The sequence below is a fragment of the Euprymna scolopes genome, chromosome 4 (assembly GCF_053919585.1).
Source record: "Euprymna scolopes isolate OS-2025 chromosome 4, ASM5391958v1, whole genome shotgun sequence".
In the NCBI taxonomy this organism is placed as follows: domain Eukaryota; kingdom Metazoa; phylum Mollusca; class Cephalopoda; order Sepiida; family Sepiolidae; genus Euprymna; species Euprymna scolopes.
In genome coordinates, this window is record NC_136485.1 from 138,654,852 (window position 1) to 138,787,299 (window position 132,448).

Below are 132,448 nucleotides of genomic sequence, written 5' to 3' on the forward strand. Positions count from 1 at the left end.
TATTCCCTCTGCTTCACTTTTTTTTGTTTTCAAGTGAGATCTTTGACTTACTTGTTGTTTCATCAAATACTTTTGAATGCAAAATCCGATCCCGCCTTTTGCTAATTCCTACCCTCTGATGAGAAGGAAAGTATTTTTTCGAAACTCCATGGATTAAGGACTATCCACTTATCTAGTGTTTCCTTTTCAGATTAAATATGTTTTTAACTCATTTTAAAGTGTTTTTAACATGTTTTATTAAATGTTTTATCGTATTATAAGCTCTATTTCCTATTTGGTTTTATCGAGCTTTTACATCTGGCTGAGATAACTTTATAAATATTAATTCTTTAATTAATAATATACTTTAATTTTACCATCTTGGATCATTTTGGTAAATTTAATTGTAATTTTCATTTTATATACATATATACATATATACACATACATATATACACATATATATACATACATATACATATATACACATATATATATACATATATATATACATATATACACATACATATGTACACATATATATATATACATATACATATATACACATATATATATACATATACATCTACACACATACATATACATATATTAAACCATATAACCTTTATTTGCCCTTTGTTAAAAACAAATTCCTGGCTATTACTATTTTTTATTCACTAAACCTTCTTTTCTTTTGTCACCTTTTCTTTTCGCCTTTTTTCTTACTTCTGACCACTTAACGGCCATAATATCGCATGTGTATACACTGTTAAAGATGCCTAATTTTTATAGTTTTATCTAATCAATGTATTAAAAAGGAAACTCTTTTGTGATGTACTTTCATTGTAATGAATACCTGTTATCTTGCCTCAGCTTTTTTTTTTAACAATTAATGCTCATACCTATGATCTGCCGAGCATATGATAGGCATGAACCTTAATCATTAATGGCATAAAGTGGGAATTGATTCAAGCACACCTTGTACGTATTAGTTCAGTATCTGGGTAGATGCCTGATACCTCCAGATTGCAACTCTCTATTGTTTACATTCAGTATGGTGCCATCTTTTTTCTTTTTTTTTTTTTTTCGGGACTAACAAACTGAAAAGGCAGTTCTTCAAGGCAGTTGTAGAGTCTGTTCTTTTTTACGGTGCTACAACCTGGATACTCACCACAAGATTGGAAAGAAAACTAGACGGCACATACACCCGTATGCTACAAACAGTGTTAAATATATCGTGGCAAAATCATCCCACGAAGCAGCAACTTTATGGCAACCTATCTGCCATATCTAATACCATCAGAGAAAGACGATTTGCTGGTCATTGTCTGAGGAGCAAGCATGAATTCGTGAAGGATGTATTGCTATGGACTCCGCGACACGGACGCGCAAGCAGAGGACGACCTCGATCCACGTACATCCAGCAAATAGCACACGACGCCAACTGTGAACCTGAAGATCTGAGGCAGCTGATGGAAGACAGGAAAGTCTGGAGAGGAAGAGTCACATTGGTCCGGGCAGGGAGCCCGTCATAATGATGATGATGATGATGATGATGATGATGATGATGATGTTGCCATCTGTCTCAAACGGTGGAGGATTTCGTTTGTTGTCATAAACTCACTTTTTTTAAGCACTATGGATAATAATCAAGGTAAGTTTATGAAATGAAAAAATTTTCAGTGGTGGTTTAACTAACTTCATAATTTTTCCAGTTTTAAGGTAATCATAGTATCATTAACCTTTAAAATTAATGATAAATATATTTTTAATCATCTACTTCATAATTTGGGTCATAAAGGGTTTAGAATGTTTAAACAATGTGTACATATATATATATTTGTTAATGTTCATATGTTAATTCATATGTGTAATTCTTAGGCAACATAGCATTGTGTGTTTTTGTTTACCTTGTTTTCATTAGTTCATGTGTACGATGTGATGAAGTGTATATGCAAGTCTTGTAGTGTCCCTTTCTTACATCTCCCCTGCCCAAAGTCACATGAGCATACGTTCTTCAGTTCTTTAGGTGCGTGATGTGTAGGAGAACTCTGATTTCGTTAACCAGGTCACTTTTTTAAAATGTTATGTTATTTAAACAGACTTGTTACTTTTGATATTGGAAACGATTTTCATTCGTTATTAAATATTGAATTAACAAGTTCCAGAGAAAACTCCAACTTGCTTTTGGAAGCAAAGAGGAGAGCGTATATCAATGAAGCAGAAAAAGAAAGAGTAGCTATTCAAGCCAGTCGCTTTTTGGCTCTCATTCAGAATAGCATAATTGGCTCAAAGTTAACTATTGGACAGAATGATAATTAATCTATTAAAGAACTGCATCTTAAAACACTGTAGTAATATCACAACCTTTCTGTTAGACCACTTGGCAATTCTCAACTAATTAAGTAATTCTGACTGAATTTTAAATAACATATCCTTCAGCTACTATGTTCAGAAATAGATTTCTCAACGATAGCATGTAAAATTAAGCTTGTACTCGAGTGATAACAAGGACTGTGCGACTTGCAACAATCACTCATTTATGACCCTTAATATTAAAAACTGCCTGAGTAGTTCTTCCATTGTGATAATCTTACCTTCCATATCCTCAGTAACATTTATCAGTGCATAATGCGATTCTTGAACCAGTCTACGAGGGGTGTATAATAAGTAATGCCCCTGACCCACTTCCCATAGCAGTAGAGCAACGAAACTCGGCACAATTATTAGTCTTTCTCTACATAGGAACCACCCAGAGTTATGCATTTCTCCCATCGTTTGATGTAGCTCTGGAGACCGTTTTTGTAGAACACCCCAGGTTGGTCCTCCTACCACAATGTGACTTCAGAAATCAAGGCTGTATCATCTGGGAAACGCTTTCCTTTCAAAAACAACTTCATGGCTGGGATGAGGTGAAAGTCAGAGGGTGCAAGGTCAGGAGAGTAGGGAGGATGCTTCTATCTGGTGACATGCAAGTTGTTGACCGAAGTGTTGTCTTGCAGGAGGAGGGTATTTTTGCTTATCTGCCCCACCTCTTGATTTTGATAGCTTCCCTTAATTTCCTCAAAAGTGAAGCATAATAGGCTCCTGTAAATGTGGCACCCTTCGCCAGGAAATCTGTCATCGCTACTCTGTCCTGGTCCCAGAAGACTGTGAGCATGATCTTGCCAGCAGAGGGCTGCACCTTTGCCTTCTTTGGAGGTGGTGAGTTCAATGCTTCCACTGCATTGACTGGGCTTTGGTCTCTGGATAATAGTGATGAACCCAGATTTCATCCTGTGTAATCAGTCTTTTGAAAAACTTTGACTCATCTTCTTGGCACATCTCCAAATTCATCCTCAAGCACTCAATGCGTTCTTGCTTCTGGAATGGTGTGAGCAACCTGGGAATCCATCTGGCAGACACATTATGCATATGCAAATGGTCATGAATGATAGTTTCCACAGACCCAGTACTAATCTTGACATCTTGGGCTATTTGGCGAATAGTAATGCGCCGATCTTGCAAAATGGTAGCCTCAATTTGACGGACAGATGCCTCATCAATGGCAGAAGGGAGGGGGCAAGTCTGGGAGCTGTTTCCACAGACTTCTGGCCATGTTTAAATTCACGATGCCAACGTTTTACAAGGTCATATGATGGGGCATTATCACCATAAGTTTCTTTTATTTCATCAAAAGTCTCCTGTGGTGTGCGTCCTTTCAAATACAAAAACCGGATCACTGCTCGACATTCAACAGGCTCCATTTCACACCTGACTCAGTTCAAACACCTGTAAAACTAAAACCACAATTAGTTCAGAACTGTAATTTGCCACATATCCCGTAGAGATATAAATCATTGCACATGCAAAATTTCAGCTAGATCAGACAACTGGAAGTGAGTCAGGGGCATTACTTATTGCACGCCCCTCGTATTCTTACCTAGACTAAATAACTCAAACTGACATGGTGCCAAATCAACATGGGGTTTGGTAATTCGTTAGTCTTTTTACCAATTCCCCAACCTAAACCTCATTGAGTAATGTTTCTTGTAACATAGCTAACTGTCTTTTTTGTTGAATCATTGGTCAACTCTTTTGTCCTATAAACCTCTTCCAAGTTTACCTCATCGATATTATGTTTACACACTCGTTCCCACTGGATCACTGAAGTTAAGCAACGTTGAACCTGGTCAGCACTAAATGGGTGACCATTTGGGACTTCCAGATGCTGTATGTGCTCTCTGCTTGTCTCGGCATTGTTTCCAGTCGAGGATGCACACATGTAAATACATGCAAAATATAGTAAAGAAAAAAAATTTATAAAAAAGAGAAAGAGAATGACCATGTTAGAGACATGGAGCATGTTCGAGATCATGTGAGAGGCGTGGATACCACTCAGGAAGACGATCACATGAGTGACGTCACGGCTATAGCAATCTATATATATAAAAGCGAAAATGTATGTTTGTATGTTTGGATGTCTGCTAAAAACTTTTGACGGTATCACATCGAAGTTCCATCCTTTGCTCGAAAAATATCAAACTTTTTAACCCCAAAATCGACAATTTTCGACGAGGGGGGGGTCAACAAAAACGGTCCTCTCGTGATAATGACCGATTCTACGCATGCGTCAGATGACGTCGTGACCTGATTTACTTTTAATAGTTGAAAAACCGAACAAATTTCATGTATGTCGCTTTAGCTCAGTTGGTTCATTATCTAAAAGTTTTGGGTTCGAATCGTGGTGTGAGATGTTTTTTTTTGGGTTTTTTTTTAATTTTTTAAATTTAAATATTGAACCAGTGTTTCGTTTTTCTGCTTTTTTTTTTTTTCACTTCACTTACCCGGGTACTCACCGATTTTTTTTATTTTAATAGCAAAACAGGCTTATTGAAGCCATTTTTCACGTGTTCGTTTTTCTGTTTTCATTGTTCGTTTGCCTTACGTTAGTTTTTTTTCCTGCTTAAGTGTTAACGTTGTTTTCTTTTTTTACTTCGCTTATAACAAACAAACCGACGTCGTCGTCGTCACACGACGACTTCCGGCCGCACACCTGTCAATTTCGTTCTTAAATAAATTCAAACATCTTTCACTAACTCATTCTGGCTGGCCGATTTTATTTTTAAACTTCGCCTCAGGGCTTCGGGTTCGATCCTACACCCCCCCTCCCCGAGTTCTTTTTTATTTAACACAACACACACCTACAAACACCTGGGCAACGCCGGGTACCCCCGCTAGTGAGGAAATAAATGCCATTGTTACAAAGAAAAGGTGAGTTAAAATTCTTTTATTCTTTTTCTCTCGTGATGGAAGCTACATGTTGATTACACTATTGCTGATGTGATCCAAGGAAGTTGTATGGATTTTATGAAACTTTTTCATTGAAATCAACATCTTGCAACCGTTTCAATACTGTGAGAAGATAATTGGTATGGCTATGTTTATCGTCTGTAATAGCTCCGCTTGTCGTGCAAATTTAAACTTGTTTGATTCCATCAGCCCTACAATAAAGCAATTCTGCTTCCAAAATAAAAGCCACAAGCCCAATTTATAAACAAATACATTTTTTTTTATATTGTTTATGGAAATCGCTCCAGACAAGGCATGAAGCCACTTGATGTAAGGAGCTAAAAAATTTTTTTTTAAAAGATACTACTTCAAGGTTAAAAACTTGCCAATTATAAGTGTTAGATAGAATAGTGAGGGGGCAGATTTCAGCAATCTGCCCCCCCCCCACTATAGATCATGACCCAGAAAACAGCAATTCTTACCTCTTTGTCAGAAACATTGCTCCTGGAGTGTGAGGTCTAAAGAACAAAATAAGGGAAGCAAGAGTTATCAAAAGTAGGACTCATTTTTCCAAGGTTGAGTGGCAAACTTAAAGAATGAGTTCGTATGACCTAGCCGAAACACACAAGTTCCATTAGACAGTCCTTTTGCTGAGAGCCCTCTCAAAGTACTCAGTCTGCCCAGAGACACATATTGGCTGAACTACCCAGCAGCAATCAGGAACATCAACTGCCTCTGTTGAACATTCAATTCCAAACCTTCCGTCACCAGAAAGAAAGCCTGACCACCTCCCTTTTTCATTTCCTGAAATCTTTTTACCCCGATTGATTCTGGCCTTTTTGTGGTCATTATTCAACTGATCAGACGTTAACCACTCAAGAGATCTACTGATGATAACATCTAGACTGTCTCCATTCTGCAGATAATGCTGGACATTGGGATTGGCCTTCTCATGAAGGCCAGTGTGATTTTTCTATTCAATGAGTAATTTATTTTTTTCAGTTTTTTGTGCCCTACCTTCTTCTCTTGACCAAACATCCATCACTGCAACATCCGCAGTATCAAAACGTGCTGCACAGCTCATGTTTACAGTATAATGAAGATATCATCCATAGGTCAGAGTATTGCTGAGCTCACATCATCCACAGTACTGATCCTGAAAAGGTAGAGATGATTAACAACTTTCCTTTTCTTGTACGCATCAAATCAACTGATCAAGTTATTGTCCAAACCTGTGAACACCACAGCCATTTTGCAATGTCTCTTAGGCACAATTCACCGAAGCATAGCATTTCAACAAATTAAAAATCACAGACACTTCCAATGCTGGAGTCAACACAAGAGAAAAGTATAGGGTAGAATAATAAAATTGTCACCCTAAAGAAAACAACACTAAAGCTTTATTTTAAAACTTTTATTGAAAAAAAAAAATAAATTCACGTAACTTGATTATGTAGTAAAGCCGACATCTATTCAATGTAGCCGCCTTCAGCCTCAATCTCCGCCTTGATACAGGCCCGGAACTGAGAGCATCCTTTTTCTACACGTTCCAGCAGGAACTCAGCGAATGGTGGCGATCAGGCTGGCTTTGGTGTTGTGGGAGTTCTTGACGTATGACCAAACAAAGTAGTCCAGCGGATTCAGGTCAGGGAGGGGGAGGGTGCAGTGAGAGAAGGATACAACGTCATAGCATTCCTTCTAAAGCCACACCTTCGTTTCTGGACATGGGTTGGTGCCAAGTCCTACTGCCACACCCATGGTCTGCCAGCAGCCACCTGATTGCACCAAGGGATCACCACACTCTTCAGCACATCCAGATACACTTTGGTGTTGACTTTCAAACCAATTCTGAAGATGTAAGGTGGCATGATGTGACCCTCATTTGAAACCATACCAAAGACCACAACCGTGGATTGTCCAATGCATTTAGCCGTGCCCTTAAGTATTAAACCATCCAAATTTACATTCTGAGGGTGCTTGCAATGGTCCTGTTGTCATAACTTGGATCGGTAGAGAACATGAGTTGTACAACGGCGCATCTCTAATCTCGCTCATTGAACACTGTGTCACTTTCAGACATGATAGAAGGCCCCTATCACTCTTAGGATTTGTACACAACTAGCCAACTAGTAGATGGTCTGCAACAAAAAAAGAAAAAACGGTTCTCATCAAACAAAAATGGAATCCTGTCATTTTTCTAGGGCGACAATTTTATCCTTCCACTTTATGAAGTAAATTTGTATGAGTCAGCATGACAGTTTTGTTAACCAGCTTGATTCTATTGTTGGCATTCTTTCAGGAGAGACAACATGAAAGTTTGAATTGATGGGATTCCAACTTGGCATTCACACCATCACCTCCAGATTATAAATCATGATATCTTTATTATGTACAAATCTAATATTTTTTTGTCAGATGCTACAAATATAAAAAAGCATAACCTGTCAACTAAGCATGTGATAGGTAATCGAATGTACATTCTCGGCTTACACATGCATTATGTATTTATTTATGTTTATCAAATGTTGGTGTAGTTTGCTTAAAGCATTGCATATAACATGCAGAGAGAATTTATAGAAGATTATTACAATATGGAGACGTATCGGATAGAAATGGGGAAAGCAAGACAAGATAGAAAAGTTTAAATAATTTTTTTCTCTCTTCGTTATTAGCATTACTTTTTTTTTTATTATTATAAATTTTACTTGCCTTAAGTGTTACTTGATGGTGGAGTTTAAATAACAATATTTCAGGGAAAAAATCCTTTTATCAGACATGTTCAACTGATATGAAAACATTTGAATACGTTTAGTAATGAAGTGTGGATAGTCTAAGAGGTTGGTGGTTTTTGACATGTTCTTTTTTATTTATTTATTTTTTTTTACAAGGTAGTCAACACTTATCAAGGCCCAGAATCCACTCAGGGATAAGGGTTATTGCGTGTACAGTACGTTAGTATTGGAGATTTGATAAAGTGTCTTACTTAAGGGGGCGGTTCATCAGGAATTTGTTTACATTGGACTTGAAGACATCCAGGTTGTAGTCAGTGTAGATGTTGTCAATGCTAGAGTTGATGCAAGATAAAATTAAAGTAAATTTATATTAATGTTGTACATCTTTGTTAACCAGCTTTTGTTGTTGATATCTATAAGTGAACATGGTAATATCGAACCGACTGGAAATAATTTTTTCATAAAACAACTCTGATCTTAGAACGTGTGAATACATTTGTTAATGTGTTGCGTATAGTTTGAAGGGCTGAAACATGCGTTTAATGTGCATGCACATGTAAATGTTTTTTTTTAGGTTTAATGTATGGTTGCTGTTAAAGTTTAGACATTTATAGTTGTTTGTAGGCTTTTTGTAGAAAGATGTTGAGAAGGTATTGTTGAGAAGGCATTTCACTGTGATATCTAGTAAAAAGATAGGCTTGTTAGTGTTCAATGGTGAATTTGATAGCATTATGGTAGTTGTTGGTGTTGTGGTAAAAGTCTAATAAGTTGTTTATTCTGTGTGGTCCAATGAAAAAACTTTGGTGGTGGTAGGGTGTGAATGGGAAGTTTTGGAGTAGTTGGGTTGCTAATAAGTACATGAATATATTGACATAGTTGGGAGTCATTTTAGTGCCTATAATGGCATTTGTGAATTGAAGGTAGTTCTTGTTGAATTCGAACTGATTGTGTGGGGGGGATGAATGTATAAAATTGCATATATTTTTTTTATCTAGTTATAATGGAAATTCTGGTGAGAAAAGGAATTATCTGCAGGCATGTATTCATTGTGTGGAATGTTGGACATGTTTATACTGTTAAGAGGAGCTATTGATTTATTAATTAATTTATGCAAGTTGGTTGTGTCTTTGATGTAATCAGGAACATTATGTAGTACAAGATTTAAATATAATCTATGTATCCTGATATAGAATCAATATGCTAATACCCAAGATTATGGGTCTAGCTGAAGGTGGGATATTATGTCGTTTTGGATTGGCATAGAATATCGTTGTACTGGGGTTTGTAAAAGTGTTGTTTTTTTTTTTGGGGGGGGGTTATACTTAAGGAGTCATCACTTATCAAGTGTCAAAGGCCACTCAAGAATAAGGATTAAATGAGTGTCATGTGGATGGTGAGACAACGCTGCGATGATTGGTAATGATTGTGGTGATCAGACATAATTTGACTATTTAAGGTGATTCAACAAGAATTTGTTTACATTAGACTATAAAGTAACCATGTTGTAGTCAGCTGAGAAGCAGCCTTGCAGTAACAGGCTTTTCTAGGAAAGAAACTTTGCTCATAGAAGTTTTTAGTTTTAGGTAGAGAGAGAGAGAGAGAGAGACAGAGAGAGAGAAAGACAGAGAGAGAGAAGGAAAGGAAAACTACAGACAGTGGTTGTGACAAGACAAATTTTTTGTTGTGAATGTTTAGCAGGGGTGGGCCACAGATTGAAATTCAATGAAGCACTTGCCATAAAAATAACAATAAAGTAGAGAAAGACTAGCAATGTCTTCTGTGAGAAAAGTGCATTGCCCTCTAGATTTCATACAGTTATGACTCTATATCTTAGTGCCCCGGTTGCGGTGGTTGTTAACACCCCCTTCAGTATGGCCAGGTGGTAATTTGGCCATAAACGGAGGGATATACAGAAAAATGCAACCCCATAATTCCTTTTCTTTTCTCAATCTCTTTTTCATCTGGACAGCATGGGGTAAGATATTTTTGTCTCTCTGTAAATGAGAGGAGGGAGAGGCACCCTTCCCTCAGCATTAGTTAAGGTTAGCGAGTTTTAATTGTGAAAATTAATTATCACTTGTAAATTGCTTTTGTAAAAATATTGTAATGTTTTCTTGTAAAAAGATAAATAGTTAATTATATTTCTCATATATTACGATTGTGTCATGCGTCATTTTTGTTTTTGTCCGCCTTAAATATCTGCATTAAAGAACGAAACAGCCTGAAAACAAAGAAGGTTCCAACCCGAATGCCACCAGAGTGAAGATGTCATTTTGAGAGAATGAAGGAGCCACACACCCACATCCAACATCTCGGGTATGATTTTCCTATTGATACTCTGACCCTATCGACTGGCACATCGTCATATCATCATGGGACCGTTTGTAAGACATTTAGCGTAACACTTGGGTCGGTCACACACCAGTGACCAGCCGATCGTGTTATACAATGTGAATGGCTGTTCATTATTCAAAGAAATGTAGTCAATAAAGTATTAAGTCTGAGTACAAAGGTAGTTTTCATATCAAAGCATAGATATAAGGCACAGTGCCACCTTGAAGTAAGGGGCTACTATCGGGAACATAATTTGCAGGGGCATTTTGAAGGGAGATGAGTAACAAGATGTTTGTTCACATTACACTTGAACTTCTGCATATCAGTACAGTTGGGAAAGCAGAATCCCAGAAGGGAGTTCCAAAGACTTGCAGTTCTGGGGAAGAAACTATTGGAGTAAAAGGCTTTCTTACACCCAGGGATCTCTACTGTAAAGGGGTGGGACTTAGTTGCTTGTCGGGTTTGTCGGGGGTAGTCACATCGAGATGGTACAAGTGCTTGTAGTTCGTCAGAGCATTCACCATTAGGCAGAGGGATGCAACATTTCGTCGATGGGACAGAGACCATTCAGGACCGATCAGGTTGGTGACTCTCTTTTGAACCCTGTCCAAGAGTGAGAGACAAGCAGCAGATGCACCAGCCCAAATGTGACAACAGTACTCCATACATGGGCGAATGGTGGCCTTATAGAGGTACAGGATACTTTCAGGCATAAGTAGTTTTCTAGCAGAGTAGAGAGAGCCCACCTTCTTTGCAGCAGCCTTGGCAATGCTCTCAATGTATCTATTCCAGTTCATGTTCCCTGTAAACATTAGGCCGAGGAGTTTAAAAGAAGTACTTTCAGGTAATGTGTTCTTGGCCATTGCTATTGCTGATAGAGAAGATTTCTTGTAGTTATTGAAGCAAACAAGCTTAGTCTTGGCAGCATTGAATGTGATCATCCATTTTTGTCCCTATTCCACTACAGATTGGAGGTCATCCTCTAGTGTTCTTGCCATTTCCTTAGATATGTGTTCATTTGTTTTCCCCTCATGCCTATTATAGAGAGTGGTGTCATCTGCAAATATACCCATCTCCGAAACAATTTTATCAGGGAGGTCATTTATGAATATCAAGGATAAAGGTCCAAGGATAGACCCCTGAGGTACTCCCGCATTTATATCATATTGTTTAGATGTATGACCATTGAGGACAACTTGCATTTTTCTCTTACTTAAGGATTTAATTACATTATGTATTCTTCCAGTGATACCATATGATCTAATTTTCCTTAGAAGACCATCATGCCATACCCTGTCAAAAGCCTTAGATATATCAAGGGCTACTGCTCTACCTTCCCCCGTTTTGTCCAGTGAACGGTATATTCGTTCGGAGACTACAGTTAAGATATTTGCTGTTGAACGGGCTTGCCTAAATCTATATTGTTTATCGGTCAGGAGTTTAGCAACTGTTAGGCGTTGGACTAGGGCTTGATTTACTAAGGACTCAAATATTTTGGCGAAAAGCGGGAGGAGGCTAATGGATTGTTGTGTAGATTGAGATTTGTCCAGTATAGAGTTTTCTAGTTGTATTGGATAGGTTGACAATGGTAGGTTGGTGTCATGACCAAGATGTGTTTGGTGTGAATTTGATGGATTGTGTTGTAAAATTTTCTAGGTTCAGAATGAGTGTGAGAACAATGTCTTGACAATTTATTGAGTTTTTTTTTTTTTTTAGGTATTTTTAGCAAATATAATCTAGGGAGTGGAAGACCTTGTACCTGGTGTTATTGGGAAGAGTTTAGTATTGTAGTTTTGTGGGGAGGCCTTCTTATATATATATGTGTGTGTGTGTGTGTTGTGACCTGTAGATGTAAGAGGTGTTTGTATATTAATAGAAGCTGTTCTTTATGATCTATATACATTTTTTCAATAAATATTAATTATATTTTTATATACAAGGGTTGTTCCCAAAGTAAAGTCATATTTTTTTTAACTAAAAAAGTTGAAAAGCTACGAAGACAGGAGTTGTACCATTAAAATGTGCAACTTTTTGTGCTCCATATTTTATTTTACTACATGGTCACCATCATTCTCAATGCCCTTTTGCCAGAAATCCAATGATGAATCTCTGCTTCTGATACAAGTCTATGACAGGGGTTGCTTTCTTAGAGTCTCACACTATCAACATCTGCAACAGAGATGAAGATAATGAATGCAGAAAATCACTCATCATAAGAATCGAATTTGCAATCCACTCTGAGCAGAATAAAAAATAGGAGGCATTAATTTTGGAATGCCGTTCATAGACTATATATACATTACATACATACATAACTATAGAAAATTTCTTTGAATGGATCTGTATTTTTCCAAAACCTAAAATTAACAAGAAATTTTTTTTTTTCCAAAATAGTTTTCTTTATTTCAACAATATTTCCATTGATGGAATCATGTGTGAACCTTCTCGATTTTGATATGGTATGAATTCTTTTTTTTTTTTGTTTAAATGTTCTTAAAAAAAAAAAAAAAAAAATGTCTGGTAACAAAAAAAATAAATCCCAAAGCGAACCATTATTGATCAGTTCAATACGGAGATGATTGGTTCATTGGCATCAATTTTCTTGTTCGGCAATTGTTCAGGAAGTAATAGGACTGATTTCGTGTTATGCATTTGTAATAATCAACAATGCTTGAATGATATGAATTCCGAGAGACAAACATGAATGAGACTTATGTGTTAACATTGATATGTTGACTTTCAGAGATGATCAGCTGAAAAAAAAAAAAAATAGTCATTAACTTTTATACATACAAGAGAGTCATCACTTATCAAGGCCCAAAGGCGACTTGAGAATAAGAGTTAAAGAGTACACGGTGGTCGCTGAGAGCTGCATAATGATTGTTATTTGAGGAAATTGTGTATAATTTGATTATTTAAGAGGAAAGCTCAACAAGAATTTGTTTACATTGGACTTTAAGAAGATTATGTTGTATTTAGCTGGGAAGCAGGCCAGCAGAACAGAGTTCCACTGGTGGATGAATCTAGGAAAGAAGTTTTGTTCATGGAATTTGTGTTTAGATTTGGTAAGAAAGTTTTCTTGCTTAGTGTGTGTGTGTGTGTGTGTGTGTGTGTGTGTGTGTGTGTGTGTGTGTGTGTGTGTGTGTGTGTGTCTCTCTCTCTCTCTCTCTCTCTCTCTCTCTCTCTCTCATTTATTACAGGGGTCTCCAAGCTACAGCCTGCGGGCCAGATTCAATGTCCAAAATCTTTAATCCGTCCCATGGAGCTCTTATGGAAAATGTAAAAAATATTCAAGAAAAAGTTTTTAAATAGAAAGGTATCAAAATAGTGGGGTGGGTTTTCTTTTTGTTAAGAAAATTTTAAGAATATAAGGTTTTGGAGAACCAGTTTCACTAATAAGCAAAACAGTATAAAACATGTCCAGCTTTTTTTTTTTTTTTTTTTTTTTGGCTTGCGTTGGCTGTTGCATCTACCACTAGCCTCTCCCTCTTGGATAGAGTCCAAAAAATAGTCTTCAATCTAATATGTCCCACTTTCTCATCACCGCAATGTTGTATCTCTGTACCTGTTTTACAAATATTTTAATGGAACGTGCTCTGATGAACTCATTGCACTTGTGCCCCCTCAACGTATATATCCCTGACAAACCTACTTAGCAATAAAATCTCACTCTTTCACTGTTGAGGTCCCTAAATGCCAGAAAGCTTTCTATTCTTATGGTTTCTTCCCTCGAAAAACTAGACTTTGGAATTCCCTTCCTGCTACCTGCTTCCCTGGCTGGTCTGATATGCAAAATTTAAATGTAATGTAAATTAATATCTTGTTAATCTTTCCTAGGTATGGTCCCAAATAGTAGCCCCTTACATCCAAGTGGCGATATGTCTTGTTAGGGGTGAACATGAGTAAAAAAAAAAAAAAAAATTATCACAAAGATAGATGTCTATCATCCTTAGTCTTGAAAAGAGCAAAGCTACCAGTAAAAGGAAAATGGTCAGCAGGAAGAGTTCCATAAGCCTGCAGTTTTTTTGGAAACGAGCTACTGGAATAAGAAACTATATTACAGCGAAGAATTGATGGAGACCACTAGATCAATAAGTCAAACAAGCTGGAACAAAGGAAGCAGGGAACAGATCAGACAATTCTGAAGAACACATGCGATAATAGTATTTATAAAAAAAATACTGAAACTAGCAACATCATGTCTGTGAGAGAGACGATGCAAAGAAGAAGCCAATGAAATTACTGATGCGTTTTTGTATCTTATCAAAAACCCTTAAATGAGAAAGATTCATCAGCCAAAATATGACAACAGTATTCCATACAAAGTCTGATAGCAGATATGTAGAGATTGTGAATAGTTTGAAAATGTTTGGAGTGACAGAGAAAACAGATTTTCCAAGAAGCAAAAAGAACAATGGATCTAACGTACGAACTTCAAAAAAGATTTGATGAGAAAGAAAGCGCAAGAAATATAGAAAAATACTTACGTCAACTAATAGGGAGAAGTGGTGCCAACTAAATGGCTTTTCGATGATATTCTGGAGATGCAACAATGTAATCGTTCAAATTAAACATACTACATGAATTCTTCTGTAGGTATCTGAAAAGTACAACATGTATAAGATGACATTTCTAATGAGACTGTCAACAAACTTCAAATATATTTACATAGGAACATTGTTTACAGCGTTTCTGAATTTTTGAGATGAGGATTGATTATTTGGACTACTCTTCTCACCTTGAGTCTTATTTTTCACAAATGTTTCAGTCAATGTAACCTATGACCTTCTCCATCTGTTTCAAGTCAAATTCGGGGATCTGCATGTAATTTTGAACCAAACCAATTATTTAATCCATGGGGAGGTCAGGTAAAATGATCACCTGTTTCTGGGCCATTCTAATTTATTTAAAGCAGTTAACTAATTTTTTTACCACTGACCCCAGAGCCCAATCAGCAAAATCATAAAACCACAAGTAATCGCTTTATTTTTTGTATTACCACCCGGACTTAGGGTTAGTAGTAGGAAGGGGTCGTGTCTTTTATGACTTTTGACAATGATATATTTTATACTAGTTTGACCAGGAACATCTGAACATGGCCAAAATTAAAAACAAACAAAATCTGTTACCTGTTCTTAAAACACTGTCTAGCTCAAAAGAGGTGATCATTTTACGTTAACTTTATATACAAAACTGTTTTTCAGGTTGTTTACATGCAATAGCCTAAACAATGGCGAATTGGATTTTTCTTTTCGCAACAAACAGTTATAATTGCGATTGGTGAACAATGAAAACAGAAGAAAAAAAAAACAATAATTTCATGAGAACACAGGATTTACATGTACCGTTTTACATGTAACTGTTCAAAATTAAATAAAAACATTACCTATAAACACTCATAATTATAAAAAATGAATATAAAACGATTTATTTAGGAATTTAAGGTGTAGAATCAGTTTCACACATAAATTTAACATATAATAAGTGTCTTTTCCCTGAAACATTCTAGTGTGTAAGGGCAGTTAACCAAAAACAAAATATTTTTTTATTAGACATAAATTATGTGCATTTATTTGAGGGATGTCTATTTTTTTTAAACAATTATGTATGGTTTTACGACAGGGTCAATCGAAGTTAAGTCAGTGGTAAACAATTTAGTTAACATTCATAAAGAATTAGAATGGCCCAGAAATGATGATTATTTTACGTTAAATTTATATTCTAAACTGAGCTCCCACTCTAAATACTAAAATGATTGCTTTTCTTTCCATCAAATATTTTTTAAGGGTTTTACACGTAATCCATTATAGAATTAACATCTCATTTTGGAATGGGGATTTAGTTGAGAGTGTTAATCTATAATTTTTATTATTATTATTATTTGCGTCTCGATTTGGTTTTTGTTTTACAGCAAAGCAAATCAATTTAATAACCCACCAATTTTTTATAATTAAAATAAAATTTTCACTTCATTTATAGAGAAGGCACTGAATAGTTAACAAAACCCACACCATCTCCATATTAAGAATGGTTTTCTAAATATTAACATTATTATTTAGAAATTTGTTCATAAAATCTGATGGGGGGGGTGAAATATTTTGTTTTTATATTGTTTTCTCATTTTGCCTTTGAATTGTAGACTATTTTCAACTGTTTATGAAAATTTTCAAGTAGCATGTTGTACACTAACAACGAATTGATATAATCTGATATGGCTTTGTTTTAAATCAAAATAAATCTTTTGCTGTCTTGCAATTTTCAATCAATTACAACGAGCACATTTGAGAAAAAAATATACGTGGAAATTAGCAGGGCTTACGTAATAATTTTTAAATTTACAAAAAAAAACAAATCTAATTAAATATTTATAAATTTGAAAAGCATCGGAATCAGGAATTGTATCGGAATTGGAAATTTAGAACAAAATCTGTAATTTTTTTTTTTTTTTTTTTTTTTTACACAGTGGTCACCACTTATCAAGGCCCGGAAGCCACTCAGGGATAAGGGTTATTGCAAGTACATTACGTTAGTGTGGAGATTCGATGAAGTGTTTACTTAAGGGGGCGGTTCATTAAGAATTTGTTAACGTTGGACTAGAACACATCCAAGTTGTAGTCCGGTGGGAAGCAGGCAGACGGAACAGAGTTCCACAGGCGTGCAGTTCTAAGAAAGAAGCTTCGTTCATGGAATCCACGTTTTGATTTAGGCCCAGATAAAGAGTGAGGGAAATTTTTCATAGTGAATTCAGCTAGACGGGTGTTTTTTGTGAAAGATTGGCGAGGGGGGACCAGAGATTGGAGTTCAGACGAGCACCTACCATGGAAATAACGATAAAACAAGGATAGGCTCGCAACGTCTCTTCTGTGGGAGAGAGGTTGCAGGGTAGAGAAAAGGGCATCCCCCCCCTAAGCCACGAAGTCTATTTTGTACTCTGTCAAGGCAGGATAGGCTATTTTTAGCAGCTCCTGCCCAGATGTGGCAGCAGTACTCCATCCTTGGACATACTTGGCTTTTATATAGATAGAGAATTGCATCAGGAGTGAGATATCTTCTAGAGCGGTAGAACGATCCCATTGTATCGGAATTGGGAAAATTTTAGAATCATCCCATCACTAATAAGCATATAAACAAAACAGAATTGCTTATTATATTTGGTTTTATTTACATAACTTTATTAAGAAAAACATTTTTTCTAACAGAGTTATGCTAACATACATTAAAAGTGTTATTAAAAGTGTTATTAAAAGTGTTATTAAAAGTGTTATTAAAAGTGTTATTAAAAGTGTTGGAAGAAATATAAATAAACATTTGAAATAGTGAGGAGAGAAATTATAAGTGATGTTGGCGTGGAAAAAATAGATTTGGCGGCACAAGTTGAATGTTTTATTAAAGATACAAGAATCAGAAATCCTTTCAAGAAGTAAGAGTTTCCAATCACAATTCTTTTACACATGATATGAGGTTGTCGTTGGCTGCTTCCTGGAAGGGCAAACAAAGACGGAGCTTTGGAAAAAAGGCATCAAAACATGTTCAGCTCACAGATAAAAAGAGAAAGATCTCTGGTGCTTATTTAAATTCAAACCTATTTTCAAAACAAAAGTACAAAAAAGAAATCTTTTTTGCTGTATGTGTCCATCATATAATGAAGATGTCATATTCCACCAATGTTTTACAAATAAGGGGAAAACAACTCTTTTCGAACTACAGAGATCAAAATAAGCCTTATAATAGTTATAATTTTCTATTAAAATTTCTAAAAATCATGAATAAATGATTTTCTATATAAAAAAAATCGTCACTTCACATGATGTTTGGAATATGATATCTGTTCTATGCCAGGTATGTACATCATAAAGATTTATTTGCAGTTTAGTTGTTTAAGATAGGTTTAATTCTGAATAAGCACCGGACTATATCACTACAAGTCATTTCAAACTTCTTTTGCATAGAGAAACTTTCTGGACATATAGCTCTACTTCAACTCTTTATTTCTAACTAGCCTGGGTACCCGGCATTGCCCGAGTGTTTGGAGGTGTGTGTTGAGCAAAAAAAAAAAAAGTGTTAGTAGGCAGGCAGGTTCGAACCCATACCGCAAAGGAGGAAAAGAACATGAAAAAATAAAAATAAATAAAAAGTGACGTCTTTGCCGTTGCATCCATCGCAAAACCGGAAGTACCGAAGTTTTAAATTAAGGCTAGTCAATCGAAAAGAGGGGATGACTTTCGAAAATATCAGTGAAAAAAGCGACCCCTCCTTGTAGAAAAGTGCCCAGTTGAAGGTGAAGGAATTAACGTTTTTAGCCAATTTTTCGATATTTGTTGTCCAAAGGGTCGACCTTCAAAACGATACCAATCTGGCGAAAATCCGTCGCCTCTGTCGAAAGTTTTAGGCAGACATAAGATATACAAACATGCATTTAAACAGACAGGTGAAATTTATATTATAGATGGAATTTTTTGCTATTCTAACCTTGTGTATAAAATACCACTTTTAACATTATTTACACACAATCTTGCTTTATCATCATTATTCCATAAAAATAAAATTCATTATACATTGAAATATTCAGATGCTTAATTTATAAATAAAAAAAAACTTTACTATACTCAATATTAAACCAGAAACAAAGCAATAATAGTAATATCCAAGTACAAGTGTAAGAAAGTTAAGGTTAATTACTTAAAAATAGGCAGAAAAAGTTAAATACCTGAGAAAATCGTGAATATGATTCATGAGCAACTTAATACTTGTTTCATCTAGGGCCGTGTAAGTCAGCATTCCACCAATTTTGACTGAAATTTTCAAAATAATACATAAGTTAATCGGATGATTAAATGCTGCTTGTGCATTATAATTGGATATCAAAAAAACACATTTTAAATAAAAACACATAAATACATAATTAGTGTCATGTCAAAATTAGTAAAAGTTCAAAAGTTCATAAAAAAAAAAAATAAAGTAAAAGATCTGCACTATTTTTTTTTTTTGGTAAAAAAAAAAAAAAAAAAAAAAAAAAAAAAAAATTATGGTATGGTCTCAATCCGCCATTTCTAGTTTGAAATTGCCAAAGTTAACTGAAAACAAGGGAAATAATTCAGTTTGTCATAGGAAATTGGCACAAAGAAACTGATGAAATTGGGTTATTTGATAAATATTTTGTCTTGTAATTAGTTTTCTACATCATTTTTCATAATTTTTGGAATGTTTACTAATTTTGACATGACACATAATTATGCAAGTGTTTTTACTTAAACATTATTATGAAGGGAAATGAGCAGCAAAATGTCTGTTCACATTACACTTGAACTTCTGCATGTCAGTACAGTTGGGAAAGCAGAATCCCGGAAGAGTGTTCCAAAGTTTAGCAGTTCTGGGGAAGAAACTATTGGAGTAGAAGGCTTTCTTACACCTAGGGATCTCTACTGTGAAGGAGTGGGATTTGGCTGCTTGTCGGGTTTGTCGGGGGTATTTACATCAAGGAGGTAGAAGTGCTTGTAGTTCATCAGAGCATTCACCATTAAAATACTTGTAGAACAGGCGGAGGGATGCAACATTTCACGTCGATGGGACAGAGGCTGAAGCTTAGATAACAGTTCAAGACCTATCCGTTGGCGACTCTTTTGAACCCTGTCCAAGAGTGAGAGATTAGTAGCAGATGCACCAACTCAAATACGACAACAATACTCCATACATGAGCAAATGGTGGCCTTATAGAGATACAGAATACTTTCAGGCATAAGTAGCTTTCTAGCATAGTAGAGAAAGCCCACCTTCTTTGCAGCAGATTTGGCAATGTTTTTGATGTATCTGTTTCAACTCTTGTTCCCTGTGAACCCAATCCTCATATTCATTCAGTGACAAGTAGGTACACAATAAAAGTGTTTCTTCATTTTTGTTTATAGCAATAAAGTGCAAATCTGAATAAGCACTGACTAAACCGACAAAGCTACAATAATTTTATTTTTCCTTGTAATTATTTTTCTACTCAATCTGTTTCAGAATTATTAAAATTTTTACTTATATTGACATGACATGTAATTACGTAACAGTGTTTTTACTTAAATGCACTTTTAATATATAATTATAATGCACATGCATCTATTTTTTAACGGATTTTTGTGAATTTCAATTATGCTATGGTCTAATTAATGAATTAATTGCATAAAATTTCTTTAAATTAAAAACTACTTTTAAACATTAATTGCTACAGACAAAATGTTGTCTGATAATTTTATTATATAGAATAGAGAAAATTTATTATAGTATAAAAAGTGTTTGTTTTTCTTTTAATTTAAAAAAAAATTTTTAGTCCCAACAAAAGGAGGATGGATCTGTAAATCCACCCGTGTCCGTTTGTCTGTCTGTACTTTTCTCAATAACTACGCCTTGGAATTTTTGGAAATTTTGCACAAACATTAAACATGATATGAGTAAAAAAAAGTAACAGAACAGATTTTCTGGGAAAACTCTGGTTTCCCCCCTAGGGGTGCCTTTTGGGTTAAAATGGTTAAAATTGACACTTTTGTGCTTATTAAAAAAAATTGATGCCTTGGATTTTTATAAAACTTTCTGAAAAGTTGTAACTAACCGATTCCTATATAATTTTGTTTGTTTATACTTCGCGATAACTCTTGGGTGTGCCCTAGGGGCTCTTTTAGGGCTAATAAAAAAACACTCCATTTTTAGGACTATTTTACCATATTTGTCCAAAATTTCTGTGTATGTCTATTTAGCAGTTTTGCATGGTGCTGAACCCTAAATTTAAATATTCAAATGATGGACTTAGTATTTTCTTTTTTTGCATGGTGCAGAACTCAAATTTACACATGTTAAGGCCTAAAACTGCACCATTTGCTCATTTTTCACTAGGATTTAACATCCCCTGGGGACCTTTGGGGCTAAATAGGGGGAGAGGGGGGGGGGCAAATGCTGAACTTGGTCATTTTTTTTATGCCTCGTTCATTGTGCATTCAAAGTGGACCATATATGCTTCACTTACTTTTATGGAATTCGCACCAAACAAGGTGTGAAGCCACTTGATGTAAGAAGCTAACAAGGATGAAAGACGATTATCACAGACAGGGACTGCCTATTGATCTTAGTCTTAAAAAGATCAATTACTTTACGTAGAAGGAAAACAGGAAAAGAAGGAAGAGAGTTCCACAAGTTTGCAGTTCTTGGAAAGAAGCTGCTGTCATATTAAGCTGTATTACAATGAGATATCAAAACAGTGAATTAATGGAGCCCACTAGACCAACAAGTGAAATGAGCTAGAACAAGTCAAGTATTCGGGGTCCCCCTCCATGAGTGAAAAGTTTACTTTCACCATGACTAATGTTTGTGCAAAATTTTTAAAAAATCCAAGGAGTAATTATTGAGAAGAATGTGAATAAACAAACAGATGAACAATTTGGAGGCAATTTTACCCCTATAATGGCCCCTAAGGGAGCAACCAGAGTTATCCCAGAAAATCGGTTCTGGCAAAAATTTACTTTCACCATAACTAATGTTTGTGCAAAAATTTTTTAAAATCCAAGGCATGGTTATTGAGAAAAAAATGCAAACAAACGAACAGGAGTGAATTTCTAGGTCCAATCCCTCCTTTGTCGGGGTACCAACAAAAGAAGCAGGGAATAGAACAAACAATTCTGAAGAACACATACCATAATAGTATTTATAAAAAGACTGAGACTAGCAACATCACGTCTGCAAGAGAGAAGTTGTAGAAATAAATAAAGGGGGGGGCAATCAGATTTCAGATACGTTTCTGCATTTTAACTTGTTTAATTTGTTAAAATAATTTTAAAATCTGCAATACTATATTTGATTTGTTCTCTATTTTTTATATACCATTCAAAATGAAAATAACATGGAAAAACTGAGTTTATAGCTTTTATGTTTTGTGGAAAGAAAATTGTATGAATAAAAAAAACAAAGCGTATGATGACAAAAAATAAAGATAATGTGATTTTAAGTGATTTAAAATTATCAGCTTGTATTTAATTTACTTGTACCTCCCTTCGACATAAATACCCCCAACTAACCTGACAAGCAGCAAAATTCCACCCCAAACTGTAGAGATCTCTAGATGCTAGAAAGCCTTCTCAAATAGTTTCTTCCTTCAAACTGCCAGACTTTAGAATTCCCGCCTGGGTCCCTGCTCCTTGATGGTACTTACATACAGAAGTTGAAGTGCAATGCGAATAGACATCTTTGCTTCTCAACTCCCTACATTGTGTCCCTGCAAATTTTGTCCAAAATAGTATCTCATTACATTCAAGTGGCACTGTGTGCCTTAAAAAATAAACTGAGTGGTATTTTTTACCATACTAGAACTTCTAAAAACAATACAGGAAATTAGTAAATAAAAATTCTATGGAAAAAATCCACGCAAAAAATTCTTCATTTACTCACCAAAAAGGCGTAACAGGTGTAATGCTCCGTAAATGGCTGACATGGGCGTGTCTGGATATTCGGTAAGAATCTGAATGGAGAAATCAAGAAGATTATGCGTGGAGATACTCTAGAATAATATGAACAAATTCATCTTTTATTATATAAAGGGTAAATGTCTGTTTCTATTCCCAGCTAAAACTTGAAAATACACAACAAATACCCACAATTTTTTTGTTTGTTTTATTAAAGAGTATCTTGTACCTCTACAAAGCCACATTTCGCCCATGCATGGAGTACTGTTGCTACATCTGGGCTGGTGCATCTACTGCTAGTCCCTCTCTCTTGAACAAGGTCCAAAGATAAGGCTCCAATCTAATAGGTTCCGCACTGTCAATTAAGCTCTAACCCCTGTCCTATCACTGGAATGTTGTACCACTGTGCCTGTTTTACAAATATCTTAATGAAATGTGCTCTGATGAACTCACTGTACTTGTTCCCCCTCAACATACATACCCCTGACAAACCCACTTAGCAACAACATCAGACCCCTTCATTGTAGAGAGGTCACTTCTACTCTAATAGTTTCTTCCTTTGAACAGCTAGACTTTGGAATTCCCTTCCTGCAGTCTTCCTGACTGTACTGACACATAGAATTTTAAATGTAATCTAAACCAACATCTGGCTCATCTACCCTAAGCATGATCCCAAATAATAGCTCCTTATTTCCAAGTGGTGATATGTCTTGGGTGAACAAGATTGAAAATAGTTTTTTTAAATAAAAATCAGCATAACCCCCGAATGTAAAATAGCTAAATTTAAAAAAACAGACAAGTGAAGCATGCATTGTCCCCCGTGAGTGCACAGTGAATGAAGCATAAAGAAAAATGACCAAGTTCAGCATTTGCCCCTCCCCAAAAAAAAAGTCCCTTAGGGACGCCAAATCCTGTTGAAAATGAACAAATGGTGTAGTTTTAGGCCTTAACATATGTAAATTTGAGTTCTTCACCATGCAAAAAAATAAAATACCAAGTCCATCATTTGCCCCCTGCCTCCCATTTAGCCCCAAAAGTCCCCAAGGCCTTAACATATTTAAATTTGAGTTCAGCACCATGCAAAACTGCTAAATAGACATACACAGAAAATTTTGGACAAATAATGGTAAAATAGTTCCAAAAATGAAGTGTTTTTATCAGCCCTAAAAGAGCCCCTGGGGCACACCCAAGAGTTATCGCGAAATATAGAGAAATTATACAGAAATCAGTTAGTTACAACTTTTCAGAAAATTTTAGAAAAATCCAAAGCATCAAATTTTTTTTTTTTTTTTTAATAAGCACATAAGTGTCAATTTTAGCCATTTTAACCCGAAAGGCACCCTTAGGGGAGCACAACTGGAGTTTTCCTGGAAAATCCATTGTTATTTTTTTTAACTCATATCATGTTTAATGTTTGTGCAAAATTTTTTTAAATTCCAAGGCGTAGTTATTGAGAAAAGTTCGGACGGACGTACGGACAAACAGACAAGGGTGAATTTACAGGTCCACCCTCCTTTTGTCGAGGGACCAAAAATAAATAGCCATTTATATCATTTAATGTTATCAAAACATACATGCATGTTTTAATGTAATCATTTAAAGGGAAGTAACTGACCTTTTTTCACAAAGTTATTTTCCTTATGCTGACGGGAGTCGTGTGTGTGTGTGTGTGTGTGTGTGTGTGTGTGTGTGTGTGTGTGTGTGAGTATGTGTGTTTGTGTATGTGTGTGTTTGTGTGTGTGTGTTTGTGTGTGTGTTCAGAAAAAAAGGGGGGGGGGTAGAGATACATGTTACATTTTCACCCCGGGCAATGCCAGGCAGCCCTAATATTTTCATATATACTAGTAAGGTTAACTGAACATATGGATAACAAAATAAAAGAAAGTAACATTTGTCAGTGCTTGTATAGTATGGAACAGATAAAAATCACATTCCAAGTAAAAAAAATCCTTTGATATTTTTACGTATCAAGCAAAGATAAGTATCTACACCCAAAATTAGGAATAGTCAAGTAGAATTTTAATTAAATATAAAAATCAGTTTTATTGTATTTTGCCAATCCACCATTGATAAGAGCAGAAACCCCCATAAAGCAAGGGCAGATAAGTCAGCCTGTCATTTAACCGAGTAATAACAAATGGCAGATTCACACTATATGATTTTTATCTTAATAACTATAAAACTGTGAACCGTCCAGGCGTCCTTACTTGCTTGCTTACTTGTTTATACAGCGTAACCCGGGTATAAGAGACTTGAATATAAGAAAAACTGATAAGACTTTCCCGGGTCTCAAATTAGAACCTACGTTAATGTGCAGTGTAACCCAGATATAATAACCCCAGATATAAGCGTAACCTGGATACAAGCATAACCCTGGATATAAGAGAGATTATGGTGTTAGATGAGTCTCTTATATGATAACTTAATGTTCAAGTAAGTAAAAAGCATGCGGTGGAAGCATCTAACTTTGCAACTGATTGATTTATGATTGTTCATATATTAGTTTAAGAATAGGATGAAACGTTAAAGTATGATTCAAAGTGATATTAGGAATTAAGATAAAATTTGATGCACAAACTCTGCATATTTAAGTAAAGTACTTATCTGATAGCTAAATGTTTTGGTTCTGATAGCACCCAAGTCATTTCTTTAAACTTTTGAAATCATTTACTACATATTGGGTACAATATAATAAATAAATAAATATTGGCTCTATAATAATAAATACGAAATCTGCATAAATTAAATATATTTAAGCATATTTTATAACTGGGCAACGCCAGGCAGTGTGCTAGCTTTGAATTAAAATTTTACTCAATAAATTTTATAATTTTTGGTGAGAATACTTATTTTTTTTACATAATATTGATATCAAAGAATTTTTACTTAGAACACAATTTTAATCTGTGTCCACTACTGCATAAGCGGCCATCTTTATTTTAAAACCTCTCTCTCCTTCTAACTGCCTATCTTTTACCATCTTTTTTTCTCTTAGGCAATTGGTTCAATACAATAGAAAAAAAAGAAAGAAAAAAAAAACAAATTGACTGATCTAATTTTAGCATTGAAACAACCATCTGTAAAAATAAGAAAAAAATTTATCTCCCTACACTAATTTGTTCCTTGCTGATGTCCAAGAACCAAACCGAAGCAGCACTAACACTAGGCAGCTTGAACCGACTTCCTCCAAAAGAGGAAGTTTCATGGGAGTATGAAATTAACAAGCAGTCTCCTATATATCCCTTCTAGGGAGATGATGCATGTATATCCCTTCTAGGGAGATGGTGCCTGTATATCCCTTCTAGGGAGATCACAAAATTAGATATTTGTAGCTGTTGAAGGAAGGTGTCAATGTCCTATGTACAGTGTCTACTATTCCTAAATTGGTTACCCATCTGGTACTGACCAGGCTCAATATTGCTTGACTTCAGTGATCTAACGAGAACTGGTGTGTCAACGTGATTCTGCAGAATAATGTCCAAGAGAATGAACATTATAGGATTCATAACTCCCTCCCCCATGAAAAAATAAAAAATCTTCATAGTGTACGTGCACATAAAATATCACACACTAAAAATCATGTAAACTGATCAGGTAGTTTTATTTAAAAAAAAAAAAATTTTTAAATCAAATTTTATAATTAAATAATGATTGACAACCTCTCAACACCTTTATGTGAATAGTTTGGAGGCACAAGGGAAATAATTCCAATTCAAACTTTTGTGAGACTTTAGAAAGCCATTATTAAGATAGAGGGGGGGGGGCATTGGAAAAACTCAAATTCATCACTAGTTAACTCTCCCCTTAAAATAGCTCTTTAGAAATAAAGTTTATCAGCTTCATTGTAATGACTCCAAATTCCCAGTAATCGCTTAAAACTGATTTTCTTTATAAATTTGATCAATTTAGGTGATTCTTAGTGTACAATATTTTCATGGGAATGAACATAAAAATTTACTGCTTTTCCAGAATCCCCCCATATTAAAAAAAAAAAAATAAAAAATAAAGAAAAATCCCTATGATGTATGTACCAAAAATTACGTAAATTGATCAAGTAGTTTTATTTTGAAATAAAAACAAATTTTATGGCTAACTTAAATGTGTGTCTCGTGACGCCATTTTGAAAACAGATTAAAGGAATAAGGAAGATAGCTCCAAATAATTCAAACTTGCATGATTTTAGAAAGCCATTCTTAACATGGGGACAACAAATTCGCTTAAAAATGATTTTCTTTATAAAATAAAAGGTGCTTATTTAGAATTACACTTATTCAAAAGGAAAAAAAATACAGAAAAATCTACGTACATACTCATCGTAGAATGAAGATGTCATATTCCAAAAATCACATAAATTGATTAGGTATTTTTTTTTTATATAGAAAATAATTTTCTTACAGCGATCCAATGAGAACTGGTGTGTCAACGTGATTTTCTTTTTAATATTTTCTTTCCATCACAGGTATGTACATCATTCAGATTTTTTTTTTTTTTCGTTTTTATAACAGTGAATTTTGAACAAACAACAAAATTCTTTACTTTTGTTTTGTTTTTAAAAACTTTTACCAAAATTACTGGATTCCATGTTAAACAAGCCGAGCATGCGGCGTCCCCCTCCACGAGTGACTGATTTGAGGGCAATTTTATCCCAAAAATGATCTCTAGGGGAAAGACCAGAGTTATTCCAGATATCTGCTCTGGCAAAAATTTACTTTCACCATGACTAATGTTTGTATAAAATATTATAAAATATTTTTAAATCCAAGGTATGGTTATTGAGAAAAGTGTGAACAAAAGAACGATTTGGGGGCAATTTTACACCTATAATGTCCCCTAGGAAGACAACCAGAGTTATCCTGGAAAATTCATTCTGGAAAAAATTTACTTTCATCATGACTAATGTTTGTGCAAAATTTCCAAAATATCCAAGGTGTGGTTTTTGAGAAAAGTATGAGCAAATGAACAGACAAATGGGAGTGAATTACTAGATCCAATCTCTCCTTTGTCGGGGGCCAATAACTCAAGAGGGAGTTGATATGCTATAAAGCAAGACAACCAAATCCTTATCCTTGAGTGGCATTTGATCTTGATAAGTGATGATCCAATAGTAAAGAAACAAAGAGAGTAAAATATCTAAGTGAAATTTGTATATTCTTACCTCTGCATACTGTGGTCTTTCAAACTTGTATAGCAACTGTGTTCCAAGCATCACATTAAAATATTCCCGTATTCCATGCGTAATTTGTAATATGGATTCTCTGAAAATAAACGGCAGAATTTTTAGAAATAAAAAAAATTATATGAATAAGATCTCAATCTCTGCAAACTAAAATTCCTTCCTGTAGAACATAATGAATATTCAAAGCAGCCAACAACTAAAACTGACTATCTGTATTCTACATAAAATAATGCAACAATAATCCTGATAAAAAAAAAAAAAAAACAAATCTGTTCTTGTCCAGAATTGTCGCTATATTAAAAATCTATATATCTATAAAAGTGAAATTGTCTGTGTGTGTGTGTGTGTGTGTGTAAATTTCCCTACCAAACTACTCTGTCAATTTTCAGTCTACAGATTCGAGATTTGACAGGAGTATTGAGATTTGGAAAATCTTAATCGGTTTTCAGCCAGAAATTTGGCTGTCAAGGGGTCAAAGTTCAACAATTGAAGCTTAGAAAACTATCAAACTCCTCCACCAATTTTGGGTCTAAACACTTGATATTTTAGATGTAGGTTACTTGGACATGGATCAAACTTTTTAATTTGATTTCAACCCAAAACAATAAATGTTAAGGGGTCAAAATTGAGATCAAAGTTAAAAAAATTTGACCTCTGTGGTCTCTACCAAATTACTCAACCAATTTTAGTCTAAACATTTGAAATTTTACATAAAGTGCATTCAGACACAGGGCAAGCTTTTTAATCAGTTTTTGGTAAAAATTTTGTGCTGCCAAGGGGTCAAAGTTCAAAAGATTTTTATCTTTGTGGTCTCTAGCAAACTATTTAGCCAATTTTGGGTCTAAAGATTTGAAATTTTACATAACGGGTATTCAGACATGCAACAAGCTTTTTAATCAACTGTGGCTGCCAAGAGGTCAAAGTTGAAAGAGTTGACCTTTGCAGACTCTACCAAACTCCTCTGCGAATTTTGAGTCTAAACACTTGAAATTTTAGATGTAGATTACCTAGAACAGTACATAGGGCCCCCAAGCAAAGCCGGGCTGAACTGCTAGTCAAAAAAGAAAAATCTGTACAATGTACATACGAGTAACGAAAAGGAAATACATTGCAAAAATTACATAAACTGATCAAGCAGTTTTATTTTTAAAAATCATTCTTAAGTGATTAATAGGAATTCATAGGCATTACAAAAATCTCCAAAGTTTGGATTATTGTTATCTCCTTTCGTTTCTTAAAATTATTTTTAAGATTGCAATGCGAGGCACTCATTTCTCGGTTACTCATAAAATTTTACTTTCTTATTTAAAAAAAAAAAAAAAAAAAAAAAATATTCAATCAATTTACATAATTTTTGGAATATGATATTTTTGTTTTGTCACGAGTATGTACACCATACAGATTTTTCATTATCATATTTTAACATAGGGTTGAACACTGGAGAAGAGCCAAAAGATATTACATTTCCAATCGATCATTTTTATAAAAAAAACATTTTGAAAGAAGAAAAAACTATACAAGTGTTTAAAAAAAAATCAAATAATTAGAATCAAGGAAAAGGTCAAACGTTTTTTGATATGGCAAGTTCATTTTTATATTAACTATATGAAAAAGATGAAAGCTTTTTAAAAATATTTAGTAATAATCACAAGTATTAAAAAAAATTATCCATTAAAAATCATACAATATTTCCATTTAAATAACGATTTTGAACAGGAATTTGTGCCAGTTCAAATAAGATACAAAACATTAAAAAAAAAAAAATTAAAAAATAAAAATAAAAAAATAAAAAATAGAATAAAACTTAATGTGCAAAAGACGAAGAGAATAGAAAATAACTAATTTGAAATTATTTTATACTGAAAAAAAAAATTTAAAAAAAAATAAAAAAAATAAAAAAAAAAATTTTTTTTTTAAATTAAAAAAAAAAAAGGTGGGTGCAAATTTGTAACAGAAAAGCTAAAAATTCAACTTAAAATATATATATAAAAAACAGGTAACCCTCTCAAAAAGACTATTATTAATGGAATTATTAATAAAATTCACAATCCATTTTACAATGAAACCATATTTAGTAGAAATAAACTTTAGTCTGTCAAGACTGTCTAATAGTTTTTGCTTTATCGTCGTACAATATGTGGTGGTGTGGGGGGGGGGGCACTTTGGTGATCGTCCCATAGGTGTGACCTTGAATAGGCTTTACAATGACTGGACCTTAACACTAAATTTTTATCTGTGGAATAATCTCAAAAATATTAATACAATACTCCAGACTATTCCTGAATGAAGAGAGGTTCATCACAGTTAAAATCAAAGCAGTGCTAAAGAGAGGAGTACGTCAGAGTTATTGACAATTTTACATGTCGTATCCACGTATAATTATCATTAAAAAGCAATAAAACAAAGGCTGTTGGACATTAATGACAGAAACTTGGTGGGCAATTCGGACATGGACTGAAGTTTATTCGAACAAAATATGCTTGGATTGCAGAAGGAATTGTGAATTTTATTAACGGAGTGGCATATTTTAGAGGTCACCCTATAATTTTGGAGTAAATTCATATTTACTGTTATTAGTTGGACTTCTAAGCTTGTAAATAACAAAATGAATATTCAGTAAAAGACACTTACTTTGACATTGTTCCACTTTTTAATTTAAACGTCAAATAGTCATCCAATATAGTGTCGATTGTAATTCGTGCAGGTAAAGATACGAGCTGTAATTGAATATTGTTAACAAAAATTTAACTATTAATGTAAATTTTTTTTTTTTTTTTTTAAATGTAAAAATTTAAATACTCATAAATTTTTTAAAAAATTAACCATTAAATAAATGTGCAAATATATATCTTGCTGGTTTTGTTGTTTTAAATCAATGTTTTTACCTATCTATATAACTATAAAACTCCGTGGACCTTACTTGCTTGCATTTTGTCTTCGATGATCGGGCAATTTCATCTTTTAAAAAAGGGATGGCAGGTGAATTTTTATATATATAAAAATATATATATATATATTGCATGGCTCAGAGGCTAAGGAGTAAGGGTGGAGATTTGTATGTTTTGATTTAGATTCTAGTTGATGGCACCCAAGTCAAATATACATTTTTTTTAGTTTTGATCACACTACCATATATTAGGTTCAATATAATATTCAAAATATTCAATAAAAAATTGTCTCTATAATAATAGATACGAAATCTGCATAAATTAAAATACTATATTTAAGCGTATCTTACGAATGGGTAATGCCAGGCGGCTTGCTAGTTTTTAACAAGATTTCAAACTTAAAGACGAAAATTTTTCATTATTCTCATACATTTAATGTCAGGTTTCCTCTGTTCACAGACAGCCAGACATTTTCTGATATATTACATATTTACTCATCTGTTCTCAGAATTCATTACATCAACTGCATCCAAATTATACTCTGCATGGTCTTATTTAATCATTTGCTTCCAAATTTTCTTTAGTCGGCTAACCTTCCTGAGATTCAAGATCCATGTGTCTGTAATTGTTTATGCAAGAGGATGAACGCTCCACATAACAATACCAGTGCAACCGATTTGTCTTTAGGATAATCTCCATGCTGGGCAAATGTAGTGTTTTCAACAAATCCACTGACCTAATGTGTTGGGTTTGCTCATATTTCACATCATGGATTTATGATTGCGTTGCAGTCAGACAAAAGAAGATTGGTGAGACTTCAGCATTCACTGTCATATAACATGGAACTCTTGCTGGAACCTTAGAAAGATCACCCATTTCAGTAATCATAGGAACAACCAGGCATAAAGAATTTCAAAAGCTATCTAGTGAATATATCCGATGAACCAAATGAAAAAAAACTAAAGTGGTATTCACCTTAGGCAAGTTGAACTGACTTCCTCTAAAGGAGAGAGTTTCATGGGAATATCAACTTCACGAGCGGTCCCCAATCGCTTACAAATAATTGCACTTAAAGGAATGGTTAGAATCATAAAAAGATTTCTTAGTTGGAATGTCTGAAATAGTGTCTGGTATTTAGCAAGATGCCCCATTCCCAGCAAAAACATAAAACAAAAATAAAGAAACACAGCTGTTATATCTCCTAGGTGTAAAGAGGAATAGCATGCAATGCTATCAGAATGCAACAGCACACAAAACTTTGTTCATGCTGCCTTCACTCTTGTAAGTGTATAGAGTTTGCTAGAGTGATGTCCTCCTTAAAAATCACATTTGCATTTAAGGAGGAAGGCAATGTAGTTGGAGAAAAAAGAACACTAAGAGAGTTTAGTTATACTTGGCATTGTAACAATATCATGCTGTGAATGGAAAAATGCAATAAAGCAAAAATAATTTTTCTTTTATTACAAAATTAAATCCATCAGAATGCTTTTTTTTTCTTTTTTTTTTTAATAGGTCAGCTATTTTGTTAATAGTTACACAAAAAAAAATAATGAATTACTTCATAACCCTTCAAAATCTGAAAAGAATTTGGAAGCCTTTAAACTGTCGAATAGAAAGTGATTTTCTCATGTATCAAAGGATTCAAAGTTTTGAAAGTTATTCATATCCAGTAATTTTGTAGAGATTAAAACAAGAGTATATTTAAAAAGTAATAGTTTTATAATTTGGTTCAATTAATTATCAAATGATACCATAATTAAATTTAACTTTCAAAATCCTAAAAAAGTTTTGTTTTTTTTTTAAATGTAAAATGAACGTTGGGCAATGTTGAATAAGTATTTATAAAGAGAGTTATTTATAAAGTGCATTTGAATGCATTTTTGAACTTTGAAAAAAAAAAAAAAAAAAATTAGCTAGCAAAGGATTTTGTGATAGTCATTTCTTTTGTCACAAATATTTTCAGTTATTAGAAATTATCTTTTAAAACATTAAACTAGTAGTTTTTTTTTACATTTTCACCCCAAACAAGGCATATTGCCACTTTGATGTAGGGGGCTACTATTAGGGACACAGGCTACAGGGGTACTAGGTGGAGAGTTGAGCAGCAAGATGTCGGTTCACGTTACACTTGAACTTCTGCATGTCAGTACAGTTGGGGAAGCAGGAACCTGGAAGGGAATTCCAAAGTTTAGCGGTTCTGGGGAAGAAACTACTGGCGTTAGTTTGCCATGATACAGATACAACCTTTACATTAGTTGGATTATGAAATCAAAATATAACTGCAATATATTTGCAGTTAACATTAGTGAGAAATTTACAAGTATTTAACAAACATGGATATTGCAGAGTTCAAGGTATTTTCAAAAAATGTATACACGATCAGCCAGCTTGTGGCTATTTAGTAGTTGTACAGGGGAGTTTGTTTTGCTACTTTCGTCTTTCTATCATAGCAACAACTTTTCGAATGATCTATTCTCCTTAAGTATGTCATACTTTATAACTGCACAGTTTCACTGATGATAAATAGTTTAAAACTATCACTGCCTTATGGGGTATGTGATCTAAGATCTGAAAGTTCTTTTAACCCTTTGGGGTAATGGACGCATTGCATTATTTCATACAGCATGTCTTGAACAGAAATGTCAATGTAGTGCCCACCTTCAGAGCACATACAGTATCTAGTATTACCAAATGGTTACAGATTTTAGTGTTGGCCAGTCAATGGGATCATGATTAAAACCAGGGGTCTCAAAATTTTTCGAATGGAGAGCCGTATTGCCATGGCCACTGAGATATAGAAGGCCTGTTAACTGGAAAAGTCCTGCAGGTAAGATTTGTCAAACTGTTACTGTCGATACTATATGATGGCATTTTAAAAAAAAGCATGAAAACTTGTTAAAATAGAAAAGAAAGGCACGTAATTCGATTAATAATGAAACAAATTTATTTAGTATAAAATATAAGTATTATCGATGTAAAATTACGTAATTTTAAAGCAATATATAATCTAATACTGATAAAACTGTATCATGAATTTAGGGAACAAACAATTAAAGAAACATAAAATATGAACAATTCTTTGCTTTCGGGACAAGATCACAGTGTAGTAGTATCTGTTCTCATAATACAATTCACCTTTTCTGTCCTTGGCCGGTGGAGGAAAAATCCTTCATGACGGAGACAATTTTTATTTTTGTTCCTATCCTGAGTGCCCCTTATTGGAGAGATGAATTTTCCCCCCACAAGATTATATGTTGAAATATTCAAATAGCTATTACTTTTAATACAGAAATTACATTTAAAGTTTTGGTTTTCTGTTCTTCTATGTCCATTTTTTCCCCCCATGTTTTTCATCAAAATGTGTAGCGTATTTTCATCAGTTACATGGTTAGGAATCCTACACTCCGCTATAGTCTTCATTTTCATATCAGTGCAGAATACATGAATACGGAAATGAAGTTCACATAACTACTAAAAGACAATCATACTATAATGTGAATATTGGTTAAAAACTAAGAAAATATAGTAAACATCTACGATATGAAATCAGGATGGTGGTAAATTTGGGAGGGGACATTATTATTATTATTTCACTCACTAGGAGTTGTCTCACAGGCCATCAGTGATCGCTCACTAGCAGTAACCTGTGGTATTCGCTGGAGACCGCGTGACAAAAAATCTCCTCAGATTTCCAATGTTCACCATCTCTTGACCACTCGTGCAGATGATCGCACGTTATCGCAACAGCCGTTTGCCATTGATTTCTTGTTGGCATCAGCCATTGGTGTTTCCTGGGGTTTGTGTGACAAAATGTTCTCTCCCCCACCCACCAAGATTTGAACTGTACACTTCCACTGGTACTCTCCCACCTCAGTCTTTCCATCCTCCCTGATTCTTCACAACTAGTTGATGTGGTGCCAGTCGATGTCATCTACACCAGTTTTTTTTTATTATCATTGTTATTATTATAATAATAATGGTGCTTGTGCAGTGTACGCACCGTGCTATATTTTAGATAGTATTTCTAAGTTAAATTAAATTTTCATGGTATCTTTATTTTTCATTAAATTGTTAAGTGAAAGTGCAGAATAGTTAGAAACCTCCTCCCCTGTTAAGAATGGCTTTCTAAATAACGTTATTTCAGCAAGGTGCATACAACATTTACTTGTACTTCATGGGGAATGTGGACCCTGCACAAACAGTGTTTTTATTTAATGATTGCTCCCTGTAAATGCATGCGCAAAAGGGTTTCTTTGGTTTATTTAAATCACAAAAACTTTTTTGCAGGTACTATTTGAGGCCAAAAGCGGGGCGGGGGGGACATTATTTGAATATGTATGAAAAAATAATTTAACAAAAAAATAAAAATCTTTAGTGGAGAAAATAAAAAAATCAAAATGAAATAAAATAAAAGCAAGCACAAAATAAAAGTATGAATTAAATTTACCCGCAAAAAACAAAAAAAATTCAAAAAATAAATACACGCACCATTAAAAAAAAGTCTGAGATATATACGTATATGAAGAAAGTGAAATAAAACGCTTTCAGTGAGCAATCATTGAACAAAAACACTGTTTACACAGGGTCCACGCCCCCCCCCCCGTGAAGTACCCATTTATTTATAAGATAAAACACAAGAAAATATGTTAACTAAAATTTAATGTACTCTTTATTTTTAGTTCATATCAAAACTTTAATTAAAACTGATTAGTTAATGAATTTTTAAGATGAATTTGTGTTTGTATATCTCGATAGAGAACATAAAATTTCCTATTTCATTTCCCATTTCAGTCATGTAAATTATTTAAAGTTGACATGTTATAAAACAAACAAAAACTTGAAGTTTTAAATATATTTCAAAGAAATAAATTATGCCCAGTGCTAAAATATTGAATTCATCGATCATTTTGGTTAAAAAAAAAAAAAAAAAAACTGCCATGAAAAATGCTTCTAACTTTAAAATATTTGAAAATACTCAATGAAAAGTTTTATTTATTATTAAAAGAACAGATTGAAAACATTCTCATATAAAAATTGTCTTTTTCCAATTTAAAAAAATTGCAAAATGAAATATTCGATTTTCTTCAATAGACATGTAAGAAAATTTCAAAATGAAGTTCACTTACTGTTATAATTTGTTAGATTAAAATTATACAAATGTGCAATTATGTAATTATCCAAATAAATGTGCAATTATGTAATTATCCAAATAAATGTGCAATTATGTAATTATCCAAATGAAAAATTGTTCTTTCTCTTTAGAAAAAAAAAATGTTTAAATTACCACAAGGGACAACGAAAATTTTTTTGTTTTGCTATTAGTGTGGTCATGTGGTTGAACACAAACTTTAGGCACCATATACCTACATGTTGATCTGGTAATGACGTCACGCTGTCATGTTCATTGGCCTGTACTTACTCTCGGTGGCCTCAGTATTGCTGACTTTTGAGAGCTACGTGGGCAAAAAAAAAAAAAAAAAACCTAGACATGTTTTATACGGTTTTGCTCATTAGCTTTGTTTTTCAGTGAAACTGGTTCTCCAAAACCTCATTCTTTTAATCATTTTTTGAACAAAACGAAAAACCACTACACTATACTCACATCTCCATTTAAAAATTTTTTCCTGAATATTTTTACGTTTTCCATAAGAGTTCCGCAGACCAGATTAAAGACTTTGGTGACCCAGATTTGGCTCACAGGCCGTAGTTTGGAGACCCCCGACTTATACTATCAGGGCTACTCAGCATTGCCTAGGATAAAAGTGTAACCTATACCTATAAAAACTTCTGTCTCTCTACCTTTCTCTCCCCAACCCTCTCTTTTTCTTCTGTCTCTCTACCTTTCTCTCCCCAACCCTCTCTTTTTCTTCTGCATAGTCCATTCCTCTCTAGCTGGACTCATATACAACTCTCCTTTATACGATAGATTCCTTAAGTAATTAGTTGGCATTTTCTTTTCAAAATAGTACAAAATAATACACATAAAAAAAATGATCCCTTCCTGATGAAACCTGGCCCAGTTGACCCTCAGAGAATGTTTTCTAAATTTTAAATATGTATCTGAGCCAATGCCGATTAAGAATATACCAACTTTGTGAGTCTTTGTTTTGTAGGTTTTTTTTACTTTTAGTTGCGCATATACACAGACAACTGCTCTTTATATAATAGATGTCACCATTTAATTAATTGTTAAAGAGAACACTCAGCCATGTAAACAACAACTTATTTAAGAAACGTTGGCAACATAAATAATAATAGCTTGTTGAATGGTTATTTTGTTTTATGGTATATCAACCCCTTTTAGTTATTAACCACTATCTTCAGACAATGCTCACCTAGAATTGTAGAGATTTGACGTCTCTATCCACTGCGCCTTCAGGGCCCGTGGCACAGTGGATAGAGACATTGAATCTCTACGGTTCCAGGTGAGCATTGTCTGCAGATAGCCGTTTCAATCCTATCCAAAGCCGGCCAGAGGCTTAGTTGGTCAAAACGGGGTGAGACAACAACTATGGAAAGCAGTAATTGCTGAGGATGCAGTTAGGAGATTCGGCGTTCCTATCCCTGACGAAGACCAAAGGAATACTTGACCAAAACATTGTGGAACAAAAACTAAAAGATGAGGATAATAGTCTGTAATAATTAAATTTGAGTTCAGATATTGGTTTATTGGTTTATTGGGGGAATCTTGGTAGTTTGTTTAGTCTGATTTTTGGTTGATTTCTGCATAGGTATTTGTTCTTTGGTGAGAATCTACAATTTTCCTTGCCTCTGAAAGCAAAATGTTTTTCTTGTATCTCACCTCTGCGACTTCTTTTTCTTTTTTAAAAATTTTGTATGTTTTAGAATAAGCTGGGTGATTTTCATAAGTTTGGACACTTAGTTTCATTTTAACATTTGTCTTCTGTATGATTGGGTTCCTTTACGCCATATTGACCGTATGCTTTTTGTACTCTACAGGTTTCTCTATGATGTCCAAATTTATGGCACTTGAAGCATCTCAGTGGGGCTGGTATATATTATTCAACTTTATCAATTACATATCTGATTTTGATTTCTTTGGTGAATCAAATGTCGGAATGAAAATGTTGCTATGACTTTTTCCCTCTTTTTAATATTGATTCAGACGTGGTCTATTATACCTTGTTTTTTAAGAAGGTTTTAATTTCTTTGGATGTTGCTAAGGTTAAATCATGACTACTTACAATGTCTTTTGAGGTGTTTAATCTTTCATGGGTGAATATCCTACATTGATAGTTATAGAAATTTTTTTTTTTTTTTAACTGTTTTTGCCGTGTAAATTTGTGTAAGGACTTTTTTTGATTAGGATTGTTTTCCCTTTTAAGGTTTCTATGACTAAGAATCTTGGCAAATTTTTTCTTTCTATATATTGATTTTTCACTGATATGGGTTCTATCAGATACATCAGCATGTGTTCTTTTAGTTTTAGCATTATTAATTAAATTTGTTTTTTTGTTTGTTTGTTTGTTTTGTTTTAGATTCCATACACGTTTGATTGTCTCATCTTTCTTGCTCCCTACCCTCCTCAGAACCCAAATGTTGGAAATGTAAGGGAAAGAAACCCATTCACCCTTTCATCTCAGGAATACAAAAAAGATATACTCTGAGTTTATGTCATCACTTTCTAATTCATCCTTTGGTTTCGTTTTTCTAATTTAATAGAAACGTTGGCTAGGGAGCAGTTGTATAGTTTCATCTCAACAATTGATTGACCCTTGCCACTGTTTTCTAACACTTACTTGGTTTGTCTGTGTTTGTTGTAAGAGTGAAAAGATATTGGACCGTTTTCTTTTGGATCTTGCGATCAACATTTATCAGTGTAAGTTTTAGGGCTTGACATGACTAGCCGATCGGATCAGGCCTCTCCAACCTCTCGTTTAGTTGAGGTAAGGGGTAAAGTGGTGTGTTGCGAGGCAACAAGCTTTTGCACCTAGGTCATGGTCTGCTCAACCATCAGGATCCCGTCCCAAAACATTATGGGTCGCTAACTACGGCTAACAGGTAGTCTCATTGAAGCACTTTTACCCTCTGCAGGGGAGCAGTTGGCTTATTCTGATGCCCTACCAACAGTCTAGTAATTTTGTGGAAAGTTTTTTATGCTTCAAATTCTTTACATTTTTTCCATTAATTCATAGTGCTTGGTTTGCTTGTCCTGTAGTGGATTCTATCACTTTTGTTTCTGGCCCTACAGAGCATGATTGGGCTTTGCAAAGGGAGAGGATTATAATATTATTGTTTGGTGCATTTTAAATCATATCACCAGGAGGGAAAAAAGCAGGATGGAGGGGGAAGAGAAATGGAGGAAAAGGAGACTATAAATGACACAAACGAAAGAATTGTACATTTATATAAAAAAATAAAAAAAACATTAAATTTTTTTACGTTCAAATTTTATCAAAATAACTGAAAAAAGTAAAAAAGTCGAAATTGAAAGGAATTTCGGTGCTTGTCAAGAATTCTCCTTACATTAAAAACAAAAAGAAAAATTAGTATGATGCAAAAAAATAGATTCCTCCAGAAATCACAGTTTTATTTTTAAAGAAGAAAATCAACATTTATGACTAAACAAAACCACTGAATGGTTCAAAACAGCAATTCAAGCACATGGTCCCATGCGGAAATTCTATAGCAAACCCCACTCCCTCCAATAGTTTACTTCTACTTGTGCAGCTGCCATTGCTCAAAGGCAACATGCATACCACAGATTTAACCAATATAAGCCCAGTACAAACAGATAAAAGTTCATAGAAGCTACAAATAATTGTAAAAAAGAAATAGTGACAGCTAAGAGAGAATGTACTGAAACCACCAGAAAATGCATCAAAGCGCAGACAGTAGGAACCCATGATTTCTGGAAAATCTACAACAGTGTAGTAAATAATGGGCAATCAACAATTCCCCCACTATCCAATAATTATGAGATTGTTTGCCAGTCAGTTTGCCCCAAACTCCACATTGGACTCAGCAACCACTCCCTTCCTGACTTTCCTTTGTGGACAGACGCCACACTAGATGATCTGAAAATCACCCATTCTCAGGTGCATAATATCATAAAAAACCTAGACACCTCAAAAGCATGTAGATATAATCTCATCCTGGCTGTGCTATTAAAAAAATGCTCTGCTGAGATTGCTCCAGTTCTCTCCAAACTATACAACAAATGACTTCACAAATCTTGCTATCCTGACTGCTGGAAAACTGCTTCTGTGGTACCAGTTTACAAAAATTCTGGTGAAAGAACTGACCCAATAAATTATCGCTCTATTAGCCTCCTCCCGCTTTTCACCAAAATATTTGAGTCCATAATTAACCAAGCTCTAGTCCTCGTATATAAGATATATCTAAAGCTTTTGACAGGGGTTGGTACAGTGGTCTTTTTTTTTTTTTCTTTTTTACATGGAGGTCACCACTTATCAAGGCCCGGAGGCCACTCAGGGATAAGGCTTATTGCGTGTACAGTAATCAATGAGATAGTATTGTAGTAATCATTAGTATTGGAGATTTGATAGAGTGTCTTAAGAGGGCAGTTTGTCAGGAATTTGTTTATGTTGGACTTGAAGACATCCAAGTTGTAGTCAGGTGGAAACAGACAAAAGGAAGAGAGTTCCACAGTCGTGCACTTCTGAGAAAGAAGCTTTGTTCATGGAATCTATGTTCGGATTTAAGCACAGATAAAGAGTGGGGAAAATTATTGACAGTAGTTTCAGCCAAACGGGTGTTTCTCGTGAAAGATTGGCGAGGGGGGATGAGAGATTGGAGCTCAGATGAGCACTTGCCATGGAAATAACGATAAAACAAAGACAGGCTAGCAACATCTCTTCTGTGGGAGAGAGGCTGCAGGGAAGAGAAAAGGGCATCCCCCACTAAGCTACGAAGTCTATTTTGTACTCTGTCAAGGCAGGATAGGCTGCTTTTAGTAGCTCCTGCCGGATGTGGCAGCAGTACTCCATCTTTGGACTTACTTGGCTTTAATACAGATAGAGAATTGCATCAGTAGTGAGATATCTTCTGGAGCGGTAGAAGGATCCCACCATTTTAACAACATCCTTGGCAACAGATCTGATGTATGTGTTCCATTTCAGATCAGGAGTAAATGTCAAACCCAAAAGCTTGTCAAAACATGGAGCCTCCCCAAGACAAGAGCCATCCATTTCAACTGATGCCAGATGGGGATCAGAGCGTTGATGATGTAAAGATAGAAGCTTGGTTTGGGATGCATTAAAAGTAACCAGCCACCTCTTCCCCCACTGTACCATATGCTCAAGATCAGAAGAGAGAGAATTAGAGAGAACCTTGTCATTTACGGCCTTAGATGTGTTGCCATAGATGGTCGTGTCATCAGCATAGATGTCAACGAATGATTTAAGTATGTGTTTTGGGAGATCATTGATGTAGATCAGGAAGAGAGTTCGGCCCAGGATGGATCCCTGAGGGACTCCAGCATTAATACTGTGGGCCTCTGATTTCTGCCCATCAACCACTACTCTTATGAACCTATCGGAGAGAAATTATTTAATGATTGAGAAAACATTTCCAGTGATACCGTAGCTGGAAATCTTGTGGAGTAGGCCCTTATGCCATACCTTATTGAAGGCCTTTGATATGTCAAGAGCAATTGCCCTAGAAAGGAAGCCTTTGTCAACAGATTCGCTAACCCTATGAGATATAACCGTTAGCACAGCTGCTGTAGATCTTGCGGAGCGGAAACCATATTGTATGTCACTAAGAAGGTTGTTTCTGCTGAGGTGGTTGACTACTACTTTATTCAATATGGATTCCAACAACTTACTCATGACACACAGGAGACTTATTGGTCTGTACAGTGAGGGAGATGACTTTTCACCTGAATTCTTAAATACAGGACATACTGATGAGGTTTTCCAGGGTGTTGGAAAGCACTTCTCCTTAAGGCAATTCTTAAACAGTTTTGTAAGTATGGAGCAAGTTCTGGTTGAAACTTTTTCAGCACTATAGCTGGAATGCCGTCAGGGCCAGTTGCTTTACTGGAATCAAGGTTCTTGATTAGCTTGGCGACCTCACACACAGATATTTGTATGTTGCATAGCGTGTCTGTTATAGGAGGAAATACGGGGAGTTGATGGCCTTCGTCGCATAGTTATAAATGACCTCCCTGATTAAATTGTCTCTGAGATGAGTATATTTGCCAATGACACTACGCTCTATAACAGGCATGAGGGGAAAACAAATGAAAACATATCTATGGAAACGGTAAAGACACTAAAGGATGACCTCCAATCTGTAATTGAATAGGGACAAAAATGGATGGTCACATTCAATGCTGCCAAGATTAAGCTTGTTTCCTTCAATAATTACAAGAAACCTTTTCAACCACTAATAGCTATGACTACAGATTCATTATCTGATAGTATTTCTTTCAAACCCCTTGGTTTAACGTTCACAGGGAACATAAGCTGGAACAGATACATTGAGAGTATTGCCAAGGCTGCTGCGAAGAAGGTGGGCTCTCTCTACCATGCTAGAAAGCTACTTACGACTAAAAGTATCCTGTATCTCTACAAGGCCACCATTCGCCCATGTATGGAGTTCTGTTGTCACATTTGGGCTGGTGTATCTGTTACTAGTTTCTCGTTCCTGGACAGGGTTCAAAAGAGAGTCGGTAACCTGATAGGTCCTGAACTGTCATCAAAGCTTCAACTTCTGCCCCATCGATGAAATTTTGCATCCCTTTGCCTGTTCTACAAGTATTTTAATGGTGAATGCTCCGACGAACTACAAGGCCTTGTACGTGTTCGATATAAATATCCCCAACAATCAGCAAAATCCCACCCCTACACAGTAGAGATCCCTAGATGTAAGAAAGCCTTCTACTCTAATAGTTTCTTCCCCAGAACTGCTAGACTTTGGAACTGCCTTCTGGGGTCCTGCTTTCCCAACTGTATTGACATGCAGAAGTTCAAGTGTAATGTGAACAGACATCTTGCTGCTCAACTCCCTATATAGTATCCCTGCAACTTATGCCCCAAATAGTAGCCTCCTACATCAAAGTGGCACTGTGCCTTGTTTGGAGTGAAAATGGAATAAAAGATAATTTTCCAAAGTCATTTTGAAGGAAGGAGGAATATAACTCCAAATAATTCACAGTTGCAAGATTTTAGAAAATGATGCCTAACATGAGGGAATGAACATTTGAATAACTTAAATTTGCTTAAAAATTATTTTCTTTATAAAAATATAACCATTTCATCAATTTAAGTGACTTTTGCGTACAGTATTTTTTTCCCATTAAAAGTTATGTATATCATACAGAATTTTTTTTTTTTTTTTTTTTTTTGAATATAGAAGGAATTCTGGACAAAGACCAGAATTTTACTGTTTTCCAATTTTTGCATACTAAACTGGCTGGTTTTTGATACCTAATATTATTTAGCAGATAAAATTGTGAAAATTGTTTGCAACAAAAAAAAAAAAAATAAATAAAGACTGTCACACAGATTAAATGATAAAACAAGGTGACGATGCAGAATACAAAATGCTTACCTGTTTTTGCCGTGTAATTAAATCCCAGTCATCAACCAACCAAGGTTTGAGTTCTTCAGGAAGTGTCACTTTGAATTCAACACTGGATCCAAACCTGTCCTCCTAAAACAGTGAAAAATCTATACCGAAGAACTCAAAAAAGGAAAACTATTAGGCAACACTAATGGTATACATAGCAAAAACGATAAAAGTTGGGGGCAGAGGAGGGAGAGTTGGGGGGGCAGAGGAGGGGGAGACAATTTTATAACTCAAGAATGACTCCTCCAGTTACAATAAATTTTGCATCAAAGCGCATCTTAGAATTCATCCAGAAAAGTTATCTCAGATGAGGGGGACATTCCTAAAATAATGCCTCCTATTTTTTTATTTTTTTTACGTGAAGCGCACTTTGCCATACTAAGGTAATTCCAAAAGTAAAGTCTATTTTTTTAACTCAAAAAGTTGAAGAGCTAAAAAGCTGGGAATGGTACCATTAAAATGACTTGAATGTTTCATCTCTCTGTTATAGATATTGAGATGTGAGAGCCTAAGAAAGCAACCAGTCATGGACGTGTGTCAGAGGCAGAGATGCATCATTGAATTCCTGGCAGAAGTGCTTTGAAAATGGTGGTGACAGTGTAGAAAAATAAATTCTGGAGCACAAAAGGTTACTTGTTTTAATGCTACCAGTCCCTTCTTTGTAGCTCTTCAACTTTAAAAAAAAAAAAAGGCTTTACTTTTGGAATGACTTTCGTAAATAACTGACGATGCTGTATATTTTCTTATTTGCATTTCTTGTAAGAAGTATATTTCAATAATAAACTGAGCACTGATAGCACAAAACATTATAGCATATAAAATAACTTTGTTTAAATAAAATATAAAATAATTTGAAGCCAAAACAACGCATTATTACAAAATAAACAAATATTTTGTTTGAAATTTATAAATATATTTCGAAGATACTTCATCAGTATGTTTTTTTTTTTTCTTTTTTTAAGGTGGTCACCACATATCAAGGCCTGGAAGCCACTCGGGGATAAGGGTTATTGCGTGTACAGTACGTTAATGTTGAGATTTGATAAAGTGTCTACTTAAGGGGGCGGTTAGTCAGGAATTTGTTTATGTCAACTTGAAGACATCCCAAGTTGTAGTCAGGTGGGAAACAGGGAGATGCAACAGAGTTCCACAGGCATGCACTTCTAAGAAAGAAGCTTTGTTCATGGAATCTATGTTTTGGTTTTGGCACAGATAAAGAGTGGGGAAAATTTTTGATAGTGGTTTCAGCTTTTTTTTTTTTTTTTAATGTTGTTGTCGGAGCATAGAATCAGTAGAAGTCCGTTTGTTGTTTTTACGGTAGTCTTCTCAAATGTCGGAATGGTGCGTTGGTCATGCGGAATTCACGTTAGGGTTTGTGTTCCTTTATAGAAGGGCTGGTTGGGTTTGAATAAAATATAAATACGTATTAGATACGTTTGAAGCCAAAATAAAATGCATCATTACAAAAACATTTATTTTGTTTGAAATTTATATTGGCTTCAAATGTATCTAATACATATTTATATCATTTTATTCAAACTCAACCAGCGCTTCAATAAAGGAACACAAACCCTGACTTTGTTTATTCTTTTTTGAATCGTCAGTAGAGAACCACAAGAAATTAAAATATGCCCGTTTTCGACAGATTTGTATTCTAACAGATTACCATGGAGACCCACTATGGACAACTTCTATTATTGGTCTGTTAATGACGCCATACCAGGGACCATCATGAATTGATTCAGCTTTACAAGCGCCTCTCCATGGCCAATATTTAAAGAAATGCCTTAAGCTTTCTTCCAGCTTGCAAAATCAGCAGGACATCCGATGAACCTTCCTGATTGATACTTGCATATTTGTTTCGAGAAAGTATGTTTTATTTATTAAATATTGCTAATTACTGAATAAAAAAAGATTGCAAGATATGTAAAAAAATAATTTTCCATAGTCAAACATTTGAACTAATTTCTTTTTTTCTAAAAGGTTGTTTTTAATAAGAAACTCACCATAAACATTCAAAAGACTATAGCAAATAATTCAGTCTTTCATAGCAACATATTTTTTGTTTAGATGCATGTCCACAGCTCAACCAGAAGACCAATAACTAATTATATAGAGATGGGTAATTTATATTAGAATTTGTTTAATAATTTATACATGAACTTTAAAAATGTTATCAAGATCAGATAATTCCTCCTATTTTTTGATAGATTTTTTTTTCAATATGAGGTATGATGAAAACTTGGTCGATGAACATCTTGGAACTGAAACAATTCAGATTCCAAACAAAATATTCAAACCGGAAATGCCATAGTTTTCAGGCAGCAACTAAAGCATACCAACTGATGTAATAACAATTTCCATTACTAACGATTACTAACCCTTATCCTCGAGCGGTCTCTGGGCCTTAATAAGTGGTGATGCCTATGTAAAAAAAAAAAAAAAAAAAATCCAGATCCGGGTTTATTAAATCAAGGTATAGTTTCAGTTTTTCTTTTGTAAGAACTATATTTTTAAATACCTGCTAAGAATTTTTTTTAAATATTACAAAAAAGTGTAGTAAAATGGTCAAAATGTTTTACTAAAAATCGTCTTAACCCATAAAAGTTTATAGAAAATGCATTTTTTTATTAAATAAATTTTTATACATGATAGTAATATTAAAAACATAACTGGTGTTCAATATATTTGTACATGCAACTCATTAAATACTTTAAAAAACAATCAATATATTTGTACAACTCATTAAATACTTAAAAAAAAAAAAAAAAAAAAACAATCAATATATAAGAATTAATCTTTTTTACATCATATTTAATGGGAAAATATGATCTGGTTTTTAAACAACTTTTTAGGAAGAAATATCTTCAAAAACAGAGGTTCCAGGTGCTCATTTTTTGGTGCAAGTCCAGAATTCAACCTAATAAAAAAAAATAAAAATACAGAAAAATCTTTATGATGTACGTATCTATCACAGAACAAAAATATTCTAAAAATCACGTAAATTAAGTAATTTTTTATGAGATGAGGGAGATGCTGTATTTTGGTCTGCTATGTTTAATAAATAAGTAGGAGACAACTCAATTCAAACTAACAAGATTAAAATCAACCTTTTAATGGTTACAATATACAATAAGAAAAAAAAATTTTTAATTACTAAAAACCATTAAAAAATTATTTTTTATGTTAAAAAAATACTGGAACAATTTACGTCATTTTTGGAATATGACATTTTGTTTTGTCATGGGTCTATACAGCATAAAGATTTTTCTGTATTTTTAAAAAGAAAAAAGGTTAAATTCTGGATAAGAATCCTTTAATTATTAGCAAACAAATTAATTTCACTTTCTTTACACATTGCTATAATAATATTGAATTGCAAGAAAAATGCATCGTGATATGCCAGGATTGTCACGTTTTTGTCATCATTTTCCTCACAATATTCTTCAGTATTGATTGAGATTGTCAGACTGACCTCCTCATCTTGGTTGTTATAGTTACAACATTTCAGCCGTTTTGCCCTCTGGCCTTCATCAGGTGTTTTGTAGCAAACTGGGGAATCGTTTGTTAGGAGTCTCGAACCCAACCCTTTATTATTATTACAGGGGTACCGTGTTCAGACTCCAGCTAGGCTCTGGGACATAGTTGCGGATTCTCTGTTTTGGCGAAGGCAGTGAAAAGTAACATTCAAAACAGAGAATCAGCAACTATGTCCCAGAGCCTAGCTGGAGTCTGAACACGGTACCCCTGTAATAATAATAAAGGGTTGGGTTCGAGACTCCTAACAAACAATTCCCCAGTTCACTATAAAACACCTGATGAAGGCCGGAGGGCAAAACGGCCGAAACGTAACTATAACAACCAAGATGAGGAGGTCAGTCCGACAATCTCAATCAATACATTAATCTTATCAGTCAGTTTTTTTGTTTTTTTTTGTTTTTACATAGGAGTCACCACTTATCAAGCCCCAGAGGTCACTCGAGGATAAGGGTTATAGAGTGTACAGTAGTCAATGGGATAATACTGTGGTAATTGTTAGTAATGGAAATTTGGTAAATTGGATTACTTAAGGGGGCGCTTCATCAAGAATTTGTTTATGTTGGACTTGAAGACAATCAAGTTGTAGTCAGCTGGGAAGCAGGCAAATGGAAGAGAGTTACACAGGCATGCAGTTCTAAGAAAGAAGCTTTGTTCATGGAATCTACGTTTTGATTAAGGCACAGATAAAGAGTGGGGAAAATTATTGACAGTGGTTTAAGCTAGATGGGTGTTTTTCGTGAAAGATTGGCGAGGGGGACGAGAAATTGGAGCTCAGACGAGCACTTGCTATGGAAATAACGATAAAACAAAGGCTTGCAATGTCTCTTCTGTGGGAAAGAGGTTGCAGGGAAAAGAAAACGGCATCCCCCACTAAGCTATGAAACCTATTTTGAACTCTGTCAAGGCAGGATATTTCCCAATTATTGAACGCAGAATTTTTTTTTGTTTTTACAGCTTTATCTACCACTTTAACAGATAAATTATTGTCTCCATAGTTTGATTATGACAAGCTTTTATTCAATGATTTAGTTCATTTTGTTTTACAACATATCAATCCTATCCAGGTTATTTTATACAGGAACTGACCCAAGGCTACATTAGCATTTTCTGGCAGTTGACGGTAAGCAGCCGGAAAATTTGTCAGAAAAAAGTCTAAGCAAACATTACTAGACAATAAATCTAAAATGTTAGAAACCAAACTTTAACACAAGGTAAGACTTACCATAAGTTTAATTATATTAAAGAAATACCTTTATTGCAAGAAAAGTATATTAAGAAAAAAAATTTTCAAAGTATTTTTTAAAAAAATACTTTTAATACAAGATATGGAAAACCATTATGAATGAAAATCAAAATTTTCTTTTTTATGGAAAGTATCCAAGTTGATTTTTTTGCAAAAAAACTTCAAGGAAACAAGCCAAGCATGCAGGGTCCCTTTCCATAAGTGAAAAATTTACTTTCATCATGACTAATGTTTGTGCAAAATTTTGAAAAAAAAAAAAAAAAAAAAAAAAAAATCAAAGGCATGGTTATTGAGAAAAGTGTGAACAAACAAACAGACAAACGATTTTTGAGCAATTTTACCCCTATAATGGCCTTAAAGGTTTGCTTCTTTTGTAGAGGAAATTGTTGTTTTTGGCTTTGCAGAACATAATTAAGTTTAACAAAGGAAAATAAAAAAAAGACAATAAAATCAATGTTGTGTGCATTTTAAGTCAGGAACTCAATATCTTCAGACAGCCCAATCTGGTAGTACCAGAGTTATTTAATGAAACATAAAAAGAAAAGATTGCTTAAAAAATGAAAAATGTCATCGGATGCAATTTTCTAAATTAAAAAGTTTTTAATCTGGCTAAACACTTGAAAACAGATTCCATATTACAAATGAAAATTATTTACATTTATGAATTTTTGAGATGAAGATTGGCGATTCATATTATTTGGATTCTTCGGACTACAGTTCTTATTGAGTGTCATTTTTACAGCGTTTTGGTCAATGTAATTTTTAACCTTCTTCAGATGTACCTCATCAAACTCAGGAATCTGCATGAAATTTTAAACTAAACATTTTATTTACTTCACGGGTTAGTATGCTCTTATTCCGTTAGCCATGAATGGATACAGAGGTCTTAAGTGAACGAACAAGAGCATACTAAATAAAGGATTCCATTTGAAATCCCATACAGATTTCCCAGTTCAACAGACAGATTCCCCAAGTTCGACAAAATACTCTTGAAGGTCAGAGATTACATCGACCGAAATATTGTGAAAATGACACTCAAGATGAGAACAGGAGTCCGATGAATCTAAATACGAAAAATCATTTATTCCTATTGCCAAATACGAAATATTGGTTTAATGTTTGTTCTTACATACTGGCATCTGTTGGACAACTTTTAGAAACTGATTTCTAAACTAAACAGCCAACTGATCCTGCTATCTCAATTGTTCTACACGTACTAACTCAAACACTCTCATCCATTGTTTTTCTTTCAATGTGACCAAACCAACAAAGTCTCCTGGTTAAATAGTTAAAAATAAAAGATACCTTGCTGATGATATGTTGCTCAAACTGCACATGTTGTTGCAACATGCAGTCTTTATCTATCATGGCTGCAACTAGACTGTCGATATTTTCCAAAATACCAGGATCAAAAGAAGTTTCTACTTCCTTCTTGTTCTTGCTCCGCACTCTTCTTTGATGATTACTCTCTGTTTGAGACTGTCGGGTGTCATCTGATGTTGATTTCCGTACTCTATGCTCGGAGCTTTTCCATATTCTGTGAGTTGATCCTTCTTTTTGCAATTCCGAAGACTGAGATAAAAAAAAAAAAATAGTTTACAACTTATATTTACGAGTCATGAGAATAGATAGGAGATTACTTATATTAAATACAAGAAAGAGTTTTAAAATATGTAATAAAAGAATAATAATGTTTAAGGATATGAAATACAAAATAACAAAAGATTCTTGTCAAAAATTCCCTCTATATTAAAAAAACAAAAAGAAAATCTGTATGATTTGTGAGAAAACGAAAATATCATATCCCAAAATATCAGGTAAATTAATCAAGCAATTTTATTTTTATAAAGAAAATCATTTTTAAGCAATGAGAATTTCTAGGCATTACAACGTCAATCTTGTTAGTTTTGTATTATTGTTGAGTTATCTCCCTTGTATTGTAAAATCCTTCACAGTACAGGTTTGAAGGAGCCTGCCTACCTACTAACTATTTTTTTTTGGGGGGGGGGGCATCAAATATGAACAACTAAAATTATAGAGGAATAAAAGGCAAATCAAAAGAGGTATACAGTAGTGTCCAAAAGTTAAGGAACGATTGATCATATTCTTTTAAATGGCTTCTAACTTCATCTATGAAAAAGGGAAAAAAAAAATTTTTGAATTTTCCAATGTTTAATAATGGTGGTTAAATAAAAAATATTATTTTTGATTTTGAACACATATTAGTTTTTTGCATATAAACAAATTTAATTAAATTACTGGTGTCCAAAAGTTACGGAACGGGGGAAATTATTAATGAAAAAAAAAACAAAGAATCCTTTCAATATTTAGTAAAAAGCCATTTGTTTTCAATCACACTATGGCATCTTTTGCAGCAAGACAGAACTAATCTTTCACATGTTATATGGGAGATATTATTCCAGAATTTTCTTATACATTCCCATAAATCATCAAGATTTTGGGGTTTTTTTGTGTGATCTTATCACCAATAATTTTCCAAACGTTTTCAATTAGCTTAAGGTCAGGTCTCTGAGCTGGCCAATCCATAACGCAAATATTGAATCTACTATTTAGCTCTTCTAAAACTATTTTTGCTTTATAGCACTGTGCGCTGTCTTGCATAAAGATATCAGAATCAGAAAGATTAGGAACCACGTTCTCTAATCAATTCTCTGTACATTCGGACATTTACTTTTCCATAAATCCTCACAAAGGGGCTAGTTCCTTTTGAAGATATCATGCTTCATACCATTATACTACCCCCCTCTTCAAATTTTACTGTACTTTTAATGCACTTAGGGGACAGTCTTTCTCCATTTTTTTCTTCTGACATGTGGTCTTTTGTCTGATCCGAAAAGAGTGAATTTAGATTCATCACTAAAATGAATTTTTCCCCATTTTTTTCTTCCCAAAACAAATGTTTTTCGGCAAATAACAATCTGGCCTTTTTATTTTTAATAGAAATTAAAGGCTTTGAGCATGGACTTCTTGAAAATAATCAAACTTCATTTAATCGTCATGAGATTGTTTGTCTGGAAATTTTTTGTCTAGTTTCGGATGTAAAATCCTGGGATATCGAAACCGCAGTTTTAAAGCGATGAGAACGAGATGATCAAGTAATTTTCCTATCCTCCCTCTTGGTTGTTATTCGGGGTCAGCCCGATTTTTTTCTTTTCAGTCAATCGTAAACCTTTTTTTTTCTATTTTCAATAACCCGAAAAACAACGCTTTTAGATCTGTTCAATATTTTAGCAATCGCCCCTATGGTATTTTTTTTTTCATCATAATGGTCACAAATAAGCTGTTTTTCTTGTATAGATAGATTTTTTTCGAATATTCAGAGTCGACATTTTGTTAAGTTGTTATTAAAATTGCTAAAGTTTGTATTAATTTTCCCTGTTCCTTAACTTTTGGACGCCTGTAATTTAATTAAAATTATTTATATGTAAAAAAAACTAATATGTATTCAAAATCAAAAAAATTATTTTTTATTTAACTACCATTATTAAACATTGAAAAATTCACCAAAAATTTTTTTTTCCCTTTTCATAGATAAAGTTAGAAGCCACTCAAAAATGATCGACCATTCCTCAACTTTTGGTCGCTACTGTAGGTTGCTTAAACAGTTACATTCAATTTAGCTTAAATTTGCATTTTTTCAAAAAATGACAAGTGCTGACTTTCTTTTTGTCGCCATTGTAGATGCTTATGGGAAAAATATGCTTATTCAATCATATTTCACCCTTTATTTATACCTATCCTTTTATTTATGAAATTTAATGTATGTTAAATATAACTACAGAGCATATACAAATGTAGTATTGGGAATCCCAGCTTAAATGCTATATAGGTAGTCTGAGAAATACAAAGTTATATAGCATATTTTGATTTCACATCAGCGAGTTTAGCGGGAGGGGGGGTCACAAAAGGTTAGGTTTGACAGGTATCAACCGAGAGAGAATGCACTGGAAATTAGGGGTGACATGCACTGGAAATTAGGGGTGACACGGGAATTGTGGTCGTAGGCTTCCGGTTGACGACCAAATGGGGTGAGACTGGTTTTTATGCAGCAGATGAAGCGGACGGGAATTTGGGTCCCTCCCCGACATCCAGGGTCCAGATATAGGTTTGCCTTTAATAAAACAATTGAAGCTTCAAATCCATCTTGTTGTTATCGATGCATCTGTCTGCAGTGACCACTTCCCAATGAAATAGAGACCAGCGTCCAAGAAGGCATCATCCGCTGGCCAAGGCAAGCAGGTATGTACGCATGATGTTAATTGCACATACACGTCGAGACCTTCCAAAGCAAGAAACTGTAAGATATGTAAGAGCACGCATACACACACCCATATATGTAAGAGCACGCATACACACACCCATATATGTAAGAGCACGCATACACACACCCATATATGTAAGAGCACGCATACACACACCCATATATGTAAGAGCACAGACACTTAAAAGTAAAAGCAATTATAAGAAGAATAGTAAAAAAATAACAAGAAACAGTAAAAGAGAATAGCAACAGGAACGTTTAAGAACAAATAAGTAATAAACAGAAGGACGCAAAAGATTTTATGTAACACAAATAATTGACAAAAAGTGTATATTCATAATTTCAAGATATTGTTCATGGATGACCTCCAATCTGTAGTGGAATGGGGACAAAAATGGATGGTCACATTCAATGCTGCCAAGACTAAATTGGTTTCCTTCAATAATTACAAGAAACCTTCTCTCCCACCAATAGCAATGGCCAGTGACTCCCTATCTGAGAGTACATCTTTCAAACTGCTTGGCCTAACATTCACAGGAAACATGAGTTGGAACAATTACATTGAAAACATTGCCAGGGCCGCTGCGAAGAAGGTAGGCTCTCTCTACAGTGCTAGAAAACTACTGACACCTGAAAGTATCTTGTACCTCTATAAGTCCACCATTCGCCCATGTATGGAGTATTGCTGTCACAATTGGGCTGGTGCATCTGCTGCTAGTCTTTCTCTCCTAGACAAGGTTCAAAAGAGAGTCGCCAATGTGATAGGCCCTGAACTGGCATCTAAGCTTCAGCCTCTGCCCCATCAACGAAACGTTGCATCCCTCTGCCTGTTCTACAAGTATTTTAATGGTGAATGCTCTGACGAACTGCAGACACTTGTGCCCCCACGACATAGACACCCTCGACAGGCAGCTAAATCCCATCCCCACCCAGTAGAGATCCCTAGATGTAAAAGGTCTTTCTACTCCAGTAGTTTCTTCCCTAGAACCGCTAGACTTTGGAATTCCATTCCAGGTCCCTGCTTCCCCAACTGTACTGACATGCAGAAGTTCAAGTGTAACGTGAACCGACATCTTGCTGCCCAAATCCCAACATAGTGCCCTCGTAATTGCTGCCCCTGATAGTAGCCCCCTACATCAAAGTGGCAATGTGCCTTGTTTGGGGTGAAAATGTAATAAAAAAAAAAAATAAAAAAAAATCTTACCACTTTCAGCATGTTAAAATGTTCAATTCTTTCACAGCACCTGTTTCATAGCACAGAAACAATTATATATTTATTATGTTTGACGTAAATATCATAAAACACAAACTACTTATCGGATTTCTTCAGATTTATGTAATCATGCCCATATTCATTTATTTTCTTTTAAAGTTAATGAGATCTTATTCTTCTGAGGAGTCAGGGTGGAAAATATTAAAAAAAAAAAAAAAAAAAAATTATATAATTATGATTATTTCTGTGCTACGAAACAGGTACTGCCAAGAATTGAACATTTTAACATGCTGAAAGAAATAACCGGTAAGATGAACAACATACATTTTGTAATTTGAAATATAGACTTTTATCATTGTATATATATATATATATATATATATATATATATATATATATTCTCCCTTGGACTATATATTTGTTTTGTACTATTCATACAATGAATCTCATATTATCAAACCCGTTTTTCGGTTAATTATTCCACTTCAGAATTAGATTGAAATCCACACTATAACAGATAGACACAAACTGAAACAAATTAAATGATGCAACAGTGAAATAAGTTATGCAGATTCATCTTTCATTCATATATATGTTTATATTTCATAACTTGCTACCTAGCTCTAATCACGGATTGAGCACTGTTGGAGTAAATACTGAAAAATCAATACATAAAATATTATACCTCCATATAAAATTTCATGTTGATACAGGAAACTTTACATATATATTAGTGTTGGGACGATAAATCAGGAATCGGAAAAATCAGAACTTTTTGGGGTATCGGAATCAGGAAAATTTGAGCTTATTTTCCAATGCCAAAACCGATTCCTTTATCTATTTTATTTTATTTCATTTTTATGAAACGTTTTCCATTGTTGGTAGTAATAATAAAATAATAAATGCTTATTGATTTAAACTTCCAGTAAGACTAAAATCTCTTGATCACCCCCCCCCCTCACAAGTGTGTTTTTACATTTGATAAAATATAGGCACATTCAAGATGTGTTTTTACGGTAATCAGGACAAAATGACAACTTTATAATAAAACATTTAGTGATTTATAAAGAATCGGAACCAGAATCGGTAATTGTATCGGAATCAGGGAAAAATATTGGAATCGTCCCATCACTAATATATATCCATCTATAAATATAAAAGTGAAAATGTTTGCGTGCGTGTACATTTTTGTGTATGTCCAGGAAAGGCTTCTTTCCGAGAACCGATCGGTCGCCTCACAACTTCTTAAAACTTTTTATATCGCATCTAAATGATAATATCTACAACTTAACAACGGTGGTCGCCTCTCTATTTAATTTGCCCGACTTTGAAACGTTAAATATTCGACATTTTCGGATCGGTATGTGTTGCTTTCGTTTTTCGGTATAAAAAAGCGAAACTCGATTCGAATCACTGGTCCATGGCCAGTGATCTCTAGAAAGCGATGTACCATATTGTCAATGTCGGCTTCGTCATATCAGACGGTTGCTTTCATTTCGAGATGAGACACTCCCTCTAATAAACAGGGAGCTGGTTTTCCCTAAAGTTAAGTAAAAAACAAACAAACCGGGTTATTGACCTCATTAAAAACTGTCCCGCAGAAAATGTTAACTGCTGAATAGCTATTGCTTACGATCGCCACATGTGCATTAAGCTTTTTTGTATAAAAAAAAGAAGCCAACAGACTCGCAGTATATAAAACACTGTCCCGCACTCTAAGTTCACGTCATTAACTCGTCAAAAACGGGCAACTGCTAGGTCGCACATTTTTTTTTTCACACTTTACTATTTTCCAACTGCGCGTCAAGGCTTCGTTTTTTGTTTTTTTAACAACCAATGATTTTTCTTTTTATTTACCCTAAAACACACACACCTACAAACACCCGGGCAATGCCGGGTACCCCCCACTATTAAATATATATCGTTTTACTTTATACTTTGAGATTTGATGTTAAATAACAGCTTTTGTATGTGAGCTTACCGATTCAACTGCGGCAGGATCTAATCTAGCTTTTTTACGCTTCATCTCCGTTGATGCTGTCTGTGTAGACGCAGCGATGGAGGAGGCACCACTACTGCTATCACTGCTTGAAACATTCGCTGGAGATTTAAAGAAAATTTCAAATTAATATTTATAGAACCTGCAATATTTTTCTTATTTAATAATTAAAAACAACAAAAATTGATAATGCATTTGATTTAAAATAATGATTTTTTTTATTTATTTTTATTATCAAAGCAAATAAGAATTTGGGTCAATATCCAGAATTCCCTAATATTACAAAATTGGCTTGGTTCTTTTTGTTTTACAGCATATCAATCCTTTTCTGATTATTTAAAACCAAAAAATATATACATACCCATGACAAAATGAAAACATCATATTCCAAAAATCAGATAAATTGATCAAGTAGTTTTATTTTTAAATAAGAAAATTGTTTTCAAGCAATTATTGGGAATTTATAGGCATTACAAAAACCTTGCAAGTTATTGTTGAGTTATCTCCCTTTGTTTTTTGAGTTTGTTTTCAAAAATGGTGAGCAAGGCAGTCTCTTGGATACTCATGATTTTTCATATTATAAAATGAAAGTACAGGATCAATTTATGTGAGTTTTGGATTATGATAGTTTTGTCAAAGGTACGTACAGAAGAGAGATTTTTTTTTGTTTTTTTAATAAAGGGAAATCCTGGAGAAAAATCGAAATTTGCAGCTATAATAATAGCAAATAACCAGAAAAAGTAATGAAAATATATCGATAACTTAGAAAATGAGCAAGTTCCTATTTATTTGCCTCTCAACAAGGGCAGAGATAGACAAGATCAGTTTTTAATGCAAGGAAAATCCAGCTCCCCAAAAAGGGGCACCCTGGATAGGAACAAAAATAAAAATTGCCTCAGTCTAAAAGGATTTCTTCACTGACTGAGGACAGAAAAGATGAAGTGTAGCATTAGAACAGATACTACACATTGTTCCTAGCCAAAAGGTAGCAAGTTAATGTCATTTTTACAAGAAATCATATGAAATGAAAATTTATAATTAATGTCATGTACAATCAATTTTTTTTACCAAGTGTTAATCATTATAACATTTACTGGCAAAACACTTAATGAAATTTCAATACATCTATATATTAATACGATAGTGTGTGTGTTATTTTCTGTGTCATGCTTACATCTGGGTCGTTTAATTGTTATGAACTTCCATTTCTTGTTATAAATAATTTTACCAAGAACTCTTCAACAATTTTGGTTTCAGTTTCCATTATAACTGATGGCACTTAAGTCATCTATTTTTTTTATAAATAATTTTATCAAGAATTCTTCATAAGTTTTGGTTACAGTTTCGATTATGGCTGAAGGAACTCAAGCTATATATATATATATATATATATATATATATATATATATATACACACACACACACACACACATTTTTTTTCATAAGTTTTTATTTCGGTTTTAATTCAAGCTAATGCACAGAAGTTATATGGATATATTTTAATTAACTCTATAATAGATACAAAATCTGCAAGAATTAAAATATATTTAAGTGTTCTTTTATGACCGGGCTTTGCTGGGCGTTTGTGCTAGCTTGGATAAATACTTTTGCAGTTTTAACAAAAAAGCTACAATAATATCAGATCGTCTCCATTTACAACGAACATCTACAGAATGCCAACATCAATATATTACATATGAATGAGTCTCCTGCGGAATTTCCACAGGTCCTGCTAGTTTGTATAATCATAAGCTTGAAAAAAGAATGTTATTAAGAGGCAATATTTTTTGTTCAACTAAATACAATTAGAAATAGGCAAGAACATTTCAGTTAAAGAAATATATCGAGTATTTGTTATTATGGTTTTGAATGGTTTTAAATGATCGATAATCCTGTCCTTATCTTGAATGTTATTCTCACATTTCAATCAATGTAATCTCCAACTTTTCCAGGATGCATTCTGTCGAAAATCTTTGTCAAACTCCAGAATCTTATTTAATCCACAGAAATAATTTTTGAAACCCCAATAACAAAATAAAAGTAAAATAAAATGTGCATTAAGTGCGCTTGAAAGCCAAATCACAACATAATATTAGGAAAATTAAACATATTTTATCTGTTTGAAATTTATAACAAATATATTTCGGAGCTAAACTCCATCCTCAGTATGTTGTTTTCTTTTTCTTTTCTTTTGCTGTGTTGTAAAGTTAGAGAAAGAAAAATCTGTTTGTCAAGAGCCGTGCATTGTATCTCAGCGGTTGTATTTTGAAATGTTGGAACACTGCGTAGGCAACGCGAGAATAACGTCAAGCGTGTGAGTTCCATATAGAGACGTTGATTTAATTTGAATAAAATGAAATATGCATCAAGTGTGCTTGCTCCAATTTTACAACATGGCAAAAAGAAAAAAAAAAAAAAAAACATACTGAGGATGGAGTTTGGCTCCGAGATATATTTATGTCATAAATTTCAAACAAGTAAAATATTTGTTTATTTTCCTAATATTGCATATTTCATTTTATTCAAATTAAATCAACGTTTCTATATGGAACTCACACCCTTGACGTTAAAAATAAAAGTGTTTTTTTATACATACATGTGGCAGTGTTTATACATGCTTATCTTCATCATCACAGTTTTGTATAGTGCTTGTTATACAATAAGTTTTTTTTTTTTATATGCAGAAAGTAATTCAAGAAGACGTTCACTAAGAATTTTCTTTAAGGTTTTATTTGGAGAGAATTAACTCTGGCGAAAGAAACTAATGTTTTCTTAGCTAATTATTTACTTAACTTCCGAACAGAAATGAGCAATGCGCATGAGACATTGCGGTAAAAATTCGCAAAGATTATAAAGCTTTTTACATCATTAGCTAACTGCCTCACGCAACCCATAGCAGACTCACATTATTTAATGTCTCCCGATTGGCTTCCAGATAGATTGATTAGAAAACCTTTATTTTCTCTTCTCAACAGACATGATTTCATTCATCATTTCCTCATCTCTTTGTTTTATCTACCATTTAACATGTTGCCCCAACTTTACGCCACCCATCTCTGGAAAGTATTCAATTTTACAGATTTGATTTGCGTTATGATGAGATGCACTAAATGTGACCCTTGTCAAAATCCACACAAGCTGACTTAATCACTATTGTCGTACAGGTCTCTAATGCATAGCACCCATGGTGCAATGTAGAAAAGTGTTAAAAAGCAATCAGTTTTAAGTAATAGTCTTCTGAGGATTCAAAGTTTAATCCTTAGTATGATGCTGCTAACAATACAATTACAAAGTACTTAAGACATATACCCAGTATGGTTGAGGGAACAAGAACAAACTACCATTGTTGATGAAATAAAGAGTTCTGTTTGAAATTCTGTATAGATTCTCAGGTTCAAGATGAAGATTCCTGATAAGATGCACCTGAAGGACATTAGAAGTTATCAAAACAGGATAGGAGCTTCGAGCAGCTCCTGCCCAGATGTGGCGACAGTACTCCATCCTAGGACGTACTTGGTTATTATACAGGTAGAGAATTGCATCAGAAAGCAAAGGTGTCTAGGGATTATCAAGAATCAAGTCAGAGCAAAAGTTTGAAAAATAATTTGGTATCTTGTCAAAAATTCAATCTAATTAGAAAAATGAAAAACAGAAAAATCTTTATGATGTATATACCCGCCACAAAACGAAACTATCATGTTCCAAAAATGACGTGAATTGATCAAGTAGTTATTTTTGTTTTTATTAAGAAAATCAAATTTTATGAGGGAGTGAGACATTGCATTTTGACCCACCATGTTTCATAAAGAGAGACAACTCGATTCGAACTACAAAGATTTTAAAATCAACCTTGTAATGTCTATAGTATACTATCAGCAATACCAATCAACCATAAAATCCTGCCATAACTATCACTAACCCTAAGTCTGAGTAGCAAACAAACTGTCTTAAAACCACATGATAGTTTAAAAGAAAAATGCAGAATTTGTCTATCATAGTAAAATAAATTGATTAAATGCCCTAAAATGCTAGAATGGCCTGGAAATGGTGGATTATTTTACATTAAAAATATATGTGAAACTAATCCCTCACTCTGAAATAATTGTTTTGTATTTTCTTTCTGCCAAGTTTTCAGGATGTTCACACGTAAATTGCCCCTAGTCATACAACTGACCCTATATCCAAGATCCTCTTAAAACCACATATAATTGTCAAAAAAACTACCAGGATTTATTTCCGATAGAAAAAACATGGTTAATTCCCTAAAACACCAAATGACCCCAAAATGCATTTATTTTATATTAAATTTATATAGTGTTTTTATTTCTGCTAAGTTTTTCAGTGTGTTCATATGTAATTGCCTAAAAACGAGAGAATCACAAATTTCGGGAAAGTAGGTGGAAGCAATTTAACAGGTTTAATACCAAAGAAATTTTACAATACATTCATTTTTTAAACAATTCTAGTATTACATTTCAGTTTCTTGCATATAAAATGCATTACAATTCCACTTTCAGTTCTCTAACTTATTTTAATGGGTACATTTAATGGGAAATTTTATGGTATTGCCACAAATTTATATACATTTACTGCAGATTGCTTAGAAAACATTAATATCTGGGCATTTTTCTGTGCCATATTTGAATTCATGGCACAAAAGTACATTTAGATGGAAAATTTTTCATTGCTTAATCTTGTGTTTTAATAAATATACAGCATTTTAATTGAAAAAGTAATAAAAAAAAGTGTGACAATATGCATAAAGAGCGAATTATATCCAAACATGTAAAGCACAAAAATAGTCATAACTTCCTTATTTTTAATCAGATTTTAAAAATTAAGATTATTTTATAGATCATCAAGCTCTTTCTATGTATGCCATTATCAAGATATTTTAAGAATTTTTTATGTGGATTGCTGAAACTCAACAAAAAAAGAAAAAAAAAACAGCTTTATAAATTTATGCAATTTTTGGAATATGGCATTTTTGTTCTGTAATGGGTACGTATAACATAAGGATTTTTCTTTATTTTTGTTTTTTTTATTTTTAATTAAGTTGAATTCTTGACTTGCACTGATTTTTTTTTTATGTAAATGTTTACACATGATCAGATAACATTGTTGCTATCACAAACATGTAATAATCACAATAACAACAAAAAAAAATGAATCAAGAATTACTTATTACATTTTGCCTTGGAATGCTTTTCCACGGGTAAAACAGCTCGCTCTTTCTCAACTTTCTTGACAGATTTGGTTTTCCGTGAACCACTGAATATTAAAGTTAGAAAAAAAACCATGATAAAAAAAAAACAACCAAAAATAAACATTTTGCATTTATAATTAAAACCAGATAACTTATGATTCAAATGAGTATTCATTATATAAATATTTTAGAATTCCAAAACGGTCTTATAAACTTTAGAAAATTTTGAGTTATGGCTATTGTTGCCTTTAAACAAGCATACATGTCTACCTGTGATACTATAGATGGCCCAACTGCTAAATCCCATGCACACACAGCCAAAGAATGTTTACTTGGGAAATGACTCCAAGATCAGAAATGAGATAGATATGCAGCCGAAATTTGTTCAACTTCTACAGACAGGTAGTACTTAACAGGTTCAGCTGAGAGTGATTGAGAAAATGGGCACAAGTAGTAGTTTCTGTGAGAAAGACGAGACTTTAGAATTTCTAGTTGAAAGTAAATATATATTTAGTAGTCAGAGTACAGCTTAGAGGTCGTCAAGCTAATAAAGAACCTAGATTCCAGTAAAGCAACTGGCCCTGATGGCATCCCAATTATAGTGTTAAAAAAGCTTCAACCAGAACTTGCTCCCATACTTATGAAACTATTTAAGCGCTGTCTTAAGGAGAAGTGCTTTCCGACTCCCTAGAAGACCTCTTCAGTTTGCCCTATATTTAAGAATTCAGGTGATAAGTCATCTCCCTCTCAATACAGACCTATAAGTCTCCTGTGTGTTATGAGTAAGTTGCTGGAATCCATATTAAATAGAGAAATAGTCAACCACCTCAGCAGGAATAACCTTCTTAGTGACACACAATATGGTTTCCGCTCTGCAAGATCTACCGCAGATGTGCTGACGGTTATATCCCACAGGATAAGTGAATCTCTTGACAAAGGCTTTCTTTCTAGGGCAATTGCTCTTGACATATCAAAGGCCTTTGACAAGGTATGGCATAAGGGTCTACTTCACAAAATTTCCAGCTACGGTATAACGGGAAATGTTTTCTCAATCATTAAATCATTTCTCTCCGATAGGCTCATAAGAGTAGTGGTCGATGGACAAAAATCGGAGGCCTGTAATATAAATGCTGGAGTCCCCCAGGGGTCAATCCTGGGCCCAACTCTCTTCCTGATCTACATCAATGACCTCCCTAAACACATACTTAAATCATTTGTTGACATCTATGCTGATGACACAACCATCTACGGCAACACATCAAAGGCTGTAAATTACAAAGTTCTCTCTGATTCTCTCTCCTCTGATCTCGAGCGCGTGGTTCAGTGGGGGAAGATGTGGCTGGTTACCTTTAATGCATCCAAAACCAAACTCCTATCCTTACATCATCAACGCTCTGATCCCCAGCTGGCATCAATTGTGATGGATGGCTCTCGTCTGGGTGAGGCTCCGTGTTTTGACAAGCTTCTGGGTTTGACCTTTACTTCTGATCTAAAATGGAACACGTACATCAAGTCTGTTGCAAAGGTCGCTGGAAAGATGGTGGGATCCTTCTACCGCTCCAGAAGATATCTCACTACTGATGCAATTCTCTATCTATATAAAAGCCAAGTACGTCCAAGGATGGAATACTGTTGCCATATCTGGGCAGGAGCTGCTAAAAACAGCCTATCCTGCCTTGACAGAGTACAAAATAGACTTCGTGGCTTAGTGGGGGATGCCCTTTTCTCTACCCTGCAACCTCTCTCCCACAGAAGAGACGTTGCGAGCCTGTCCTTGTTTTATCGTTATTTCCATGGCAGATGCTCATCTGAACTCCAATCTCTGGTCCCCCCCCCCTCGCCAATCTTTCATGAAAAACACCCGTCTAGCTGAATCCACTGTGAAAAATTTCCCCCACTCTATATTTGTGCCTAAATCAAAACGCGGATTCCATGAACAAAGCTTCTTTCTTAGAACTGCACGCCTGTGGAACTCTGTTCCGTCTGCCTGCTTCCCTCCGGACTACAACTTGAATGTCTTCAAGTCCAATGTTAACAAATTCCTAATGAACCGCCCCCTTAAGTAAACACTTCAGCAAATCTCCTCACTAACGTAATGTACTTGCAATAACCCTTATCCCTGAGTGGCTTCCGGGCCTTGATAAGTGGTGATCACTGTGTAAAAAAAAGACTCGAGGAATGAAAACTTAGCAGAGATTTAGATCAGATCAAACAGATGATAATAGCTGACAGAGATAACTCTGATGGACAATGACTTGCCTTGACCAGAAAATGATTTCAGTTAGGTTGAAGCTTAGATTCAGTATTTGATTGGAACCTAATTCAGATGGGGATTTCTTTTGGGTTTTTTTCGAAAACATTTTTACATCCCAAACAAGACATATTGGCACTTGTATTTAAGAGGCTACTATTTGGGACCATGTATGAGGAAAAGAACAAGACGTTTGTTCACATTACATTTAAACTTCTGTGTGTTAGTACAGTCAGGGAAGCAGGAAAAGAATTCCAAAGTCTAGCATTTCGAGGGAAGAAACTATTAGAGTAGAAGGCTTGTTAGTCGAAGGTATTTATGTCGAGGAGATACAAGGGTTATAAGTTTATCAAAGCATATTGTATTAAAGAACTTGCAAAACAGACAGTGATGCGACACCGTGGTGATGGGACAGAGGTTGGAACTTGGCTGACAGTATGAGACTTAAGACTCTTTTTTGGGCTCTGTCTAAGAGCGAGAGACCAGTGATAGATGCACCGGCCAAGATGTTTTATTTATTTGCTTCTCCACGAAAGTAAATTATACACAAGGTCATTTTTAATGTAGGGGAAAACCAGCCCCCCACCCAAAAAGGGGGCACTATGGCGGTTTAAAAATAATTAGTGATTGTCTCAGTATGAAGATTTTCCCCTACATTGACCAAGGACAAATTACAGAACAGATACTACCCGGCCCAGATGTGGCCACAATACTCCATATGATAAAATTGTAGCTTTGTAAAGATATAGAATGCTCTCCTGTGCAAGTAATGTTTTAGCACAGTAGAGAGAATCCATCTTCTTTGCAGCAGCCTTGGTAATGTTCTCAATGTATTTGTTCTGGTTCACTGCTAGTGACACACACAAACATATACGACCGTTACCAACGAGTCACATACATAATGTAGATATATATATATCTGAGTTTGTGTTCATTTGCTTATGATATTTTGTTTTTGTACACAACTTGTGGAGCTTTGCACAGACCCTTGGCAATCGCTAATATGAGATGACACAACCAGAAGATGAAGACAAAGAGAAAACCATGGCATGAATGTTGGGAGAATTGTCATTAATGGACTGGCAAGAAAACAAGGTAAGATTTGAACTTAACTTTGAATGATTTATTAATAAGCAAACAGTTGCTATATAAATATACAGAAATATATACAAATGTCAAACATATATATATGACAAAATATTCATTACTCACGCATGAGCTTTTTGGAGATCTCTTTGTTTCTGTAAACCATGTTCATTGAACTTCAAAACTCTGCATTCAGGTACCCATTCATCCCAGCTAAAAAAAAAAAAAAAAAAAATGTTTACATAGTTGAAACTCATAATTTTTTTAAAAACCTTGAAAATATTTTGCACTGATGTTAAAATGGTGATTATGTGAAACCTTACCTGAAAAATTTGACAAAACATTGAAAATTATGGTGCATTCTGGAGATATTTGAGCTTTAAATTTTATAAACTATAAAGAAAAAAAAAAGAAAACGAACTTTGGTAAGAATTCCCAGCAGCAAAGTAATACTATGGATATACAAGCCAAAACCTCTGACAATGGAAGGAAATGATTCATTAGGAAATAAAGAGTAAGTGAGATGAGTAAAACAATAATGGAGGAGGGATGGAGACCTTTTTAAACTCTCATAACAGGAAAACACTACACGTTTAGTGGTCAGTTTCCGAATAATCAGCTGAGAGTGGCTGATAGGGCAAGTGTGAAAGTAGTCAGTTTCACTTAATCAGGTGTGGTTGTAACTAAAATAAAAGATCAGATATAGGGCTTCTGATTTTGAGTCAACAAATTTAGGAGTCAGAGTTAGTTTATGAATAGTTTTCAGTTTGCAACAGTTGACTAGTTTGTAACCCGGAGAAGTTCACACAAAGCTTTAGCACACTCCAGATGATCTGACTCCAATTGAATGACAGTGATTTCCTCAGACAAATTATCTCAATTGGGTCTTAGTTGAAACTGAAGACTTGGGTCTTAGTTCAAAACTGAAGACGAATAGAAAACCATGACAAACAGCATTTTAGATTGGTGGTTGTTGTTGGGGGGGGGGGTTTAGAATGCACATGGTTCACGACAATATCAAAAAAATTGTTGCGAGAGTAAGCTTTCAAGGTCTATAAGATTTTCAAATACAATTTATGAAAAAAAAAAAAATTCATTATTTCTTAGAATATTTGTATCCCTCAGCATTCTAGGTATTTTATAACTGATAGATTAATTAATCTCTACAAGGAAAAAATATTAGATGCTTATGTAGTATTAGTCACAAGTGAAAATCGCATTCATAGTAAAACCATTTTGATCTACATATGTGCATAGTGTTAGGAAGATTCATTGTAATCAGAAGAAAGTTCGCCTATTTTCAAATTTAAAAAATAATTCTTTTAATATTTTGTTTAGTCGTTTAAAACTTAATATTTAATTGCTGGTAGTAATGATAAAATAGCAAACATTTATTGATTTTTAACTACTAGTAAAACTTGACCATAATAACAAATTTAGGTAAAAATAACACTGGAAGAAAAATGGCACGGTAAAATAGCGCAAGTAAAAATGGCACAAGTGAATAAAGAGGAAAAATAGGAACAAGTAAAAAATATTAACGTAAATCGCAGGAGTTTATCAAATTGTTATTTTCAATCAATTACAGGTAAAACATTTGAGAGAAAAATAGTTAGAAATGGGAACTCAATGTATGCCACCTCCTCCCTCCAAGTTATTTGCAAAAATATATGCATATATTACATTTTTATGGTAAATTAAAAAAAAAAAAAAAAAAAAAACAACTCTATGACTAAATTATTTTAGCAATTTGAAAAGAATTGACAATTGTATTAGAATTTGGAAAAAATATTGAAATCGTCCCATCACTACTGGTTAGATTTAAACACAAACTGTATTCTTATCAAACAATGTACAGATCACTTCGTGAGCGAGAACATGCAAGTGCCAAAGGAAATAGTAGTTATGCAACCACGACACAAAATGAATGGTTCTTGTCTTGGGGAGGCAAACTTTTTATTGAACATCTGGATTTTTTTTTTGTTTTGACAAACTTCTGAGCTTGACCTTTACTCCTGATCTGAAATGGAACACGTACATCAAATCCGTTGCAAAGATTGCCGGAAAAATGGTGGGATCCTTCTATCGATCCAATAGATATCTACCTGCTGATGCAATTCTCTACCTATATAAGAGCCAGGTATGTCGAAGGATGGAATATTGTTGCTAGAAAGACTTTATCCTGCCTTGACAGAGTTCAAAATAAGACTTTGTAGCTTAGTTGGGGATACCCTTTTCTCTTCTCTGCAACCTCTTTCTCACAGAAGAGACATTGTGAGCCTCTCTGCTTTATGGTTATTTTCAGGGCAAGTGCTCATCTGAGCTCAAATCTATGGTACCCTCCCCCCTCGTCAAACATTTAGGAGAAACACTCATCTAGCTGAAAATACTATCAATAATTTCCCCCACTCTTTATCCGTGCCTAAACCTAAACGGAGATTCCATGAACAAAGCTTCTTTCTTAGAATTGCACACCTGTAGAACTGTCTTCCGTTTGCCTGCTTTCCAGCTGACTACAATATGACAGTCTTCAAGTCCGACGTAAACAAGTTCTTGATGAGCCGTTCCCCTTAAGTAATCCAATTTACCAAAATTACACTTCTAACGATTACTATGATATTGTCCTTTTGACTACTGTACACTCTTTAACCCTTATCATTGAGTGGCCTCTGGGCCTTGATAAGTGGTGATTCCTTTGTAAAAAAAAAAAAAAAAAAAATTTTTTTTTTAAAATTACTAAAAAGGAAACATAACTTACTTCTTGTTCCAACCATTGTAATGAATGAAATAGCGAATTATTTTTTCTTTTACCTCGGATTTGACACACTGAAAAATAAAAGCACCATTAAAACTGAGGAGTTGAAACAGAAAAACGTGTATATTTGGAAATCAGTTTTGTAACTGAACATAAAATAAGGCTGAATGTTGTTATACTATTATTAATTTGAAGAGCATAAAATCTTTTAAAAAAAAAAAAAAAAAAAAAAAAAAAACTATCCTGAAAGTTTGGTGAAAATAAAACAAAAATATTAATCCTTATTTCATATATACAGTATGATCACATTGACACATAGGTTCTAGCCTGGTTAGTACCATTTGGGAATACCAGGCGCTGTATGTAGGAGGATGTCAACACCTCCTTGCAAGAACTGCAAAAGCCTGTTACAGAATGGTTACCAGCTATTGGTTGGTTGGTTGGTTGGTTTTTTTTTTACGGCATATCAACCCTTTTTGAGTTATTTAATGCCGAATCCAAAGATTTTGAAAAAAAAATTTTTAATAGAATATATTTGTTGTTTTCAAGTCTGTTTATATTTAACCCATAGTTGGAACCCTAACAGGTACTACCACTCCGGGTCAGAGTGGACCTGGGAGCAATGGTAATTAAAGGGTGGCTCCATACTCCCCAAAGCCCACAAGCTGGGGCCTAACCACTGGATATAGTTTAAGGTCATATCCAGGACCCCCATTGAGGGACTTTTACCCTCTGCAGGGGATCAGTCGGTGTATTCTAATGCCCCACCGACAGGGCCGACCAGCTATTGGAGATCGGCGGTTATCACCGATCTTAGGCTGTGTTTTCAATTACTAAAAGGTTGTTGTTTGTAATTCGGACAGTGTAATAAAATAATTAACAATAAAGAGTATGTGTTACAGAGTACATTTAAAAAGAAGCATTAAAATAAAGCACACTGAAACAGAGCTACATATTTACAAATATACAGGAGACATTTGTTTATACAGAAGTATTGAATATATTTCATGTATGAAGTTAGTTGTCCATTATACTTAGGAGTTCATAGTACGCACATGTATGAAGTAGAATGTTCGTTGTGTATATATATGTGTGCATACACGTGTCTGGATTCATTGAATGCTCATTGTGTATACGTACGTGAGTATATACGAGAGTTCGTCCTTACCTTGAAAGGATTACACAACTGTTGAGACGTGTTAAAAGTGCGTCCCTCACAAGCCTAACACTGTCATCTCCCCTGACCAGGATATACATACGACTAGGGTCCACTTGTGAACTCGATATTCTGATAAAACATTCTCCTTTGGGGGATAAACCGGTTCAACTTGCCTAGGATGAATGCTGCTGGTTGGATTTATTTCAAATATATCTCCCTATCATAAAACAAAGTCGTTTTCCACTTGCCACTTTGGCTATTATAAACTGCAAACCAAAAGTTTAATATGATAATCTTTTCGACTACCAATATTTCTTTATGCTTATTTTCAGAAAACATGCAGACATTTCATCTCCTTACAAATGTTATTACATTTATTCCAATCAAGCTGCTTCTCTCAAATATGTCTTCCACAAAGAAGGCAGCAGACACTTTCACTCAAAGAATTATCTACTCCCACGTCACTCAAATACACCAGTGAATTTACTTAATAGGATACATACACTTTCGGTCCGGCAATCCTGCAATCATTTAATTTTTATATCTTTAGTATTGCCTACATAATATACATTTCACATGTAAATAACAAATGGTCCCTTGATTTCAATTACATTCTATTAGGCATCCTGACTGTATTTGAGGAATACCAAATCAAATATCAAATACACTGGACTTTACACAAAACCGGTATGATTTTTCCCATACAGTCTTCAAGTCTTCTATTAGGTTGGTGCAAAAATAATGTCGTTTTGTTTGTTTGTCAGATATATATACGTCAAAAACCATTATTTTTGCACCAACATAATATTTATAGTCTTCCAAAACTTTCTTTCTCCAATTCTTACTGTCAAACAAATAACATTCACTATTCATTCAGATTTTCACAATAAATTCTTTCCAAATATTCCATCTGACTACTCCAATTACAATTATTCATTTTAGTTCTGACGAAGTTTAATATCACATATATATACGGGGAGGTTCTAAAAGTAATGCCTCCTATTTTTTATTCAGCCAGAATGGATCAAATGGAATCGCAAACTACATTGTTATGATGACTGAACTTATGCATTCATGACCTGAAGGTGTTATTTCTGTTAAAAATATACTGACAGTGCGGACATGCATTAGAAACTGAGATGCATCATTGAGTTCCTAGCAAAAGTGCATTGAGAATGGTGACCATGAAGAAAAATTCTACACTACAAAATGTCACTCGTTTTAATAGTATCACTCTCGTCTTTATAGCTCTTCAACTTTTTGAGTTAATAAAAAAAATTGGCGGCTTTACTTTTGGAACTACCTTCATATTATAAAACTGTGAATCTTCCTTGCTTGCATCTTGTCTTCTACGATCAGGTGATTCCATCTTTTAAAAAATGGGATGACAGGTGAATTTATATATGTGTGTGTATGGGTGTGGCTCAGAGGATAAGAAATGAGGGTGGAGAGTTGAATATTTTGGTTTCGATTCTAGCGGATGACACCCAAGTCATATATATTTTTAGTTTTGATCTCATTACTATATGTTAGATTCTGCATGAATTAAACTATTACATTTAAGCACATCTTATGACCAAGCAACACCGGGCAGCCTGCTAGTATATATATACACACACAAATATATATAACACACACATACACATTCACAAACAAATGCACATCAGTTTTTATGATAGACTTAAGGAGGAGTACATATAAATTTGTAGAAAATAAGTTTTTAACTGAATAAATAAAAAAAAATACTCCAGACAAGGCATGAAACAACTTAATGTAAGAATTAACAAAAATAAAAGATGATTATCGCAAAGACAAGAGATGCCTATTGATCTTAGTCTTTGAAAGATCATAGGTAAAGATAGAGAGAAAACAGTCAGCAGAAAGAGAATCTGACAAGCTCGGAAAGAAGCTACTAGAAAGCTGTGTTACAATGAGGTATCAAAACAGCGAATGGAGGAGTCAAATGAGCTGGAACAAAAAAAAGTTTCAAATTAAAATGATTTTAAAATGAAGTTTTATAAGTCGGCATACCAAAACAAAGAAACTTACCTTGGCTTCATAGAGTAAGGGTCCATGATAGCATAGAACGCGTTCACCTAAAAAAAAAAAAAATAAAAAAATAAAAAAATGGTCTATCCTATTTAGAAATTGAATTGCAATATGCTTAACAGTCGAGAAACTGAGGGAAGAAACATATATATATATATATATATACATACATAACAAATAACTTTTATGAAACATTTAATAATTATAAATAAAAAATGATTTGATCATACAAGCACAAATCTTAGCATATTCAATTGAATTTAATAGAATTAACATGATATGGGAAACAATTAAAAATATATATATATATATTACATGAATGTATGAAAATTTGAAATTTAATCAGTAAATTAAAAACTTAAAAACAAATTTAATTATTCGACAAGGAATACAAAAATTTTTATTTTTTTCTAAATGTATGTATTTTCAATAGATGGTTCATCAGAGTAAATGCTTTTAGCAAAATAATGTGTATAGGCAGTCATAAATTTGCTGTTTAGCACAGATTGAAAAACCGAAAAACTTGCATGAAAGCCTAAAAAAAAAAAAAAAAAAAAAAGATTAATAAAGGACATTCCATGGTGTAGTTAGGTTGAATGAAGAAATATTGATGGACAATCATAAGACCGAAGGCTATGAAGAAAGGTATAATCCAAACAGAGTTCTTTATTTTGATACTAATATTTATATTAGTTTTAATTTTACAGTATAATACAAGTTTTAATCTAAAAGTATTTCAAAATTTCAGTGTGTATGCGTGTATATATATATATATATATTAATGATGGGATGATTCCAGAATTTTTCACCCTGATTCCATTTCTTTTAACATTTTTAAATATTTAATTAGAGATTTGTTGGGATTTTTTTGTTTTTTTTTACATTTTCAAATTACCGTAAAACTGTAATAAAGCAATTAATTATGATTTGTTCAATCGTAAATAAATGAATATAACAGCATAATAAAGTGGGAATTGATTCAAACATGTCTTGTACGTATTAGTTCAAAGTCTGGGTAGATAACAAATACCTCCAGATTGCAACTGTCCATTGCTTCCATTCAGTATGCTGCCATTAAGATTTTTTTTAATCATCTACAGCATAATTCAGGCTATAAAGGGTTAAATACCTTAAAAATTTGGACCAAAAGAAAAAAAAAAAGCAATTATTTTAGAATTTAGAGTTGTTTCTTATATAAACTTAACAAAAAAAAAAAAAAAATGATCATTTCAGGACTATTCTAATTTTTTTTAGGAATGATCACTAAATTTTTTACTACTACCTTTAAATCCAATTTGCTAGATTGTAAAATCATGCGGAAAAACACTCATCAAGCTGAAACTACTATCAATAATTTAAGTTTTTGCATTTGAACACATTTTTTTGTGAAAAGGTTACGTTTTGATTAGTTTTACTTATTTTTGTGAGAACACGTACTACCCCTGCTCGACAACAAACATCGATCCCAACATCGTATCCATGGTCTTTTCCTTCATCTTTTCTTCTAGCTGTGTTGTCATTTCATACATTGGTGAGGGAGGGGAGGTACTCGGGTTCACGAGTATAAAATAAAACACAAACTTCGACAAATTCTGCAAATATCAGTTGCACAATAAGTGTGACATTATTGACCCTCCACATTTATTGTATTGTTGAGGCCTTGTTCGTCAGATGCCATTTGCTTTGAGCAACAATATACATTCGATTGTGTCCTACTGAAAACAGTCCTCAACTGTCGCAAACCCAAGACTGTCATATAACCCATTGAAACTGACCATAAGTTAACTCTAAACATATTGACCTCTTTTGTCCCAATTACTGCCACACCTTGATTAACAATCCTATTTTAGCTTTCTTCTATGCACCCTGGTGATCAATTTCCTATATCTTTGCCCTGGTAGTAAACACTTCTTTTTTTATTACATTCGGAATTTTTTTAGATGAGAACTGATTGTTTATATTACTTGAATTGAGCGGACTATTGTTCTCATCTTGAGTGTTATTTATGCAACGTTTCAATTGGATTGGCTTTTGACCATCCTCAGGCATGTTGGTTGAACATGCCTGAGGACTAAGTTCAGCATTTGCCCCCAAAAGTCCCTAGAGGATGTCAAGTCCTGGTGAAAATGAACAAACGGTGCAGGTTTAGGCTTTAACACATGCAAAAAAAAAGAAATGACCAAGTCCGTCATTTGCCCCCACCCCATTTAGCCCCAAAAGTCCCAAGGTCTTAACATATTTAAATTGGAGTTCAGCACCATGCAAAACTGCTAAATAGACATACACAGAAAATTTTGTACAAATATGGTAAAATAGTCCCAAAAATGGAGTGTTTTTATTAGCCCTTAAAGAGCTCCTGGGGCACACCCAACAGTTATCGCAAAGTATAGACAAACAAAATTGAGTGTCTCAAAGAAAAGGCAAAAAGTTTAAGATTCTGAATTTTCGTGTTGACAGGGAACACACGTGGTTATTTTCTGGAGGGAAAAGAAAATAGTCATTAAAACATGTATGGCCTTGCATGTGTGTTCATTTATGTATGCAAACAGCAGTTCGAAATAACTTGTTGAAAGGGAATAATTCTGGTTTGATATGGTACTTTCCATGTTGAGAAAGTAGGTGTAGGACGCGCACAAAGTCATGCTAGTGTTTTTATGTCACAGCATGACGGAGTTGGGCAACAAGTTGCTTATTTGTGGGACTACATCCTGAACTGGTTTGATTTCCACGCGCAAAAGCTTATATAGTCGAGTTCCAGAATATTTTGGAGCATTTATTGTATTACTGCGCGCGATGTTTGACAGTCCTTTATCACATGTGTAAATGGGCAGATCACGACGTTGTGTCTTTACACATACTTCAAACGTGTGCGTATTGAAAACAGTGACTGTTATTAGAATGTCTCTTCTGGAGATTTGTTCCAACCAAATAAAGCATTTTCTTTTTTGTTTTTCTTTTAATTTTTAAAATGTTTAGGAAGTTTTTACATGTTTGGATTAAAAAAAATAATAACTTCAGTCTTGTTTTATGAATTTAAATTTAACAAAATTTACTATTTCCACCAAAATTATTACATTAGGTCCATCTTCACAATTTTCTTTAAAATGACAACTTTTTAAGGTTTTCGACTATGCTGAATAAGAAAATCGCATTTAAATTTTGCAGAGACGAGTAGTTTTCGAGATATAAAGACCTATATTACGCACTGCAATTCACTGGCCGCCATGTTTGTATGCACGTACGATAAACAAATCTACTTTTCTGCGACTGACACTGCCCCCCCCATTTATGTTAATAGTATTTGCGAGTGGTTATGCTGACAACAAATATCACAGTGAAATTTGAGACAAATACTTTTTCATCCTCCCTCTCCAAATGGGGTGTTTATTCCAAAAGCCGTTCTTAACATGGGGAGATGGGGGGGGGGGTCTATTCCAAAAGCCGTTCTTAACATGAAATTACTCAAGGAAGTGAAAAAAGCCTTAAATGTTTTGTTTTACATGCATGCACGTTACTAATTTCTCGGTTGTGAAAAAAAAAGTGGATTTGTTTCCACTAGGTGGCAGTGTCAGTTGCAGAGAAGTTGATTTGTTTATCACATGTGTGCATTAACATGGTGGCCAGTGAATTACAGTGCATAATACATGTCTTTACATTTCGAAAACTACTAGTCTCTGCAAAGTTTAAATAAGAGTTTCGGTATTTTTTTACGACCTGCCTCAGCGTAGTATATAAACACCCCCAACCACCCCATATTAAGAACGGCTTCCGGAATAGACACCCCCTAACCTCCCCATGTTAAGAACGGCTTTCGAGGTTGGGGGGGTGTTTATTCTGAAAGCCGTTTTTAATATGGGGAGGTTGGGGTGTTTATAATACGCTGGGGCAGGTCGTAAAATTTTACGGGATTTTCTTATTCTGTACTCATGCAGAGAGTGATCCGTGCTGAAACAATAACGTTATTTAAAAAGCCATTCTTAACATGGGGAGGAGAGGGGGTTTATATTACTGTACACATAGATTTGAAAAAGTTGTCAAAAAACTAGGCACCGCCAAAAATGGCCGCAAAATCAAGTTGTTTTTTAAAACTAAATTACATTTATTAAAATCCATTATTTCTGAGTAACTTTTTTTTTCCAGAAAGATAAAACCCTGAATTTTATCATATAGAAAACAGAATAATGTAAAACTTTTTCTACTATTTTTAATTCAATTTTAAATGTTAAATTTTCCCAAAAAGTTAACAATTGACATTTTTTGTCTTGCACAAAAAACGTACTTAAATATTAAAAAAAAGAAAAGGTTTTTGAAATAATTAATTTATTTATTTATTGTCTAACTAAGATTTAGGATGATTTTCTAAGAGAATATGCAAAAATATTATAATATAAGTACCTGAATTTCAAATAATTCCACTTATTCATATAGGTAACCAGATATTTCGCGTCGATATAGAGTCTAGATCGACTCTGTTTACGTTTGCGTTTGATAAGAAGAAAACTATGGAAGACCAAACAGGCCAAAAAAACTTATTTTTCAGTGACGAAAATTTCAATGTATTATTAAGCTGAGGCTGGCCAGTACCAGATGGGTGACCATTTGTATGAGTTTGGTTTTTAATGTGTATGTGTGTGGGGGCCAGGCTCCCCAAAATGGGGGGGGGGGCAATTTAAAGCAGAATAAAAAAAAAATTATTTCAGCGCGTTTGGTCCACCGTAGTCGAAAGGCGGCAAACGTTTTCAAACGGGATCGAAAAAAATGATGCTATTTTTAACACAAAGGGCACAATATTTATCGAATTTTTTTTTTTTTGTATCGATTATTCAAAGCATGCCCTGTTTAATAATGGTCATGCATTATTCAACAGCTCGCTAAAAAAAAATTGTTAATTTATTTATCAAAAATTTTAAAATGGCTTTTTTCGTATAAATATTAAAAAAAATTTTTTTGTTTTGCTTAACTTAAATTAATTATTTTACTTAACATATTCACCGAATTTCACACTTCAAAACTCAAAAGCGGGATAATTAAACACAATCGAAGTTCTGATATTCAGACGTCAAAATAAGGTATGCAAACAATTTTTTTTTTTTTTTTTTAAATCTATAATTCTGTCCCTTACAACAACACAATATGTTTTGTTCAGTTTCAGATGATTATTTTAAGCATATTTGTTCCCACTTCAAAACAAGGGGGGATTTTGTAAGCAAAAAAAAAAAATATATATATATATAAATATCGTTTATGAAAAATAAGTACACTGTTATAAAGTTCATTCTTCTCCTAATAATCGCTGAAAATTTCGTATTGATCGGATAATTATCTAATTTTTGGTAGATTTTTAAAAAGACGGTCCGTCAAAAAGTACTGACCTGCCCCCCCCCCAGTTTTGCCTACAAAAAACAAATATATAACAAATAAATGTTATCAAAGGCAAGATAAGTTACTTTTCTACCTAACTGGATATATTTTTCGTGTTTTTATTCAATGTAACATGCTTATTCAGCTCTAAAAGCATACAGTGTTTACCGATGTATTGGAAAATTCAAAATGGCGCCCGACACTCTCTTAAACACGGTAAGTTCAGGAAAAGATGTTATAAATAATAAACTAGACAAAATACTGTTAGAAATTCGCTCATTATATGTTACCGTGACATAAGTTGACATATATTCGGTGTTTTTTTAATAGTATTTTGTCTAGTTTATTATTTATAACACCTTTTCCCAAACTTACCATGTTAAAGAGAGTGTCGGGCGCCATTTTGAAATTTCCAATACATCGGTAAACACTGCATGTTTTTCGAGCTGAATAAACATGTTACACTGAAAAACAAAAAAAATGTATCCAGTTAGGTAGAAAAGTAACTTATCTTGCCTTTGATAATATTTATTTGTTATATATTTGTCTTTTGACAACTTTTTCGAATCTATGTGTACAGTAATACAAACCCGTTTTTCGATTAACTTTTTCACGCATTTTCCTATAAATAAAATTGATAACGGGATTCTTCTGCAGTTTACGGGCCATGTTGAAACAATAACATTATTTATAAACATTAAACTAAACACAAACATGGATAGGTGGACTTTGTTAACTATTCTGTACTTTCACCTAACAATCTAATAAACAAAAGATATCATGAAATTCGAATTTGCCGTGAAAATACTATATAATTTTAATAGCACGGTAACTTTGTATAGGCACACGCTTTATTTTGCAAATTTCTGAGATGACAAAAATTATGGTGCAGAGTGATCCGTGCTGAAATAATAACGTTATTATTTAAAAAGCCATTCTTAACATGGGGAGGGGAGGGTGTTTTGTACCTATTCTGTACTTTAACCTTACAATTGAATAATAAAAAAAAAAAAAACAGATCATAAAACTTTAATTTAACGTGGAAATACGATTTGAAAAATAGCGCGGATCAGTAAGTGCATTAGAACCTAAATTATCAATGAGTTAAAATATTAATAAGTTTGTTGGGGGGTTTTTTAATTACAAATATTTATTTTAATTTTTATCCAAATTATATATATATATGTGTGTGTGTGTGTGTGTGTGTGTGTGTGTGTGTGTGTGTGTGTGTGTCGTTTTTAATACAAAAGCAAAACATTTGACGCAAAAACCGGAGTGAAACTTCAGTTGAAATGTCATTAAACACAAACTAATGTTTGTTTTTTGTTTTCGTCTCTATTAAACATTTAAAGATTTGTGACAGGCAACGAGTCGAGCATTTACATGTTTGGTTTAATTTAGACATGACTTTACAAACGTTACAATCGGTCTACTCACCTTCTGAAAATTTCATTTTACGAGCCATTTCCTTCTCTTAGAAAAATAAAGAAATTATGAATATCGTTTTATGTCATCGGCAAAGAAAAAAATAATTGTTGTTGTTCTTCGTCATCAGTTTCTGCGCACAACGTATGACGTCACTGTTATGTGGGCACTTTTTATTTGAATAAAGTTTTGCACGATTTTCGGAAATTTTCTGATTTTTTTTATTTTTATATATATAAAAAGCAAAACTACTCATACTGTAGGGTGGCGGTAATTTACAACAAAACAATTAACAAATAGAATTTGACAATATCGCATATTTACTCATCCAAATGAGTTCCGGTTTTGAAAGTTCTCGGAAGTAAACGGTGGCTAGTTAATTTGAAGACCCTGCCAAATTATATTCCCACTTAATCTGAATATTCGTCTTTATTATGTAGTTTAATAACGTTTATTTTATTTAATTTATTATACGTAAAAAATCCTTTTTTAAAACTATGTTAAATTAAAAAGCATTCATATTCTTTTTCATATTTTATTTAATTTATTATTTGCAAAAAACTCATAATTTTAAACTTTTTTATTATTATTTTTATTTTTTATTTTTTACTTACGGTCACCCCTAACAAGGCATATCGCCACTTGGACATAAGGGGCTACTATTTGGGACTATGTATAGGAAAAGATTAACAAGATGTTGGTTTGTTGGTTTATGCTACACTTAAACTTCTGCATATCAGTACAGCCAGGGAAGCAGGTAGCAGGAAGGGAATTCCAAAGTCTAGCTGTTCAAGGGAAGAAACTATTAGAATAGAAAGCTTTCTGGCATTTAGAGACCTAAACAGTGAAGGGGTGGGATTTTATTGCTAAGTGAGTTTGTTGGAGATATGTATGTTGAGAGGACACAAGTGCAACGAGTTCATCAGAGCACATTCCATTAAAATATTTGTAAAACAGGCACAGAGATGCAACATTGCAGTGATGGGACAGGAGTTGGAGCTTAGTTGACAAAGTGGCAGCTATTAGATTGAAAACTTTTTTGGACTCTATCTAAGAGGGAGAGGCTTGGGGTAGATGCACCAGCCCAGATGTGGCAATAATACTCAATGCATGGTCAAATGGTGGCCTTGTAAAGGTACAGGATACTCTCAGATGTGAGAAGTCTTCTAGCTCGATAGAGGGAACCCACCTTCTTTGCAGCAGCTTTCACAATGTCCTCAATGTATTAGTTCCAGTTCATATTGTCTGTGAATGTTAAGCCAAGGAATTTGAAGGAAGAATTCTCAGGTAGGGTGTTATTTGTCATGGATATTGGTGGTTGGAGAGGTTTCTTGTAATTGTTAAAGGAGAGTAACTTAGTCTTACTAGCATTAAATGTTATCATCCATGTGCAGCCCTATTCCACTACAGTCTGGAGGTCATTTTCTAACGATTCTGCCATTATTTTAGATTTATGTGCATCTGTTCTTTCCTCGTGCATGTTATAGAGCATTGTATCATCAGTAAATATACCCATTTCGGACATTATATAATCAGAGAGATCGTTTATGAATACCAGGAATAATAGTGGTCCAAAGATCAACCCCTAAGGTACTCCCACATTAATGTTATGCTGCTTGGATATACATCCATTAATTACAATGTGGATGGTTCTATTATCTAAGAAGGATCTAATCATATTTAGTATACATCCAGTTATACCGTATGATTTAATTTTCACTAGCAGCTATTAGCATGTCAGACTTTGTCAAAGGTCTTGGATATATCAAGGGTTACAGCCCTGGCTTTCCCCACCTTATCCAGTGCATGGTAAATATGTTCAGAGATGACTGTTAAAATATCTGCAGTAGACATTATCCAAATCCATACTGTTTGTCAGAGAGAAGATTTGCTTTTGCAAGGTGGTGGACTAGTGCTTGATTAATTAAGGTCTGAAAGATTTTAGTGAAGAGAGGGAGGAGACTGATATGGTGATAATTGAGAGGGTCAGTCGTTTTACCAGAATTTTTGTACTCTGGTATCACAGAGGCCACCTTTCAGCTATTAGGGAAGCAAGATTCAGCAAGGCATTTATTGTAGAGCTTGGAAAGTATGAGTGCTAGCTTAGCTGAGCATTTCTTAATTAGTTATGCAGGGATGAAATCAGACCCACATGCCTTGGAGGTGTCTAAGCTTTTTATGATATCGCGGACATGAGTGACTTCAGTCTGCATAGGGACATTTGGGAGGGAGTTGTTTGTTGGTTCTAAGGTAGAGCTAGATGTGAATCGCTGGAAAAGCAATTCCACTTTCTCCATTGCTGTGCATGCGACCTTCTGGTTGTTGGATAGTGGAGGAATTACCGATTGCCTTTTATTCACTATACTATTATAGATTTTCCATAAATCACGAGTTTCTATCTTTTGTGATTCTATGCGTTCTCTAATTATTTCAGCATGCTTTCTTTTGGATGTCGCTATTTCTCTCTTACAATAATTTCTGTTAATAACATCAACAAATTTTTGCCTATTTGTATTTGACTTATGACATACAAACTGGCAGAATGCAATAGCAGCTGCACAATCTGTAGTTAACCATGGGGGTGAGTGAGGCTTGCTATAATACTTCCATGTGGGAACATGTGCTTCAATGCCCGCTTTGCACCATTCAGTTGTCTCATTGGCACACTGTTCAGCAGACGGAGTTCCTTCCAACATGTGTTGAACTTGTGAAATTGAAAAGGAAATGCTGACTGTTCTGTGCCATTCTTGGTGATGCTGTTTTACGCCTAAATAGACAGAGTCTGGCACATGTGATAACCGTGGGCAGCCATGATGGTTACTTGTGGAACTGCATCCTGGACTGTTTAAATTTTGGCAGGTAAATCTTTATATACAGACTTTCTTGAACGTTCTAGTCTGCTTAGTGTATTCATATGTGAAGGAGTGTTACATAGTTCCTTTCTTTTATGTGTGTGGTAGTCACATCACATCATCATGTTCCTACGCATTTTTCATATGCGTGGGCGTTTCAAAGTGGTGATCACTGTGAAATGTTCCTGCTGGGCATTTATTCTGGTCAGGCATAGCGACTGCTGCATATTCAAAAGAAAAATGTTATTTTATCATTATTATTCAAGATGTAAGTCTTTAAATGAAGTATAAAAATATTTTGAATAAAAGCATTTTAGAAAGTAGGATGCTACTATATTAGACTGATAGCAATTTGAAAAAAAAAACTACACAATCGAAAAATGGTCTCAAATCCACTGTCTGCATTTGTTTTCTTCTTGTACATTAATTATTAATTATAATTATTCTTAAGACGATAATGTTTCCCACTCTGGTTAATTTTAAATAAAACATTTTTTTATTGTATTCTTTAAAAATAATTATAATTAATACAGGGTGACCAAAAAAAAAACAAAAGCTAAATGGGGGCCATCTAGAACATATGCTGTAGAACGGAGAAAAAAAAGGCCAAAGACCCTAGTGTCCTGATGTGATGTTTTAAATATTATAAACTAGTTATGACCAAAGTTTCATTTCATTCAGACAAAACACTAAGAAACGGGGCCTAATTAAGTTGGGGCCCGTTTTTTGGGGTCAACCTGTATATATGAAAAAGAAGACAAATTTGGATTCAAAATCATTTTTTCACTGGCTTCGTATTTCGTTTCAGTTTTCATTTTTACATAAAACTCAAACTCAGGCAGCTACTGTGTTTTTAGGCGGTGATATATACTCCTGATCAAAAATTTAAGACCACTTGAAAATCTATGAAAAAAAAACTTTTTTTAAGGAGACATTTTAAACTCCTCCCACTTAAGGTTACCAATACTACAACCAAAAACGTTATGAAAAAAAGCTACATTTCAAACATTTAATTCAGAAATTTACATTTTTATAAAATAAGGCAGTTTACACTTGATGAAAATTATAAGACCAGGGGTATAAATTGTTTTTTGCTTCAGTTACAGATTAGCGGTCACTTCATAAAGGTGTCACAAACTTACCAAAGTTAAGTGTGTTCGAATTCTAGATTTCCATAAACAAGGTTTGTCACAGCTGACGATCGCAGCTAAGGTAAATCACAGTAAAACTGTGATTTGCAACTTTCTAAAGAACAGTGAGAATTAGGGAAAAGCAAAATCCACTGGTAGACTCCACCCCAAAACATTTTTCCTGCATAAGATAATAAGACTGGTTGTTGTGAAAGACAGGGAACTTTCTTTCAGTCACAGATGCTGATTGCAGTCCAGTAATCATCAGACAAAACCTATGACAAAAAAGTACGGTAAATAAAAAGCATAAACAAATTCCTTGCCTGCTTCCAATTCACAAGGTGGGCCGCTTAAGGTTTGGTCATGAATACCAAACATGAAATGTTAAGACATCGAAGAAAGTTCTGTTTTCTGATGAGAAAAAATTCAATCTAGATGGTCCGGATGACTTCCAATGATATTGGCATAACGAAAACATGTCTCCTGAAATTTTCTCCACACGTCATAGTGGTGGAGCGTCCCTAATGGTATGGGGTGCCTTTTCTTATAGAGGGATGATGGAGCTCCAGGTGGTGCCGAGTCGTCAGACAGCAGCTGGTTATGTTAACCTGCTACAAAAAGCATTGTTGATGACGAAGGACCATTGTTTGTGTGGAATGTATGGTTATTCCAACAGGGTAATACTGCAATCCATGTTGCATGATGGACCTTGATCTTTCTGCAAGAAAATGGTGCCCATATCTTGGAACATCCTGTATGCTCCCTGGACTCAATTGAAAATGTTTGGGGATGGATGACAAGAGATGCTTATCAAAATGGCAGACAATATGCAACAAAAATGAACTTTGTAAAGCCATCTTTAGAAGCTGGAGCAACATCCTTCACGCTTTAATGGAAAAACTTATTTCTAGAATACCTCGAAGAATTTTTTAAGTCATCAAAACCAGTGGAAATAGAACTCATTATTAAATTTGGTTGTTGAATGTTTTCATACACTTTTCGTACAATTTTGTAGAATTTATACCCCAGGTCTTATAATTCTGATCAAGTATAAACTGCCTCATTTTATAAGAATGTAAATTTCTAAATTAAATGTTTTTTTGTTTTTACATAACCTTTTAGGTTTTAGTATTGGTAACCTTAAGAATCAGTTGGCTCTATCAGAAAGATAAACTAACAGGCAAAACCATGCAAAATATCAGAGCTGGTTCGGACAGCAATCAACCACTATTATTCCTGATATTTATCAATGACCTCCCCGATAATATTGAGTCCGAGATGGATATATTTGCTGATTATACAACGCTCTATAACATGCATGAGGGAAGAATGGATGTACACAAATCAAAGACAATGGCTGAATCCTTAGAAAATGTCCTCCAAACCATAGTTGAATGGGAACATAACTGGAAGGTGACATTTAATGCTGGTAAGACTGAGCTGCTCTCCTTTAACAATTACAAGAAGCCTCTCCAACCACCGATATCTCTACCTGAGAATTCCTCCTTCAAACTCTTTGGCTTAACATTCTCAGGAAATATGAACTGGAAAAAATACATTGAGGACATTGCGAAGGCTGCTGCAAGGAAGATGGGTTCCCTCTATCGTGCTAGAAAATTGCTCACACCTACGAGTATCCTGTCCCTCTATAAGGCCACCATTTGTCCATGTATGGAGTATTGTTGCCACATCTGGGCTGGTGCATCTACCACTAGTCTCTCCCTCTTGGATAGGGTCAAAGGGTCTCCAATCTAATATATCCCACTTTGTCAACTAGACTCCAACCCCTGTCCCATCGCTGCAATGTTGTACCCTTGTGCTTGTTTTACAAGTATTTAAATGGAATGTGCTCTAATGAACATATCCTCGACACACCCACTTAGCAACAAAATTACACTCCTTCACTGTTGAGGTCCCTAAATATCAGAAAGTTTTCTACACAGATAACTTCTTTCCTAGAACAGCTAAATTTTGGAATTCTCTTCCTGCTACCTGCTTCCAAACTGTGCTGATATGCAGAAGTTCAAATGCAATGTAAACCAAAATCTTAATCCTTTTTAGGCATCGTCCCAAATAGTAGCCCCTTACGTCCAAGTGGCAATATGTTTTGTTTGTGGTGAAGGTAAGTAAAAAAACAAAAAAACAATCTGAAAATTTCCCTAAAAAGAAGAGGAGTCACGTTTTAAATTTTCTGTCGCATAAGAGGGTAACAAAATCAGTACAAAATCTTAGCACAGAAGTACCCTCTTACATTAACACCAAATGTCTTCAAGGGACATAACTCTCCTCCAACAACATTTCTGGTCAAGAAGTGGACCATCATTTTATTTTTTATTTATATAGTAAAATGAACTCCCAAGCTAAATTCTAAAATATTAAAAAAAATAATTTTCCAAGGTGTTGTTATTTATTCACATAAAGAAAAGAAATTTTATTTTTATTTTTTTGTTGACAGGCTGGAGTCAAAATATCAAAATTACAAATAAATTTAATAAGAGGATATTTGCTTAAATGTAATATATTAATATTTTTTCTGTTTACTATTTTATTATTTTTCTTTAGTCAATTGTTTCGAAAAAAAAAAAAAAGCAAAAAAAAGCAAAATGTATTATCTGTTCTGATCCTACACATTTTTAATGCAAATTACTCCAGATAAGGTATGAAGTCACTTGTAAGGAGCTAAAAAAAAAAATAAATAAATAGTAGTTTAAGGTCAAAAACTAGCCAATAATGTGTCAGTTGTATAGATTCTGACCCAGCAAACAGCTATTCTTTCCCCTTTGTCAGAAAAACCGTTCATGGAATGTGAAGAGTAAAGGTCTAAATAAGGAAAGTTATAAAGAATCCAGATAGATCCTTAATAGATTGTGATGAACGTCATCAAGAATGGACATATTTTTCAAGCTCTCCTATCACCCCTATGGGAGATGGCCGGGAAGATACAATTATCAATATGAACTTGCTGTAAATATTATATCTAAATCAACAAGAAAATATGATGCAGCCCAGAGCAAATAATGGATTTGTTGTTCTTTTTAATTGCTTCCATTATTATATTATCTATATGGAGAAAAAATAAAAGAGAAAAAGATCAATGTTAGTGTGATAACTACTACTTCTATAGAAGTTAATCTTTGCATGGATTGTAAGACCAACTTCTATAATATTTTGTAACAAAATAAAACGAATCCCTTTTATAAACAACAATGGTATGTATTTATTTAAGTAACCTACACCGTTGGGTGTAGGTTACAGAAAGTTAAACCTGTGTCATAGTGAAAGTAGTAATAATAAAGTAATGAAGTTTTTTGTATGTCAAAAGTTTTCTGGGAACATTACATCTTCAAGTGAAGATAGTTTTGTTTGGCATCTAGGCAAGAAAGAGTAGACATCTTTCTTCATAGGCGTCAGGAAGCTCTCTGGTGCTGCAGCTGTTACTGTTGTTGTTATTGTTGTTGAGCACCAGTTTTTTTTTTTTTTGCTTGGCATTCATTACCCTGATATCTTTCTAGTTATAATTCTTTTTGGTGCTTATAGGAGGGACTCTATGAAGGTTGCCAACATCTCTAAGTGAAAGTGTTTTCATGGAATGAACTGGACAGACTTAACACACCCAAGTTGTTAGTCCGCATCATTAACCACTGAGCCACCATCACCTTCCCGCAGTTGCTGTCTAAATTCTAAAGTTCTGTATGTAGTTTTTCAAATGTTCGGTTTAAATCACCATGTTCTGGAGTCTGATTGTTCATTGTATAACCAAATCCCCTTACAGGGGTTGCTATCGGCAAAAAAAATACATCAAATCCGTTGCCAAGGCGGCTGGAAAAATGGTAGGATCCTTCTACTGCTCCAGTAGATATCTCACTCCTGATGCAATTCTCTACCTATATAAAAGCCAGGTACGGCCAATGATGGAGTCCTGTTGCCACATCTGGACAGGAGCTGCTAGAAGCAGCTTATCCTGCCTTGACAGAGTTCAAAATAGACTTCGTAGCTTAGTGGGGGATGTCCTTTTCTCTTCCCTGCAATCTCTTTCCCACAGAAGAGATGTTGCGAGCCTGTCTCTACTTTATTGTTATTTTCATGGCAAGTGCTTGTCTGAGCTTCAATCTATGATCCCCACTCATTAAACGTTTACGCAAAACACTTCTCTAGCCAAAAACCACTATGAATAATTTATCACACTCTTTACCTGTGCCTAAACCTAAACGTAGATTCCATGAACAAAGCTTCGTTCTTTGAACTGCATACCTGTGGAACTGTCTTCCATTTGCCTGCTTTCCAGCTGACTACAATTAGCTTAAATTATCACAATACTGGAACTAACCAATATAACAAATATTTAATTCCTTACGTAAGACACGTTTCAAGACTCCAAGCATAGTTTTGGGACACAATTGCCATTTTAGGTCAATTTTCAAAACAGATAATGTATAAGTGTTATACCATTTCTCTAAACCAAAATTTCACGAGGAATCCAATAAAACAAAAACGAATACAAAATTTTGATGGGAAACCATGTTTTCAAGCAATTCTTTCATGACGACCGGAATCGCACTTCCCGTTTTTTTGTCCCAAGGACCGTATCCTGCAGATCGCGAAACTATTTAAGAAAATTACTCAAAACCTATCAATCATAAGTGTTAGGCCATCTTTCTTAACCAGAATTTTGTGAGGAATCCAAAAATAAGGGAGAGAATACCAGATCTTGATGAGAAATTGCCTTCAACTCTTCCTCACTTGCAGAACTATCAGAGTCTTTCTCCTCCTGTTCAGTATTTGCCCCCTTCCTCTTCTGCCAAGTTGCTAATTGCAGCAAGCGACGAACTGTTGACACTCTTTCGGTTTTGCGTCGCTTTCGTTATTGCCCAGTCTTCCGGCGTGATCGCGTTCTTGGTGTCATCGCTGCTGCTTCTAAAGGTAGTCTGCCACGTTTTCCAGATGTTGAAGTCGTTGGTTTTTCCTCATTTAAGGGTGTTGATGCATTTGATGGAAGTTTTGTTGGAGGTGGAGATGGTGGATTTGCTGTTGCTGCCTTCTCACGATGTTTATGTACTGCATCTTCGTGGTATTTCACTTTCTCCTCCTTCGTCAAATTGGAGTATCCTGTTGTTGTAGATCCCTTCTTTCGCCCTCTCTTTTTTTCAAAAACCATAGTTGTTACTAGAGAGGGTCACTATGTGAATTATTCTGAAAAAAGAAAAAGTATTAATCAGAATGACATAGCCATCATGACTATTTACATATTTACATACAGTTAAAAGGACTACGTTTTTAGGTCAGAACTGTTTCTCCTCACTACTGATACAACACACATACAAGTGAAGATCTCACACAACTTCCTTCATGTTAAGAGGAGGATTTTTCACACCTGCTCCACGTGAAAACCTTCTTTTCAGTTCACTCATAACACTTGAATAATTCATGAGGGTATTCCTTGACTTCAAACAATACGATGGAGCTGTGAAATGTTACTTCTATACATCCAACCTATACTGCCTACCATGACATATAAATCATTCACAAGGGAAACCCTCAAAGCAAAAATGAAGGGTGAGTCACTTAGTTTTCAACCCTGTTGGAGGGAATAGTTGTGGAAACCTATCAGAAGTGATATGACCACTTTTTAGCACATAATTTGGTATCAACTGTGAAAAATACTGCGGGGGGACAAATTTGGAGAAAAAAATATTACTGTAAAAAAAAAATGTACGTCTTCAATTTGGCCAAAATCAAAAATTCCTGATATACAAGTTGTTCAGATTGATATTAGTGACAAGTTGTATAGAAGGGATTTTTGATTTTTCGAAAATTGAAGGCAGGTTTTTTTTTTTACAGAAAAAATTATTTTCGGCTTCACTTTTCACCCGGTCAAACAAAACGTGCAATATTTTGGGAACCGCTAGCCGGTTGCTGCTGTTCTAAAGCTTAAATGAAAGCTAACTGATCAAGGTTACTGAGAAATGACCATAGGGACAGTGTTTGCTTCGTTTGTCATCATTTTAGAGGGATCTTTGCCAAAAAGACGCATTTTTTGACCAAAATCGGGAAAAAATTGTCACAGCCTGTAATTGAGGAGAATGGGTAAAATTCGAAGAGAGTTCTATGAGCAGCGTTTTTTTTGCACAAATGCAATTTTATACTATTGTTGAACGAAAATGATTATTTACTTCCCTTAGTTTCATGTCTAAAAGTGATTTTTGGCTCTTCTTTGTGGTGAGGTAACAAAAATTGTCACTAAAATATCTCCATTTTAGGCCTTTTTTTTCAGTTATATCGTTTTTTTCCGGTTGAAAACAGGTATATTAACCATATAAACCTATGATTTTCTGAAAGACAATTTAGTTTTGCCTCACATATCACAAGAATAGCTTTGTAGATCATTGTGTGACTGATCAGTGATTTTTGACTTCAATTGTCCCAAAACTATGCTTGGAGACTTAAAACGTGTCATAAAAAGAAAAGAAACATTTTATTTTAAAAAAAAACTCGATTTCCTCAGTCGGAGGAGGTTTTCTTTTTTCCTCTTTTGGTTCAGTTTTTATGCAAGTTCTATTTGACTCTCTTTAAGAACTATATAATAAGTCCTCATGACTATACATGATTCTAAAAATTTGACACTTATTTCCAGGAACTTATTCTCAAAAATTATAAATACGTCATTAAATGATTTATGAGAATAAATCATTTAATGACGTATTTTCCAATGTGTGTCGACACAGCATACACATATAAAATAAACCAAAAAGTGATGTTTTCTTCAATAAATTTCTTTGTTAAATTTTGAAACTGGTCTTCATATTGCTAATTACTGACACCTTTTATTTTATTATTTTTTGTTGGGGGTGTGGAGATGTTTATCTATGCACACACTACAGCTGTATACCAGGCATCGGTGGATATTGACCAATCCCTCACATAATTAACTTTTTCATTTTAAACTTTAATTCAAGCCATTATATAAAAAAATATTTTTTATAAAATCAATAGTAGGTTCTCTACAGTGCAATGTAGACTACAATGTATTGTGAACTAAGCAATTACAGGGAGGCATGTGAAGTTTCCTCCTGGTACACCGCGATAAGTCCCCAACTTGAGCAGCAATTAATCGATTTGATTGAAAAATGGCCGATTTCACTGATTTCAACGACAATAAAGATATAAGAATATGAGACATTCGTTGATCATCATTGAATCCTGGTCAATGTTCAGTCTCCCTGCTAGTATATATATATAGCATAATCCCACCTTACTACAACTTGGATGTCTTCAAGTCCAACATAAACAAGTTCCTGATAAACTGCCTCCTTATGTAAGACATTTTATCAGATCTCCATTACTAACGATTACTACGATATTGTCCCATTGATTACTGTACACGCAATAACCCTTATCCCCGAGTGGCCTCCAGGCCTTGATAAGTGGTGACTTCCATGTAAAAAAAAAAAAAAAAAATCACGTTGACACACTGGTTCTCGTCAGATCACCGAAGTTAAGCAACATTGAGCCTGGCTAGTACTAGATTGGGAATTCTAGGCGCTGTATGTGGTTTCCACTCATCTCGGCATTATTTCCAGTCGTCCTGAGCCTCCACTTGCCACTTGTATTCAATAATGTCGATTCAGAAAAGATGTGGTTGGAGATTGCGCAACTCTTGCCACAAAAATTTCATGTGCAGGCACCCTTACAGTGGGTATCCATAGTCTCTCAAGACTGAAGGAAGCCATTTTGATATATATATATATATATATATATATATATATATATATATATATATATATATATATATATATATATATATATATATATATATTTCTGTATAAGTCTGAGGAAGCTACAGACGGCAAAAAAACGGCCGGGTAGCTGAAACAATAATGTAACTTACAGAAAGATACGGTAATAAAAAATAAACGCATATTTGCTCTACAACAGTATTGAGCACTTTCTTCAGTTTTTATAAATTACCATTTCTACTATTTATATATATATATATATATATATATATATATATATATATATATACATATGCATTTGAACTGGCTTTCAAATCTTGCTGTGAAAATTAAATGTGATTAGTATCATTATTTTCGTATCATCAAGGGTTTATTTTATGTACCTTCTTTTGAAAGTTATTACGATATCATTTACATTTATTCAAGTTTTATTGTGTTAAATAGCGTAGGTTAATTTCAATCACTGAAGATAAATCGTGTTTGAAATAAACAAATAAAAAAGCATGTGCTGCCTGCCGAGGGTCAAGGGAGATCACTCTGAACGCCATATTCGAATTTTTACCGCGTAAACATAAAATCGCACACGATCGTGAATATTCGCGTACCTCCTCAACAAAATCCAACAAAGTTAGTTTTTTTTATTATTATTATTTTAATTTGTATTAATACTTATCGATTTTAACTTTACATCTAAAAACCTCAAATTCGCTTGCTTGCTTGGTACGTTTTTAGCGTTCCATATTCGTTTTTGACATTATTCTATGCAATTAAAAAAAGTTGTTAAAGAAAAGTTGAGAGCCTCCCGAAATTTTAATATTTATCTTTCGCTCCTTGTTTGCGTTGTTAGCTATTCTGAAAACTCAACGATTTACGAAAACGTTTAATCAATTCAAGATCAAGGCTATTACGTTAATTTCCAGATAAATTTCAATAAATCTGTTCGCTTTTCGCAGATCGTTCTGGTTGCCGAAGAGGCTGGTATGCATAAGTGTTGCTGGAATATAATTTTAAACGCTGTATGTATGCTGTATGCACATGTTGATTTTCCGGTCAGTGTGCACTCCACTAGAGTACCAACTTAAGACTTTCCGGGTTTGTATTACAATCCACAGAGGTACGAAAAAGTTGTAAAAAAACAAATATATTCCAAACTAAACATAATCAAAAGCAAGATAAGTTGTTCTACGTAAATGAGTTTTTAGTGTTTTTGTTTAATGTAAAATGTTTATTCGGTAAAAAAAAACAACGTTACTAGAGAACAAGAAAAAAAGGTATCTGTACAGTTTAGTCAAGACATGAAAAAAATGAAAATATCGAAAAATGGTTATATTGTACGTATCCGTTTTGAAATGAAGATCTCAGAAAAAAATTTCATTTAATTTGATCAAGTAGTTTTTATTTTACGGCAGAAAAACACGTTTTTTATGAGAGCGCGTTGAAGTTAGCCATTACGAAATTTGCTGAGAACGCCACGGGGAGATAACTCCAGTTAAAGCGCAGACACTCCCTCCCCATCTTTATTACTAGCTTTTCTTCCTAAAAATCGAACCTTTTGCTCGGTATCATAACAAAGTGTTTTTTTTTTTTTTCCGCTGTAAAATAAAAACTACTTGATGAAATTAAGTGAAATTTTTTTTTTTTTTCAGAGAACTTCTTGTTTCAATATTTTCATTTTTTTTAATGCCTTGACTAAACTATATAAGCGCCGAAAAAACTGGCCATGATGTCGCTTTATATCTCTGAAGTCTCTATAATCACTTAAAAAATGGAAAGAAAGAAAGCAAAATGGTTTATAATGTCACGGTAACATTTATTGGATGAGTTTCTACCACCATTTTGTTTTATTTCTTATTTTGAAGTGATTATCGAGATTTCAAAGACATCACGGAATTTTTTCTTGTTCTTCAGTAGCGCTCAATATTACTTGTTTTTCGAACGGAATAAACATTTTACATTAAATAAAAGCACTAAAAACTTATCCCGTGAGGTAGAAAAGTAATTTCTTTTACCTTTTTATCGCATTTGTTATTTTATTTATTTATTTTTTTTTTGACAACTTTTTCGTACCTCTGTGGATTGTAATACAAACCACTTTCCTTTAAAAAGTTGATTTGTAGGGGTATTCGGTCTATTTTGAACATAAATTGCATTGGTACTCATGCAAAGAGTGATCGGTAATCGTGAAGAAAGAGAGAGCCTGTTTCCTCCGTTTGACTATAGGTGGCGTTAATGTCTGTCCACCCAGTTACGGAAGCACAAAATGTATATAATGGCACCGTTGAAATAAAAATAAATGTTTACTTTTAAACATGTTTTTTTTTGTTTGTTTTTTTTTTGCAAACATATTTAAGTTTGTTTGTTTTTGTTTTTTTCAAACATATTTACGTTTTTTTTTTGTTTTTGTTTTTGTAAACATTTAAGTTTTATTTTTTCAAACATTTACGTTTTTTTTTTTTTTTTTTTTTTTTTTTTTTTTTTTGCAGGCATGAAGTAAATATTTTTGAAGGTGCCGGGAAAACTCGTCTCGGGAAAACTCGTCTCGGGAAAACTCGTCTCCGGAAAACTCGTCTCCGGAAAACTCGTCTCCGGAAAACTCGTCCCCTTTTGCTAGGTAGGAAAACTGGTCCCTTATTGAATAAATATCGATTGAAAACACATTTTATGATCGTTCTTGAAGGATATATTGTTTTTTAAAATAAACTATAGCCCCCCCCTAATATTTTTTTAATAATATTTTTACTTGTTTAATGTTTTTTTTTGTGTTTTTAATAAAAGCGTTTATTATGTTCATAAACGAGACCGCATATTTTTTTTTAGTATTGATATAAAAAATATTTACTTATATACTGTTGTTTATAAAAGGGTAAAATCGATTTTTCTACCTCACCGACTATGTTGTTTATTTAATTTATTTGGAATCGTTTATTTGGTAAAGAAAAAAAAAAACAGAAAACAAACAAAAAAAAAACGAGTGTTACGGGAGAACGAGAAATAATGCCCGGTATATCACATCTTAGGGGGTCTTGATAATCGCTAAAAAATAGAAATTACTGAGCGAGATTTGGTTTTAAAAAGAAAATAATAAATTTTAATATTTTTTAAAATATAATTTAGAGAGAGAGGGGGATAAAACCTATATCTCCCTTCGAAAAGCAACCAACAAAAAATGAAATTAAAAAGATTCTTGATAAACGATAGCGGAGTTTTCAATAAAATTGATGAATAAATTTATTTAGTGATTACTTTCTCTCTTTCTTATTGATTTTAGAATTTTGAAGTAAAAATTTAAAAAATTAAAAATGAGTTAACGAGAGATTGTTAACACATGGCATCTCTCGCGCCAAAAAAATATTTCGTTTTTAATTTATTAGTTAATTTTTGCAAAATTTGACAGGACGACAATAAATGTTGATAATTGATAAAATCATAATTTTAAATAACGCATGAGTGCATGTTGTATGACAGAAAACAAAAACATAACAACAAAAAACTATCATAATTAAAAAACAAAACCAAAAGCGTAACGAAGAATCGAATCGCTCCCTGTTTTTTAATTTTTGGGTTTTTTTTTTTTATTGTTTTTATGACTCCAAAAAGCATCGTTAAAATAAGAACAAAAAAAAATTTGTAATTAACTTTGTATGAACATAATAAACGCTTTAAAATAAGTTAAACCACTAAGAACTTATCCAGTTAGGTAGAAAACGGACACTTAGAAAATCGATTTTATTTAAAAAAAAAAAAAAACAAACATTAAACAAGTAAAAATATTTTTTTAAAAATATTATGGGGGGGGCTATAGTTTATTTTAAAAAACAATATCTCCTTCAAGAACGATCATAAAATGTGTTTTCAATCGATATTTATTCAATAAGGGACCAGTTTTCCTACCTAGCGAAAGGGGACGAGTTTTCCGGAGACGAGTTTTCCGGAGACAAGTTTTCCGGAGACGAGTTTTCCCGGGACGAGTTTTCCTAAATTCATTTTTGAAATATTTTTCTTTTAGAAAAGTTTGCTTATGCACTTATTGTACCGCGCTATTTTTTGATAGTAGTTTCAAGTAAGATTCAGATTTTACAATATCCTTTTTCAAATATATATATAAATACTCGCGGAAAAGGTAAAATAAAAAAAATTAAGAAAAAAGGGGTGGGGTCCATAAAAAAATGATAAAAGAAAAAACGTTGATTTTGTTATTATAAGAACGTAAAAAATACTCGCGGAAAAACGGTTGTACCCATAAATATGTTTAAAAGAAAAATATAGCAAAAACATTTGATTTATGCTTGCAAAAAAAAAAAAATTAAAATTAAAACAAAAAAAAACGTAAATGTTTGAAAATAAACCAGCAACAAAACGTAAATGATTGCAAAAACAAAACAAAAAAAAAACGTATGTTTGAAAAAAACAAAAAACTTAAATATGTTTGTAAAAAAACAAAAAAAAAAACATGTTTAAAATTAAAATATAACAAAAACATTTATTTTTATTTCAACGGTGCCATTATATACATTTTGTGCTTCCGTAACTGGGTGGACAGACATTAACGCCACCTATAGGCAAACAGAGGAAACAGGCTCTCTCTTTCTTCATGATTACCGAGTGATCCGTGCTGAAATAATAACGTTATTATTTAAAAAGCCATTCTTAACATGGGGAGAGGAGGTTTTTTTGTACCTATTCTGTACTTTAACCTTACAATTGAATAAAAAAAACATATCATAAAACTTTAATTAAACATGGTTTGAAAAATAGCGCGGATCACTCTCTGCATTAGCACCATTGCATTTAAAAAAGTTTTCACGACATTAAGACCTCTATTATTTTTATTACTGTACACATAAATTCGAAAAAGTTGTCCAAAAACAAATATATAACAAATAAATGTTATCAAAGGTAAGATAAGTTACTTTTCTACCTAACTGGATAATTTTCTACTGTTTTTATTTAATGTAATATGTTTATTCAGAGCGAAAAACATACAGTGTTTACCGATGTATTGGAAAATTTAAAATGGCGTCTCTCTTTGAGACAGTAAGTTTGGGAAAAGGAGTTAAAAATAAAAAATATGCAAAATACTGTTAAAAACCCACCGAATATATGTCAGCCCATGTTATGGTAACATATATTGAGCGAGTTTTTAACAGTATTTTGTCTAGTTTTTTATTTATAACTCCTTTTCCCAAACTTAACGTCTTAAAGAGAGAGTTAGGCACCATTTTAAATTTTCCAATACATCAGTAAACACTATGTTTTTTTAGATGAATTGTTACATTCTGGACCATGCAGTAGTTTCTGGTAGGGCCTCTCGATGCCATACTAGTGGGTAATTGTTACGGCTTTACCTTATCATGTGCTGCAAAAAAAAAAAAAAAAAATTCTTGTCTTTTCCTCTCTTACTTTCCCTCTCTGTCCTGCTCCAACCAAGTCTATTGACCTGTTCCATAAATCCCAAACCTTAACATGACAAATCTCCAGAAAAAAAAACACGAATAAATCTAGAACCCCATCCTCCAATGTAGACCCCTACTACCATGTCTCCTTCTCCAACATCAGGGGTCTATGTTCCAACCTTCCAGAGGTTGAAACACAATTACAGGAGACGAAACCGGACATATTCTTTCTAAGTGAAATTGGCATAGGGCCGACCACTTCCCAAGATGAGTTCATAATTAACGGATACTCTAACTTAACATCTAAATCTGACCCCCAAGATCGCCATGGGCATGGAGTGTGTGCCTACATTAAAGATGGCTTTCCATGTGCTAGCGATTTCTCCAGAGAAGACCCTAATTTACCTTATATTTACTTCCGGGTTGCACTAGCTTACACCACTGCATTTATATTTGCCCTCTATCGCCCCCACAACAGTGGGATTACTATATTTAAGAGTATATCTGAGAAAATTGACCACATACTGTCTGCTCATCCTTCGGCTAACATTCACATTCGGATGACTTCAGTGTCCATAATGTGGAATGGCTGACCCACTCAAATAAAACCGATGACGAGGGGAGGTTCTGTTAGGAGTTTGCCATTGCCTATGACCTAACTCAGATTGTTCACGAACCCACCTGTGTGCCCGATACTACCGGTCAGTATGCAAGCCTTCTTGACCTTTTTCTCACAACTTCCCCTGAGCTATGTTCATGTTCCGTTCTATCTCCTCTGGGATCCTCCGACCACTCCGTTGTATCAGTTAAGATAAAAATGAAATGTAATAAGTCTTCAGACGTACTTCTCCCCCGTACTGTATATCGATACTCTATGGCTGACTGGGATAGCTTCCATACATTCATATCTGATCTACCTCTGCATTCCATGTTTAAAAAGGATGTGTCCTCTATAGTATAAGTAGCAATACACATGAAAAAATTGAAATAGCTTGAAATATTTCAATATTGGTATGCATAGAAAGAGCTTGATGAGCTAAGAAAGAATCTTTTTAAATTTTTAAAATCTGATACAAATTAAGGAAGTTATGGCTATTTTTGTGCCTCACACGTTTGGATATTTTTCCCTTATATACCATATACCATATGCGTTTCGTCACATTTTTTACACTACTTTTTCAGTAAAAATGTCATATCTTTGTTAAAACACAAGACTAAGAAATGAAATTTACCATATAAGTGTATTTTTGTACAAGGAATCAGAATATGCAACTGAAAATCTCCCAAAGTTTATGGTTTCGAAATAATCTGCAGTAAATGTGCATAAATATGCAGCAATTCCTTAAAAATGCCATGTATCCATAAACAGAAAAGAAGTTGGAGAACTCAAAGTTGAATTATAATGTGCTTTATGTACAAAAACTTAAATCTAAACATAAGACCATTTAAAAATGAATATATTGCAATATTTCTTTGGTATTATTGTAGATTAACACCTTCTGTTTAACCCCACTCAACTCCTTCTGACCACCCCTCCAAAATGTGATTCTACCTTTTTAGGAAATTATGTATAAAATGCCATGAAAAACTTTAATGAAAGATAAACAAATTATTTTAGAATTGAATGTAAAATAATTTCCTAATATAGGTCATTCTAGCATTTTAGGGCAGTTAACTGTTTTTTTTATTTTATTTTTTTTTTTTAAGATGATTGTGTGTAGTTTTAAGAGGGTTTCTATGCAATGAGAATATGGGGAGGGTTGCCATTCGGACTTTGAATTAATTGTAGGGGCTAAGGAAAATTATGTGTGAACATACTGAAAACTTGACAGAGACAAAGCTAACAAAAACAATATTAGAGGGGGGAGCGGTTAGTTTCACAAAAATTTAATGTAAAATAATTCACCATTTCCTGGCCATTCTAGCATTTTAGGACAGTTAACCAATTTATTTTCATGTGTATTTTTCTTTAAGGAAGGATCTATTTTTTGTTTGTTTGTTTTAGATGCTTGTATGTGGCTTACAAAGGTATTTTATTTGGGGGGGGCTTGCCACTCGAACTTAGTGTTATTGTTAGGGTTAAAGAGTGTTTTAGGAATACGAACCGTTACTTCATTTTTGTTTTGTTGTCCTAACTGCAAAATGCTATTTCCATTTCAAATAAATATTTTACAGAAAGATATATATATATATATATATATGTGTGTGTATTCGACAGGTAAATAAGTCAGCAAATGTTATATTTAGTTTTAATTTAATAAGAAACTGCGTTGCGAAATTTCAAAGAAAATTCCATAAATTTGTTGATTTCTATTTTCGAGGTTGAAGGTGTTAATTCTATAGGCCGTTTATACTATGCTGGAGCAGGTTGTAAAAATATCTTTCGCTTAATAAGTAGAAAAAAAAATAACGAAATAAAAAGCTTCCTAATTGTAGTTTGATGTGTTTTCTTTTAAAATTTCAAGAATATTGATATAGATTTTGAGGGTTTGTATTACTATACACATAGATTCGAAAAAGTTGTCAAAAAACAAATATATAACAAATAAATGTTATCAAAAGCAAGTTACTTTTCTACATAACTGAATAATTTTTTAGTGTTTTTATTTAATGTAACATGTTTATTCAGCTTGAAAACAGTGTTTACCGATATTTTGGAAAATTTAAAATGGCGCCCGACTCTTGAAATGGTAAGTTTGTGGAAAAGAGTTAAAAATAAAAAAGTAGACAAAATACTGCTAGAAACTCGCTCAATATATGTTACCGTGGCATGTGACATAGGCTGACATATATTCGGTGAGTTTTTAACAGTATTTTGTATAGTTTTTTTATTTTTAACTCCTTTTCTCAAACTTACCGTGTCAAAGAGAGTCGGGCCGGGCGCCATTTTTAATTTTCCAATACATCGGTAAACACTGTATGTTTTTCGAGCTGAATAAACATGTTACATTAAATAAAAACAGTAGAAAATTATCCAGTTAGGTAGAAAAGTAACTTATCTTGCCTTTGATAACATTTATTTGTTATATATTTGTTTTTTGACAACTTTTTCGAATCTACGTATAAACGAGATTTTGATACTTATTTTGATTTTGAAAAAAAAACATTTGTGGCTGTTCGCAGTAAAACATTGTTTTAATTCGCTGTTCAAAACTAATTTAAAGAATAAAAGTGCATGCAATCTACAAAAGTTTATTTTGTTTTTTTAACCATGTTTTTAAATTTGACGAGAAATGTGAGAAATTGCAACAGATTCAATGAATGTCCGTGTATTCAATCACCGCGAGCGGATATTTTGTCAACACGGTTTTTTAACAAATAAGAAATAATATTTTTATTATGTTTGAAACAACTTTAATAGTTTATTTTGGAAGTATATTCCATAAATAAAATAAAAAACCCACTTTAAAAACAGAAATTACGATTTTTTTATATTTTATTAGCAGTTTTGTCTTAGGGGTGTCAAATTTGCAATGGCGATTTTCCCAAAGATTCTGACACTGCTACAGATTCATAATGCCGAATTGGTTGGGATTGTTGTTATTATACATTCTGAAAACCGAATAGTTCTAAACTAATGTTATTCTGATAACAAAATAGCTCTAATTAAACATATAAGAACATTTATATTCATATTTTCCTGTTTTTCTTAATTCGTTCTTGAATAAAAATTAAAGAACGCGTGTTGTTTATACACTGTGCTGTGCTATGGCTGATTCTACAGGCTGGAGCTGCTGCTGCTGCTAGTAATACTAACTTCATTTGACCAAATTCGAGAAATAGAAACAATTTTTTTGGGGGGTAGGTCCTTTTAAATTATCAATTACCGCGGTCCTACTCAACATAAAATAATACTTTTAATTGATAAAGATAGTAAAAAGATTGATTTACTTACTACTGGGTGTCCGAAGAATTTTTTTTTCAAAATGTTCGATACTAGTCATATTAAAGTCTTATTTTTAACACAACAAAAAAAGAAATATTCAAAAATATTTCGGACACTTGACAGTATTAAGATTAACACCTCTACTGATTGGTTCCCAAATTTCATGACGAAATTCTTCATACAATCACGGTACGGACCTTTAGAAAACAGGGGGGGGGGTCATTACAAAACCTTACCGAAAACGCCATTTTATGACGTTCACATTTTTATCACTTTATTTGCTTAAAACTCTTAAAATATATAATGTACATTCATATTTATTAATTCATTTGAAAGTATATTCATTTCCGAACAAAACAGTAGTAATTTGAAGACTTGAAGTGCTTTGGTTTAAAAAATATGGCTATTTTAGTAGAACTACCTTGAAATCTGTGATTATCCAAAGCGTTTTTTCGTCCGTGTGTATTACTAGTATAAGACCTGACCGAATGATTAATTGTAGGCATAGACTGATTCATACCATCCAAAAACCTAACAGCCAGCCATGGTTCTCCCCAGAATGTGCTGCTGCCATAGTGCACAGAAATCACTTTTTCCATAGCTACCAACGTAATAGATGTACTGAGACTAAAGCTGCTTTCAGGACTGCCAGCAACCACTGTAAAAGAGTAAGAAAAAATGCAAGAGAGCTATATGCTCAGTCCGTTAAATCCAAAGTAGCTGAGCAGCGGCTTGGTTCCCACCAGTTTTGGCAAATAGCAAACAGGATCCTGAACAGAAGCGTGCGTTCTATTCCAACCATCATCAACGGACCTGAGGTCGTCTTGTCAGCATCAGACAAGGCCAGACTATTTGCCAAGAACTTTGCAGCTAATTCTACCCTAAGCGACGAAGACCATCAACTCCTCATATTTCCTCCTATAACAGATAACACGCTATGCAACATACAAATATCTGTGCGCGAGGTCGCCAAACTAATCAAGAACCTTGATTCCAGTAAAGCAACTGGCCTTGACGGCATTCCAGTTATAGTGCTGAAAAGCTCCAACCAGAACTTGCCTCCATACTTACAAACCTGATTAAGCGTTACCTTAAGAAGTGCTTTCCAACACCCTGGAAAACCTCATTAGTATGCCCAGTATTTAAGAATTCAGGCGAAAAGTCATCTCCCTCTCAGTACAGACCAATAAGTCTCCTGTGTGTCATGAGTAAGTTGTTGGAATCCATATTAAATAAAGAAGTAGTCAACCACCTCAGCAGAAACAACCTTCTCAGTGACATGCAATATGGTTTCCGCTCTGCAAGAACTACAGCAGATGTGCTAACGGTTATATCTCATAGGATTAGTGAATATCTTGACAAAGGCTTCCTTTCCAGGGCAATTGCTCTTGACATATCAAAGGCCTTCCATAAGGCATGGCATAAGGGTCTACTTCACAAGATTTCCAGCTACGGTATCACTGGAAATGTTTTCTCAATCATTAAATCATTTCTCTCCGATAGGCTCATAAGAGTAGTGGTTGATGGGCAGAAATCAGAGGCCCACAGTATTAATGCTGGAGTCCCTCAAGGGTCCATCCTGGGCCGGACTCTCTTCCTGATCTACATCAATGATCTCCCAAAACACATACTTAAATCATTCATTGACATTTATGCTGATGACACGACCATCTATGGCAACACATCAAAGGCTGTAAATGACAAAGTTTTCTCTAATTCTCTCTCCTCTGATCTTGAGTGCGTGGTACAATGGGGGAAGAGGTGGCTGGTTACTTTTAATGCATCCCAAACCAAGCTTCTATCTTTACATCATCAACGCTCTGATCCCCATCTGGCATCAATTGAAATGGATGGCTCTTGTCTTGGGGAGGCTCCATATTTTAACAAGCTTCTGGGTTTAACCTTTACTCCTGATCTGAAATGGAACACGTACATCAGGTCTGTTGCCAAGGTCGTTAGAAATATGGTAGGATCCTTCTACCGCTCCAGAAGATATCTCACTACTGATGCAATTCTCTATCTGTATTAAAGCCAAATACATCCAAGGATGGAGTACTGCTGCCACATCTGGGCAGGAGCTGCTAAAAGTAACCTATCCTGCCTTGACAGAGTACAAAATAGACTTTGTAGCTTAGTGGGGGATGCCCTTTTCTCTTCCCTGCAGCCTCTCTCCCACAAAAGAGACGTTGCGAGCCTGTCTTTGTTTTTTCATTATTTCCATGGCAAATGCTCGTCTGAGCTCCAATCTCTGGTCCCCCCCCTTGCCAATCTTTCACAAAAAAACACCTGTCTAGCTGAAACTACTGTCATTAATTTTCCCCACTCAAATTTCCAATACTAATGATTACTACGATACTATCTCATTGATTACTGAACATGCAATAACCCTTATCCCTGAGTGGCTTCTGGGCCTTGATAAGTGGTGACCACCGTGTAATAAAAAAAAAAAATGATGTATAACTTAGCCAGTGTTGCAAAGTGGCTATAGTGAATTGAAAACCAATGTGGACAAACGACCTGTGCATGCCAAGCTCTAATCTTGTTAGCTTCATTGCATCGCTTTCGCTATCAATGTTCGCAACCTTAATATGGTGATTTCTGTAAGTATCAGATTCTAGATAGAATTGGAGCAACCAATTCCAATATCAGTTGCAAAAAGCGATGTGGTGAACCAAGAAAAGTTTGGTTGATGATTGTTAACGCTGACGTGGAACCCAATCTAGGTCCCCAAATGTTTTGGGTTTGCTGTTGGAGCAGTGAGTGGATATAGATCACTCAATTGTTGATTTAAATGGTCAGGCTTTGTGATGAATGCATTAGTGGATGGAGCCAATTCAACTCACCCCTGGTAAATGCTGTTTCCAGTCCAAGTAACTATTGATCTAACAAATAATATTTAACCGACTGTGCCGACTCGGTGTTACCCGGTAGCATGTATTTTTTTGTAATTCATTTTGCTTTTCTTCTATGCTCCTCCTTTTTTTTTCTCCTCCCGCCCCAATATTTTATTCCATTCAAAAGGAAATAACAAAGTTGTATACTTTTTTCTTTGGTCTTATTTAGCATTAAACCTAATAAAAATACAAAACTCCCAAAAAACTTTTATGATATGCATACCAGTCACAGAACGAAAGTGACATTTTCCGAAAATCACGTAAATTAATCAAGTAATATAATTTTTATAAAGAAAATCATTTTTAAACAATTTAAAGCGATTAATATGAAATTAATCTTAATTAACCTAATCTTGCAAGTTAGAATTATTGTGGTGTTATCTGTTTTTGTTTTTTCAAGATACTCACACAAGACATTCCCTTTTTGCTTACTTATAAAATTTGTCTTAATAAAAGTTAAACTACTTGATCAATTTATGTGATTTTTGGAATATGATGTCTGCATCTGTGACGGTACGTACATCATAAAGATTTTTTTGTCTTTTTTTTATTATTAAATTGAATTCTAAATAAGGATCCCTCTTTTGTTTTTGTTTTTTTTTGTTAATTAATGGAAAAAATTGTTCCTATTTAAACAGTATATTTTCTGAAATTAATTTAATTGAATTCCAGTTTATTCTTCTTAACATGATAAAGAAATGATAAAGTGACTAACTTTACTTTATATATTAGATTAATATAAAATTTGAAAATATTTTTTAATTTTTTTAAAAAGTGAATAATACTATTATCTTTTTAAAGCTATTTTTATAGCATTGTTTACCCTTGGATCTGATTTACTTTGTGCTGAAAAAATGGAGTCTATTGGTTTGGAAATGGAAGACATATTTGGCGAGGAAGTGAATGTCAACGAGGATGTTGGCGCTGTACAAAATGTAGCAGAATCTACTGAAAACCCGGATGACGGTAAGGATTTATTAGTTTATTATACATATTTGGACACTTTGTTTCAACCAATGATCTCCTGTCAATCAAAGCAGCATCATTAAACATGTATGAGAAACCAGGGGATTGAATGCTGGTAGTGGGCTCTCAGGCTTGGTTTGTCTTACTGACAGATACGTACGAAAGTAGTTAAGTATCCTTAGTAGAAAACGAGGTCGGAGTGCTTTTCTGATCGGCAATTGATGAACCCGAAAATTTTATAGCTGCCATTAGTTTATTATAATAAAGTCGTATTCCTGTCTGTTTGTTGTTCACAATTTAATTAATATGTATAAAACATACACTGTTTCACAAATTAATTTTTTTTTCTTAGCTCTTACAATTCACACTAGCACAAATGCAGAAGTACCTCAGGGGTCTATCCTTGGACCTCTATTATTCCTGATATTCATAAATGACCTCCCCGATAAAATTGTTTTGGAGATGAGTATATTTGCCGATGACACCACTCTCTATAACAGATATGAGGGAAAAACAAATGAACACATATCCAAGGAAATGGCAGAAACACTAGAGGATGACCTCCAATCTGTAGTGGAATGGGGACAAAAATGGATGGTCACATTCAATGCTGCTAAGACTAAGCTTGTTTCCTTCAATAACTACAAGAAACCTTCTCTACCACCAATAGCAATGGCCAAGAACACATTGCCTGAAAGTACTTCTTTTAAACTCCTCGGCCTAACGTTTACAGGGAATATGAACTGGAATAGATACATTGAGAGCATTGCCAAGGCTGCTGCAAGGAAGGTTGGCTCCCTCTACCATGCTAGAAAACTACTTACGCCTGACAGTATCCTATACCTCTATAAGGCCACCATTCACCCATATATGGAGTACTGTTGCCACATCTGGGCTGATGCATCTGCTGCTTGTCTCTCGCTCCTGGACAGGGTTCAAAAGAGAGTCGCCAACCTGAGAGTCGCCGTCCTAAACTGTCATCTAGGCTTCAGCCTCTGTCCCATCGACGAGATGTTGCATCCCTCTGCCTGTTCTACAAATACTTTAATGGTGAATGCTCTGACGAACTGCAAACATTTGTACCTCCCTGACGTAACTACCCCCGACAAGCTACTAAGTCTCATCCCTTTACAGTAGAGATCCCTAGGTGCAAGAAAGCCTTTTACTCCAATAGTTTCTTACCCAGAATTGCGGGTCTTTGGAACTCCCTTCCGGGATTCTGCTTTCCCAACTGCACTGATATGCAGAAGTTCAAGTGTAATGTTAACAAACATCTTTCTACTCATCTCCCTTCATAATTACCCTGCTAATTAAGTCCCTGATAGTAGCCCCCCTGCTTCAAAGTGGCACTGTGCCTTGTTTGGGGTGAAAATTTGAATAAAAAAAAAAAAAAATTGTTCGGGAGTTATGTTGCAGTATGTGTTGTATGTTCAATAACATAAATTAATGAAAATAGATACTGAGTTTATGTATATATACAACCGTAGACTTTATTTCAACAAGAAAGAATATTTATACAATTTTTACAGACAATAGCTTGTGGTGAAAAATACATGAGACCATATGTGTGTACGTGCGCGTTGTTGATCTCTGCCGATCAGGTGTGAACTGAGATTAAATATTTTGTTTAAAGTTGTTACCGAGGTAATTCATGATTGTCAAGTTTGTTTGTTCATGATTTTGCAATGTTTCGTTTACCTCGATAAAGCTGGATAATTTTGCGAAAGTTCATTTCATTACCGAATTGGTTTGTATGTGTAAAACACATTTGGTATGCATGGCGCATTTCGTCCCTGGTCGCGTGCTACTTCGGGTGAGGGGAGAAAGTTGATATCGCCACCTATTGGCTGAAGCATGCAATAGGGGTGATAATCATATCTGTCTCGAAACTGAAAGTATTGTACATTGTCCGTGTGTTTGCTATATGTGAAACTCAAACTAACATGTTTCCACACTTGCTAGTTTTTTTATGAAAAAGTAAAGTCCAATTGATAATACAAGCTCTTCATGACCGTTGATCGTAATGCTCATTGCTATGTATCTCTCCTTGATCTTGTTATGGCCGTGTCGTCTTGGTAATCGCCAAGGGTGCTAGCAGTGATTTACAATAAAAATAAGTAAACGAAAACTCACAAGAGAAAACACAACTTCAGACATTGTGTATAAATCAATTATTCTTTAAGTGTGTGTGATAAAGGACCCCCAAATGTTTATTGATAACTGTTTATTGAGGCATCTTTGTCGTCAGTTGATCAGTTCACTTCTCTATCTAAAGCCCTTCCGATCTCTCTCGGAGGGCCTCAGAGCTGACAAGCTTTGCCTCCTAAATTTATTGACTCAAAATTGGAAATCATGTATCCGGTCTTCTGTCTTAGTCTGATTAATAGAAACTGACTTCTACTACACTTAACCCTATCAGCTATTCCCAGATGACTCTTCAGAAATTGACAACTGATCCAGAGACGTCTTCCTGTTTCAAGAGTTCAAAAAGATCTAGGTGCCTTTCCCCCTTTCATCTTTTTACTCTTCTCATTTCCTATAATTTTGCTCTGCTAATGAATCATTTTCCTTACATTATTAGGGGATCTTTGGTTTGGGCAGGGACGGGACATTCATACTATCACATATGATATATGTGAATTTTGTTTTGCAAAGAGTAAACCTTTTTTTTTTTTTTCATTACAAACTGTTTTTATTTATTTGTTTTATTTTATATTTTTTAAAAGAAAATACCTTTGACGCCAACCTTAGTGCCAAACTCGATAAAGGAGCAGCAAAGAAAGTAGTGCGAAATCCACAACCAAAACTTGATCCGCAAAGGTACATTTTTAATCATTTAATTGATTCATTACATGAACAATATAAATTTTTAATTTGTTTACGGCTAAATTATCTCCCTTTTAAAATTAACCTCCTTTCATTGTATATTAACATTTTAAGTCTCAATTTTTTCTTTTAAAAAGTGCTGAAAAAAAATACATTTTTCATTAACAATTCAAAATTTAGCAAAAAATAAAACTATCATGCTTCAATTGCTATGTAGGGAAAGAGTAGTAAAAAATTACAATATCTCAGCATTTGTCCAAATTCACCATGAATTCTTGTGTTGTTGGTTGTAACCTTACTTTGAACTCTATTCATGGATCCTAATTGAGAAAGCGCCCCTCTTTCGATTCAGTTAAAATCGCCAATGAAATAATTTCTTGTAGCGTCCATGAAAACCTCTTTCTGATACAGTAGTGAATAATAGGTCCCGAGGGATATCATGATGCCCAACATGGAGATTGTAGACCAACATGAAATCTCTGCATAATCGTTGGCACCTAAAGGAGAAATGGTGAAGCTTTTAGTTGGCTTTCATATGACAGGTCTGATAGACCCTGCACCATTCGTAGTAGCCAGTTTCAGAATTTTCTCCAGATGTGAATTTCACATATTAAATATTGCAAACAAATTTTTTCTTTGATGTTATTTATCTCTATATAAAGTTAGGTATGTGTATATGGTTATATATTTCTGTATACATAATGCACTTCTAAACTAATTAACCCATGATCATGAATTTTGAAATGCAGCTGATGATTGTAAGGGTGGATAATGTAGGCTTAGGTAGGTGGATAATTAGGCTTATGTAGTCTAAGGCGCAAAAAAGGGAGGAAGTACTTCAAGTAAATTAAAAATTTGCGAAATTTTAGCAATAAGTATCATTCAAACATGGTAGTGTTTGCATATATGGTTAAGTGGCAGTTTTAGTCATTTAGAACTGCCTTAAAGTTTCACCGCTCACTCATTTTTCAACCAATTTTCAAACAATTATTACAGTTTATAGATCACCTTCTCAGCTATATTGTGAAAAGTTTTTTTCAATTTTCATTCAGTAAAACAAAAGTTATGATGAATTTTCTGGTCTTCAAAATCATAAAAAAAAACTTAAGGAGATTAGCAACGTTTTTTATGACTTGTTTCCATAGCAACCACGTCGCTTCAGCGACTACTGTTGCTACCAATTCATGGCTCTTGCGAAAAGAGAAGTAACAAGTGAAACAGAAAGATTGAAAGGGAGATAATTAGGGAGATTTTATTGAAAGCAGACGAGTGCCGTACATTGTTATTACATATGTGTATGTTATGTTTATGGGGCAAAAAAAATAAGACTGAAATTAAACAAAGAACAAGTGAATTTATTGGAAGCCTGGAAAAATCATGGATTACAATTGAAAAATGCGAGTATGAAAAGTAATATGGTTAAGCTTAAACATGGAAAAGTAAAGGACTAGTTGTTAAAACTGGAAAAGGAAAGGACAAGATATTCTAGTAAAAAATATAATCAATTTTTAACTTAAAATATTGCAGCATTAAGAATTTCTTTTTAAATTCAATTCATAACATATAATCAATTCTTAATGCTGCAATATTTTAAGTTATAAATTTATTCTATTTTTTACTAGAATATCCTATCCTTTTCTTTTCCAGTTTTAACAACTAGTGCTTTACTTTTTCATGTTTAAGCTAAACCATATTACTTTTCATGTTCATATTTTTCTATTGTAATTATATATGAATTAATAAATATTCAGTTCTTGTCAAAAATTTTTCCAATATTAAAAATAAAATCTGTATGATGTACACATTCATGACAAAACAAAAATATATGCTCTAAATCACATAAATTGATCAAGTGGTTTGATTTTTAAATGAGAAAATAAAATTTTATGATTATTTGAGGAGTAACTGTTTCGGCCACCATTTGGAACAAAAATAAAAGAAATCTCAATATAAAACAAGTGATATAACTCAACAATAATTCCAAACTTGTGAAATTTATGCTGTAAGGCCTACAAATTCCCAATTATTGCTTAAAAATGATTTTCTTAATAAAAATAAAATCACACGATCAATTTACATGGTTTTTGAAACATGATAATTGACATTTTGTCATGGGTATGTACATCGTACAGATTTTTGCTGACAATCGAATTTGAAACACTGTTCAAATGTTATGCATTTCTCTGTCTCTTTTTCTCTCTCTTTCAATGAAGAAAGAGAGGAGAATTAAATCATATTCTTTTCGATAGTTGAAGCTTGAATTCAGACACAGCAGTTTTGCACTGGCCATTAACGACACATGTCAGGTCAGTTTGAATATGCCCCAATAGTGCTAAAATAAAAGAATCTATTGTGTAAGGGGATGTGCCTATTATTTGATTGTATCTAACACCCAGGGAGCTGACTGCCATCCCCAGGATGTAACAACAGATCAAGAAACATCCTTCCATGTTGTTTGGTGTTTTGCCAGCCTTTCCACCGTTTGTGATCTGGTACTACTACATCAGGCGGTCTGAAGATATCGGTTTCTTAACTTAAATAACATCATAGGTTGATGTTATTGTGTCATTCCTTTTCAAAACTCATGTTCTGCAAACGCATAAACAAAAACAATTTTTCTCAATAAAACAACCAAAGAAACCACTATGAATAGACGTTTTAAGATATAAAGAACTTGACGCATCAAATTTTTTGTCAAAATTACTGGATTAGCATTAAATAACCCAAGAAGGGTTGATATGCCATTAAACAAAACAACCAAATCACCATTAGTGAAAGAAGCTCTACATTATTGTAGATCTGATCAGTCTAGTGCTCTGGGGATCTCTTGCATGGACTTTTTACCAAAACATTTTTCCTTGAATCCTAGTATATATGCTTTTTCTTTTAGGAGCCCGTCTGATGACATGGCCAAACCAGTCCAATCTTTTGTAACCTATTTTAATTGAATGCAACATTTATGGGGGGGGGGGGGTGCAGGTTACCTAGAGATAGTGTTTCAACAAAAACACTGGTCCTCGTTACCTCACTGGGTTGGTTTCAGGAAGAGTGTCTTGCCTATCAAAATTTTGTTTCACTTAAAGGAATGATTTCTAAAGAAACCCGAGATAAGTTCGGAAATTAATTTTTAAAAGCTGTGCAACGCATGCCAGACGTTGAACCAATGATGATGATTTATACAATTTTATTTGTGCAGATTGGCAGGTGAAAGAGGAATTGCAATTTTACCAAAACTCTTTGAGAAAGTCAAATTTAAAGGAAAAGGATTTGAAGTAAGTTTTATTTTGTTTAATTAATGTAAATTAAAATTTTATAGTCATTATTTTTGGTGCTTGTTAAGATATAGTCGACGAATCGACTTTTGAAAAATATATCGTTTTAAGCAAAAACAATATTACAAACTTAATTTTCATGTCGAAAATAATAATATATCCAAAAATTAGGAAAATTCATCAAGTAGAACAACTGCTATTGTGTTTTTAGTAAAAAAAAAAAAAAAGTCTCATTTTGGACAATATTGCAGCCATGAACAAGTAATCTAAAATATTCGTTTCAGAGTTATGTCCCCTGTGTGTAAACAGCTGTCTACTTTTATAATTTCTAAGAAAAATGCGATTTTTTTCCAATTTTCCGTAAAAAGTAACGTTTAACTATAAATAACGTTCTACTCAATGATTTTTCATAATTTTTGGATATATTACTATTTTCAACATGACAATTAAGTATGTAATATTGTTTTTGCTTAAAATGACTTCTGGAGCACAAAAGGTCACTCATTTTAATGGTACCACTCCTGTCTTTGTAGCTCTTCAACTTTTTTTGTTAATAAAATAGGAGGTTTTGCTTTTGGAACGACTTTTGTATAATTAATATTTAATATTTTTGTTCGATAGGCTCAAGATTTGGAAAAGGTAATCAAGGGTTTAGAGCATTGGGCTCATCGACTTTTCCCCAAAAGAACGTTTGAAGAATGTTTGGAGCGAATTGAGAAACTGGGAAATAAACGCGAAGTAAAGGTTTGTTTATTTGTTTGCTTTATTTTAAATTGTTCTCATTCAATTTTTGGAGGAGTGATCATTTTTACATCGAAATTTTTTGTTTCTACTTTCTCATCATCAGCAAAATATTCAGTTAAACGTCTGTTTTACATTCTTGCATGTGTTGCACTGCTTCATCAAATTGACTTCTAACCTATCTCTGACCAAGTCTTCATTTATTTATCCATCTGTCCCCCAGGCTCATTTTTATCGTTTCCTGCCATGTTTTCCTTGGCTCTCCCTTGTGAACTGCATGTTTTGCTAGTGCATGTGAAATGCAGACATGCAGTTGTTGGATGTTTTGTTAAGGGAAGGGTGGGGGCACTGAAAGCTGAAAATCTCTGGCCTAAGTCAGACCACCCGAGAAATATTCTTTGAAAAAAAAGGCTCTGATTGTAGATTAATTGATAACCTTTGATAGTAAATTATGAATTAAATAAAGAAAATATACCTTTCCTGTTTCAAATAAAATTCATATGGGAACTCATATCAACAGTTGACAAAAATAAATCAAGTAACGTAACATGTTTTGGCTTTACACACACATCTTTTTATTAACATAATTACACACGAAGAGAAAATACATGTAATAAACTTGTTTTTAATATAAGAAATCAAAGGGAGACAACTCCGCTCCGAGTTACTTAACGGCTTAAATAACACGTCACCCATTCTCAGACAAAAGGTTGCAATATTAAAAACATGATTGCAGTTAAAATCTATCTCGTATTGATAATTGCAACACTTATTGAGTGGGTAGAGTCCTGCTGGGATAAGCTTTGTGAGTAATCTACGGTTGAGTCCAGGCAAATATCAACGTTATCTCCAGTGGACGCCTTGACTGGCTACCAACCTCTAGACATTTGAACAATGAACACTAACAAAAACTTGGAACAAATCAAGGGTGAAAAGATTTCAAGAGATAGAAAGGGAGGGTGCAGTCAAAGCCAGGCTTCCCTGAAGGAAAAGAAGGAAGAGGAATGCCACAGCCATGACCATGAGTATTTGTAACTTGGACTTGTTGCTTTTGTTTTATTTTGGACTAGCATGGATACCTGGCATTTCCTGGGCTCACATGACGTTCCATTTGGACACAGCTGCTATGCTAAGGATATTGAGAAGTTTTTCATTATTATGTCAACTCGATCGTGGGCAACGTCGATACCCCTACTTAAATGTCACAAAAAGGAAGAAGTATGTGACTATCTCCCCACCAGATATTTTGGCAGAAGGGATATGAAGAGAAGAAGCTATTCTCTGGATATTGAGCACTTTTTGTTGTCTGTGCGCTGTAAATGCAGATGACAAAAGTTTTTAGCAGATATACGAACACACACACACACACACAACTTCCCTTCTATTATATAAATCTCACCTGTCTGTTTAAATGTATGTATGTGTGTTTGTATGTCTGCCTAAAGCTTTCGAGAGAGGCGATTGGATTTTCACAAGATTGGTATTGTTTTGAAGCGCGACCCTTCGGATGACAAATATAAAAAAAATTGGCTAAAAATATTAATTCTTTCACCCTCAACTGGGCACTTTTCTACAAGGAGGGGTCGTTTTTTTGCCGATATTTTAAAAAGTCATCCCCTTCTTTTCGATTGACTAGCCTTCATTTAAACTTTCGCCACTTCTGGTTTGGCGATGGACGCAATGGCAAAGACGTGACATTTTTTTTTTTTTTTCACATTCTTTTCCCCCTTCACGGTACGGGTTTGAGCCTACTTGTCTACTACTACTACTTTTTTTTTTGCTCAACACACTCCTCCAAACACCTGGGCAACGCCAGGCACCCAGACTAGTTATATAATAGATGGAGAATTATTTTCTGCAGCACTGGCTGGATTGACAACCAACATGTGTAAGATAATCACATGAGTGCAGTGGATTCACACGAGGCATGTTCACACCTCAACTATTCCACATCTACTAACCCAAGAAATTTTTGTCTGTTTTCATTTGTGAAAGTTTGTGATTATTTGTGAATGACTATCCTCATCTTGGTTGTTATTTGTTATTTTCACGTTTCGGCCAATGTGAGCTCTGACCATCTTCAGATATATCTTTTTAAACCTGAGAATCTTTATGTTGAACTCTGGAACCTTTATGGAATTTCAAACTGAACCCTTTTTATTTAATTGATACCATTCAGTCCTTGCTAACATGTAGAAATGTATTTGGCATAATCACGTTGACACACCGGTTCCCACTGGATCACCGAAGTTAAGCAACGTTGAACCTGGTCAGTACTAAATGGGTAACCATTTGGGACTTTCAGGTGCTGTATGTGCTCTCTGCTTGTCTCAGCATTGTTTCCAGTCGTCCTGAACTTCTTCTTGCAACTGGACTCAAACAGTGCCGATTCAGGAGAGGTGTGATTGGAGATTGTGCAACCCTTGCCTCACAATTACATGCGCAGCTGCCCTTACGGAGGGTATCCTTTGTCTTTCAAGACTTAACGGAGGCATCGCACATGTAGAAATGACATTAAACCAAAAATGATAATTTTTCTGTTATGACCAGGGAGAAGTGTTAATTATTGCAATTCTTAGTTATCATTGCCCATAGTAAGGTTTAAACCTTCAACCTCTAGAAGACTGCCACTTAGAATTAATTGTTAATAATTAAAGATGCACCTGAAGAAAATCAGTTACATTGGCCCAAATTAGTATTGTGTTCAATTGACATCTGTCTTTTCGATAATTATCTTTTGTTCTTGTTACATCAAATGGCTTCATGCCTCGTCTCAAACAATTTCTTAAAAAAAATAATGAAAGTAACAACCAAGATGAAAATTGTTTGAATATTCCAAATGATACAACTTGTCATTTCAAAAATTCTGAAGCAAGATCGTATTTTTATTTTTATTTATTCAAGTACTGTTTTTACCAAAATTGTCATCGATAAATAACTTCACTGAGTTCAAACTGTTTTTCATAAAGACATATTTGCTTTTAATAGAAGTTATAAATTAAAAATCAGTTCAAAATATAGATCTTTTATTTATTTGCTGAATATTTGCAGACTAGTTCTTTTAAGCAAGTTTTTTTTTTTTTTAATTTATTTTTAATTTATTTTTGCAGACTTGCATAAAAAAAATCCGATTGGACATGCCTATTCTTGATGAAGATTTTGTATCAAAACCTGGAGAAAACATTGAAAACCCAGACATTGGCGCCATGGTAATGTGCATTATTTTTAAGAAAAAAAAAATTTTTTTTATATATATATATATATATATATATAGTCTTGTTTATAATATTCCGAATTTTACTGGGTTTATATAATTGTAAATTCAGTAATCTTATATATACCAATAATTTTTAAGCCAAAAGGTGATGGCTTAAGCTGTAAACTACAAAATTATCATATTTCATAATTGAGCATTTATATAATTGTTTTAGCAAAAAACTAAGACATCGAGAGATGGATTTATAGCTACAAAAAGAGTATTTTATTGTTTGTTACAATTGTTTCAAGACTGTTCGGACAAATTCTAGCATTATGTCGTTTGAAAATTTTCACAGGAACAGCCTTTCGTCAGACTTAATGAAAAGAAAACACTTTAACTAGCAATACACATGAAAAAATTTAAATGGCTTAAAATATTTCAATATTGGTATATATAGAAAGAGCTTGATAAGCTAAGAAAGAATCTTTTTAAATTTTTTAAATCCAATTAAAATCAAGGAAATTATGACTATTTTTATGCCCTGCGTATTTGGGTATTTTCCCCTCTTTAAGACCATATGCGTTTTGTCACATTTTTTGCTCTACTTTTTCAGTAAAAATGCTATATCTTTGTTAAAACACAAGACTAAGCAATGAAATTTGCCATATAAGTGTATTTTTGTACAAGGAATCTGAATATGCTACTGAAAATCTCCAGAAATGAATGGTTTCCAAATAATCTGCAGTAAATTCACATAAATATGCTGCGATTGCTTAAAAATGCCATGTATTCATTAAAAGAAAAGAAGTTAGAGAACTCAAAGTTTAGTTGTAATGCATTTTATGTGCCAAAAACTGAAATCGAAATCTAGGATTGGTTAAAAATGAATATATTGCAATATTTCTTTGGTATTATTGTAGATTAATACCTTCTGTTACCTCTCTCCATCTGATCACCTCTCCAAAATATGTGATTCTACCTTTATAGAAAATTGCATGTGAACAAAAAAAACACATTAAAAAATTCTTTACAGAAACACGGTACGAATGTTTAGAAATCAGGGGGGGGGGATGTTCACATTTTTATCACTTTATTTGCTTAAAACTCTAAAAATATATAATGTATATTATTATTTACTAATTCATTTGAAAGTATATTCATTTCTGAACAAAACGATGGTATTTTGAAGACTTAAAGTGCTTTGGTTTTTAAAAGCAGAAACCCCTTGAAATCTGTGATTATCCAAAGCGTTTTAACGGCCATGTGTATTGCTACTTTAACAATGAAACATAATAAAAACCATTTCTCCTATAAGGAAAGGAAGGCAAGTGAAAATATACCTATATCTAATCTTAGCAAAGTTTTTTTAAAACATACATACATACATATATATTTATTTATTTTTTTTCAAATTTGTTGAACAGTTTGGTTCATAATTTTATATCATATTTAGAAAATTGAATTCATAGACAGATGTTTCTTGTATTGTAGAGGAAAAGAAAATATCAAAGAATGAGAAAGACAATGCACACAATTGAATGTAGAGCTATCTTTCAACTGACAATCATTCCATCTCATTCACCCTTATCCTCAAGTGGCTTTTTATCATGATAAATGGTGATCCATTAGTAAAACAAAATATGATCAGATTAGAAGCCTTCGCCTGCTCACTGTCGCTTTGCAATTTGGATGCATGATCATTATTGAATCCATTCTTGTAATCCATTTTTGAAGAATGGTCCAAAAAAAGACAGCAAAGGAAATAACTATCATAGAGATAAAAAATGATCCAATATTAAGCATAGTTGTCTTTCAAAAGAATTGACAGCATCAATCCAGTCAGAGAAGCTTTGAATTGTAAAGAATTCCAGGTAAATAATGGTCATATTAATTCACTCATGACCAACAAAGTGTAGTTCCCTTTTTGTGTCCAGACGAAAACCTATGACTGAAAAATTAAAAGATTCAGTTATACAGGGTGGAACGATAAATTTGTCGCCTTAAAGAAAACAACAACAAAAAAAATCAATTCAGGTCACTTAATTATGTAGCACTGACATCTATTCAATTTAGCCGCCTTCAGCCTCAATCACCACCTCGATATGGGTCTGGAGCTGGGAGCATGCCTTTTCCACAAGCACTGGTGGGATTTTGACGGATGGCAGTGATCAGGCTGGCTTTGATGTTGTAGAAGGTCATGTTGGTGATGTTCTCGACGTCTGACCAAATAAAGTAGTCCAGCAGGTTCAGGGTCGGCACAGAGTCCTGCTACCACACCCAGGGTCAGCCAGCTGCTTACACCAGGGGATCATCACACTCTTCAGCACATCCAGGTACACTTTGGTGTTTACTTTCAAGCCGACTTCGAAAATGTGAGGTGGCATGATGTGGCTCTCACTTGAAACCATACCAAAGACCTTAACTATGGTCGGAAACTTTGTCGAGCTGTGCCTTCAAGCATTGAACCGTCAGGATTTGCATCTTGAGGATGCTAACAATGGTCTTGTCATTATCTATATCAACAGAGAGCATGAGTTGTACAGTGGCACATCTCCGATCTTGCTCGTTGAACATGGCCTCACTTTCAGACATCTCCTCTCGTTCTTGGGATTTTCTACACAACTGACCAACTAGTAGATGATCTGCAAAAAAAAAAGAAGACTGGTATTCATCAAATGGAAATGGAATCATGTTTTTTCCAGGGCGACAATCTTATTGTTCCACCCTGTATTTTATAATGAGATTCTGGTACTTAAGTGGTTAGTTCTTATCAGCCCGGGCTATAAGCATAATTATTTAAATTTTTGTGATCGTAATCAACACAATTATGCCAAAAATATTGCAACATAATAATTAATATTTAACAAACCTTGTTTAAAATACTATGTAAAAGACTATCCGTAATGAGGAGAGAAAGGTCTGTATTTTTTTAGTAAAATCTAAAAGAAAACTTTCACTTTTCTTTTACGATAAGACTATCCATTGTGCATGCGCGTAGTTCCTGAAATCAGTTGAATAGTAATTATTGGTTGGGCAACATTATTATTGGAATGACAGATAACTGTTTGTGTGGAAGTTTTAAGCTGACTCTGAGCAACTTTTGAATTCAGCATGCATATTCTGGAGTGCTGATTGGTTGAATCTTAAAATTGTTTTGTTTCTGCTGTTGTTGTGGAGCAATAAGATGTGTTGGGATTAGCTGTTTGTAGTTGGTTTGGGCACATCAGGAAGATCCAATATGGAAGCCCACTTCTCCTAAATGGCAAGGGAGAGGATGGGATCTACCAAAAGGGTGACCAGAGGTGATGGTTTAACTAGAGAGTGGTGGATATGGGGGATAATCAAAGATGGCTTGCTCCCCAGTCTCCGCCCCTATGCTGTCCTTCCTACAGATGGTCTTGACTACCCGATTGATTTTGGTGGGCCAGTACTTCAATTCAATTCTGCTCCTTTCTGCTTAGCTCTGTCTCTGGCAGACCGTTAAGCTTCTCCTGTCACTCACCATTACATTTAAACTTCTGCATGCCAGTAAAATCAGGGAAGCAGGAAACGGAGGAAATTTCGGTTCATGTTTGTTAGATAAATGTTATCTAAAAAATAGAAATATAAAAAAAAAATTATGAAAGTTGATCGAGTAGATAAATTTTGTACACAAAAATAATTTTTACATAAAATTCTATATTTCGCTGTTTTCTTTATACTGAAAGTCAAAATGTGGCCAAAAACAGGAGAAATTGAATTATCTCCCTTGTTTTTCAAACGGTGTGCAACGTTAATGGCGGCCATTGATTCTTACCATGATATCTATGCATTTTTTTTTATATTAATGGCAGATGTTCTAGTTGATCAAATTCCATAAAATTATTGATCTTATCAAGATGACAATTACATACTGTATATTGTTTTTGCTTAAAAGGACATATTTTTTTAAATTACTGCTGTAGTCAAGCACCGGAATTCCAAAGTCTAGCAGTCTGAGGGTTGAAGCTATTCTGCTTTTCTCTTATACCCGCCCTCCTATCCCATAGCCTTGAACCCCTGGAGGAGCATAGACCATCTACCAACTTTGTAGATACTTTTGTAGCGAGTTCTTTTTTCGGGATGAGGGTGCTGGTCTCACACCCAACCTTCCCAGAAGGTACATACAATGCCTAGCCTTCCTAAATGGTCATCCACCTTGTACTGGCCAGGCTCAACGTTGCTTAACTTCAGTGATCTTGTGAGAACCGGTGTGTCAACGTGATTGTGCTGTACATTTTTCTCTTATACACTTCTTGGCAATTTATAAAAGTCGCAGCTATATAGATAGACCAGATTTTGGGGTAGATGAAAGAGCCTTCAAGGCATAGGTTGACATTGTAGTGGAATGAAGAAGTTGAGAAGTGGGTAATGTATAAAGATTGTCCCAAAGAGAAAAATTTTGCATAGGCATTAAAAATGGTTTCATGTTGTTTTTGTTAAATATTATTAATTTACATTATTATTAATAGAGGAATCATTTGGAGATAAAATTTAGGGTTTTTTTTTAAAGATAAACAAAACATCAGGTGAAATAGGTAAGAGTGTAACATTGTTAGTCTGGAAGAAACTCTCCTCAAAAGGAGACTATGGTGGTTTGGCCACATTACTGTTGCACTGGCCGAATGAGGAATTAATCCATAAACTGGTAGCACCCAATGCACCCACTGGTTGGGAGGAAGTGATGAGGTGGCCAACTCAAAGCATGGCTCATGACGGTAAAGGTAGGCATGGAACTTGTATTCAGTTCTCATATTTTTTGTGTCAGACACTGGAATCGCGAATGGCTAGATCATGCTGCTAATTCTGCTGCTGATCGTGGATGGCATTGACATGTCATGCGTTTTTTTTTTTTTACAGTGATCACCACTTATCAAGGCCCGGAAGCCACTCAGGGATAAGGGTTATTGCAAGTACATTACGTTAGTGTGGAGATTTGATGAAGTGTTTACTTAAGGGGGCGGTTCATTAGGAATTTGTTAACATTGGACTTGAAGACATCCAAGTTGTAGTCCGGTGGGAAGCAGGCAGACGGAACAGAGTTCCACAGGCGTGCAGTTCTAAGAAAGAAGCTTTGTTCATGGAATCCACGTTTTGATTTAGGCACAGATAAAGAGTGGGGGAAATTTTTCACAGTGGATTCAGCTAGACGGGTGTTTTTTGTGAAAGATTGGCGAGGGGGGACCAGAGATTGGAGTTCAGACGAGCACTGGAGCCGATTCAGCCCAACCCAGATGAATGCTGCTAAAAGTTAAGTCAAATAGATGGTTATTTTGTTTTGCTTCGGCTTCATATAATGCTAACATTTTTCAAGCTTGCTTTTCTCACTTGGTAAGAAGAACTCGTATCTTGCCTTTGTAGGTCTGGAGAAATCTTGACAGAGTTAACTGGTCGACCTTGTGTAAACTAAGGGCAAATGTGTGGCTGGTGAAGTTTGTCCAAGCAATGCACAGAAATGATAAGTTGTGTTAGAATTAACAATGCATTTAGTGACAACTTAATGTTAAAGTAGGAGTATATCAGGGTTCTGCACTTTTTTTTTTTTTTTTTTTTTTACTTGGGAGCTGCCACTTATCAAGGTCTGAAAGCCACTCGAGGATAAGGGTCAATGAATATAAGGTGATAGTGTAGTAATCACTAATGGTGTAAATTGGGTAGAATTTGATTATGGGGACGGCTCAACAAGAACTTGTTTACATTGGATTTGAAGGCTACCATGTTGTAGTCGACCGCGAAGCAGTACAACAGAACAATGTTCCACAGGCGGGTAGTTCTGGGAAGAAAGCTTGATTCATTGCTTTTCATTCATGTCTTAGAAGCATTGTCCAGAAGAGATGCTAGATGCTGATGACTAGTGAAACAAAGGAAAAACTATTTAAGTTAAAAACCTTATCGTGATAAACCTTTGGAGTAAACGATATTTAGACCTCTTCATAAAGTTTGGGAGGGAAGGTGATGTGGTGTGTCCACACCAAGGATAGTAATAGTCTTCCACTTATAAAGATCAGGAAAAACATCTCTTGGCATTAGCACACAAGTTACCGTATATACTTGTGTATAAGTTGATGTGCATTTTAAGATCAAAAATTGTATCGTTTTAGGTATTTTCTGTTTATAAGTTGACTAGATTCTAGACAAGTTAAATGATCCATCTCATGGCTCTTTCTTGCACAGATAATTTCCTTTTTGGTGTTTTTTTTTGTAAATTGTTTCTCGGCATCCATGAGCGATAATACATGCATTTACGCAAGTGTGTCTATTTGATTTTCATATATAGAACCAACCTGCTGCACACTTACATACAACGAATGCAATGTTGCTAATCGGACATTCTGATCAATTGTTAGGGAGAGGTTCAGGTGATCGAAGAACAATAAGTCAATTCCGGGATTTAAAACGACCTATATCCATGACATCAATTGACCTGGAAAGCTAACCGATATTAAATGGATTAGACTAAAACCAGCAGAAAAGTGCAATAAACAAATGCTAGCGGAAATAAGGTTAACAGGTCAATCAACAGGAACTATGACCCAGAGAGTTGCAAACAATAAACAAGCTGGCGAGAAAAAGGTCAACAGGTGAAAGTAATATAAATAAAAAGAGCAAAGAGAAAGCAAGCTGGACAGACAAAGCGAAAATACAAGTTGACACAGATCTGCGACCCGCACTCACTCAAACCTCCACCGTGATTATCACTGTTACTTTTGAAGTGTAAATTGTAAATAACTGTATTATCTATCTATATATATAAAAGGCAAGATGTGTGTGACCATTTCGTGTATGTTTCGCAAAGGCTTTTCTCGCATATGGTCCCAGGGGGGGGGGGTTACGATCGCTTACAACTGTTTATATAGGCTGTAGATAATAATATCTAGGATTTGGGAAAGCGTGTTGTGTCTAGATTTATTTACATCGACTTTTACAAAATTATTGCTATTTTGGCTTCTCACGTGTTGATTCGGCTTTTTCGTATAAAAAGCGAAACTAATTCAAAGCTAACACTGTTCCTGGCAATCGCACCGGGAAACGTCCAGAAGCAATCAGCTTTGATCAATGTGGGGACACCTCTCATATCAGATAATTGCTAATCAATCTGGAAAATGGGGAGCTGCTTTCCCCCTCCCCAACATCTGTTGGGGAAAAAACTTGGGTAAACAAACCCAAGTTAACTGCGTGGCTTCTATTTGACCTAATTATTGAGGTCAAATAGAAGCAGCAGAGTTAACTTTTATTGCTGCCACCTGTCAATAGTTAAATAAATAAATTCAAACGTATTTCTCTTGTATGTCCCCGTGGCCCAGTGGTTAACGTTGTGCGTCTTTTTTTCACACTTTAATTTCCAACGTTACCTCAAGTTCGATCCTCATACTCACCTACCAAAACTTTTTTTTTATTATTTTAGCCCCACACCTCTCCCTGGAGTTTTGATTTACTCAAAACACCCGGGCATCGCCGGGTACCCACCGCTAGTCTATATATATAAGAGCAGAAATGTGTGTATGTTTGTATGTATGTATGCGTGTTTGTGTGTCCGCTAAAAACTTTCGACAGACAGAACAAAAATTCACAAACTTGATATCATATTGAAGCTCCATCCTTCGCCCGAAAAATATCAAAAAATTGGCCAAAAACTTTAATTTTTTCACCCTGAAATCGACAATTTTCTACAGGGGGGGGGGTGTCAATAAAAACCGTCCGCTCATGACGACGACCGGTTCTACGCATGCGTCAGATGACGTCATGACCTGATTTAGTTTAAATAGTTGAAGAACTGACTAAATTTCATGTACATCGTGTTAGCTCAGTTGGTTAGAGGTTGGTTCATTATCTAAACGTTTTGGGTTCGAATCGTGGTTTGAGATGTCTTCTTTTTTTTTTTTTTTTTTTTTTCGATTTTTTAAATTTAAATATTGAACCAGTGTTATTTAAGCCATTTTTCACGTAACGTTTGTTTTTCTGTTATTTTGTACTTCGATTATTTTTAGGTTTTCATTAACACCCCCGACCAACAACAAACACCCAAAAACACCCGGGTACCCACCGATTTTTAAAATTTTAATATCGAAACAGGCTTATTTAAGCCATTTTTCACGTTTTTTTTTTCAGAAGTTTTAACGTTCGTTTTTCTGTTTTCTTTTTTGTTTTTATTTTTTCGATTTTTACATTTAACGTTGTTCGTTTGCTTTATGTTATTTTTTTTTGTGTTTTTTTTTTCGATGTTTTGATTATTAACTGTGGCCATTTTGTAAATTTTTACCTTTGATTACTTTGAATTTTTTGTTTACTATGAATATTTTATTTCTTTCTTCAAATTCCTAGGATGAAATAACTGAAGCCGAGCAAGCGTTTGATCAAATGATGCAGACATCAACTCCACGTAATTCGCAAACATCATTATCACAGATGAATACTAGCGGACAATCAAAAACTGTAAGTCCTCTATCTGTATACTATTATCTTCCATCTATGACTATTTGGTCAGTGCAAAATTTTTTGTCAATTTAAAATTCCATCTTTAAAATGAAAGTCTGTGTTTTGAAAAGAGTTTTCTTGGCCTTCGGGCCAAGATCAGAACAGATACTACACTTTTTTTTTTTTTCTGATACTACACACTTTTTTGTTCTCGGTTAGTAAGGTAATTGATTTTTTATATTGAAATTAATTTTTTCATTTATGTGCCACGTACACATAACTTAATAATATTTTCAGTTATTATTTTTTAATATAATGTACAGTGTAATTAAAAATAATTTTACAAAATCTTCAAATTTATCAAAACTCCCGATAGAACATAAACAAAAAAAATGCACATTTTTACGTGAAATTAATTTTTTTATTTACACATTACTTGTTGCATGTAACTTAAAACTTAGCTGTATTTTGTTAATTTTTTTTTAAAGTAATGTAACTGTACAGTCTAATAAAAAAAAAAAAAATTTAACAAAATGTTAGATATAGCAAAAACGTCCGACAGAACATAAGGGAATTAAATAAGTAAACAAAAAAAAAATGAGGCACATTTTTTAAAATGAAACAAATTTTTCTGTCACAGTCACACGCAACTAAAAATGTTTTTTTGGTTTAAAATGTACCCAGTTTAATTTTTAAAAGATAATTTAACAATGCTGAAGTTTATCCAACCGAAAGAAGATAAAGCAAAGAACATATGAAAGTTTGAAAGATAGAAAATAAACAACTGACATTATTTTTTAAATTGTAAATTTTCATTTCTTTTATTGACGCACTAAAAATATTATTTTAAACAATAACTTTCTATAACTTTTAAATAAACCCAAGAACTTTGATATATGTATTTAGTGAAACAAGTTGTTTGTTTACGTTTTCGTTTGGTCAAGCAGCTCGTTCGTGCTGACAGTGGATTTTTGAGATGATACTTCGTACTGCGGTCACTTGGCATTAAGTTGTAAATCTCGATGTGTAGGTGCATTCACTTTTATTTATTGATTTATGAGTGTCGTGATATGACACCAACAGATTATTAAAGAGAAGATATTTCTCTACAAAACGGTGCCATTTTCAGAATTTTTTCAATTGAATTTCTTTCATATTTCTTTCACTGAAGTTTTTAAGTTGGATGTTTTTGTGAAAAACAACTTCAACTCACCATATTGATAAGTGACCTTTTTTCTTTAAATTGGTACTATTTTTTTATATGTAGAGACTCACAATATTGCGCGCACTACATTTGAAAAACACCAACATTTTTTTGTATAAAAATAAAGTGGCGTTTACCAACATTAGTGACATAACTTGAAGTAACCTTGAAAAAAAACTATTAAAGTCACAAGAAAAAGAATTATATATCTATAAAACAAAAAGATTAAATTTTATTTAAATCCAAACTTGTTCAAAATAACCAAAAAAATAAACAAGATATTGCAAGTTGAAGTTAAGGGAAATTTAACTTTATTTACCAGTTTTTGCATCCTAAACTAGGCTAGTTTGGGATACCTCATAAATATATTTTTAAAACTAACTGACCTCTATTTTTTTTTTTTTTTTTTTTTTTTTTTTTTTGTTAATTTGTAAAAAACGTAGATATAAGTTATTTGTTGAATTATTTTTTGCTAAATAACATATCTAATTTTGCTAATAAAAGCAATGTAAGTACATTCGTCATAGTTATTGTACTCTTGTGCAGACACAGTTTTCTGCAAAATTTCACAAATATTTTTCAACGTAGAAGCTAGGTAAAGATGGAAATTAATGTTGCGCGAGGGAAGGGATTACTGTTTATATTTCGTCAAATGTTTACTTTACGACATATCAGCCCTTTTGAAGGGTTTATAAAAACAAAGAAGAATGTACCTTTTATATCTTCTTTGCATCCCTTGACTGTGTCCTTGAGTGTTTTGCGTCCCAATGTCGGCTCACCTGGAACAAAAACTCTCTCGTGTATAACAACAGACGCAAGTCTCATTTCTCTAAACAGTTGGAACATTATTCAGCTTCATGATCAAAGTCATGTCCCTGTTCTCTACTTATCGTTAGGAGGAGAGAATTTTGCTATCGGTTTACCTGCCATCCCTCCCCATCTCTCGCCACTCCCAAGAGGAGTTTTCCATCTTCTCGGAATCGCGACAGACTGTCGAACTCGAACTGTGGACTCTAAACGGTAGACTCTCAAACTCAAACTGTCTAGAAAATGCATGTGCATCCCTCTTTATTTTAAGGGGTATGTGTGAGGCGGTAACCCCCGTTGCCCGACTTGCACTCAAAACGTACTGACTTGCCTGTGACCTTTGCTATCATGCAGGTGCACCTTTTCAAGTGAAGTCAATGGGTTTGAGACCTGTCAGCCTCAAACCTTCAACCTCTGTGCACCTAACCCAGGACACAAACCAATTGCATTCAACTTGGTAGCGCGTTAACCGCATTATTGGCACACAACATTAACATAGCCAGATAGCAACACCGCTTAAGTTATAAACAAGTATTTTTATATAATTTTTCCTTAAGTTTGGCCAAAAAATGATTGCATATATCAGGTAAAAAAAATTGGTACTTATCCAGAATTCCCTTATATAAAAAAAAATAAAGAAAAATCTATGATATACATACCCATGATGGAAATAAAATACGATCTTCCAAAAAATGACATAAATTGATCAGTTAGTTTTATTTTTCTGAAGAAAATCATTTTTAAGTGATTAATGAAAATTCGTAGGTATTACAACAAAAATCTTGCAGGATTGAATTGTTGTATAGTTATCTGTCTTTGTTGGGATTGTTTTAAAAATGGCAACATGAAACAGATGTTCCTTGGTTACTCATAAAATTTGATTTTCTTAAAAAATAAATCTATTTGGTGAATTTATGTGGTTTTTGGATTATGATATTTTCATTTCATCACAGATACGTACATCATACAGATTTTTCTTTATTTTTATTTTTTAATCAGGAATTTTGGACAAAAATTAATTATCTATTCAATTGGCCCCTATGTAATTGATATCTTTTTTTCCTTTTACTTAAATTTTTTCTAATTTTCAGGTTCTTAGTGATGAGTTGAAAGAGAAGATTGAAAGGAACAGACGTTTGGCGTTAGAGAGACGGGCTCAGAAATTGCAGGCTCAAAATTTACAGAATTCAAGTAAGTATATTTACTTATTTATTTACTTATTTATTTGCGGAATGTTATCCTTATCTTCATAGTTATTGCTTCATGACACTTCAGCCAACTATTCCTCTGACCTTTGTCAGGTCGTTAACCGTAACAATATAGGAATGCTGAGTCTCTTAACTGTATCCTCAGTAATTACTACCCTCTACAACTGTTGTGGTCTCACCACATTTTGGCCAATTAATCCTCTGGCCGGCTTTGGGTAGGATTGAAACCGCTATCTTCGGACAATGCTTACCTGGAACTGTAGAGATTCAATGCCTCTATCCACTGTGCCACGGACCCAGAAACATCGTGAAACAACAATTATAAAGATGAGGATAACAGTCGGCAAATGAATAAATATACAAATTACTCATCTCAAAGGATTCCAGTAATGAAAAAAATAAGTATATTTATATTTATTTCATCGTATTCATAGATAATTTGGTATGTATTTCACTTGCTTTCATTGTCATGGTGAACAGCCAAAGATAAAAGCTTGGAGAACTCTTTTATTGCAGAACCAATTTTTGGTGTGATAGAATAAGTCCAGAGTTTAAATCATCAGAAAATGATCTTAAGCCAAAATAGATTTCAGATATAAAATACTTCCTGTTACGGTTTACAATACAAAACAGAAGTACTCAAACAATTTCTATGATTTTTTTTTTTATTTTATGTTGGAAGAATTAATATTTTAAATATTTTCTTTTTACAAAAATAAAAAAAATTTCATTATAAAGATATTTAATGAATTGAGTATATTTTGGAAATATAAGTTGAATTATTTTTTTACACAAATAATTACTCACTAAGGTGATTTGATCTTATTTCAAAAATCTAAAAAGTTTTCTTTCTTTTTAAGTAATAAAAAATATTTAATGAAATTGTGAATTATGAAATTGTGAATGTTCAGAAAATATTTTCAAATTTTCTTTTTAAACAATGAAGTTTAATTATATTTTAAAATTAAAACCATTCTTATTAAATTTTAAAAGAAACACATTTTTAAAAAATATACAAGAGGTTAATGTAATTTACTTGAAGAAAAACTGGGTTCGAGTCTCATGACTGGCAGGAATTGTTACCCTACATTGATGATTGCATAAGCATGGAACACTAGTGTGTGTGTGTGAAAATTATTAATTATTGTTTAATTTATTTTTTTTATTTTGGAAAACTTATATCCGGTGATATTCGGAAAAGGTGAGCCAAAAGTAACTCTCTATTCTAAATTAACTATAATATATTTTTGAAGTATAATTCCTCCAATTAATGAATATCAGAAGAAAGTATATTATTTGGACTTTTATTCAAAATTCAATATGGGCACCACCATTCGCCACCAGCTTTTACAAAAGGAAAATCAAGTTTTAATGTGATCGATCTTTACCCGCCATCTTGTTTATTTCACGCACGAGGAGGAGGGTGTGAAAAGGGAGATAATTCCATCCTCGCTTAATGAGATTGAGTGTGTCGCAGCCATCTTGTTTCAGTTCATGAATAAGGAAGAGGGGGAAGGGCGCCAGGGGAGATAACTCCAATCACTGCTTTAAGTTTGTCGAAATTTGGAGAGATTATTCTGAAACATGGGCAGAAAGAAATACCTACATAAATATTTTAGTTTTTTTTCGCTTATTTTACAGAGTTTTTGAGTCTTTTTTAATCCCTTTTTCATTTTGTCCTGTTAATCACTTTTTCGTTTAAAAGCAACCCCCACCCCCCACCCCCGCCTCTTCATGTGTGAAATACACAAAATGCCGGGATATGATCGATCTCAGTAAAATTTGATTATCCTCTGTGAAAAAAAGAAAAAAAAAACTGTTTGATCAAATTAAGTGAAATTTTTTTTTTTTCGGAGAACTTCATTCCAATAATGGGTATGTACACTATAACTTTAAAAAAATATTTTCATTTTTTTTAATGTTTTGATTAAACTACAAGTACCGAAAAGTCAATACATTTTTTTAAATGCTATACATTCCTTCATTGAATTATTTTTCCAAAAGTGTAAATAATTAAGGGGAAAGAGTGGGGGAGGAAAGTCAATGGATGAAGCAAAATTAAAGTGCATATTAATTATTTTTAGTTAAAAAACATATTATCTATTAAAAGAAATATCTATTAAAAAAAATATTATAAATTAAAAAATAGCTGGTGCTTATTCAAGTGAAATATGGCAGTTCAAAATACAAAAACAAGAAAGTTTAATATACTTATTAGTGAAAAAAAAAAAATAGTGTACACCAAAAATTACAGAAAATAAATGAATAGAATTTTAATATCAAATAAAATTAATTTATGAAGGTAAGTGTAGAAGGCTATAACAATGCAAAGAATAGAATGTTGTCGGTGTTGAGGAAGAAAGACAAAAGCAAGTGATATATTTAAATCTACACATAAATATATATACACCCGGGCTCTACATTGCGAGTAAAACAGTCGCATTTGCTATTGATTTTTCAAAGTGGTGACTAGAAATAATGAAACACTTACCTTTTGGTGATTGCATTTCTTTCTCTGACAATCTTCCAAAGCTCATTACTGAGTGAAAAATATCTTTTCAACTTTTTTTTTATTTATTAAAGTTAAATTATTTAAACAATAAAAGTTTAATAGAACAATAGGGTTTGTATTACTGTACACATAGATTCGAAAAAGTTGTCAAAAAACAAATATATAACAAATAAATGTTATCAAAGGCAAGATAAGTTACTTTTCTGCCAAACTGGATATATTTTTTGTGTTTTTATTCAATGTAACATATTTATTCAGCTCGAAAACATACAGTGTTTACCGATGTATTCGAAAATTCAAGATGGCGTCTCACACCCTCTTTAACACCGTAAGTTTGGGAAAAGGTGTTATAAATAATAAACTATACAAAATACTATTAAAAACCCGCCGAATATATGTCAACCTATGTCACGGTAACATATATTGAGCGAGTTTTTAACAGTATTTTATTCGGTTTTTTATTTATAACACCTTTTCCTGAACTTACCGTGTTAAAGAAAGAATCAGACGCCATCTTGAATGTTCCAATACATCGGTAAACACTGTATACTTTTCGAGCTGAATAAACATGTTACATTGAATAAAAACACAAAAAATATATCCAGTTTGGTAGAAAAGTAACTTATCTTGCCTTTGATAACATTTATTTGTTATATATTTGTTTTTTGACAACTTTTTTGAATCTATGTGTACAGTAATACAAACCCGAACAATATACTGTTTTTTATTGAAGACGGTTTAAAAACACATCTGAAGAAATTAGAATGTTTATAGCTTCAAGTATCAACATAAAATTTGTTGTATATTTAGAATTACACTTATTTAAAACAACACAGAAAAATCTTTGATGTACATACTTGTCACAGAATGAAGATGTCATATTCCAAAAGTCATGTGGGTTTGGCTAGTAACTTTTCTATTTGGCTAATAAACGAAAATATTTAGTTGTCAAAGGTCAACTAAAGATAAATTTGTCCATAGAGTCCTGTACACACATATATATATTTATTTGATGATTTTTTTTTTTTAGAAAAAAATTAGATAAATAAATGTTAAATGTTTTTTTAGAAAAAAAAAAATCATTAAATATATATATGTGTGTGTGTGTGTGTGTGGTGTGTGCATATATATATAGATTTAAATATATCATTTGTCTTCCTTCCTCGACACCGACAACATTCCATTTTTTGCATTGTGATAGCCGTCTAACACTTACCTTCATACATAAATTACACAATGCTTCAAGCAAACTACATTTCATTATTAAAATGAATTTACTATCCGAAGTTCATAAAATTTGAACAAGCAACCAGCATGTTGTCTTCATATTAAAAGAAGGGAGATAATTCTTCTATGAAACTATGGCTTAATATGAATGTTCCTATTTTCTTGCTTCCCCACAGGAGCAGAGTTAGACACAATGTCAGTTTTTAACGTAGGGAAAATCCAGCTCCCCAAAAAGGGGCATTCTGGATAAGAACAAAAATAAAAATTGTCTCAGTCATGGAAGATCTCTCCTCACCGACCGAGGACAGAAAAGGTAAAGTGTAGCATCAGAACAGATACCACACACTGTGATCCTGGCCCGAATGCCAAGGAACGTGGATGTTGTTCAGATTTTGTGGACTCCAAATAGTAGATTAATTTTATTTCTTTAGTAAAATTCTACTCGATAGTTCCCAATCATTTTCAGTGCATACTGATATTTTTCCCTGATATGTATATTTAGAAAGTGTTCTGTTATTTTAACGAGTAATTTTCAACAGCCTTGTAACTCGCTTCTTTATTCTGTTCTTTTAGTCCTCATATTCCAGGAGTAATGTTTCTGACTAAGGGTGAATAATTGCTGTTTTCTGGATATTTGAATTCACACAACACTCCTTGTCGTATTTTTATTTTTTTAGCTCCTTTTTCACACCTTATCTGGAGCGATTTTCATATAAAAAAAAATGTTGAACTGCCATATTTCACTTGAGTCTTGATAAAAATGTAAGCACCAAAAACTATGGGACAATTCCAATATTTTTTACCGATTCCGTACTAAATTCCCAATTCCGATACAATTACCAATTCCGATTCTTTATAAATCTCTAAATATTTTACTATAAAAGTGTTATTTTATCCCAATTACTGTAAAAACACAAATGTGCACATATTTTCTTCAAAGTAAAAACACACTTGGGGAAATTTAAATCAATAAATATTTATTATTACTGCATATTTTTTTATATCAGCTAAGTGTGCCAACATTGCAAAAAGAAAATATCCTGTTCTTACAATCTTTGGCTTTTTTTTTTTTTTTCTTTAAAGACATGTGAGCAGGCATCAGACAATAAGCCTAAGTAAAAATATAGTCATGAAGAAAGAAAAAAAAAATTACTTTGGAGTTCCTCCTTTGCTCTGTTTCCTATTAAATTCTTTTCTTTCTGATCGTTTTCATCAAGTCCATGTGAACAGAGCTAGTAAAACAAATGGTACCTACGTAATTGTCAAGTCTCAAACAATAACATATCCAAAAATTATGAAAAACGATAAAGTAGAAAAATAATTATTAATGAAAAAACTGTTTTCGATAAAATTTGTCCAACATTTTGAATTATATTCATCTCGTGATGTAAGCAACAGAACTTAATTATCTCCCTTGTCAACTTATCTCTTTTTTTTTAGTAAGTTTAACAGTTATTTTGCTTCATTTCACAAATTTCTTTTTTTTTTTATAAATAATTATTTTTCTACCTTTTTAACGTTTTTCGTAATTTTGGGATATGATGCTATTTGACACCTGACAATTACGTAAGTATCATTTGTTTCATTTGAAATTCAATATTTTTTCATTATTATAACATAGAAGCGCTGTTATTTCTTTGCTGCTACCATTATACCTATCATTTTCAGTGTTCTAACAAAAATAGGTACAGAATAAAATATTAATTGTCAATGTTACAGGATTAAAAGGAACTCTTTTAAAATGATGCTAAATCTCCATTATAATAAGATATTATTTCTTACGTTAACACACTGGTTCCTGTTAGATCAACAAAGTTAAGTAATATTAAGCTTGGTCAGTACTAAAATGGGTGACCATTTGAGAATACCAGTTTCTGTATGTGTTCTCTGCTTATCTCGGCATTGTTTCCAGTTGTCTTAGTCTTCTCCTTGCCACTTGAATTAAGCAGTGCCGATTCAGGAGAGGTTGGTTAGAGATTGCGCAACTCTTGTTTCACACTTCAGCACATTGTCACTCATCATCCCTCCATGATGATCAAATGGTCCTCATCATTTAGACAGACAAGCTTTTCTATATTTAAGGTATTTATCAGCCTCAGAAAATCGATACTGTTATAGGAAAAAAGAAATTCAATTTAATGGAGTTTGTGTAATTCAGGATTATAGTTTCTTTTCTTTTTTTTAAGAAATCCTATGGTTCAGAAAATTTAATCTAAATTGCATTAAAACGTAATGGGGAAGCAACTGTTATGACCATTCATGCCATTCTGCTAACGTTACTCTGCTAATTGAAAATGCAAAAGAAAATCATTGGAATAGCTAATGAAAACACTCCAAAGAAAAGAAAGTGTAGTTGAAGGGAACATTTTGTATTTTGGTAGGAAATGTAGAGGAGCTAAAAGACAATAGCAAAATGAAAAAATATTGAAATTACAGTGCTACTACAAAATATCTTATGAACAAAACTTCAGTGTAAGTAGATGCAGTGGTAGTAGATCTGAGTGTGAGAGTGAAAATACCTTCAACTTTTATAGAAGTGATTTGTATGTACCATCATAGCAGCTAACAGCTCCACAATTGGATCCACTATTGCAATCATCAGGTGGAACCACTTCAGTTTTGAGATCTTCTCCTCTACTGCATCTCTGCAAAATGCCGCCAACTTTCCCATCAGGATTTCATATTGGTTCTAGTAGAAGCTACTTTCTATCCAACACTTATTCTTTATTTTTAACCAGACCCAATATGATACTTTCTCTGCTGCTTCCTGTCTGTTTCATATTTTTACTTTGTTGTTTGTACAACAAAAACGATTTCACAGTATAAGGATTAGATTTTTCGTAACATCTCAAGTTCTCACAATCAAACAAAAATAATATTCCACATTCTATCCTTTTCCCTGGCACCATATCTCATTCTTCTTCAATTGTAAAATTATCCTCCCAGTGTACAGTCAACTTTGTCTCGTGTTACACAACAAGGTCTGCTCTTTGCTCTGTGAGAATCAGAGAGAGGATCATGGTATTCTGGCGGTGTACTGCCAAGTTCTATTTTCTTTACCATTTTTCATTGGCTAGCTGTATTCTTGAATGACTTTTCACCATGCATGTTGTCATTGCAGCTCTGTTAAGAGAAGATGGGAAAAAGGTAAAAGTTATTGAAAGCAAATGAAAGGAATGCATTTTTTTCTGAAAACATGCATCAAGACTTGGTCTAAATAAATGACTATCGAATGAGATTTGCATAAGCAAGGTTAGAAAGCTATAGTTGTCAATGAAATAGGGGAAAAATTCCATTACTTGGTTATAAGGAAGATTATTATAGTTTAAAGTAAATTATTATGTTCTTTGTTATTATTTGAAAATTCTTTTGTCTTTCAGAGGATTTGCCTTCTGTTTCGTCAGCTGAAGATAAAGAAAAACAATCACAAGATTCACCTACGATGGTGTCGCAGTGCCAGGATTCTGTTGTTGAACCGTCAAATGATGCTGCAAAGATTATCACCCAATCAGGTAACAATGCATCTGTAGATTCAACAGATGGCAGTAGTGGTCATGAGCAGTTAATCTCTTTTGATGCGGATGGACATCAAAACATTGATAGCAATATGTTAGCTGAAACTAACAAAGGTTCACAATCTTCTGTTGATGATAAACTGCATTCAGATGAGAAAAACCCTTTCACACCTACATGTGAAGAATATGATGACACAAGCAAAAATGTTGTTGACAAAAAATTTAAAAAGAAAAAGAACATCATTTCTGATGATGATGATGATAATGATATGCATTCGGATGACAAAACCTCTTTAAAACCTACATGTGAAGAATATGGAGACACAGGCAAAAATATTAATGGCAATAGTTCACCAATTAAAAAGAAAAAGAACATGATATCTGATGATGATGACGATGATGATGATATGCATTCGGATGAAAAAACCTCTTTAACACCTACATGTGAAGAATATGGAGACACAGGCAAAAATATTAATGGCAATAGTTCACCAATTAAAAAGAAAAAGAACATGATATCTGATGATGACGATGACATGCATTCGGATGACAAAACCACTTACACACCTACGTGTAAAGAATACGGTGACATTGACAAAAATATTTTAGACAATAGTTCACCAATTAAAAAGAAAAAGAACACCATATCTGATGATGATATGCACTTGGATGACAAAACCTCTTTCACACCTACGTGTAAAGAATATGGTGACCCCGGCAAAAATTTTGTTGAAAATAATTCACCAATTAAAAATAATGTATTTGATGATAATGTGCATTCAGATGAAAAAACATCTTTAACACCTACATGTAAAGAATACAGGAACACAGGTAAAACAGTTGATGACACTGAAAGTAAAAAAAATATATCTGATGATGACGACGATATGCCTTCAAATGACAAAACTCATTTGACTCCTACTGTCGATGAATCTTGAACCATAAAAGATTTGCTTTGACATTTGCAATGAATCTATAAATCTTGGGGATTATGAATTTGTGGAAATAATGGCAGGCATTTTTGCACATATAGATTTGTTTCTGTAAATAAAAATATGTATTTTCGGTTCCAAATGGAGATAGCGTCTGCCGATCTCACTACATCTCCATATGTTTGAAATGAGACTAAAACAAAACATGGAATTTAATTGGGTGACACCTTGTGAAAATATTTCCATTTTTTTTTTTTTTTTTTTTTTTTTTGTTAAACTCTCCAGCATGTTGTAGACCAAAGTGAGAGAATCTGTTTTGTCAGTTTGGATTCGACTTTCCTCATTACTTTGAGAGATTTTTGTATAATCAAGAGTAATAAATTTTTTTTTTTTTTGGGGGGGGGGGGGGGGTTTACTATACACATAGATTCGAAAAAGTTGTCAAAAAACAAATATATAACAAATAAATGTTATCAAAGCCAAGATAAGTTACTTTTCTACCTAACTGGATAATTTTCTTAGAGTTTTTATTTAATATAACATGTTTATTCAGCTCGAAAAACATAGTGTTTACCAATGTATTTGAAAATTACAAATGGCGCCCAACTCTCTGTTGAGGACGGTAAATTTGGGAAAATGAGTTAAAACTAAAAATTATACAAATGCTGTTAAAAATCCACCAAATATATGTCAGCCTATATCACGGTAACATATTGAGCGAGTTTCTAACAGTATTTTGTATAGTTTTAACTCATTTTCCCAAACTTACTGTGTCCAACGGAG

At 33.9% G+C, this 132,448-nt stretch overlaps 2 protein-coding genes across 3 annotated transcripts; one reads left to right on the forward strand and one right to left on the reverse strand.

The window, feature by feature from the left end:
* Positions 1-12,690: 12,690 nt before the first annotated feature.
* LOC145269428 (mortality factor 4-like protein 1) lies at positions 12,691-77,265 on the reverse strand. 2 transcript variants are annotated; one of them, XM_080125109.1, is made up of 14 exons: positions 76,948-77,265; positions 70,150-70,196; positions 66,945-67,012; positions 64,313-64,399; positions 60,832-60,914; positions 55,626-55,744; positions 49,455-49,721; positions 43,349-43,450; positions 30,552-30,637; positions 27,900-27,999; positions 22,731-22,800; positions 19,024-19,108; positions 14,804-14,916; positions 12,691-13,069 (listed from the first exon to the last, which is right to left on the reverse strand). In XM_080125109.1, the coding sequence occupies exons 1-13, from the start codon at positions 76,973-76,975 to the stop codon at positions 14,832-14,834; spliced, it is 1,227 nt and encodes a 408-aa protein (XP_079981235.1). In that variant the 5' UTR covers positions 76,976-77,265; the 3' UTR covers positions 12,691-13,069; positions 14,804-14,831. The 2 variants fall into 2 exon arrangements, with proteins under 2 accessions (XP_079981235.1, XP_079981243.1); XM_080125117.1 differs by lacking the exon at positions 76,948-77,265 and adding an exon at positions 64,510-64,579 and having other exon boundaries at positions 70,150-70,168.
* Positions 77,266-89,140: 11,875 nt separating this feature from the next.
* On the forward strand, positions 89,141-131,822 carry LOC145269446 (uncharacterized). The gene is made up of 9 exons (XM_080125122.1): positions 89,141-89,277; positions 101,625-101,789; positions 104,516-104,609; positions 107,812-107,887; positions 108,509-108,631; positions 111,739-111,837; positions 120,168-120,278; positions 123,363-123,462; positions 130,599-131,822. Exons 2-9 carry the CDS (start codon positions 101,678-101,680, stop codon positions 131,669-131,671), a joined length of 1,788 nt encoding a protein of 595 aa, XP_079981248.1. The 5' UTR covers positions 89,141-89,277; positions 101,625-101,677; the 3' UTR covers positions 131,672-131,822.
* Positions 131,823-132,448: the final 626 nt, after the last annotated feature.

Bases quoted from the DNA above. Each gene is read 5' to 3' on its own strand.
- LOC145269428 (XM_080125109.1), bottom strand. From the start codon at position 76,975: ATGGCTCGTAAAATGAAATTTTCAGAAG. The intron at 67,013-70,149 runs GTAAGTTTCTTT...TTTATTTTTCAG, and splicing joins CCTTACTCTATGAAGCCAAG to TGTGTCAAATCCGAGGTAAA. The intron at 30,638-43,348 runs GTAAGCATTTTG...ATTCAATTACAG, and splicing joins TAATTACACGGCAAAAACAG to CTCGTATCTTTACCTGCACG.
- LOC145269446 (XM_080125122.1), top strand. From the start codon at position 101,678: ATGGAGTCTATTGGTTTGGAAATGGAAGACATATTTGGCGAGGAAGTG. The intron at 111,838-120,167 runs GTAATGTGCATT...TCAAATTCCTAG, and splicing joins ACCCAGACATTGGCGCCATG to GATGAAATAACTGAAGCCGA. The intron at 123,463-130,598 runs GTAAGTATATTT...TTTGTCTTTCAG, and splicing joins TCAAAATTTACAGAATTCAA to AGGATTTGCCTTCTGTTTCG.